We start from the raw sequence: 144,179 nt of genomic DNA, 5'->3' as shown, positions 1-144,179 counted from the left end.
TCACTTTTGTCAATTGGAAAAGTTAAATATTTACTAGCATTTCATCTCCCAGTTATAACATTATTATTTAAGCAATATATCATATTATTTGAGAGTAATACCAAGAATACTTGAGTGATATGCTTATAAAGGAGAATTGGTTTAGCTTTATTATCGTTTGATTGACATATAAGTTATGTAAGTGATAACACCAATAATTCAAGCAACAAGGATAACACTAGAGTGATATAATGTTGTAGAAATGCTAACAAAAACACGAACAAAATTTTCTGAGGCGTGTAGATTCAATGTCCTTAAGAATTTATTTATGGTGTATTGTGCAAGTTTCCCAGAATACAACAAGAACTTTCCAGAATATCTAAAGAGTATAAAATAAACCCAAAATATTTTTATTAGAAGAGGAAAAGAAGAAAGAAGAATGAGAGAAGACTACTTTTGGTGTGTTTTGGATGGGGGAAGAGCTCTCTATTTGTAGAGTTAGGAAAGAATAAAATAAATAAAAGAAATTAAAACCAATCAATGATTTTAACGTTGCAAAATTAATTGACATTGAAAATTTTGAATGTTGACATACTATGGTTGAGCAACGTCTCTTTTGCAATAATCTAACAATTATTATTACAACAATCCCCCACTTATTGCAAAAGAAAGTTGAGAGAAAAGATAAAATTTTATTCTGGACCTCAAAGGATGTAATGCGTCAGAGTTGGTATAGCAAGCTATATGAACCAGTCTTAAATTTAGAAACTTAACACACAGTGTAGTTGGTATAGCAAGCTATATGAACCAAAGACACTTGACATGTGTTAGAGGTTTTATCAATCACAATACACCTCCACAATCCTTGTTATCATTGTGTTGTGCTTACTAGGTCATGTGCGTGCCCGGTATTCATGAGTGCTCTAGAGATCATGCCAAGATCTCATGCAAGCGACCCCACTCGACAATCATATAGGTGATTTTATCAAGTGTATGCTACAAATCATTCACCACCCATAAGAGATATGAAAATCATTAAAAACTTTGTTTAAGCAAAATTTCTTTCACCACATAGAATTTTAATGACAAAGTTTAACCTCTCAATAATGCAGTCTTTAGCACTTTCACACACCATAGGAACTGACATAATTGATTAAAATCAATTTAGTGCTATCAGAACTAACAAGTGACTTATTTTTACCCATATGCACCTTATTCATGGGATCTCCAATCACAAAGGTTAGGTTACCATCACTTGTTTGTTTGCAAATGGCTTAAGTCTCATTCTCCTCGATGTTTCTAATATCATTTGTCTTCCTAGGGTTTTTGTTAGAGGATCTGCTAGATTCCTTTATGACTTCACATAATCAATGGAAATGGTTCCACTCTTTAGCAGTCGCTTCACCAAATTGCGTCTCAATTGGATATGTCTATTCTTTCCATTGTAATTCTTATTTTTAGCTATAGCTATTGTCGATTGGCAATCACAGTGTATTGACACCGATGGGGTTGGTTTCATTCCTAGTGAAATGTTTGCTAAGAAGTTTTTCAACCACTCAGCCTCACTATTAGTCATCTCAAGAGCGACAAACTAAGATTTCATTGCTGATTTTGCAATAATTATTTGTCTATCTGATCTCCATGTAATCGCACCACCCCCAAGTGTGAATACATAACCACTAGTGAATTTTGTCTCATCTGAATCAGAGATCCAGTTAGCATCAATGTACCCTTCTAGTACAGCGAGAAATTTAATGTATTCAATGGCATAATCCATTGAACCTCTTAAGTATCTCATAAGCCTAGTAAGTGTATCCCAATGTTCCTTAATTGGACATTAAGTGTATCTACTCAGTCTACCTACTGCATAAGCAATATCAGGTCTAGAAAAGCTCATCAAGTGCAATAAGTTCCCGATTATCTGGGCATACTGAGACTAAGATATAGATTTTTTTTTATTAATTTAGAATTAGCATCATAAGGGATACTCACTGGTTTGAGGTCATAAAACCTAAACTTCTTAAGAAGTTTCTCAGTATATTGTTCTTGGGATAGTAATATACTATCTCCTTTCCCTATGATTCTAATACTTAACATCACAATTGTTTCACCTATGTCTTTCATTTCAAAATTTGATCATAGAAATCTCAATTTAAATATTATCTTATTGCATGTGTCAATCATTAACATGTCGTTCATATATAAATATATAACAACATATTCTCTACTTCCAAATTTAGAGTAATATCATTAGGTGAAAAGCCAAATTTATTTCTTCAAGTAATTAAGTAAAATTACCTACACCCCCACAATTTTAAAATATTTAAGATTGGTAAACAAGAAAATACTTGGTTTTTGATTTTTTCTTTGTAGGTAAAGTATACGAAAATTTATTCAAGTACCTCATCTTCTTGTTTCTTTTCCTTTCTCTGGAGAGAAAATCTTCTCCACCTTTCCTCAAACATTACAAAGGCATGACACATGAAAATTAGGTTTCATCATCCAAACTCCAACGAACTCTAAGTTGTCGCCTCGTCTCCCTCTTCTTCATCCTCGTACGCGGTCCCTACAAATGCAATCAGAAGTCGTCGTTGCTGCAAGCATCTTGCTTGCCTCCGAAAGTTTTGTCTAGAGAAGGCCTCGACTTTTGACACGTCTGTAAGTGGTTTTGCAAATACCGTTTGAGTTCTGGAAACAAAGTTTTGATCCTCCGGGATTGAATTGTTGATGTCAGTGATAAGTCCTTAATATTGTTGTAGAAATGCTGATAGAAACACGAACAAAATTTCCTGAGACATGTAGATTCACTGTTCTTAAGAACTTATCTGCAATGTCTTGCGCAAGTTTTCCAAGATACAACAGGAACTTCTCATACTATCTCTGAGAATCTCAAAACTAGTAAGGATTTATAAGAAGAGAGTATAAAATAAACCCAGAATAATTTTAGAAGAGGAAAAAAAAAAAGGAGAATGACTGATTTTGGTGTGTTTCGGAATGAGAGAAAAATTCTCTGTTTATAGAACTATGAAAGAATAAAATAAATAAAAGAAATTAAACCCAATAAATGATTTTAACATTGCAAAATTAATTGACATTAAAAATTTTAAATGTTAGCATACTACGTTGAGCAAAGTCTCTTTTGCATTAATCTAACATTATTATTACAACATATAACACCAATAACTCGTCACCTTGCGGATACTTTATTGCTTGAACAATATTTTTAATTGTTTGAAGGATGAAAATTATAAATAAAAGATCATAGTGACACATATCTGACTCTAACCTAAAACAACAACTTAAAGAAAAAAGAAGTACTAAAACTTAAATGTGAATTCATTGTCCAATGATATTACTTTGTACTTTTAAGTTATGACTCCAACCTAAAACCACAACTTAAAAGAAGAAATGCTAACACTTAAATATGAATTGATTTTTCAAGTCATATTATTTTGTACTTGAGCTAATGTCATTGTTTGAGTTAATCTCATGCAATAACTTTCATTTCACAAAATTGAATTTTAACTCAAATCTAATTATTGTATATATTGCAATGAGTTTGGAATGTTAATATTATTTATTATTTTAAAATATATAAATAAAAATTTAGTTTACAATTGTGGAGAGTTCTATGTCTATTAACTAGTTATAAGTATGTTATATATGGGTATTAAAGTAATTATTACAAAATCAAACATCATATATATATATATATATATATATATATATATATATATATATATATATATATATATATATATATATATATATGACCATGTACAATTAAATGATAGTCTAAAAAAAATTACTAATTAAATTCAATAATTAAATCTTACAGTTTCATCGTATTCAAATTTGACCTTTATAAATTGTTAGCTATTCTGTATAACTTTGCAGTGTCTAAAATTTTGATCCTCAACTGTTAATATCTTAATAATTTGAAATTTAAGAATTAAATGGTTACGAAAATAAAAATTAATATCTTCATGTGTAAAAGAAAAGGGAGAATTCCAAATAAATGAAAAGTGCAAGGGTCATCGCCTAAATAGTAGAGAATAAAATTAAAAAAAAATCCTAAAGTATAAAATATGACAAATCAAAATTTAAATTGACCAAAATTGTGGAAAGCATATGGATAAGGGTAATTTAGAAATTTAAAATACTAAATTAGAAGTGGAGAGTGAGCAATTTGATTTGATGTGCCAACAACCACATCCTCAAAATATAGATAGATAATTTAACTCATCAATGTACATTTAGACATTGATTTGACCACTAATTGATGTCTAATTTACAAAATGAAAGACTAAATTAAGATTTTGAATCTTGATGCCCTGTATCTTCAAAAGACTATCAATAACTATTCAAATCGTAACGAAAACAAATGTTGCCATTTTTTATGAAAATAAAAGATAAAAAATCAAATTGATAAGTTTGAAATAACTATTATTATAATAAATAGTTATCAAATTATAATAAATATGTGAAAGAAGAATTACAAAATAATCTACCTTTTGGTAATCGTTATAATTGTACAATAAAAATACTTACACTCTCATTATAGACAATTTATGATATGAATGAAAGGTTAAAATAAATTATACAAAAAAAACTAATCCCATTAATTGCTATATATATACTGCAAAGGGGAGATCTCAGTTTAAATTAAATACAACAATAAATATCTATTCAAGAAAACAGTATAATAGAGATTGCTTAGATCTCAGCTTATTTGTGTTTTCTATTCGTCCTGGGAAGTTAATGTAAACCTAAATCCAAGAAATCTTAATCAATAAAATGAAACCTTAAAGTATTAAACTTAAATAACCAATAAAAAAAATGCAAAACATGAGAACCAAGATGTGGATGACTGATGATTCAAACACGAAGTGCGCATAACTCACTCAGGAGAATGTGATTAAAAAATGTATAATGTACAATACAACACTTGTATACTATTACAGATGGCAATTTGACAACTAAAATAATCATCAAACCCCAGAGCTAATAAATCAAATCAAATCTCTCACTAAAACAAACAAATGCAATCATATATTGATATATCACAACAGTAAAGAATGATACACTCACCACACATCCCCTCTAAAAGATGACAAATCATATATGACTAGGCTTTTCCTAGCCTAAACATCTCAACCTTGTACAAAACTGCAATGCAAAAGAATAATACAATCGTAGCACCAATCAACAAGTCAACAGTGTGAAGAAAGAATACCTGCAACCAAAACGCAAATAATTCCATCAGGGCAATCATATAGATGTCATCATTCGACAAAAACTTAATTAAAAAGTAGACCACAAAAAGTAGACCATTTAGAAGTTGAAGATGAAAATATTGATCATGCTAAAGGAAAAGATAAAGTACGAATTTGTTCTCTAAAGTGACTAGTTAGTTCATACACTTATCGCATTAATCCAACAATATTACAAATGGAAAATGGCGACAGTTTCTTCCAGGGTGGGGATAAACTGATCTAGAATCCATTCATCCAGAAGAACCAGAGGCTACCATCACCATGTATCATACCAATAATAGAAATTCAAATCATCTAATTTCATCAATCCCATTAAAAATTCAAAAGCCTTATCACATAAATCAGTAGTTTTCTTTTCTTTTCCTCTGTTGTATACACTTTATGCATGTGAGTGAGAGTCTATTTTTATCTCATGGGGACAGCATAGCAAAGGCCATTCATTCCCCAAAATATTTTGACTAGAGATGACTGCTACATATCCCATGAGGCCAGAAGCCTTTTATTGTAATATGTTTACACAAGGCCTATCTCTTACACAATCTCACCATAAAATCAATGCAGAATTTCACATGATAATCCTTTTCCGAGAAATATAACAGATTAGATTAGAAACCTCACTAGTCTATAGCCTTATAATAACTTGTTGCATCAAACACATCACAGAATCATCTCAGAAAGTAATAAAGACATGAGCATCTAGTTGTGATTCCATGAAGCATATAATTTGTAAATTATAGTATTTCTACGATATATCCCAGGCATATGCACCTATAGTTGTATAACTTGTACAAATAAAAGTTTTCTGAAATCTACCCTCTCTAGACCCATGGTGTTGGAGCCTAGTGCATTTAGCTGCCCTTCAATCCCCCTATGAGTGTTCTGAACACCGAAATCAAGATTTTAAACTCTCAACTTTTGAGAGCCTAAAACCAGAAAAGATAGTTCATCATCCAGCCCAGAAAGATACCATTAAAATTTTGAACAACAGAAAACACTAGACACAGCATTCCATTGTTCACAGAAACACAATTTCAGTCAAAAGGGATAAGCAGTACAATTTTATGATTCTACCAAATCTCCCTAAATTCTCTAAACAGTTTGAAACATTTTCAATAGGTACATGCAAACGAAACTGTTGTACAAGCATGGTCTTACTTACCTGTCTTAGAATGGAAAGAAGAAGCCCTTCAAAAACTTGTAAAGAAAATAGAAGCAATAATATTGCCTCTATAAAGAATAACAAACACAAGAAGAGAACTCAAAATTGCTCCAGGATGTAATGGAGTTTTGGAACCCGCCGACGGAACAGTGGTTCAAGTCGAAATGATGGAACATCAAACTGCCAACCATCATACATCTCATTCCAAGCTTGCACTATCTCATCAATTTTGAACCCTGCCATTAAGAGAATAGGATTGTCAGTTCCCTGAAACATTTGAAACTGAAGGAAATTTGAGAAATACACACTCCGGACCACAGTTTCCCATTTCATACCTTCCATTGCCGTTTCATTAGAACAATGATTCTTTATCATGACCCCAATATCAGTTGTTGAAGCTCCAGCCAGTTCAAATTTTTCAACTGCAACCTCTACACATTCTTCCCATGTTGGCAGGCCTAGCTTATACTCCACAACAGAACGCTCATACAACAAAGTGCCCCATAAAAGATATATTTGCAACCTCATCCTTGCAGCCTGTTCATCAGCTTCATCAGCAGAAACATCCCTGAAAAGACCATGCAACCCCATTTTCTCTAGCTGCTCTTTATACTTATCCGTTTTGGACAGTCCATTCAATCGCCGCTCCTCCATCTCCTCCCACATCATCATGCCTTTCTCCATGTTGTCCTCAGCCTTGTTAAAGAGCTCCACAACCTCATCCGAATGGCTGACTTCTAAATCCTTCTCGGTTGCAGTCAAATAACACCAGCACAGCCTTGCTTGCTCAAATTGCTGATGCCCTAGAGCAAGAAGCCCTTCATAAAAATCTGGTTTGATTCTAACAGCCTCTCCAAATCTCTTCTCTGCTTTCATATACTCCTTCTGAGCCCATTCATAAGCAGCTTGAATACACTCAAACGAAGAATCCCTCGATCCATCCTCCGTAAGACTCACCCTCTTCCTAGCCCTTGACATATGCACACTCCCCCAATTGAACAAAGCTAAAGCCGCCATCTCCTGAAACCTATCTGCAGCAATCTCAAACAGTTCCTGAGCAGCCTCACTTGTCACTGCATCCTCCATGGCCTCCGAATACAACTTCATCCCAATCCCATGAATATCCAAATACGCATCTGAATCAAATCCAACATGATTCTTAAACAACCTAGCAAACTGCACAAGCCAATCCTCCACAGTACTACTCCTCCCCTTCCCCACACCTCCATTCCCATTCTCAACCGCCTTCACCTTTTCACCATCCGCCACAACCCCATCATCATAAAATGGCTCCTCTTCCGGCTCAACCTTGGTCACATAAAGCCGAATCGACCCAAGAACATGACAAGTTTCAGCCAGCCTCAATTCAGAAGTATTAGTTATAGTAACCAAATCACCCTCCCTGTCCTTATACTTCACAAGAACACCCTTCAACCCCGGAAACTTATCCCTTATCACATCCCTCACCAACCTAATTCCACAATTCACAGGCAATTGCGCCCATCTAATATCCTCTCCATATATCAACTTCACAGTCCTAGTAACAACCCCTTTTTCTTCTTTCCCCAATTTCTCTTTTTCTTCCTTCCCCAAATTCTCTTTCTCTTCTTTCCCCAGTTTCCCTTTGTCTTCCTTCGCCAATTTCCCTTTATCTTCCTTGCCCAATTTTCCCTTCTCCACTTTCCCCGATTTCTCTTTTTCCTTTTTCCTAACATTATCAGCCTTAACCTTCTCTTCAACGATAATCTTCTTCGCCTTCCCCTCATCCTCCCCCTTGTTTTCCTTCTTATTCTTCTTGATCTTCTCCCTCACCACCTTCCTCAGCCGCGCAGACGGCGGCTCCGGATGCTGCTGAAGCGCCGCGAGGGCTATCTCCGTCTCATCAAGCACAATCCCCTTCTCCTCCATCGTCTCCCTCAAGCTATCCAAAACCTCCAGCGCCGTCGAGTTATTGGGCTCCAAATTCAGAACCACGCGCACGTCCCGCATCGCCAGGTCCAAGCGGTTCAGCGCCTCGTAGCACTTGGCCCGCTTCAGCAGCGCCTTGGTGTAGCGCGGCGACACCTGCAGCGCCATGTTGCACTCGCTGATGGCGCGCGGGTACTCGCCCAGTCCCAGCTGCATGTAGCAGATGGCCATGCTGGTGTGGAGGTGCGCCATGTCGATGTGGTTCCGCGGCAGAAGCTTCAGAGCCTTTTCGTACTTCAACATCGCTCCCTCGTGGTCCTTCCTTTGAAACAACCGGTTCCCTTCCTCTCGAAGCTCATGCGACATGTTTATGAACATCGCCGTGTCCTCGTCCAGCACCTTCGACGTCGCCGCCGACGACGACGCAGCCGCCGCCGCCGCCCCTCGTTTCTCCTCCCATGATTTTGTCGGCTGGTGGTGACCGTTCGCCCTCGTCGTGGGAGCGGGAATCTCATGATCTTTCTTTTTACCCGCCGGCTTCCCCATATAACTGAATCATCGATTGTCGTGAAAAAATTAAATTTAATTAAATTCAAAAATATAAGTTATAACAATTAATGAAATTGAATCCGAAATGTTAAAAATAAATAGAACAAGTGAAAGAGAGAGATATTTTAGGTTACTTGGTTATATGATTATGGAGATTGGTATTCCTCCTTTCCCGTTTTTTGGCTTAGGGTTTCTTTTGCCTCAAGTCAAATATGGGAGAAGGAAGAAAATGAATGAATGATTGAATTATGAAATGAAAGGAAGAAAGAAAAGTGTGGGAGTTTTATTATTATTATTAGAAGATTAATAATCAATAACACAGCGCAAAAGGCATGTGGAGTGAGACAAGGTAGGGTTGACGTGATTCAAAAATGTGTACCTAAAATAGGAGTCAAGCGACGTCGTTCGGTCAAGTTCTCCCACTTCACAAAGATGTGTTTGATTTAATTTTCACGTGTGGACCTTTTCCTTCGCAGTGTTTGTAATTTATTTTGGTCCCTCCTTTACTTGCTAATTTTTTTCTTTATCGTTTCACCCTTTGACCACTTCTTAATCACAACCACACTTTTCTCAACACTTTTGCTTCTCATTTTTCTATCACTTTTCTCCTCTCTTCAATTTTAAAATTATAAAATAAATACAGCTTCTAAACACATGGGAATAAGATACCTTCCTCTTAGAACTTAAATTCAAATAATCGAGTTAAGATAGCTTCTAAACAGATGGGAAAAAGATGACTCAGTTTTTTATTATAGAATACATTTTTAAAATAGAGATTAAAAATATATTTGTCTTCCAATAAATTCTTTTCTAAATCCTTCCCATAGTTCAAATAATTTTTATGCTATTAATTTAATAGTGTTTATGCACTTATAACTTGTTTTGGAATTCATTCACTATATCATACATATCAATTATACAAGAATATTATGGTAGAAGAATGCATTAAATAACTAAAAAAAATATCTTATTTATAGCTATTCAAAGTGTTCACAAAGCCTAAACCACACTGTCTTATCAAATACTTAATCATGTATTTTGAAGAGTAGAATGGATACAAAAAGTAGGAAGAATAACATCAAAATCCATTATGTAAATGGTTTTAGCTGGAGAAGATGATTGAGTAAGAATATTTTAGTCCAAACATAAACCAATTCATATTTCATAATATATGCATGACATCAATACATGAGGAAAGAAAGAAGTACATTGTAGTGTATATTTAATACATTGTAACTTGTTCCATCAGTTTTCTCTAGGCAATATAGCTGGCTGCATTCTGTAATGTGCATTATTACTTAAGGGCTTGTAAGTGTCGTACCCATATAGGGTTAGGTATCACATTAGATCAACATACACTGCAGATAAGAACAATCGTAGGCATTCGGAAACAGTAAATTTACTACCTCAGACATTGATAGTGAATGCTGAGCGCAGATTACAAGCTGGGGTACATACATGGCAAAATATTTCCAGGTGCTAAGGGGTTGACCTCCTTGGTAAAGGGCATAACATTGATTTTGCAGTTGCAACATAGTTGTTGGATATGTCTGAGCTATCAAAAGGATAATATTTCTGTGACCACCTTTTCTTTGAGGGTACTTGCAAATTGAGATTATATCAGGAAGACCAGTTTTGACAAATGGATTTTACGGTAAACTTCAAGTCCCAGACCAAAACCACTGCCCGTCTTTTCCTTTATTTTTCTTTCAATATTTACTTCCCCCAACGGTTCCAATCCCTTCTGTTTTGTCTCTACTTGAAATATGTTTGTGAATAACTTTTCTACATCAGGAAAACAACCCAGAAGATGAGAAGCTGTTATTACTAGAATTCCAGAAGCATGATAACCAACCCATGATTCCTTTCTCCACGGGTTGTGCAATGTCCCATTCTCGCTTGTGTAGCACCCTCACAAACTCACCAAAACTTAGATTTCCGTCCCGATTTGTGTCAAACAAATGGAAAACAATTTCAACCACATTGTCCGAGAGAGATATGCCGCATACCTAAATTATAACAATTAAACAAATTAAGATTTTACTATCCTAGCTATATATAATCTACAAAAATGGTGAAGGAAAAGAAATTTGAAAAGCACCCGGATCATATAACTCAGAAGGTAATAGCAGAAATAAAATTGCAACATTGATTAGATAAAATAAGAATTGAATCCTCCGTAAAAATGTACACTCATTGTAAGCACCAATGCATAAGTGCTATGTTGAGCAAAATATTAAAGATAAAATGACGTACCTGTGATGCTGCCCTCTGAAAATCGTCTCTTGTCAACAGACCGTTTACTTCTCCAAAACTAAAAACAGCCAATGAAAATGGCAACAATTTTTTTCGTAGCTCTGCAAAGTTTTTGAAATCCTCGAATGTGATACGTGCATCCTTGAGGCATGGATCATCATTCAACATATCAACCCGTTTAAGCAACCTGCTTAGATGACTCATGTCTGCAGAAGCAACCATGGAGAGTGCAAAGTCCTTGGCTGATATGGTTTGTTGTGATTTGTAGTCGTAATGAGCAAACTCCAGTCTCAGAATCTACGTAAAATATTGAAACTAACGGTCATACGTAATCACTTCTGAGGTCACCGTAGAAAACATTCTACACATATGAAACTTTTACAGAAAATGGAAGTGATCAATCTCGTACATAAAATTTATGGCGGGAATTCAAACATACACAATTGTTCACGTAGAAGCTCAAGAATCAAGTTATCTCATTAAATCACAGTTCCATACGTCAAATACTGTTAGTTAAGCCCCATTAATTAGTAGTTAGTAACTAACAATAGGTTAATTATTTAGCATTTCTTAGTTTATAGGAGATAGTTTGAATAAGCCCTCTGTGACTATAAATAATAGAAGGGTTGAGAGAGAGGGATGAGGCATCTTAGCAAATTGGAAAGGTTTGAATTCTTGGAGTGGGAAGATATCAGCGTCTCTTGAGTACCCTGAGCACCATTGTAACTATCTCTAGCTCTGTTAGAACTACTCTGCATCCTTCCTAAAGTGTCTAAAATAACTAAGAAACTTATATTTGCAAACACTAAAATTTATTACAACTACTCTGCATCCTTCCTAAAGTGTCCAACATAACTAAGAAACTTAAATTTGCAAACATTAAAGTTTGTTAAAACTACCTCAGATTGCACATAAAAGCAAATAAAGTTTTGGCGGTTCTTAATGCCATCACCACAAGTCACAACTACCTCCACCACGTTAATGATAATGAAAACATAAAAAAGTATAAGATCTATTTTTCCAGGTGCGTATATCGGTGCAATATATCATATATGGTCAGACAACTAATAATGATTTTCCAAAAACATGTGGAGAAGAAGTGACAAAGCAACCATTTATCGCTATCCTTCAAACCCCATGAAGAAACTATGATTGAAGCAACTAGCAATTTACCTCATCATGCAAGTCTCTCAAAAATTTAACAAATTTATCATGCTGGAGGCATCCATTTCCATCTTTATCAAAAAAATATTCCACCAGCCCTCCATCTTCAACAGAATGGTTCACCTTTAGGCCAGTTCGCAGTCCATCCCTGTGGTGAACACCCTGTCGATGACGAGATCGCATCAATGCCATCACTTTCTTGAACTCTTCCTTACTTATTTCCCTGTAAAGTTGTAAATGGGAAAAGCAAACTGATGTCATCGGAAGAGAGATATAATACTGGAAAACCAAGCACCCACAAGGCTACAAATCGAATTCAAAGTAGCTACAATTACAAGGCAACACTTTGTGTAGCCTTGAAATTGATGTCATTGCATGTTTGCAACAATCTAATAGCAATATCCTCAAAAAAATGACTGATGAATATAATGGTAGAGTTACTGGCAAAGGAGTAGCACGAACACTCACCCATTATTGTTGATATCAAACATTTTAAATGCCACTGTAAAACTTGATTCCGGGATGCTGAGTAGTGTTACAAAAAAGATATACCTGCTCCAGAGAAAAAGAACAGAAGTTGGACACATACAAACATAGAACATGAATTAGATAGATGAAAAGAAAGTACAAACAACAACAAAAAAGCCAAATAACCTTAGTTAAAGTGGCAGCAAGCCCCTTTGAGGACTGCTTCATCCTCAATTGAATTCATTCATAGGCTGCTTTGCTTCCACTTTACCCTATCCCCATTCCCATAACAGGTCTTAGACATCCTTTGCAACTAAAAAGGAAAGAGAAGAAAACAAAGGATATTTAGTTTGTCAAAACATTTTCTCTTTTCGTTTCATACTTCCACTAACAATTACAAATTCATCACCTCATTTTTACTTTGTTTCATGTTTTGAAAAATCTGCACAAAAAACCATGAAAATTACACTTTGTGTGAAACCAAACAAAACTCAGCTTGCACACAATAGAAAATGGAGATATACCCAATTTCCCCCATCACAACACTTAACAAAGAAGAAAACATTAATGGAGGAGATGACTCACTCTTTAAAAGATATAAGCCCATCATCGTTTACATCAAAAAGCATAAAAAATTCAGAAGGAGGGCAGCGTAAATGACCCGGACTCCTTTCTCCTTCCAAGTATCCATCTCTAACAAGGTTGGATTCAGATGGAGGGAAAACAGGAACCACTGCCCGCATCAGGTCTGCTGGTTTCATCAGTACTTCTCCTTTTGGACTGCGATCAGATGCAAAGTACTCAAAAACCTTAATCAAAAAACAATAGTAGACATTGTCAATGCAGTGATCATTTGAAAACATTTACATAACATTAACTTTGCAATGCTATATTCTCTTATCATTCCCCCTAATTCCCTACAAGATAAAAATAAATAAAAATTAACCATGGGTTTAGATAGAGAATTTTACAATTCCCAAGAGATTCTATTATGCTGAATTTGAATTGCTCTTATGTTAAATTAATTCATTTTGTAAATGTTTTGTTAGGATAAAATAATAAAAAATTTATTGAGTTTTATTCCTATGTGTAGAGTATTTCAATTATCACCAAATATAAAAATTTATTTAATAGTTAAAAAATATCAGTCATAATATTTTTTAGTTCAAGCAGGTCAGGATTACCTTTTGGCCAAAATCCACAAGATTTTTAAGGTGATGTCAACAAGAGTTATTTTGAATTGACATTAGCCGAAGTTATTTTAAGGTAAGGTCGACCACAATTATTTTGGCTAATAGTAATCTTCAACAATGTTGATAAAGGTCATTTTTGCTGACTTAAAAAAAATTCCATCAACTGTCATTAGCCAAAAGAATACTAGTCGAGGTTGGTTTAAAGTTTCCCATTCGATACTAAAAAAACTCCTAACCAATTTTGGACAAAAACATTGGCAATGTCAATCGAAAACAATTTCTGCACACATTGACTAAAAAAAATTATAAAGGCGTCGACTGTACAAATCTAGTTGACATGAGCTAAAAAAAACTCCACAAATAATCCAAACAAAGTCTAAAGGACAACCCATCAACAGAGCTCAGGAAAGATTAAGAAGAGAAAAGACAGAGATGTAAGAGAAGACAAAGTACGAAAAATGTTAATTTCTTACATTTTAAGTAAAATTTAAAATTTTCTAATTTTAAAATTACTCATAAATTTTTAGAATTTCAATTTTTTTTTTAAATTCTCTAACCAAACAACTATTTTGTCATAAAACATTTTAAAAATAAATTACCCTCTAAAAAGTTTTCATCCAAACACACTATAAAGGACAAACACACAATAAAGGAAAAACCAAAGCTATCTATTATATGTAAAAAAATAAGAGGCATTGAATATTTTCTGCGTTCTATACATAGGAGGACTTGCTATATGGGGTTAAAATTACTTTTTCAAGTAGAATTTAGCCCAACTTTCTTTGGACTTTTCTTCTGATTTAAAGGAAGAGCTAAGCCAAACGCATTCTCTATGCAGTTTAACTTTTATAAAAGTAAAGGAAAAAAATTACATTCCTAAAAGGTGGAGCGAAAGAGGTTTTTTTAAAAAATTAAAAAAATATAAATTGACACTCATTCTCTCTTAATGTTTATCTTCCTTAACCATCATATCACTTATAACATTTATCATCTTTCATTTTCCATCTCTCACCTCCCTTTCTTTCAAGCCACTTTTTAAGGAAAAAACAATTATACGATCCCACGACACAACTGAGATTCGTTTTAATTTACAAGATAGTGTTAATAAAATAAAATTCCATTATGTATTACATGAAGATTGATCTAGACTCAAAAGCGCAGTAGTCGGGAACATATAATAATTTCTCCCACTTTAAGGTAACGGAATGAAATTCGTCACAAAATATTTACTCCATTTCCAAAGTTCCGAGATTTAACTTCAACTTTCAAGTAAAAAAAATTAGAATAACCAACTAGAATTACAAACATGAATTAAACTTTATGAACGTAGAAAAAGATTATTATGTTAAAATTTATTTGATTAAATAAGAACAGCAAGTGATAAATATGCACCTTTTCCGGAGGACTTCGCAACCGCATACGCTTCTCATAGTTGAAGAAAATATTTCTCCTGAACTCATCTACACCACAAAAAATCAAATGACGTTGTTCTTACTATTTTTATTATCAATAATAATATCATAATTATTATAATTAGTAGTAGTATTAACAAAACCAAAACCACCAATCAGCTTTACAAAATTAATTAATTAAATATTTCGAGGAAGCGAGAGAAACTTGCCTCCAAGTAGCAAGCCAGAACTTTCAGGAAGTGAAAATTTGGGAAAGAAGGTGCGACGTGGTTTTTGATCTTCAGAATTCGGTGTTGACCGGTCAACTAGAGAAGCGATGGATTCAAAATTTAAAGTAGGCGAAAAAGAGTAGAAGCCGAACAGAAGAAGACCTAGGACACCAGAGCCGGCCAGGGCGGTCGAAAGTGCAGTTCGACCGAAACCGGTTCGGACTGGGTCGGCGGTGTTGAGGAGCGAGGAGGCGGGGGAAGAGGTAGAGGAGTGGCGGATCTGGAACCGATGGATCGAGAAGCTTTGGGCGATGAACGGTGAGGATCGGGTTCTGAAGGAGGAAAAGGAAGACATGTTAACGGTGTGTGTGCTTGTTAGTAAGGCAGACACCGTTAAGTAATGAAGGCACAGATAAACTGGGTGTTGAATCCTGGTGCGGAATCTAGGTGCCGAAACAGAAGCTTATGAAAAAACCGTTGAGGGCTTTTTTCGTGCACCTCCCATTTTTCATTTTGCACCCCCAAAGTTTTATAAACTCTAAATAGCCTTTGCCACAAGTGTAAAAAGACTAAAACCTAATTTCTCTCTTATAATTTACTTTCTCACAACATTCGCTCTACCCCTAGAGCCCTGCACAATACAAAAACTTTCTCTCTTACTTTTCACCATTTCTCCCATCTTGCATCCCACGGCAAAATACTTTTTTTCTCAAATCTTACTTCACTCTCCCCACACATTACACCTCACCTTTTATCTCTCTTTTTTTTCTTTTTCTTTTCACAGTAAACTCAACTAAGTTATATTTTTTATTGTTTATTTGGAATAATAGAAAATTATATGATATTTGAATTGTTGAAATTCGTAGATGGAAAAGAAAACTCGAATTTGAAAATTGGATTTTGAAATAATGTTAGATAATGTATTAGTTTTTGAAATTCAATTATTAGATTTCGATATCCGAAATGTTCTAGATTTTGAAATCCACACACACACACATATATATATATATATTAGGTGTATTTCTTTTATTATTTCTTTTATTATATATTTATTATAAAAATAGTAAGAACATAATATGTCTCAACATATTAGATTGAGAATTTTGCATAGGATGAAATTAAAAGGAGACCTAAGAGTAGAAGGGGTCTTCATGGTGAAACTAAAGAAGTTGTAGTATTAATTGCTTTTAATGTTGACTAGTAATAGGAAAATGTCATTAAGCAGCACCATAATGTTCATAAAAAAAACAAAGTAGTTGGATATTTTGGAGGTCTACATAACACTTCTTTGTTGTCTCATGTATGTGAATCACATATTTGTTTGTCAAGTTATGTGAATCACATATTTGTATTTGTATTGTGGAAAGATTAAGTTAGTAATGTTTTTTTTTTTATGGTTGATGACTCATTTAAATTTTATATGTAATTGTTTTCTTAGGATCGAGGGGAGACAAAGTTAGTCTCTCATGAAAAAAAAATAAACAAATTTGAAACATGTCATGTCACTATTTAAGATTATATGTTGGATTTTGGTTTAATGTCTATATGTGATATTTTGTACAATTACATCGCTAAGGTGTTTAAATTGTCATTTATTAAGAGATAACACAGAGAGACAAACACCTTTCAAGTCTATAGTAGTGAGATGATAGTCACACTAGATAATGTGTCTTTTTTGCTACATCTATTTGTAGTGGAATAGTTTTGTCCGAATGAACCTCTAAACTTTGAAGGGGCTTTGAAAACTTTCATGAACCTTTTAGGCATGGATCGCACGAGGGCTACATCTGAGCTTAGGCAATGTCATGGTCGCCATGTAAGCCTGAGTTGGTTAAAAGATGTATATAATGACTATTGTGATAACCAACACTAAAAGTATGTCGCACAAGCCTATTTGTTGCATCTTATTATATGCACAACTTTTGTAGATAAGAGCGTCACATATATTTGTGTATCCAACTTGATACTCTTTAGAGATCTACAATCATGTGACAAATATGCATGGGGAGTTATTGCACTTGCCCACCTATACGAGCAGCTTGGAAATGTTAACTTTGTAAAGACAAATCAATTAACTTGATATTTAAATCTTTTACAAGTACACATATATTTTGCACTTTGATTTTCTTTATTTACTATTTCATTATTGAAATACATTTGCACTTTTTTGTAGAGTTGAATATATGAGCACTTCTTTAAGAACACTTCTTTAAGATAAGAAGGAAGTAGTTGTTGGCTAGTTATAATGAGGCTAGACCGCAATTTTTATGACGGGGAGGCAGTTTTCCAGCCTACATGAGTTTAGGGTACAATTAGATCCTTGACGTATAATGCCTTCACATCGAATTACTTGTCCGCATCTAACAATTTGTATGTTCTCTGGCTCCATCGGAGTGGGTGGGATTATTCATTGTCATTTGCCTGAATGTGTGTTAAGGCAATTTGGGTATGATCAGTCTATCTCACTATTGTCAAATGTTGTTCTAGAGGCTAACTTGACAACCATTGATAATTGTTAGTTACGCTTCACCAAACATGTGTTGGTTAATGTCACAACAGAGGAGGTCATAATATACACCATAGACATTCATCTACATTTGGCTAGCAACATGTTTATTTAATGATCTCTTGATCTATGTTGATTTACATGTAATAGTAGCATTTTTATTATGTCTTATATTGTTTTGAACGTTAAAGTAATGTTTGTAACTAAAGAATTTTGTATTTATTATTTGCATATATATAATCTATTTACATAATGCAAATATCAGTCATAATGCAAATCTACATAACTAGTATTCATGCTCATCAACTCTACATAACTAGCAACATGTTTATTTAATGATCTCTTGATCTATGTTGATTTACATGTAATAGTAGAATTTTTATTATGTCTTATATTATTTTGAACGTTAAAGTAATGTTTGTAACTAAAGAATTTTGTATTTATTATTTGCATGCATATATATAATCTATTTACATAATACAAATATCAGTCGTGATGCAAATCTACATAACTAGTATTCATGCTCATCAACTCTACAAATGTTTGCTCCATACTGACAAAAGAAGATGACCATGCATGATCCTCAGGGTAACAACATGTAGATGATATGATATCCACCATCGATAAAGGACAACATTTATATAGGTGAACATGTATAAATAAAATTAGTAAATGGAAATTATTTTATATTAGTACAAAATACTAATCACTTTACCTGCACAAAATGAGAACTATGAACATGTCTTATACTTATTAGTCGATATTGTCTTATATTAGAATGTGATCTAGTACGTAGCGAAAAGATCATAATATTTTGGACCAATGACAAACAAACTAAGATGATATTATATTGATTAGCAATAACATAACCCAGGTATAGTTATCCACTTGTATAACAATATGTATCCCTAATTAGGAGTCGATTATTAAAGACTTCATTAGTTTTTCTAGTTGATCATAGTTTCCCTCTAATCTTTCATATTTATCATGCCACTAGCTAAGTTCTTTAAACACTCAATAAGTTTTTTAAACAAATCATGTCGAATAAGGTGGTCATGACACTTCATGGATCCCCAACAAAGAAACAATGCATATATTTCCACAATGACCATTATCAATGACATCAATAACATCGATAATGTAAGGGTGACAGATCGGATGAAACTAATCTAAAACATGTATTCACCTTTATTGCATAAATCCAAATCTTGCATCAGATTTAGTCTTAGATTGCATGTCTTTCTTTACTGAAAAACTATCATGTATAAAATGCAAGGCATCTATATGCTCAAATTACGAGGGTTCACACTTTGTAAACCTTTGAGATAAATGAACTTTAATCTCTATTGCACCATTAGTATTAACTTTATGCATTGAAGGTATCATTGATGTCATAACAGAACAAACAATTTTAAGTAACTTTTATGTGACTGTCATTTTTTTGCAATGTCAACTTCTTTGAAACAATTAAGAATCAGATCAAATTCTTTTTGAATGCATAACTTTATCTGTGATTCATTTGATGAAATATTTGAAAAACTCAATCTAGTTCACATAATATGAATTTCAGACAGATCAATAATCAAAGGGTTATTTCGTGCTAATTCACAAACACATGGTAGACCATATGTTCCTCTCAAAATGCAACTACAACTTTTACTATCAAATCCTATATGTTGAACTCGATTGAACTTCCCAACAATGAGTTCCAAAACATATTTGGATACATATTCAACCAATCTTTTATATCATCTTGACTTAAAAATGACATTCATAAGATTTAAACTTTTTTTCAAAAGATGTCTTTAATTCATTATGTTGCGGGATGATGACTTTATGAATTGTATCTCAATACAAGTAAAGGTCTCTCATACTACTTCTCAATATTTTCTTTAGGCTATAGTGAATAAACTCAACCCTGATATAAATGACATAAATAATAGCATAAAACATCTATAAAAAATAATTAAATAAAATAAGATTCATACGTACTTGTTTGATATTATGTTTCCTAAATAAATTAATCGATTTGTCCACACCTTTACAAAATATTTTTTATACGGAATAATCCAAGAGTCGTTGATATATTCAAAGAATAAAGATCATGAATTACAAACATAATGAAGGTGGTCAAAATAATCACTAAAGATTGACTTAAGTTCACAATCTATGACATTTTCCCATGCTTCCATGACAACATCTCATGCATCAACAAAATTAACTAATATTGGCTTGCACATTTTACTGAATGTGAAAACGACATAGGAGATGATAACATTTAGGGAATATATTGTCAATGACATTCATTAAAGCTAGGTATTTGTCACTAATAATGACTTTTGGACCAGCTTCAGAAGTCATAAATAATTCTCTTAGCATTTTCAGAGCCCAGGTGAAATTATTTTGTCATTCACTTGATAAGAATACAAAGATAGTTGAAAAAGTCAACCATGTTCATGTAACCCCAACTTTCTTAAGTAATAGTAACCAATATTTGTTGGTTTTTATCCATTAAGAAAACAATATTAAAAACATTCAAAACATTCAAAACATTTATTACAACATGATGTGAACACAAGATGTCACTTACCACCTCAGATTTGTCCAATAGCGAATCTTCAACAAATATATAAAATCTTTTAGGAATGCCAAATATATAAAACATATTAAAAAAATGTATTAATTTTTTTAAAAAATAGTTTAAATTATATATTAATTTTTATAAGGTTTAAATACTAATTTGGTTCTTATTTTCGTTGTGTTTATTCAATTTAGTCATAATATTTTTTTCAGTTTGGTTCTAATTTTCATTAATTTTGTTCAATTTAGTCTTTTTGCTAATATCGTTTAAGTAATTAATGAATAGTGAACAAGATAAGATCGGTCATATGTCAATTCGTGATTTTTTAATATTTTTTTTATATTTTTTATTTTTATTTTTAAGTTTATAAAAAAATGTCTATGCATCATACCAATATCGTGTCATGTGTCATGATAAGTATCACATGTTACAGTCAATGTTTTATATTCAATTTGGTTCCTATATTCGTTATTTTTTTAATTTAATTGTTTTTAAATAGAATAATTTTTTTCTTCTTCAAATTAAAACCAAATTTAATTTTTATATAAATATATACTTATATTTTTATTAAATATTTTTAATTTAAGGTTATAATTGATTTAAAATTAGAATGCAAATTTCAAAAAGTGAATAGAAACATTAATAACTTAAAATTTTAAGAGATTAAAAATTATATGTGATTTTTAAATTTTTAAAAGATTAAAAAGTGGAGAGAATGTTATTACTTTATGTAATTTTTAATCTCTTACAATTTTAAATCGATAGAACTAATCTCATTTTTTAAAATCGTTCTAATTTGATATCTAATTCTTAAATATTGATATATTTTTTTTATCCTTCTTTACCGTTTATATTGTTGCTTTTTCTTATTCTTCTAACTGTGCTCACCCCCATTTAAATTATAGTTTATTTCATAATGTTACTTTCTAAAGATAATATATTTATAACATAAGATTATTTTTACAATAATATATTTTTGAATGTAAATTTATTGATATTTATATGTTAACTTTTAAACATAATTTAATAATATTAAATTTCATTTGAATACTAAAATTATTAATAAAAGTAAATTGAACTTATTAAAATAAATAAAAAATATTTCATTTAAAAATTATTAATTTATATAATAATTAAAGCATATTTATTATATGAATTAATTAATATTTTTAATATTTTAATTTTATGTTAATATGTTTTAAAAATATATTTTTGTAAAAAAGTTTTATCTCAAAATTTGACTTGAGTGACCGAATTTCGAACAATTTTTCCATAAAGGAGTATCATGATAAAAGGTCAACATCTGATTTTCAGATTATCGAATTTTGAGCAGAAAAAGAAGAAAAGAGATAAGATTTTGTGGTTATACTAGCAATAACTTGATTTTCGCAAACTTTTAAAGAAATGTGAGAAAAGAGAACAGATCTTGCAATTATTTCAGCAATTAATTGAATTTTGCAAACATTTAAAAAAGGCATTTTAGGGAAAAAATATTTCAATTTATTAGGTGATTAATTTTCTTTACCCAATTTGGTGGTTAGTCATTTTACTCATTTTAGTCCTTTGTGTTCTTCAGTACCATCTGTCATATTCAAAAGTTGAGAAGGTCAGCTTTCACATGTTTGCACAGCGTCAAATTCTCAAATTACTGCAAACTATGTTTGGTCCAATATGTGTATGGAGAATATTCTCTAAATTGTAATCCTAACATTATTCATAATATACATATAGTTTAAAATCGAATTACGATTGAACAAAATTTCACAATTTATGTAATAATTTATATTACGTCCAAAATATGAATCTAAAATTCCAAACACTAAACCAAAAGCAATAAAAAATTTCAATAATAATATCTTTAAAAGAAATAACTTTTACTCCAACTTTTTATTTATATTCTATTTATCACTAAATTAGTTTTCCCATTTTATTTCTCCCAACTAATCCTATTAGAATAGTTCATTTTAATATTTATACGTAATCTACTATACGAGTTTTCAAATTGCAGGTAACGTGTCATCTCATTTTCTTAGTTTTCTAGAATCTAATAATATTGTCGTACTTTTCATTGAATTGTCACGTTATTTTTTCCTACCATTCAATAACATCGTACCTTTTTACGTGAACTGAACAAACTTCCTGCAAAAAGTAAAAACTGTTTATTCAATAAAATCATGAAATTATCAATGGAGCGTACTTAAAGAATAGGAAAATAATATTTACACTCTTAAAAAAGCATACTCCTTATTTATGACAAACTTTAATAATATAATAATATATATTAAGATTTTCAGTTAAAAATTAAAATAAATATAATCAAAATATTATTAGTTAGGATGGTGAAATGTGTGGTTTTATTTTGAAGGAAATAATACCATCCGAATATTAATAATTTGATAATAATATTCAACTTAACTAGCATTGTCTGTCTCACAAAAGATTATTGTAACATTCAATCAATATATGTTTATTGGTTAATTACTCACATTTATAGTTAAGTTTTTCTTTTTCTTGTTTCCCCTTTCCAGATCATTCTTAAAATATATTTTTAAATATCCAATTTTTCATTAAATATTTTTGAAATGTCCCATGTAGCTCCACGATGAAAGTCCCTGCACCAAACAGCTGCACAACCAAACTTGCAATTAAATAAATATAGAAAACAATAATAAAAATTAAAAATAAAGCAAATACCTTGGCACCAAACGCAAAACAACGGGACGAAAGATAACGGGAGTCAACGGCAACAGCAGCTACGACGAAATCATCACACAGACGCGATGGAACATTAATGGCAACGGCAAACATAATAAACTCCGTCAATTCCATTGTTAACTGGAATTCTGAAAATTGAAATTGTGCGAATCAGAGTATGTGAATTGAGGTTATTAACCTTTATTGTTTTTAGTTTATTTTTGTTGCATTTTAATTGAAAATAAATTGTCCAAAATTCTCCTTCCATAGCAAATGTTATGTACAATAACCAATTCTTGGAGTCCAGCTTCTTAGATCTACGCAAAAATCTTCCAGCAACGCAACTGGAGAATCTCCCAGGGCGATTCAAAACCTGTAATGAGAGAGATAAGAAATTTACAGATCTTCTTCGGATTTCGACATGATCGAGAGACGACTCGGTCTCGGTTCGTAGGCTGATCTTCTCCTCTGTTGGTGCGAAGAAGGACGAATCAACGCAGTGAGAGCGCGTTTCACCCACTCACCTTCGACGCCTCCGATTCTGACGAGCGAGTTTTTCATCGCGGACCGGCGCATGTTGAGCCGGTTTGAGGGGAACGAACCTGCTGGTGCGTGGTGTTGACTGTTCTTGTGGAGACTGCACCGGAACGAACCGGGATGATTGGTAGGGGAACACATGCACGTTTTCTTCTGAACCGTAACGTGGCGGTGGTTCTTCTTGACGATTACGTGGCTCGACACGGTCCGGCTCGGGGAGATAGACCGGTCGAGGGCAAACCGGACGGAGGGAGATGGTGCCGTGCTGATTACGTTGACACGCGTCGGGGAAGTCGAACGGTGCGGCATGTGCGAGTGAGAATTTTCAAAGAAACTTGACGAAGACGAACGAAACTGTGCGTTTGACGTTGAATAAGAACAGAATTTGGTAGAAGGTAAGAGAGAAGAACGAAGCACTAGTCCGCTAGATTTTGTTGTTCTGGAAGAACTCGCCATTCAGAAACAACACAGGAAAACAACGAAAGAAAGCAGAAAGACAAAGGGCAAAAAGGACTTTTTCGTATCCTTCTCTTTCTAAGTCTCGTTTGAGGAGTTGGTTCGGCAAACCTAGCGACTCTCCGAGGCTTCTCTTATAGTCCTTAACGCATGGTTTGCTCGTCATTAACTTCTCCTTCGGAGGCATTTTCGTAATTGACCAACTTAACCATGGTTAAGTGAGTTTAGGTAAGTATGTGAAACTGGAACCGTTGATCTTTACTAGGAAGTTTCCTTGGGTGCCACGTGGACCTTAACAATTAAGGTTAATGCTCTGATGATGGGTTAATGCAATGGTGACGAGGGAGTTAACTAACCGCGGTCAGCCGTTGTCCTACCAGTTTTGAATAATCTTCCACACGATGAAGAGGCGTTTATACTTGACCGTTTTGGTACGACGCATAATCAATGGCCTAACTACTTTCGCTCTAATTTTTTGAGAAAATAGAAATATACGTATGCGATACTACTGTATTATTGAATTTGATTCCCAGCATTATATAGTTCAGACTTTTAATAAGGTTTGGAATATGTATGGCGTGACATATCTTCTACATTGCATAATTAATTGACCCAATGATTATTTATTTCAGCCTAAAAGTATTATTCTGGTACGTCTACCAAATATTATGAGTTTAATTATCATGAAGTCCAAAAATAATGTTCTTTATATTTTTATATGTTCAAAAATTAATTTCAATTCAATTATAAACACTGTAACTTTGAGTTTGTTCTACACAATATTATATGACTAATAGTATCAGAGAGATTCTTAAAACCATGTAATTCAATTTCTAATGTTACTTTAACAATATGATCTTAGGTAATATTGATATATGATTTTTTGCAATAATTTTTAGAGAAAAAGGAATAATGGTCAACAAAGATACTTGAAGATTTAAAAATATATATGTGCAATTAAGTTCTTAGAATTTAGGAATCGATGAATTTGATTAATGTTTAGTTTGAGTCAAAATTTATATTCCTAATTTGATATGTATTCTGAAAGATGTAGGATATATTTAAGTTTAATTGTATATTACCCTAATAATTGTATATATAATTATCCGAATTGAATATTTTATTACACGATAGCTGAAATACATAAAGAAAAACTTCCATTATAGGAAATTTTGACATTCTAAGTGAGTTATTATCAAAACCCACAAAGAATTTACTTATGTGGAATGATGTGTTGCACACCTCAATAGAGGTTCTCTACCAAAGATAATTTATGCTCCTAATGGATAACAAACATAAAATATTTATAAACGATTTTGATTTATGTATTAAAAGTGTTATTAACAGAAGTTTGGATAAGTACGTTTATTCTCCGGTTTTGTTCTGTTTTATATTTATTACTTTTTTGTTTTTGTTTTATATTTAGTACTTGTTTGAGTGTATCTAAAGTTATAGTTTAGTTTGATTATTATCGACTCAATCAAATTTTGGGTGGGTTTGACTGGGTCGTATTTAGTCGATTTTTGGTCAGAGTTAATTTATTAAATTTGGTCGATTTTTGATAAAGGCTAATTTAGATAAATTTCATTTGGAGTTGACTCGACTGAGTTTCGACCATATTTGACTTGGCTGAATTCGATCAATTTTTGGTTGGAAAGACCATTCATGGTTGTTTTGACCAAACTTTGTTAATTTTGAACCAAGGTTAACTCAATTGGATTCAACCGATTTCGATTGGGATCAACTCAACTAAGTTTCAAACGTTTTCGTCCCGGCCGAATTCGACCAACTTTCGGCTGGGTCCAATTTGGCCAAATTCGATCGATTTTTGATCGGCATTGACTCGATCAAGTTTTGATCGTGGTCGTTCCATCCAAACTAAGTCATTTTTTTACTTAGGCCTTCGGTCGAGACTGACTTGACTAAATTTTATCTATGGCCTTCCCAACCTAATTCGATTAATTTTAGGTTGGGATTGACTCGACTGAGTTTTGACTGTGCCTGTCCCGACCAAATTCGATCAAATTTCATCGTGACTCGTTATGACATTTTGTGTGACCTGGTCTATGTCAACCTTTGGTCTGACCCGACTCATCGCAATTTTTCAATTTTGTTGTTTATGGGGGAACCTATGTTTCTAAGTAAAGAAAGATCTTTCCTATCTAGTTAGCTAATTTTTTTCAAGGTTTTTACATAATAGTTTAGTTTCGTTTGTTAGATCAATAATTAATTTAAACTAATTTTCAGTTCAATTCAAGTGAATTATTTTAGGTTTAGTGTAATTTTTAACAGTTAAGTGCATTTTAATTAATTTTGTCCACTCGTAGAGAATGCTTGTATTTATAAACAAAAAGGTGGAAAAAAAATTGTAAAGATAATAATTGATTGTCAAAGAAAGTTAATTCATGAAATATACGCTATTTGATTTATTATTTTCTTATGAGTGTCAATTGTCATATTTAATGAGATTCGTGATATATTATGCTCATAATTATATTTATTATTTTGTGATATTTATTACGAGAATAATATGCTCATATTACAAGATATTATGAGAATATTTATATTTATTTAATATTATTTTCTGGCTTGAATGAAGCGAAGTACATAAACCTCCTAAATTTGGAGCTTTACAAGGTGAACGAATCAGACTTGTAAGTCTGATTTGGTAAAGTGGAGTTAGAGTGTGTATGTGGTGTTTAACATTTTCGATTTGGAATTATCCTTGGCTATGGTGTTTAACATTTTCGATCAATGTAGTAGTTTGTTTTGAACATGCTTTTGACCATTCATTTATGGTTTGTTGTTTTTCGAAAAACCTCAAATTGCATTCTCCTATCGTGGTTGGTAATTACGGTTAAGAATTATATTTTAAGTCTAACTTAACTCCACAAAATCGATTTCCTATGATATGCTTTAACTTTTGACTCTGATATAATGTTTAGAAGTGAATTTTAAACCTAACTCAACCCCCCCACAAAAGTGGCTTGTAAGGTGAGGTTTACACTCACTTATATATTGTAAATTATCATTATCACTAGTTGATGTGAAACTTTTAACACACCTCCTTAAGCTGGTAATAAGTGTTTTTCATTTTTAGCTTGGATATAATTCTTTCAAAATTATTGTTGTTCAACCTTTTCTAAAGTATATTTACAAGTTGTCGTTGAGAAGAAACATATAGTGTGTAAATCATGTTGGTGTCAAGCATTTCTATAACAAAATGTGTGTCCACTTTAATATGTTTGGTTCTATCATGTTGTACTTGATTATGAGCTTTGTTAATTGTAGAATTTTTTTTATCACAACATAGGTCCATCACAATAGCTTACATATCCCTTGAGCCATTGGTCGAAATTTTGTTTCAACATTGGAGTTGGCTACTACACTTTAGTTTTTACTCTTCCAAGTTATCAACAATTGAACCTGCATAATTAGCATCAGTATATGCTTCAAGATCAACATTCTTGTTTCTTTTGAACAAAATTCTTCTTCTTGGTGTCTCTTTCAAATATTGAACAATCCTTATAACAACTTAAGTGGGCTTCCTTTGGTTGATGCATAAGCTGACTTAGTAAACTCACAACAAAAATTAATATGAAGTCTAGTGTGAGATAAATAAATAAGTCTTCCTACAAGTCTTTAATATATTTCTTTATCAACTTTACATTTGGATCAACAGGTGTGCTTGTTGGTTTACAGGCCATTTTACCCATTTCTTGGCAGAGATCAATGATATACTTTTGTTGCGATATAAAAATCTTTCTTTAAGTGAGCAACTTCAATTCCTAAGAAATATTTCTTTTTCCTGAAGTCTTAATTTTAAATTCTCTGACTAGACATTAGCTCAACCTTTATTGTTCATTTTCATCATTACCGGTCACAATAATATCATATACATAGACTAGAAGTATTAGCCCCTTAAATCAGAATGTTTAATAAACAAAATGTGGTCTCCTTGACTCAATTTATATTAGAGACCTATCATGACTTTGGTAAATCTTATAAACCATTTCTAGGTTGTTGTTTCAACCTATACAATGTCGTTTTTAATTTGCATACTATGTTTGCCTCAATCTGTCCCGTATGTCCAGGTAATACCTCCATGTATATTTCTTCTTTAAGATCTCTACGTAAAAAAACATCTTTCACATAAAATTGTAGCATATTTATAAATCCTAAACTCTAAACCAATATAACTCTAATCATGTTCACTTTTGCAATTGGTGCAAAAGTCTCCAAGTAAGATACTCCATATGTTTGAGTGAATCCTTTTACCTCCAACCTTGTCATGTACCTCTCAATGTTTTCATTAGTCTTGTATTTTAAAATATAAATCCACTTTGGAGTTTAGAGCTCTTTTTATGATTTTGTCCTTAAAAGACACATCAGATGGTTAAGGGATTAAGGTGCATTTAAACTGCTTTTGACATCGACTCGTAAGTAATGTGTGACTAGTTAGTATATCAAAACAAGTCCCCAGTTGAGGACTAGGAGAGTTTTCGTCCTCATAGACAATTCTCTGGTCCTAAATCCATTGAGATAACATCATGAAAATCAATCACCATATTTAAAGTATTGTCTGCTTTGAAGCCTGGAGTTTTTGTCATGGTTTTGTTCTTAAAAGACCACTTCAAAGTGTTGAAAGAAGAAATAACATTTAAATTTTCATTGGCCTCACTCCTAAATGATGTAAAACTATTAAGTATACTACAACACCAAATAAAAAATATATATAATATCAAACTTAAACAAAATAATATATTGAAAGAAACTATTCCTTTAAAAATTACGAAATAGAAATAAATCACAGGTATCACTTTTTTTAAAGTAAAAGACAAAATATGTTCTTCTTCCTTGATCCAAGTCAGCTATTTAAACTTTTGTCTGTACCTGGCTGCTTGGATGCATTGACTTTATCATTCGTCCTTTACCACGTTTATGTACTGTTGCTTCTTGGATAACATTCTTGAATCGAACAAGTAGGTAACTAGTGATCATTACTTAACTTTGTTACCTTATACTTTAATGAAATACCAAATATTTTATCAACTTTAATAATATCGAAACTATATATCCGATTTGAATTTTTATCCTTCACTTCTTGTGGCTGTAACAATTGACATATATACGGAGGCCCTCCATTAACTCAGCTATATTTTGATTTCATCTCCATGATATAAAACATCACCTTTACTTTTTAAAAGAAAAAAAATTCCATTAGACTGTGTTGGAATATATTAGAAAGTTAATTTTATGAACCAGAAATAAAATAGTACTGGTCAGACCAATGTTAGAATTTAATAAACTTTAAGAAATAAAAAAGTTTGGTTAGAATGCGCTAAACCGACGTTAAAAAGTTAATTCTAGAATTTAAAATAAAAAATAGCATCGGTCTAGTTGAAGCTAGCATTTATTAACTTAAAAAAATTAATACTAAGAAGTTATTTTTTGAATTAAAATATAAAATTAACAAGTACTTGAATGTTAGTATTTAATAATTATATAAAAAAAATTATTTGAGTTGCCTCGATCAATACTAAGAAGTTAATTTTTGAATTTAAAGTAAAAAATAGTGTTGTTGAAGCCTAACATTTAATAAATTTTAAAAAATAAAAAATCAGTTAAAAAATAAAAAATAAAAATATTTACGAACAACAGTTTGACCAACACTACGTTAAGTTAATTAATTATTTTTTTCAGCTTAAAATGGATTTTAGAATGAGAGAAGTGAATGGTAGTAGCTTTGATTTCCCTAATTGACACAAACACTATTTACTTTAGTTGTTTGCCTACTCAAAAGCCGATGCTAATCATCATTATTAGCGTTGACTTTTCTCTTTTTACATAAAATTTTTAGAGATACCGCTTATATTTTTTTATATCAAACTTATTTATTATATATTTTCCCTTTAAAATTATATCTCTCAAAATTATTAATTATGATTGAGTACATTATCATTTATTGGAATAACCTAAATTTATTGAAATAACCTAAATTTGTTTCATGTTTATTAAAAAACTTGCTCTAAAACATAGTTTACTAGGATCAATTACATAGTTTCCTTCTCCATTATTATTTTATATTATTTCTTATTTTCATATAGAATAATGATACTTTAACAATATTTTAACATTATCTACGTGTTATTATGTGATTGGTCCATCTTGTCAAAGTGTCAGGCCTCAGGAAAAAAAAAAAAAAAAAAAAAAAAAAAAACGTGGCAGCCTGAGAGCGCGCCACCTCAGCGACGCTCGTGGAGACAGCAAGCGTCCGACATCCGCTAACGAACGTCAACCGTGCGCGTGAATTTAGTCAAAACGTAGTGTGAACGTGTGCTGGCAGTGTGAACATGCGCTGGCAGTGTGAACGTGCGCTGGCGAGGTGGAAAAACGGACGAGACTCTGATAAATCCTCCACCCTCCACACGCTCCACCATTTTCCGTTTCTGAATTCTCTCTTGCTTCTCTCTACGCTCTCTGCACCCTCTCTCTAAGACACACCATCGTTTAATCCCCTCCAATTCTGGGTTCCGGCAGTGTGGAAGGACGCTCGACATCCAGGGCTTCCAGAGAAGAGCGTTCGGCTAGTGAAACTGGTAAGCCTTCCTTTCTCTCTAGCGTTCGTTTTCCTCGTACGCAAACTCAATTCTGAGTTGTGCGTTCGTCCTTTATTAGTGTAGCGTAATTCTGATTTGGTGTCAGGGCTCGTTCATTGTAGTTTGGTTAACGAGCGTTTACGAGCGTGGGAAAGGGAAACGTAGAGGAGAAATTGTGTGCGTCTGTGAACGTCCGTCATTTCCAGGTAAGGGAAGCTTATTTGATTTAATTCATGTTGTGTGCCTAATATGAACGTTCGTTAATTTACTGCATGAAATTAATGCATGATGCATGATACGTATGAAATTGTATGAACGAACGTTATTTGCTGGATGAGTATGATGCGTGAGGTTACTGTGTTTGAAAATATATGAACGATCGTTAATTTTTGGGTGAAGTGAGATATATGAATTTGCATGAACGTTCGTTATTTTGATTGTATGAGGTTGCTATGCTTGAATTATGTGAACAGTTCGTCTTTATGGAATAAGAATGATATATGAAATTTGAGATTTTGGAATGATATGAACGAATGAGATGAGATGATTTTCTGAGAAATGAATCTTCCATGAACAAGTTGTACGTTCGTTCTGGACGGTCATCAACCGTTCGGTTTTCCTGTAAGTAACAGTGAAATGTTGATTCTCTCATTTAAATAGTAATCTAGTGGAGGACGAGCGTCCTCGTGTCAAAATACTCTGATTGAGCGTTCGTCCTTTTTGGGTGCTCGGTTTTTATGATGAGCGCTCGTCCTAATTGGTGTTCGGTCTGATACCGAACGTTCGCTCAAGATGGTGTTCGGTCTTATACCGAACGCTCGCTTTAATTGGTGCTCACCTTGAGCGTTCGTCCAAAACGGCGCTCGGTTTTGAACTGAGCGTTCCTCCAGAAGTGCTCCGAACTGAGCGTTCGTCCAAAATCTCCGAATTGAGCGTTCGTCCTAATAATCTCGATTTCTGAATTTAGCGTTCGTCCTTAAGGGTGTTCGGTTTTTAGACTGAACGCTCGTCCTAAACATGGGCTCGGTCTTAGATTGAGCGCTCGCTAAAATCGGTCGCGTTCGTTTTCTGATTCTTAACGAGCGTCCTTTTGGTCCAGTAAGCATGGTTCGACCTCGTTCTCTCTGAAATTCTGCCGTTCGTACTCTGATTCGAACGAGCGTCCTTTAGTCTCGTTTCCAGCGTTCGTCCTTGGTCTTATTGGGGACAGAACGTTCGTTTTTTTTTGGCTTCTTTATGAATGATGAAAATGATTATGGAATGATGAATAGTGAATGATGTACAGTATATGAGATGAAATGAAAGCATGAATATTGAACGAGCGTTCCAGGAAGGAACGACTCAGATGAAAGTTGAAATTCGTAAAGTATGACTGTGGGAAGTTAATGCTGGCTGTTCAATCCTGATATTCCGTGAGTGATCGTCCTCAAGTAGAGGCGCACGTCATGCGTGGGAATGGCAGGAGGTCGTCGTCCTTAGAGGTACTTTGGACGGACGTACTAACCTCGGGTGGCAGCTGATGAGAATGCCAGTTACCACACCACCCGGGTGCATGAACGCCTGTAACTACGCAGAATTCATACAGTCCGGACAGTCAGTCGTGTCGAGTTTTATTTTGTGCATGCGTTATAATGCCTTGATGTGTGATGAATTATGTAATGAATTGTATGACTGATGCATGAGTTAAATTAAGTAAGCTTACCCTTTCGTTTCCTTGTGTTGTCTATTGTCCTTGTACGTCCGTCTTGTCATTGCAATGATCATCCGTGTGGATGTGAGCAGAGGGAGACGAGCGTTTGGAAGAGGCGCTGAATGAAGAGAACCTGGTTGATGTCGAAGTGAAGACCGAGCAGTGAGGCGCTCGGCCAGTTATGTAGCCTGTATTAGAGTGGTCGTTCGACCATCTTGTCTTGTTATTTTATTCTGATAGACCGTTCGGTATTTGTGCCATGTAAACAGTTCGGTCAAGTTTCGTGTACGTTCGGCTTTTTAATTTGTAACTCTGAAGACGTGCGGCTTTGCGCGTCCGTGTTGTTATTACTGTAATACTGTACTCAAGGACGTTCGTCCTTGAGCGTTGTTTTGTTTTAGTTGGAAAACTGTACTGAAATATTATTAAATGTGATTTTCTGATTTTATGGTTTATGCTGTATTTTTGGGATGTCACATTAGTGGTATCAGAGCAGTTTTGTTCTTTTAAGGACACTGTAGGTTATGAGTACACTGTGTTTTTGCTGTGTGCTTAAATTGCGTTTAATGAGTTATTTTCGACTCTTTGAACAGGACTAACGTTCGTTCTTTTCTTCGTTCCAAAGAGTCAATGGCACCTAGACTTCCTCCTCCTCCACCACAGACCAATGAACATGATGTGCCCAACAACACCAGATTGCTGGAATCGGTGATCGAAAGGCTACAAGAGCAGAATGCTGTTCTGATGCAGCAAAACGCGACTAACTCACAAAATCTCGAAGCTGCTCGCGCTAATTCTGAAATGACTCAGAGGCAGCTGATGGAGATTCTGGCAGCTACTAGGGGTACGCCAGGAGCATCTGCTTCAAACACTACTCATCAGGCTGAGTGGAGTTTGGAAAATTTCTTGCAGCATCGTCCTGCAAAGTTTGATGGGAAATGCCTTCCTGACGAAGCTGATCAGTGGATAAGGGACATGGAGCAGATCTACAATGCCAAGCGATGTCCAGAAGACAACAGGTTAGCGTATACTGAGTATCTGCTGACTGGGGAGGCAAGTCACTGGTGGACAAGCGTTAAGATGATACTAACAGAAGCTGAAAGCCTTATTTCCTGGGAAGTGTTCAAGGAAAAATTTTATGAGGAGTATTTCCCGGACAGTGTCCGTTTCGGCAAAGAAGTGGAGTTTCTCCAGTTGGTGCAGGGCAATATGTCTGTTTCTGAGTACACTAACAGGTTCAAGCACTTGGTCCGTTTCAATACCATGGCTACCAGTGAAGTGTGGCAGTGCCGGAAGTTCGAAAATGGGCTGAGAAGTGATCTGAAGGTACTAATCTCCAGCCTTTGCATTAAGTCTTTTCCTGCCATGATTGAGAGAGCAAAAGTGTTAGAGAAAAATGTGGCTGAAGCAGAACGACTGAAGAAACAGCAACAACCAACTAGAGGGCCAATCATGTCCAGGCCTAATCTGAATCGGAACAGGTTGCCATATGCTCGCCCAGCACAACCATCTAATTCCCAGGCTATGGTTGTTGGCGGACAGTCTGGACAGCACGGATCAGTCAAGTGTTTCCAATGCGGAGGACCACACTACCGGTCGTCTTGCCCTCAGTTATTGGGAGTAAAGTTCTGCACTCGTTGTGGAAGAAATGGTCATATAGAACGTGAGTGTAGAATGGGCGGACGAGCGGCAATGAGGCCGCCAAATGCCGGGAGGATGCAACAGGATCGGGGTGGACGAGCACAAGCTGTTGGTCGAGTGTATGCGATCACGGGCGCCGAAGCTGCCAGCTCAGGTACGCTCATCACCAGTACTTGTTTGCTGTTTGGAATGCCTGTTTGTGTATTGTATGATTCGGGGGCAACGCACTCCTTCATTTCGAAGGCGTGTGTTGAGAAATTGGGATTAGCCGAACGCGAGATGCAGTTCGACTTGGTAGTATCAACCCCAGCGGCTGGTGAGGTTAGGACGTCTACTGTATGTGTTAAGTGTCCTATAGAGGTTGAGGGGCGAAATTACAAAGTGAATCTCATCTGTCTACCCTTGAAAGATTTAGAAGTAATCTTAGGAATGGATTGGCTGGCTGCCAATCGCATTCTCATAGATTGTGGTGCAAAGGAATTGGTGTTTCCAGACGAGTATGAAGTGGATCTATCTGTGACGCTCGGTCAATTGAAAGAAGACATCGGGGATGGTGCCAGTTGTTTTCTGATCATGACGCATTCAGACGAACGAATTGAAGATTTGAATCATGAGCGACCGTCTAGTAAATCGAATGGAGGACGATCAGTCGTGGATGAATTCCCTGATGTATTTCCTGATGAAGTGCCTGGATTACCTCCTCCACGCGAGGTGGAATTTACTATCGACTTAGTGTCGAATGCTGGACCTATCTCTATTGCACCTTATCGGATGTCGCCAGCAGAGTTAGCTGAACTCAAGGAACAGATTGAAGAGTTAATGGATAAGCAGTTTATCAGACCTAGCGCATCACCTTGGGGAGCGCCGGTACTCTTAGTGAAGAAGAAGGATGGTAGCTCTCGTCTCTGCATTGATTATAGGCAGTTAAACAAACTGACTATCAAGAACAAGTACCCTTTGCCTCGGATAGACGACCTGCTAGATCAATTATATGGCGCGGTCATATTTTCAAAGATTGATTTACGGTCGGGATATCATCAGATTCGGGTGAAGGAAGAAGACATCCAGAAGACAGCCTTCCGATCTCGATACGGACACTACGAGTATGTAGTAATGCCGTTCGGTGTAACAAACGCCCCAGCAATATTTATGGACTACATGAATCGTATCTTCAGACCGTATCTAGACAAGTTCGTAGTCGTCTTCATTGATGACATTCTTGTCTACTCCAAAAGCTATGAAGAGCATGAGGATCACTTGAGGATCGTTCTAGGCGTGCTAAGAGAAAAGGAGTTATATGCCAAATCCTCTAAATGTGAATTCTGGATGAAGGAAGTACCATTCTTGGGACATGTGGTTTCAGCTGAAGGAATCTCAGTAGATCCGGCTAAAGTAAGAGCAGTACTGGAATGGGAGAGTCCACGCTCAGTTACCGAGGTTCGTAGTTTTGTGGGACTCGCGGGATACTATAGACGGTTCATTGAAGGATTTTCCAAAATAGTAGCTCCGCTTACTCAGCTGACCAGAAAGGATCAACCGTTCGCTTGGACCGATCGGTGTGAAAGAAGTTTCCAGAAATTGAAGAATAAGTTAACAAGCGCCCCAGTACTGGTCATACCTGACACGGCTAAACCCTTCGTGGTATATTGTGACGCGTCTCATCAGGGTTTAGGCTGTGTACTCATGCAAGAAAAGAGGGTGGTTGCTTACGCTTCTCGGCAACTGAAGGTTCACGAGAAGAACTACCCAACTCACGACCTGGAATTAGCAGCGGTCGTCTTTGCTTTGAAGATTTGGAGGCACTACTTGTATGGATCAACTTTCCAAGTGTTCAGTGATCATAAGAGTCTCAAGTACCTTTTTGATCAAAAGGAGTTGAATATGAGACAGAGACGTTGGCTGGAGTTCTTGAAGGACTATGACTTTGAACTACTTTACCATCCGGGAAAAGCAAATGTTGTAGCAGACGCTTTAAGCAGAAAGGTAGTTCACGTCTCCTCCATGATGGTCCGAGAGTTAAGTTTGGTAGAGAGCTTTAGAGATCTAAGGTTACAGTTCGACTTGGAACCGAATGTTATTAAATGCTGTACTCTTAGAATCTCCAGTGACGTATTTGACCGGATCAGAATGAAGCAGCGAGAAGACGAAGAGTTGGTGAAGATCTTGAACGCACTCGGTACAGATCAGGCCAAGGAGTTCAACACGGGAACAGACGGTTGTCTACGATACATGGGTAGGACGTGCATTCCGAATGATGGTGAGTTGAAAAGGATGATTCTTGAGGAAGGACACCACAGTCGTCTTAGCATACACCCTGGTATGACTAAGATGTATCAAGACCTCAGGAAATCTTTCTGGTGGCCGGGAATGAAGAGTGATGTCGCACGTTTTGTGGCATCGTGTTTAACGTGTCAACGAGCCAAGGCTGAACATCAGAGGCCAGGTGGTCTACTTCAGCAGTTAGAGATTCCGGAATGGAAGTGGGACGGCATTGCGATGGACTTCGTGACCCACTTACCTCGAACTGTCAGGAATCATGATTCCGTGTGGGTAATTGTGGATCGACTAACGAAGAGTGCTCATTTCTTAGCCGTCAATCTGAAGATGTCCATGACGAACCTGGCTAAGCTTTACATCAAGGAAATTGTTCGTCTACATGGAGTTCCGTCTAGCATTGTTTCAGACCGAGACACAAGGTTTACCTCTCGATTCTGGCAATCATTACAAAGTGAGCTCGGTAGCAAACTCCATATGAGTTCGGCTTATCATCCCCAGACGGACGGTCAGTCCGAGAGGACCATCCAGACGCTTGAAGACTTATTGAGGACGTGTGTTCTAGATCACATGGGCGTTTGGGATGAAGTCTTACCTTTGGTAGAGTTCACCTACAACAATAGTTTTCAAGCCAGCATTGGAATGGCTCCCTTTGAAGCTCTGTATGGGAGAAAGTGTCGAACGCCATTGTGTTGGTTTCAGGAAGGAGAAAAGGTCTTAACTGGACCAGAGCTCATTCAGCAGACGACTGAGAAGGTGAAATTGATCCAAGAGAGGCTGAAGGCATCTCGGAGCAGACAGAAGTCATACGCTGACAAAAGAAGAAGGCCATTGGAGTTCGATGCTGGAGATCACGTCTTCCTTAGACTACATCCAACTACTGGGGTGGGGAGAGCCATTCGACCCAAGAAGTTGTCTCCCAAGTTCATCGGACCCTATCAGATCTTGAGGAAGATCGGACCAGTCGCATACGAGTTATCTTTGCCGCCTCAGTTATCAAACTTGCATCCAGTCTTCCACGTTTCACAACTTCGGAAGTACGTATCCGACCCTTCTCACATATTAGAGTTAGAAGATATTCGTCTTCGTCAAGATCGTACGTTGGAGATGCAGCCGGTACGCATTGAAGATAGCAACACCAAATACTACAAGAGGAAACCAGTCAGATTGGTGAAGGTCGTCTGGGATGAAAAGACGGGCGACTCTACATGGGAAGTGGAAGATGCCATGAAGGATTTGTATCCCCATCTGTTTGAGAGTACGTCTTAATTTTCGAGGACGAAAATTTTTGTAGTTGGGGGGAATGTCAGGCCTCAGGAAAAAAAAAAAAAAAAAAAAAAAAAAAAAAAACGTGGCAGCCTGAGAGCGCGCCACCTCAGCGACGCTCGTGGAGACAGCAAGCGTCCGACATCCGCTAACGAACGTCAACCGTGCGCGTGAATTTAGTCAAAACGTAGTGTGAACGTGTGCTGGCAGTGTGAACATGCGCTGGCAGTGTGAACGTGCGCTGGCGAGGTGGAAAAACGGACGAGACTCTGATAAATCCTCCACCCTCCACACGCTCCACCATTTTCCGTTTCTGAATTCTCTCTTGCTTCTCTCTACGCTCTCTGCACCCTCTCTCTAAGACACACCATCGTTTAATCCCCTCCAATTCTGGGTTCCGGCAGTGTGGAAGGACGCTCGACATCCAGGGCTTCCAGAGAAGAGCGTTCGGCTAGTGAAACTGGTAAGCCTTCCTTTCTCTCTAGCGTTCGTTTTCCTCGTACGCAAACTCAATTCTGAGTTGTGCGTTCGTCCTTTATTAGTGTAGCGTAATTCTGATTTGGTGTCAGGGCTCGTTCATTGTAGTTTGGTTAACGAGCGTTTACGAGCGTGGGAAAGGGAAACGTAGAGGAGAAATTGTGTGCGTCTGTGAACGTCCGTCATTTCCAGGTAAGGGAAGCTTATTTGATTTAATTCATGTTGTGTGCCTAATATGAACGTTCGTTAATTTACTGCATGAAATTAATGCATGATGCATGATACGTATGAAATTGTATGAACGAACGTTATTTGCTGGATGAGTATGATGCGTGAGGTTACTGTGTTTGAAAATATATGAACGATCGTTAATTTTTGGGTGAAGTGAGATATATGAATTTGCATGAACGTTCGTTATTTTGATTGTATGAGGTTGCTATGCTTGAATTATGTGAACGTTCGTCTTTATGGAATAAGAATGATATATGAAATTTGAGATTTTGGAATGATATGAACGAATGAGATGAGATGATTTTCTGAGAAATGAATCTTCCATGAACAAGTTGTACGTTCGTTCTGGACGGTCATCAACCGTTCGGTTTTCCTGTAAGTAACAGTGAAATGTTGATTCTCTCATTTAAATAGTAATCTAGTGGAGGACGAGCGTCCTCGTGTCAAAATACTCTGATTGAGCGTTCGTCCTTTTTGGGTGCTCGGTTTTTATGATGAGCGCTCGTCCTAATTGGTGTTCGGTCTGATACCGAACGTTCGCTCAAGATGGTGTTCGGTCTTATACCGAACGCTCGCTTTAATTGGTGCTCACCTTGAGCGTTCGTCCAAAACGGCGCTCGGTTTTGAACTGAGCGTTCCTCCAGAAGTGCTCCGAACTGAGCGTTCGTCCAAAATCTCCGAATTGAGCGTTCGTCCTAATAATCTCGATTTCTGAATTTAGCGTTCGTCCTTAAGGGTGTTCGGTTTTTAGACTGAACGCTCGTCCTAAACATGGGCTCGGTCTTAGATTGAGCGCTCGCTAAAATCGGTCGCGTTCGTTTTCTGATTCTTAACGAGCGTCCTTTTGGTCCAGTAAGCATGGTTCGACCTCGTTCTCTCTGAAATTCTGCCGTTCGTACTCTGATTCGAACGAGCGTCCTTTAGTCTCGTTTCCAGCGTTCGTCCTTGGTCTTATTGGGGACAGAACGTTCGTTTTTTTTTTGGCTTCTTTATGAATGATGAAAATGATTATGGAATGATGAATAGTGAATGATGTACAGTATATGAGATGAAATGAAAGTATGAATATTGAACGAGCGTTCCAGGAAGGAACGACTCAGATGAAAGTTGAAATTCGTAAAGTATGACTGTGGGAAGTTAATGCTGGCTGTTCAATCCTGATATTCCGTGAGTGATCGTCCTCAAGTAGAGGCGCACGTCATGCGTGGGAATGGCAGGAGGTCGTCGTCCTTAGAGGTACTTTGGACGGACGTACTAACCTCGGGTGGCAGCTGATGAGAATGCCAGTTACCACACCACCCGGGTGCATGAACGCCTGTAACTACGCAGAATTCATACAGTCCGGACAGTCAGTCGTGTCGAGTTTTATTTTGTGCATGCGTTATAATGCCTTGATGTGTGATGAATTATGTAATGAATTGTATGACTGATGCATGAGTTAAATTAAGTAAGCTTACCCTTTCGTTTCCTTGTGTTGTCTATTGTCCTTGTACGTCCGTCTTGTCATTGCAATGATCATCCGTGTGGATGTGAGCAGAGGGAGACGAGCGTTTGGAAGAGGCGCTGAATGAAGAGAACCTGGTTGATGTCGAAGTGAAGACCGAGCAGTGAGGCGCTCGGCCAGTTATGTAGCCTGTATTAGAGTGGTCGTTCGACCATCTTGTCTTGTTATTTTATTCTGATAGACCGTTCGGTATTTGTGCCATGTAAACCGTTCGGTCAAGTTTCGTGTACGTTCGGCTTTTTAATTTGTAACTCTGAAGACGTGCGGCTTTGCGCGTCCGTGTTGTTATTACTGTAATACTGTACTCAAGGACGTTCGTCCTTGAGCGTTGTTTTGTTTTAGTTGAAAAACTGTACTGAAATATTATTAAATGTGATTTTCTGATTTTATGGTTTATGCTGTATTTTTGGGATGTCACACAAAGTATCATTATCCTTCCATATTCTATCAAAATATATTCTTTAAACTAAATAAGGAATATAATTCTTATTTTGTCTACAATATTATCATTCACATTAATATCCATATTCATATTTTCATCTCAATAAATGACTAATGCACTATTTGAGAAATTTGTTTTTGTTAACAATTTAAAGGGTTAAACTTTGGTCACCGTTGTTATAAAAGTTTCCTATATCATATTTATTATGATTTATTTATTTTTTCAAAACCTTTAAGTTTGATATTTTTGTATTGAAATTATCTCCTTTTAAATTGCTATTAAAAGCATTTGAAAATTTCTAGGATACCTCATCTTGGACGATATAAATTTCTTCAATTTCCGATTTCTTTATTAATAAATTTTGTCCTGATAATTCAAAATTTGGTAAATTAAGAAATTGTTCTGAATTTGGATTTTGAATAGGTTGCTATATGTATCTCAATGCTATCTTCTCCTTGCAAACTTGCATTGGTTAATTCCTTTAGTTTGAAGTCTCTACTAATGTAGGGTTTATTGTGAAAGAAGGAAATGATTCAATCTTAGTAGTCACAATATGACCTATTAGTTTATTTATTCAATCTTAGTAGTCAGTATAATGACCTATTAGTTTACATAAGATTTGTGTAAAAAAAAATTCATTAAATAACAATTAAATTTAGGGAAAAAAATAATTAATTATTACATTGACTAAATTAAATGATATTTTATAAACTAAAAATTAATGATATCTAAAATAATTTTTATTATTAAAAAAAATTATAATTGATCTGTAAATTAAAGTCTAAATTGGTTTATAACATTATGTTTTTAACTACTTATTAAATTAATTTCTATTTTAAATTAAAAACTAATTTAGAATAAATAATAATAAGTAGCTAACATTTTTTATAACTAATATTAGAGATCACTTTACACTCTAATTAACAAACCAACTATTGTTTTGTATTAATAATAGAAAATATATTAAATACCAATCATTTTTAATTTATAAATGGTCTTTAATTTAGTCAATATAATGACTAATTTATTTTGTCTTTAAATTTGATTGTTATTTAGTGATTTGTTATTGATGCCATGGTAGATTAGCCTATTGGCATATCATATTTGTATATGGAATTTTGTATGTCAATCCATTATTATTATTATTATTATCATCTTTATTATTCTAGTTACATTTTAGTTCAAATATAAATTAATTATCTTAATTAACCCAAAATCAAATATGTTTGTAGTTTATTTTGTTTAGGTTAGCCATGTCCTACTATTTAATCATTAAGATTTTTGAAAGTAAGTTATGGTTTACTTTAAATAGTTTTCTATTTCTTTTCTTATGATTTTGTTATTGATTTTGGTTAAGGTCACTTAAAGAAAAGAAAAAAAGAAAAGTGATTATTTTAACTTAGTAGTTAAACTTATATTGAAATTTATTTATATTTTGAGTTACTTTAGGTCTTTAGATTTTGAATAAGTTTGTGTTTAAACTCAAACTTTATTTGAAATAAAGAATTACACGTAAGAAACCTCTTCATGTTTTTCATAAAAGTGAATATTTCTAGTTATAAGATTTTGGTTTCTACGAGGGATAATGTTTGGTTGGAAGCTCTCTGAAGGTTTGAAAATTATTGTTATTTGAGTTTTCGATTAATAAATTTTTTCTTTAGAATATTTTGAATTAAGATATATAGTTTATTAAACTTAATTTTCTAATATGATTTTGATGAGTGTAACTAATTCCTTATATTATTTTGAGTTTTTTGTGAATGAAATATATTGGGTTTGATATGAATAAAATATATATTAAGTTTGAATGATTATAAGACTGAATTGAAAAAATTGAAAATGATGTTTGAACAAATTTTGATATATACATATAATTTTGTATTTATTTGAGAGTTGTATTTGCTAAATTGGTTTTGGATAAAACCTTTGCAACGTTTTGTTCAACTAAGTTAAGTAGACTTTTTGATATTTTAACTCGAGTAAAAGATGTTTGCTCAGTAAAAAATAGAAGAAAAAGATTTAAACTTTATTTATTCTGTTGAAAAAGGAATATAACTCAAATTTTTATTGATTTAATTTTTTTTTTTTGGAAAACAAGGAGCTTTTTACACCTATACCATATTGTACTTATGATTAATCTTAAAGTTGTGACATATATAAGATTTGTCAAATATAAAAAGATAAAACATGTTTGTTTTCTAAAGGACTTAATGACACTTATAATACTATGTATCAATTCTTTTAATGGAACCTCTTTCCAATATCATCTGACTTTTCTCGCTCATTATGCAACAAGAAAGATAAGTTGTTAGCATTACAAATCAAAATACAGAAACCAAAATCTTGGTTAACATGACTAATAAACAAAACCACTAGAAGCCAAAGGAAAATTGGAGATCTAGATGAACTATATTGTGGATGAATGTTACTCTAAACACAATTATCCATCGTGATACGATAAGAATGACAACAACAACAAGTTCAACAACCTTCCCACTATAAATCAAGTTCAACAAAATATACTTAGAGACGAACAAGATAATCTTTTCTAAATCATAAATAGAAAAACTATTTACCATATGATCTATGAGAAAAAAATATTACCACTTTCTATAAAATCAAAATCATGTTAAACTCGCCTTATCTCCAACATTTACTTCATAATTTTGATACATTATTTTATGTACGAAGACAATGTAATAAATTGGAAAATATATATTTACAGAAGTTACCAACAATGTGTTTTAGTTGAATATAATTCTTAAGTACGCCACTTCGTCGCTTATGCTATTTCATTCCAATTCAATTCTGATTTTAATAATAACATCATTTCGTTATCGCTTATCCGTCAGTAATCAACATTTATTTTTCTTTTACCTATAGAAGAAGATTGAAAGACATTAAAAAAAATATTTTAAGAGTATAGTTATAGTCAATAAGTCACTTCAAATAACTTTCAATTCATCTTGAACGTACATAAGCTTATCATAATAGTCTTTGTATATATAAATTTCCAAATTAATTTCTTTGAAGCAAAGTTATTTAGTTGAATTTTAGACTTTCTTAATTCGATTACGGAATGTGTTACGAGAAATAAAGTAGGGTGAACCATAAACATTAAATTAACCGGTAAAATTTCCATAAACAAAAATCAATTTAGCAAATGTTCCTATATACATGAATTGAATTAAGTAATGGTCCTTCTATATAACTATAGATAGACTCCTTTATTTAGAATAATCCTTTTCTGACGCTATATATTATATATTTCTGTAACTTCTTTTATCGGTTAATAATATATTTTTGCTTACGGATTTGTATCAAATCGAAAATACTGAAATAGGTTAAATCACATGAAAATATTTAAAATACAGAATAATTTTTAATTAGTTAACCATCCAAAACAATATCTTATATTAAAATTTCAAGGTTATGGTGACAAATTAGCAAGCAATGGTTGAGTAAACGAAACCCCACTTGGGCTGCTGTGTGTGTGCGAGAAGATTGTGGAATATAACAATGTTATTTCTCAATGTATCAGACACTTCAGTATCAAGAAAGTGTTGAAATTTCATATGTAACAATTTTTTTTTTCAAGTTGAAAGGACAACAATTGATAATGATTGGTGGTGTTTATCATACTATTAATCAATTTATATTTGGTTGTTAAGTTTATCTTGTATCATTAAATATATACAACTTAACTCCATATATAGTATATGCACATACAAGTAGTTACTCAAAGCAATCTAACACAACTTTGACTGATTTATCTTGAATAAAAAAAATAGAAGATCATTTTCAAAAATTAATCTTAATTTGACTTCTCTATCTAAATATATTTATTGTACTTAATTTGTTTGACCAAGTGGGAGGATTAGAAGGGGGCAACCTTATCATTATCTGAAACAAGTAATTAATTAAATATGGAAGAAAATATGCACCATTAACTTTAATTGTAGCTTTTGAGGAGGTTGAAGGGGCATTGTAAGAAGTGTAATTTAGGGGACAGAGAAAGTGTGTATGGAAAACTTCTGACAATTTTGTTGGTTTTGATGTACCGTTGTTACATTTTAGGATTGTGTTTGAAGTTTTTTAGGTTAGATAAATTTGTTTCGGTGGCAATATGGTTGAAAAGGACATGTTGTTTTTCCGAAAGTTAATGAGATAGGGATGGTGGATGGAGATTTGCAAAGAGGGAATTGAGCACAGCTAGCTAAGGGAAAGGGACTGTTTTTATGAGTCATCTTCTTTTGGAGTGTGGAAAAGGAAACATAAAGATACATGAGGTTGTGAATCACCCAACTGCTCTGTAGGTTGCAACTTGCATAGGAACACACATGCAAATCACCTAAACAACAAAAAAAAAAAAAAAGAAAAATAAATTTCATTAGCTTTTAGTTGGGTTCCTCTATTAAATGAGCTAGTTCAGTATATAGATCATATGGATCAAAGAAATTTATTTAGTTTCGTGACATGCAGGTTCTTGTGACAAATTTCTATAAAAAATTAAAACTATTTATCTTAATCTAATATATTATTATATGTAAATTAATTTTCTTAATTTTATTTATATTATTAGTTATATTAGAATAAATAAATAAACATATAATTAATTATGTGCATTCAAATATCTGTTTATAAAAATATTTCTATACCAATATAGATAATAATAATAATAAGGTTTATTAAATTTTGATATATTTGTATTATTTTTCATTAAATTTTTATGGCGGGATTAAAAAAAATTATGTTTTTCAATTTAATATATAAAGTCTAATATTTTTAATAATTGGGTGACATATGTATTATATTGTCCTATTATATTCAGCCTTCTAAAACTATTCTTCAACCTTTAGCTATATATTTGATATTTTAAACTATTTATCTATTTTTAAATTTACCTAGTCCGACAAAGAAAATGATACTAAGATATGAAAATACACTGAATGATTTATGCTATTAGAGTAATCTTCAAGATTCCTCCTAGGGCCCATAATTGAAGAGAAGAAAGATAGAATTTGTAAAACAATTGTATCACTTTTTGGGTGTTGCTCCCTCCACCTTCAGAGCCTTCTCCCTCCACCTCCCCAATTATCTTTAATTCCAATTATATCCTTAAAGTTAAAATTTTTTATTTTTATTATTTTATTATTTTAATATTTTAATATTTAAATATAAACTAATATAAATATACATTATTAAAATACATTAAAAAGATATTCAAAAATAATAAATCAAAATATTAAAATATCTAATAAAATAATAACAGAAACATAAAATTAAAACAAAGCCTAAACGGATGACATCCTTCAACGGATGTCAACATCCGTTTAAGGCAAAACGGATGTCGACATCCGTTTCGCCTTAAACGGATGTCGACATCCGTTTCGCCTTAAACGGATGTTGACATCCGTTGAAGGATGTCATCCGTTTAGGCTTCGTTTTCATTTTACGTTTTAGGGTTAAAGGATTATTGGAAAGATTATTGGAAGAATTATTGGAAGGGTTTAGGGTTTAGAATTATTGGAAGGATTATGACTACGTACCTGGAGAGGAACCACGACAAGCACATTACACCACAAACGCACTGCACCACGTACTGCACCGAAAGCAAGAGGAAGATTGCTTGATAATTCTTTTCACGATCAATGAGCTTTGCAGAAAAATATTTTACTCATACAAGGAACTACGTAGGTTATCAGTGAAATATGTTATAAATGAGTAAAATTAAAAAACAATAATTCTAAAAATAAAATTTTACTGAGGGGCAAAATAGTAAAGAGGAGGTGGAAGGAGAAGACTGTGGTGGTGGAGGGAGCAACACCCTCACTTTTTTTCCATATGAAAGTTGCGTGTGGATTTATTAAAATATCCTCACTCCTTTTGGGCCAGGCCCATTCCACATTTTGTTAAAATAAAAAAGACAAAGTAGAATCAATCAATCATATTATTATGATAGTGTTATTACCTTTGTAGGGACTAAGTGGAACCCACGTGCTAATTTTATAAAGAGATAGTTCTTTCAATAATTTATAAAGAGATAGCACCAAATCATTATCTTTTAAATAATCAATTTTTTTAATGTTTGTCACTTTTCAAAATAACCAGAATCTAATTATATTAGGAACTGTTTTATATTTTATTTACGAGCAAACGTTAATCAATTTCTGCCTTTACCTAAAAAATCATTAAGTACCAAATACAGAATCTGTAAATATGTAAGATGAAAAGTCAAATTTATTTTTTAAAAACCAAATATAAAATTAGTCAATTTTACAGAGGCTAAAAATATTTATTTATTTTATATAATGTTTTTCTTAAAAATAAACAAACTAACCCATATAATATATTTTTGGCATTAAGTGTAAAAATGTTTGGTCCATTATTAAGGTTGGTGGGCGTTGAGAGACCGAGTGAGCTGCAGTTGGATATATCTTTTTGGGAAATTTTTTTAGGTTAGATTACGTTCTTTGCCTTATAAGTATTAAATATATTTAATAATACTTATAATGAGTGATTCCTGATATATGAACAGTTGGTCTAAATTTAAAATAGGGGTTTATTTAATAACTAATTTATAAAATAACTACTTAGAGATCAAATTTACTTATTAAACATTCATTTATTTAAAAAAATTATATAAACATAAAAAAAACATAAAATATGCTTATTTTTATTAAAAAAAAATACTTTTTTTAATAAATAGAAAAAAGTACTACAAACAAATAACTTCTTTTATTTAAAATGCGGAGGAGTCTAGTAATTAGATTGTAATTCCAAAATTTTAAAACGAACTAGTGATAAATATTTACTTTTTATATTCTTTCTATTCTATACGGTTATTGTTTAAAGTTATTTTACCCAAATCAAGAAAATAATTTCTTTTTACTTTTAATACAATTGTAAGTATATTATTTATTATTAAAAAAGAAAAAAAACACACACACATATCTGTTTTTCAGTTAGCAATGTGTATCGAATTTTAGTAGACAAAACTACCCTTATATATTATGATTTTAAGTTTTAAGGTTAAGGGTAATAATTCTCAAAACTAAAAAAAAAAGAAACCCTTAAACCTTTACTCACCTTCTCATTCCTCTCAACCTTTTTTCTTTCATCTCTCTCACCCCAACCCCTTTTCTCTGTCATTCCTACTATAGCCCCAATTGAAGAAATCATAAACATTTGCCGATAAACAATTGTCTTTGTAAAGAGTTGAGTCATTGACATATTCACCTTGGTTCATTCAAGATCTCTTCAAATTCACCATGTTCACTAACCTCTCTAATTTCATTATGTGCATATGTTGAATCATCTCTAAAAAAAACCCTCCGTCCAATTACCAATTCCTTCATATGTCATTATGCTTGTGAAAATTAGATAAAATTATATACGACAACAATTATAAAATGAAAACTCATTACAAAATCATTTTTTTAAGAAATTGTTTAACAACGAGTGTTACTGATTTTTTTTCAAGTCAATTACCAATTCCTTTGATCTCATTATGCTTGTGAAAATTAGATAAAATTAGATAAAACAAAAATTATAAAATGAAAACTCATTATAAAATCATTTTTTGTATGAAATTGTTTAACAACGAGTATTTTTGATTTTTTCCAGGTCAATTATCAATTCCTTTATGCTTGTGAAAATTGGATAAAATTAGATAAGACAAAAATTATAAAATGAAAACTCATTATAAAATCATATTTTGTAAGATTGTTTAACAACTAATGTTTATGTTTTTTTTCAGTTTGGGCTACATAGGATGACAGACAAAATGTTGGAGTGAGAGAGATGAAAGAGAAAGGGTTGAGAGGAACGAGGGAGGTGAGTAAGAGTTTGAGAGTTTTTTTAGTTTTGAGAATGAAAATTATTAAAATACCTTTAACCTTAAAACTTAGAATCCATAATATATAAGAGTATTTTTGTCTACTAAAATCCGGTACACATTGCTAAAATTGTACAAACTCAAAAACAAGTGTACCCGCATTAGCAAACCCCATATATATATATATATATATATATATATATATATATATATATATATATATATATATATATATATAGAATAACATTATTCCTATAATTATAAAAATAAATAAAAATATTTTTATAATCGTAGAGAGTTTCTATTTATTATATAGATAACTTTTATTATAACATAAAAGTACAGTTTTTAATTGATTCTTCTCAAATTATTTTATATTTTAAAATAAAAATGCAATATTATTATGTTTAATAGAAAGAAGAATCTTTATATATTACCACTCTTATATTTAAATAAATATATGAAAATCATTTAATTTAAAAATATAAATACATTTTTTCTCTTAAATTGTGCATATATTAAATTATTTATTTTTTGAAGAAAATATTTATTTGAATACTATAAGAATTGATCTTTGTCAGAATCATTAAAAACGCACTCAAAAACCCTCTGAACGGTCGCTAGGTGTCAAGCGACGAGGATCCGAAAATCAGATAGTGGAATGCAGGTGTCAGCAGATGAGCGGACGTTCGTTTTAAGCAAAACTGAGTTTTTGAAAGTTTACGTCACACTCTCTGCATGCATCTTCTTCTCAAACTCTGATATTCTCAAATTCTCCTCTTTCTCACTAAAAATTCTCCCTTCTCTCTACCAAAACTCACCATTTCTCTTCTCCGATCACCGTTCAGGCACCGTAGAAGCATTTCCGGCGTCCTGAGCTTCAGTTTGAACCGAACAGTTTCGAGTTCTGAATTGGTAAGTTCTTCTTGTCTTTAGCCGTTTGTTCTCTGGTACATGCAAGCCAAGTTCTGGTTGCATGCTGTCATCTTGTCTGAGCCATTGTTGGTTTTCTGTTGTTTGGTTTAGTTTGAAGAAGTTATTGAGCGTTGAGGGTAGAAGGAATTGTAGTCAGGCGAACCATATTCTACCTTTAGGACGTTCGTTCATGCTCAGAGGTAAGGGAAGCTTATTTAATTTAATTTGGTATATGTACTGTAATGCATGAACGTTCGTGATGGATGATTGGAAATGACATGTGATTGTGCTATTTTCTGATATATGAAATATATGAAATTTTTATGATATAGATTGTATGAAGTATGAAAAATTGATTATGATATGAATTGTATAAAGTATGAAACTATGTGTTAAGAAATAAGTTGAATATGAATGAATTCTGGATATGAAATTTACCTATGATGGTGTACGTTCGTCACTGAACGGTCATTGACCGTTCGGTAATACTGGTAACCTTAGTTAAAATTGGATTCTTTCATTTGGAAAGAATCCTAGTTGAGGACAAGCGTCTTTGTGTGGTAATACTATGCTTGAGCGTTCGGCCAAGCGTAGTTGTATCTGAGTATTCTGTGATAAACTTAAATTTGTAAATATATGTATTTGTATATTTTAGTTATTCTTAAACACTATTCCAATAGTATCTTATTATATTTATTAAGCTTTCTATTTATAATTTTAGTAGTGCTCGGTCTCACACCAAGCGCTTGTAATGAGTAGTGCTCGGTCTTATACCAAGCGCTCGTACTCGTTTCTTGTATGATCTATCTTGATGAAAATAGCGTTCGTCCAACTTCAATAGAATTTTCTCTCTACCGTGTTCGGTCATTGACTGACATTCGGTTTCTAAATGTGAATCCTTCTAAGTATTTTCCTCTGAAGGTCTTAAAGTGTATACATCCATTTGGTTCCGGCTTAGAACCTTAGTATTTGGCATGGTTCTTTCGGTGTTCGGTTAGAACTCTCAAGAGTCAGTTCATCTAAATTGCTCACTTTGTATTTATAACGTTCGTTCTAGTTGTTCCAGTGATATATGATTATGCTTGGTTTCTTGCTCAAACCGACAGTGACTTCTCGGTCTTATCCTATTCTAGAACTAGAGACTTCACTATCTCGTTCCCAACGTTCGTCCTCGTTCTGAGTGAGGATTGAATGTTCGGTATTCAATGTCTTTAAAAATCTTTGAACAAAGAGTAAATTGAAATGATTGATAATGAAAGATGAATTTGAGATGATGGAAAATAAAAGATGACATTAAGATGATGGATAATGAAAGATGAAGAGAATATGATATGAATGAAATGTATGGATTATGGACGAGCGTTCCGGGGAGGAACGATTCATGAATGAATATTGGAATTTGTAAAGTATGAATGTGGTTATGCTAAGCTGACGGTTCATCCTGATGTTCCGTGAGTACTCGTCCTCACGTAGAGGGGGTAGGTCATGTGTGGGAACGACAGGAGGTCCTAGTCCTTAGGGTTACTTTGGACAGATAGGACTAACCTCGGGTGGCAGCTGTTGAGGGTATCCCAGTTACTACATCACCCGAGTGCACGAACGTCGTAGCTACACAGATTTCATACAGTCCGGACAGTCAGTCTAGTATTAGGCTTTGTATGAAACGTGTGATGAAATTTTATCTTGTGTGATTGATTGTATGAATTGTATGATTATATTTGAATTAAATTACATAAGCTTACCCTATGTTTCTTGTCTTGTCATGTTATGAACGCCCGTCTTTGTCCTTGCAATGATCATCCGTTGTGGATGTGAGCAGAAGGAGACGAGCTGCTGGAAGAGGCGTTGGAAGAAGAAAATCTAGTTGAGATTGAAGTTAAGGCCGAACAGTAAAACATTCGGTCAGTAGTATAATTATAGTAAGGTGGTCGTTCGATCACCTCCCCTTTTGATTTTATTTGACCGTTCGGTATAAGTTTTTGTAAACCGTTCTGTCAGACTTTCTTATTCTGTATAGTTAATTTTGTAACTCTTTCTGTAAGGCCGTTCGGCCATAAGCGTTCGCTCTACTCTAGTGTAAGACTGATCTGAATTATTATTGAATGTGATTATTCTAGTATATAATTTTAAACTGGGATGTTTTTTTTGGATGTTACAATCTTATTGTTATATATTTTCATTCATAATAAAAAACTATCAGATTTTAGTAAAGAATTTTTAAAAAATTGTTTGACTTGATATTTCCTTGTTTTAAAAATCTCAATATTTTGTGGTATTGTATTTTTTAATTTATACTGTAAAAGATACTAGGAGAAATATTCTTATCACTCATAAATATAATGAAGATATTATAAATTATACATTAAAAGGATTATAAAATTTATTTATGGAAAATATTTTAATCAAATCATATAATTAATTTATAAACATATTTAGTGAAATTGAACGACAAATTTGGCACTTAATTTATCATTAGATTTTTTCTTGGTAATCAAACTTTTATTTTATTGACAAATTTTGTTAGATTAAATGAGAAATTTGATGTCCAATTTAGCAATGAATTTTTTTATTAATAGTTAAAATTTTATTTTATAGATACATTTTTCTCAATAGATTGTAAGAAATTAAATTTCAACATATTTCGTTGATGAAATTTATCAATGAATATTTTTAATCAGTAATTCAAATTCTAATTTACTGAGAGATTTATATATAGTGTAATCAATAAATGTTATTTTACTAACAATTTATCTCTGTCTATAAAATTTCATTGGTGATAAAAGAATTTCTTGTAGTGTAAGGAATCCTACAACGTATGATTAATTACTAAGTTAAACCTAACAATGATAATAAGTATATTTGCATTTGCAATTTTTTAGCTACTGTATGTGATATTGAAGCCATTTTCCCATATGATCTACTACAAGTAGTCATCCACATCTCATAGAAAAAAAAAGGTGAAGAGACAAGGTCCACATACTCTAGTCCTACTAATATGGTATTTGACCCAATGATATGATCTTTATACTTTTTGAACCCATTCCAATATCACGAAAATGTTGAAGTTCGTCCACTTAGTGAGAATGACAAATAGGATCTTCTTCCTTAACACCTCAGAGTTGGGAATATCAAAATTTTTCCATATAAACAAGCAATAAACAATTATGCATAAAGTATGTAATAATGAAATTAACTAATATTGTGTTCACATGTATGTACCACATGAGATTCTTCTCTTTTCGTTTAACCCAATCCCTATAGAAACATCTCATCAAGTTATGAGTCCTAAATAGTTGCTAAACTTAACAACATTTAGGCTTAATAGCTTACCTAAACGAGTATCTATGTCAACAATTTGTATTCTCTCCTCAGTAATTTGTCACGTAGTTACCTACTAAGGCATCCAATTCACAAATCTACTTGCTTCACTCTTTTTCACTTCTCGATTTGGACTGTCATATCTACAAAGTAACAATCTATACTACATTTTATCAATAATTATCTTAAAACATATATTGTACAAATTACCTATAATTTATTCTATAAGATTTAAAACAAAACTAATTGCTTAACTTTTAATTATGGACTAAAATATCAATTACTCTGGTATTATTTTTACTATTCCTATATTTTAAATTTTAATTTTAAACATTTAAAATTTAATTTAATAATTAAAATTTAAACATCTAATTTAAACATTTTAATAGCATAGATATGATATCAAGGATGGAAAATAAAATAATCTAGTGAGACATTTGTTAAGATAAGATCGTCTAAGAAAACATGTTCTGAAGTTTAATAAAGTGTCTAAATTAAATAGTGTATAACAAAGCAAACCGTCTAGGATAAAAAAGCATAACATTAAACACAATTCTTAAAAAATATCCTAAATGTTGAAAGTTACTCAAACAGACAATGCCTAAATGCTAAGTACACGTATAATGCGAAAACGTTTAGGATTCTCTAATGCTTTAATGCATATATATATTGGTACTCATTTGTCTGTTGTGTTGTGTTATCTCTTTTTTGTATAGATCATTTTAGTACAGAGTCTTTATTGAAAAGTCTGCATCAGAATTAGAAGAACATTAAGAGATAAGAAGATATTCTAGGAATGTTTCCTTCATGTTTTTTGTCTTTCTCTTCCGTCCACGATACATAGTTGCTTCTACAAAACACCACATAGCTTTTGACCTCGTACTAAAAGGCTATATCCTTACGAGAAGGTAAAAACTCTACCACTAGTGCAACGAAGGGCTATTGCTTCGGTTGTTTTGGGTTTATGACCGCGGTTCCTGAACTGAGGTATACATAGGCGAGGCAAAAACGGTTCAGAACCGAGGCAGTATGTGTGAGTTTTTTGCCTCGGTTGGTTTCGAACCGAGGCGGTAGATGCCTTTTTTTTTCTTCAGAAAATAGGGACTTTTGCTTTTCAAAATATTTTCTTTTTCTTTTTCATTTGGGACAACGGAGGCGGCGACAAAACAACCAAAGGCAACAACGAACGGCCGAAGGCGACGACGAATGGATGAAGGCGATGATGAACGACCTAAGACGATGACAAACAACTGGTGCCGACGACGTACAGCCAAAGGCGACAACGAACAACGTAGTTCGCGTGAGAGAAGTAGAGGCAGTGGCGACGTTCGGTGGTGGAGGCAGTGGTGACGACAAACGGTGGAGGTAGTGGTGACGACAAACGGTGGAGGCAGCGGTAACGACCAATGATGGAGGCAACGGTGACGACCAACGATGGAGGCAATAGCGGTGACCGGTGTTGGAGGCAGTGGCGACAGAGCGAGTTGAGGATGATGAGTCTGAGGTTAAGTTTGTTTGGTGGGAGTTGAGGATGGTGGTGGTGAGAAGGTTGTGGAAGGGGAGAATGAAAGGGGAGAATGAAAGGTCTGAAATTTAAAAATCGAAGAAGCTATTACCTCGGTTAAGTAGACAACCGAGGTAATAAGGCTCTACTGCCTCGGTTTTAAAGACAATTGATGCCTAAACCTATCATAAAAAATTCAAAAAAAAATTATAAATGGCAAAAAAAAAACTATAGGCATTGGTTTACGGTTAAACCGAGGCATAAATGCCTTATGACATCCGTTCAAATGGAACCGAGACAGTAAAGGTTAACAAAATTGATTTGAAACGTTTAGATACAGAGGTTGTCAGCTTTTGGCAGGACATATTGCCTCGGTTCTGCACAGAACCGAGGCAATAAGCCTATTTTGAAAAAGCTGGCAGAAGGAAAGCAAAGTTTTTTTGCCTCGGTTGGTCAGAGAACCGAGGCAATATACCCTTTAGGCATCGGTTCCAATTGAACCGAGACATATAGTTTCGCAAAAATTACGAAATTGCCACCGTGTTTTGATACGTTTCATTTTTTTGAAACCGAAGCGTAATGTGCGAGTTAAAAACCTCTTTTTTTTACTAGTGTGAGTAACAAAATAACCATAATTATCTTTGCAAACGCTTACAATGTTGTTTTCTCTTTAAGCTTACGTCATATAAGACTCTTTCTTTGACAAAGAAAGTTTTCTTTACAAGTTTTTAGAACTAATTTGTATTTATTTCATATCCTCTCTACTACAATTATATTTTGTTCTCATATTTTAAAAAACACTTTGTTGATTTTAGATTCAAAAGTGAATTCAAATACTTGTAAGTTTAACTCAGTGAAATTAAACGTTTTAGTCAGTTAGACTAGATTTATACAAGAAGTGGTGAAACTCGTTCTAACCAGTTGTGTTAGTTGTAAAACTAGGAGTGGTTAGACTCGTGTTTTAATATTTCAATATTAGTAAAACCCCTTAAGAGTGCTTAAGGGAGAACTATACCTAACTTAATTTGGAGCGAACTAATATAAAAATAAACTTGTCTTACTTTTCATTTAAAAGTGTTCCTAAATGCTCTTAGAAATACTTAATTGTTTAACATTTATTCTAGACCTTCTAATTCTTGCAAAAAAAAAATTAAACACTTGCGAAAAATTTTAAAAACTCTGTTCAAACTCCACTCTTTATAGAGTTTTTCGTGTGTTACATTATTGATACATTTTCGGGATTGAGTTTTGTAAAGGGTTAAATATGTTTTAGTCCCTAAACTATTGGCCGTTTCTGGTTTTCGTCCCTCTTCCAAAGTAAGGTACAATTTGGTCCTCATTCTTTAGAAAAACGTTCGTTTTAGTCCTCAAAATTTTGTTTTTAGTCCTCGTTTTAGTCCTTAAAACGTTCGTTTTTTCGACTAAAACGAACGTTTTTTAAAGATTGAGGACTAAATTGTACCTTACTTTGGAAGAGGGACGAAAACCAGAAATGATCAATAGTTTAGGGACTAAAAACATATTTAACCCTTTTGTAAAAAACGATTGCAATATCAATTTTAAAAACAAAATTTAAAATGATGATTTAAACCACTAACTTTAATGAAGAACACTAAACTAAAATTCAATAAAAAAAAATTACATGCAAAATCACTTATAAAGATGGAAGAATAAGGCCATTTATGTCATGAGTAAGGAGGTTGTTCCTGCCACTGCCAAAAAAGAAGTAAAAAAAATGACGAAATCACAAGAAAGAAAAAGTTATACATAAAATTTAATCAAATTTTACGTTAGACTCCTTACGAGTCCTACATTGATTTAAAATTTATGTCAAACTAAGAGTACCTTAACATAAATTTTTGAAATTTACGTCAGATAACCTAAAAGTAAACAGAGTTATTTCAATTTCAAAATGGCATATTTTTTTACATTACATTTTGCATGGTCAGACGTTAAATATACGATATAATTTATCCTTTTTCCACCATTGTATTACGCAATACAATTTATTTGTTCGATATGGAATATAAAGAAGTTGAAATAAAGTAAGGGAAATATACATTTTAAGATTCAATATAAATTTATTATTGATATAACTTGCATTTGCGAATGTTGTAGTTTTTCATTGATGCACAACACCTTTGGACTCAAAATCACTAAACTACATTAAAAGCATGTGAATAATAATGTACTTTGATAAAATTCATAACGCTTTAGGATAATTGACAAGTATGACGATGTTTATGGTTCATTGCTCATTGTTTCTGCATATACAATATTTTTATACATTACTACATACTTTCAAAATTTGAAGACAGCTTTTTATAATTTATAGCATTAGACATTTTTGAAATTGACCATTATTTATTAATTTAAAATAGTGTTGGACTATTTCTTCATAATTGTTTGTGAACTGATTTGTGACGATGAGAAATGCTATTATAAGTTACAATTATTTTTAAATGTTTGTGTATAGAAATCAATAAAACAAATATAGCTAAAAAAAATATGGCAACAAATTACTATACGAAGACAACAATTTATGTCACTTTAGACTATGATTCATGTCAACTGTTGTTAAAATAATATTTCATCGTTAAAAGGGTAGTTCAAGACAACAAAACTATGAAGACAAAATGATGTAAATTTAATAGTTATTGTCACTTCTACTAATGAAAATTATTATTTCAAGAGTTTTACTGTATAGACCGCATGATCGACGTATTACCAAAAGTGATCGATCGTTCAATCTTTTATAACTTTTGAATCAACGTAAATTGTGGATGTGTAAGGAAAGACAATCTAGGCCAAGAAAGTGACGGAAAGTGTGGATGTGTAGTTCTCGACCCTACGTACCGAAACAAGAGTCATTAAAAATAAAAATAAAAGTAAATTTTTTATTAAAAAACTAATGAAAATATTTACTGGAAGACTTGTCTTTATATGTCAACCAAACAACAACAATTATGAGACTAACTATTTCTTTAAAATTAGAAAATTGGAAAAAAGAAAAAAAAGAAAAGAAAAAAAAAATAGACGAGGGGCATTATTTATGAAAAACAAGTCAATAAATATTATTTATCAATCACTTGTTGAAAGGAGATAGTGTAAGTAAAACGAAAGAGAGAGTTTGACGATGAAATACCTAAACAAGAACACGCGCACTTAAACGAGTATTAAAATCAGTAGTGGAAAACCAGATATAGGTTTCCGGGTCAAAGTTTACGTTCTAACCATCATTAGTCATCAAACTTTTTTCTAAAGCTTTAAAGTTATGTGTATTAATGTTAAGATGAAATTAACTTTTCTATTTTAAATTAAAACAAGGTAATACTATTGAAGTTTTAGTTGATAATATTTAAGTTTCTAATAATAGGAGTTTTGATGCAAATTAGAAGTTTTCGTTCTTAAGAGTTTTTATTATTAGGATATTTTATGTAGGAGTTTTTATTATATAATATTATTAGTTTAATAATTTATAATATATAATTTTTATTTGATACTGTGTATATTATTGGTAGGTTTTGTTTTAGTATAGAAAATAAAAATATTTACATTAGCTGTATAATATAGTTATTGACAGAAATTTTTTCGATAATTTAATTATTACCAAAAGTCATTGTTGAAGCCAAATGTCTGTGATAATATAAACTTAACGAATAAACATATGTCGTTGATATCCAAAGATTTCATAAATATGTCAATAAATTTTATTGATAACCAAATTATACATCGACAAATACTATGCCGTTAGTGATTTATCGATAAACAAGACTTACTACAGATTTCATTTATCATCGATAAATTATGATAGTTGGTAACAGTAGATTTTTTTTTTTGTAATAATAACTAATTGACAACGAGTGAAGTAAAAGAATTTACAATCCATTTAAAAATTAAACCGACCTCATTTAATACAAAATTAAGTTGGATTCCAAATTACCCATTTTCTATATGATAAAGTTACTTTTGACACTTTAAAATTGGTAGAATAATAAGTATGAAAGTATAAAAGGCCCAAAATTTTCTCTAGAAAACTCTAAATTTCAATTAAAAGCTACACACTGAGACCCTAATAAACGAACACTTTAGAATAAAAATTCGTAAATGATTCCCATACTTAACACAAGTAATTAAACATTTGTTTTATTAAAATCATTAGTGGAAACCAGATAGAAAAGGGATCAACGCGTCAATGTTGTGTCCACTTATTTATATATATATATATATATATATATATATATATAGTGACAGTCTGTGTTGTTTTAAATATTGCAAATGTTTTTTTGATAACTTTCTAACAATCATTTACGTGGTAGTTTCCGTTTCAATATATATTATAAAAAAGTTGTTAAAAGTTGTTAAATGTCATGTTATGTTTCTTTAAATATAACTATGATCTGTATGACTTCAAATCCAAATTCGATTCTATCAGAAACAGTTTGGACAAGATGTGGAGAGAGACAACATCGTTGGTGGTACTGCTACTTCTAGTACACAGAAGTCATGGTGGTTGTCTTCCTTCTTCCTGTGGCAACATCACCAACATCACTTATCCATTTCGATTTAAAGGCGACCCAGAGAAGTGCGGTAAGGAAAGTTACGAGCTTCGTTGTGAAAATAATGTTACGGTGTTGTATCTGAACTCTGCACAATTCCATGTTCAGGCCATCAACTACAACAACTACACCGTCAGAGTGGTTGACCCTACAATTCAACACCACAACTGCTCCTCCCTTCCTCTCCGTTCTCTCTCTCGCTCCAATTTCTCTGATACTTACACTTACCCCACGGATCTATACCAAGTTGGTTTAAGAGATTATCGTAATTGGGAATCTCTGAGTTTCGAGCATATAGTGTTTTTGAATTGTAACCATTCAGTGAGAGAGAATGAGAAGTATGTGGAGACTGGAGAGTGCGTGAAGTGGGATTCCAAGGGCTATGCATATGCAGTTGGTGGTGACCTAAAAGCTGAGGACTTTGAAGTTGGGTGTGACGTAAAGCTTGTTGCTCCAACATCTTTGAGAACTTTGAATAACCATTCCTACAATTCCATGCACAGGGGATTGGCCTATGGATTTGAGATTTCATGGCTGAAACTCGCCTGTCATAAACATTGTCCACTCTCACAAAGCAGTTGCTATTTCGACTATTCTAGCCAGAAGTTCAAATGCTTTGGTGAGATATCCTAAACCAAATTTCAGACATACATATTTATCTTTATTTCAAGTTCATGATTATTGATGAAACTTTGTTCTATTTATTCAAATAATTTTTAGGTTTATATTTTACCTGTACTTGTAGAACTCGAGCTTCTGTAAAGAAAACTTCATTCATCATAGCTTTATGAAATTAGGCAAATAGAATTCTTGGTAGAATAGTAGTCGTGATCAACAGTATTCTGAAATTTATATTTCTTTCTTTTTTGGGGTGATATATAGGTATACTGGAAGAGCTGACACTCCAGGCATCAAGTAAGAATATCTTATCATCTTAATTTACCTATGTTTTTAACTATATTGATAATAATAATAATAATAATAATAATATGTGTACGGGTAACATAAAGAGGGTAATAAATGATGAATAATGCCATTACTTAATACTTTAGAGTATTTTTATATTTAATTGATTTTTTATAATGTCTTTTATGGAATAATAATGTTGGCAAATAGGTGATAGTTCAAGAGTTTATCATCTATTTTTTTGCATTTGTCACAATGTTTATTTGAAAAAATTGTAGAAATTGTATTTTTTTCCGTCAACATACTTCTTAAGAGAATTGCCGTTCTTCGTTTGCATTGAGGTGTATGACGACGTAACTTTTCCTAAACAGAACAGAACAGGTTTCTTTCTTCTTGAATTGTGAAGTTAGTATATATTAAAATGATAAAATTTAAATTTATTTTTCTTCGATTAGGTTGTTTCTCGAACTTTTTTCGAGTTTATTTATCATCTGCCATATTTGTTTATCACAAATGTCTTCGCCTCATAATTACAAATTCCTTTCTATTAGTATCTTTAATAATGATGTGAGTGATAAGCCTACACAGCATCTATTCTAAAATTTCTCTTACAAGTCCATGCTCTTATTGAGATTATTTATAACTTTTTTAATCTTTTGATATCTTTATTAGAAAGTGGTTTTAAGTCTAATTCAAGTCTACAAAACCGGCTTGTATGGTGAGCTTTGCACTCCACTTATATATTATAATTTGGCTTTATCTCTAGTCAATGTGGGACTTCCAATACACCTCCTTCACGCTGAGGTATAGACATCTGGAGCGTGAGAGTAAAATTAATGGGTGGTCCGATAGTGGCCTGAAAACGAGTGGAACAGAATGCCCACATAGATCTCGCTAAGATAGACTCTAAACATGACTCTGATACTATATTAGAAAGTGATTTTAAGCCTAACTAAACTCCACAAAATCGGCTTGTATGATGAGGTTTGTACCACACTTATATATTATAATTTAGCCTTATCTCTAGTCAATATGAGACTTCCAACAATCTTTCTTGAAATGTTTATTGTTCCAACCCTCAACTTACCTCTTTTAAACATTTCAATTTCTCTTTAGTCAAGTATGGCTCTCATCCATGACTCTAAATGGGTTGTGACCCAATCAACCATTCTCATGAAGAACATTGGTCATAAATAATCCTTTCCAAAATTTACTGTGTACTTTCAAGTAATGCATCACATCTATCTCTTGGTAGTATAATTTTGACATTCCTACACTTTTCTTTATCATTTGCACCATACCATTATGAAACTCTTTCCTTCCCAAAATTGGGATGTATTATAACTCCATTTGTATAATTAATTGGTTTAACTTATTTACTAAAAAAATTTAATACATTCCCATGTCTTTTAATAAATAAAAAATTTGTATTAGTATTGGTATAGTTGACGTTAATAGCGTTTAATGTTAGACACTCACTAACACACAGAAATTGCTATTTACGTTACTAAATTTATGACTATAACATGTAGGCAATAGACATAAAAAATATAGGATAACAATTTTGTAAATAAATGATCAATATTTACATCTATAGGTCAAACATAATTTTGTTTAAGAAAACATATAGCGCCATTGAGTCCTTTATTTATATTCATTTCTTTATTCTACACATAGGTCCTTCATGACACACATATCATTCATGTACTTTGTTGAATATGGAGGTGTTCTACGACAATTTTTTTTTAATTATTATCATTAATGTCAGTTACATCAACAAAATTAAATTAATATTCAAATAGATTTCATTTAATCGGCTCAACTATCTCTAAACTCAATCAATTTTAAAATAAGAACAAGTCAAACACTAAACTGTTCTAGTCAAAATCAATTTTAAAATAAGTGATACATATAGTTGACCTTAAAATCAACACTAGTGTACATAGTATTAGGGTTCACTATATGATGCTATTTCTTAGTTAATGTCAGCTTTTAATTATTAGCATTAACTTTTGGCTGACACTAAACATTTTTTGTAGGGTAATAAATTACATAATGTTAACACTGCTAGTCTCTTATGTTATAAGTTTTCTTGTATTTTTTCTCTCTCACACATGTGGTAAAATATTGAAAAAAATTATGAACAAAATTTTGTGTGAGGGTATAGATTTATGGTTCTTTAAGGATTTATTCTAGTGTATTGTGTAAACTCTCTATGTTACAATAAGAATTTTATTAAAAAAAATTTAGGATATCAAACTAGTAACAAACTCTAAAAATAGTAGAAAAAATAAATCCAGAATATTATAAGAAAGAAATTAGAAAAAAAGAGAATAAGAGAGTAGGAGAACGAGAGAAAGTTGGGTGTTTTGGAATAACCACAAAAGCACTACTTATAGAGTGATGAATGGCCCAAGATGCAGATCTTGCTGAAGAAACTGCCCGAAACGGCTTCGCTAACTCTCGAGTCTTGTGGGAGGAGAATTGACCAAGGAGAAAGAAAAACGTTCATCTAGCAATGTTTCTCAACTTTTTCCAGAACGAGTTTTGCAATACTGTTTATAACAATCTCTCACATATTGCAAAAGATAAAACATTAACTAAAGAGATAAAAAAGAAATATTCTGGATTTCAAATGATGTAATGTATTAGAGTTGATATAGCAAACTACATGAACTAGTTCTAGATTGAGAAACTTAACACACACTGCACTTGGTATAACAAGTTATATGAACCAAAGAACTTGACGTGTGTTAGACATTTATCAATCACAATATTACCCCACAATCCTTACTGTTATCATTGTGATGCACTTAGTAGGTCAAACGTGTGTTCAGTATTCATGGGTACTCTAGAGATCATACCAAGATCATATGAAAGCTGCCCTACTCAACACTCATATTGGTGATTTCATCAAGTGTATGCTACAAATCATACACCACTTGTAAGGAATATGAAAATCATTAAAAGCTTTTTTTAAACTAAAATTCTTTTAGCATATAGAATTTTAATTACAAAGTTTAACCTCTCAATAATGCAGTCTCTAGCACTTTCGCACACCATAGGAATTGATATATTTGATTTAAAATCAAATTAGTGTTATCAAAACTAACAAGTGTGACTTTGTTTTTACCCATATGAACCTTTTTCATGGGATCTCCAATCACAAAGGTTGGGTTACCATCAATTGTTTGTTTGTAAGTGGCTTAAGTCTCATTCTCCTCAATGTTTCTAACATCATATTTCTTCCCAAGGATTTAGTAAGAGCATTTGTTAGATTTCGTTCTGATTTCACATAACCAAGGGAAATAGTTCCACTATTTAGTAGCTACTTTAGTAAAGTGTGTCTCAATTGTATATGTTTGTTCTTTCCATTGTAATTTTTGTTTTTAGTTATAGCTATTGTCGATTGGCAATCACAGTGTATTAATACCGATGCTATTGGTTTCATTTCTAGTGGAATGTTCACTAAAAAGTTTTTCAAACAGTCAGCCTCACTACCAGCCATCTCAAGATCAATAAACTCATATTCCATTGTTGATCTTGCAATAATTGTTTGCCTAGCTGATCTCCATGTAATCGCATCTACCCTAAGTGTGAATACACACTAGTGGATTTTGTTTCATATGAATCAGAGATCTAGTTGGCATCATTGTACCCTTTTAGTACAATGAAAAATCCATTATATTCAATGGCAAAATCCATTGAACCTCTTAAGTATCTCATAAGTTTTGCAAGTGCATCCTAGTGTTCTTGATTTAGACATTAAAAGTACCTACTCAGTCTATATACTACATAAGCAATATCAAGTCTAGAAAAACTCATCAAATTCAATAAGCTTCCAATTATATAAGCATACTAAGGTTGAGATATAAATACTCCTATAGTTTTCATTAATTTAGAGTTAACATCATAAGGGGTACTCATAGGTTTGAAGTCATAATACGCAAACTTCTTAAGAAGTTTCTTAATGTATTGTTTTTGGGATAGTAATATACTATCTCCCTTCCTTATGATTTTAACACCTAAAATTACATTGGCTTTACCCATGTCTTTCATTTCAAAGTTCGATCCTAGGAACAATTTATTTCTAGCAACAATCTCATTGCATGTACCAAAAATTAACATGTCATCCACATATAAACATATTACACAATCACCATTTTCAGATTTAGAGTACACACATTTATTAACATCACTAGGTGAAAAACCATCACATAGTAATACATTATCAAGTTTTTCATGTCATCAGTTTGGTGCTTGTTTCAATCCATATAAGGATTTTAAGAGTTTGCATATTTTATTCTCTTGACCAAGTACAACACACTCTTTAGGTTGAGTCATATAAATTTTCTCCTCCAAATCACCATTCTAAAAGGTAATTTTAACATCCATTTGGTGTATCACTAGCTTATGGATAACTGGTAAGGCTAACAACACTTGAATGGAGGAAATCCTAGTCATAAGGGCAAAGGTATCAAAATAATTTATGTTAGGTTTTTAAGTAAAGTTTTTTGCAACTAATCATGCCTTATAATTCTCTATAGATCCATTATGGTGATACTTTTTCTTAAAGATCCACTTACAACCTATGGGGTTTGCTCCATTAGGAAAATCTACTAAGGTCAAAATATTATTTTTCTGAATTGATTCAATTTCAGTCCTAATGGCTTTACCCTACTGTTTTGCCTCAATAGAACTAATAGCTTCTACAAAGCTAGTTAGATAATTATCAATTATATAAGTATAAAAAGCATTACCAAAGGAAGTTTCCTCCCTCTGTCTTTTACTTCTTCTTAAATTCTCACACAAGGCATCACTATTATTATTATCAACAAGTTCAGACGTCTCACTAACCTTTAAGGAAATTACAAGTTCAGAAAACTCAACAATTTTCTTCTCCACCATATAATTACTCTCAAGCATATATAAATCTATAGACAACACTATGTTCAACATAGTCTAAGAACATGCAAGAAAAGGTTTTAGAGCCTATTTTCCTTTTCTTAGGATTGGGTAACATCACCTTAGCTAGGCACCCCCATACTCTTAGATATTTAAGGTGAGGTTGATAACATTTCCACAACTAATAAAGAGTTTTACTAGTTTTCTTATGAGGTATTATATTTTGTAAAAAACAAGTAGTAAGTAGGGTTTCTCCCTAAAGGTTATTAGGTGCACTAGAACTAATAAACATGACATTCATCATTTCCATACCTTCTTTAACACAAAATTCATTAAACAATACATATTCACCACTTTTATCTGATCTAATCCTCTTAATTCTCTTATTTAGTTGATTTTCTACTTCTTCTTTATATGTTAGAAACACATTGAAGGCTTCCTCTTTATATTTGATTATGTAGACTTTGGTGTACATAGAATAATCATCTATAAAGGTTACAAAATTACTTTTACAGCCTCTAGACATGGTTTGTTTTAAATCAACTAGATCTGTATAATTAACCCTAACAATTCAGCTTGACGATCTAGGAAATAACATGTTTTCTTTGTTAGTTTAGATACTAATCATATGTGACATTTACTAATCCGTTTATCATATATATTAAATAATCTTAGTCCACTAGTACAAAAATCGCGTACAACGTCGAATATTTTGGGCTTTTAACAGCGAATTCGCGAACAACGTCATATCAGGAGACGTTGAACTTACGCCGAATTAACGTCAAATTTTGTTAATATACGACGTTAACTTAACATCGAATTTTATTAGTATACGACGTTAAATTAATGTCAAATTTTGTCAATATTCGACGTTAATCAATTTTTTTTAATTAATTGTGATCCTTTTTTACAATTCTACAAGACTTGAAAAGTAAAAAAACAACAAATTTTAGTTTAGTATTTTATAAAGCATGAACTATGAACGTGTAGTGTAGTATCAACAACAAACAATAATAATCAACAACAAACAAGTTCAACTAAACAATGACAACAAACAAGTTCAACTAAACAACAACAACAAACAAGTTCAACAAAAAAAAAAACAAGTTCAACAAATAAGTTCTTCAAAACGAAAACGAAAACTAACTTCAAAAAGTGGGTTCGTTGAAATAAAGTTTCGTTATAGTGAGAGAAAAAACATAATGCGCTTATAAAGGACAAGAACACGAAAATAATCGGTTAAAACAAACAAAAATCATACAAAAAGTAATTAATTAACATGTTGTATCAAATGAAAGAAAGATTACATGTGATGCTCGTCAAACTTCGTTCGAGAAAAGTTTGAGAAGAGAAGGGGGTATCGCGTGCTAAGATAAAGTGAATGAATTTTCAATCTCCCGCTCAAATTTTTATTGAATTCACTAACCTTTTGACGTCGAATTTAAAAGCCATTCGACATATCATTTTACGTCGAATTACAATTCTAAATGACGTTTAATAATTGCATTTATTTACAAAAATGTCACCGCTCGTTTTTAACGTTGGTTATTCAGTGGTTGATGTTGAACGCGTGACATTATATGTTATTTTTGTACTAGTGGTCGTTGTAATTTTATAACATATGAGGAATTCGCATGTCCTAATCTAGCATGTCACTTGTCATGTGAATAAACAATATAAGCAGAAGAACAAGATTTATTAATATTTTCAAAAAATTTGAGTACAAAGAAACATTGATCACAATATTCCTTCTCCACAAAAACATTATCTTTTGCTATTACAATCTTGTTAGACTTGAATGACACTTTAACCCCTATTTTTTTCAATAATGCTACAAAGATTAAATTAGTTCTGATTGATGGCACACGTAACACATCATTCAAGGCTAGAGTGTTTCCAAATATGAGCTTGAGAAGAACTTTCCCTTTTTCCATCACACGAGTTGTCTTGGAATCACCAAGGTAAACATGTTCTTCTCCACTCCCTACACTAGTGTAGGAGGTAAAGGAACTTTTATTTGCGTAAACATGTCTGGTATCACCAAAGTCTACCACTTACTTGCTCACATTGGTCATCAAATTTACTTAAAAAGACAATAGTAATAATATCATCTCCTTCATCTATATTTACTCTAGGAGGATTGTCGTTTCTTATTCTACGTCTGCATTGTGGTGCGTCTGATTTTCCACACATGAAACAATTTCCTTTCTTTCTAGAAGTGGGGTTAGATCCATTAGGGTGAGATTTTTGAAAATTATTTTTTCTTTTGTGATCAGGTTTGTGTTCATATCCTTTTAGAGCATATATGTCTTTTATCATATTTGCTTTTGCAAACAAAGCTTTGGCCCTTACAGTAACACACTCTTTTCTATTGGTATTTTCAATAATTATGTCTATGATGAGCTCTGGAAGTGACATATGATTGTCTCTATCTTTCAGCTGTTGTTTATAATCAGTCCAAGATGACGATAATTTCTCGATCAGAAGTTCTAAAACAAATTCATCGGGTAGAAGAATGTTATTCTCTTTGATATACTAATTAATTTGAGACTTTATATCCTTATCTTCAATCATATGCCAGTGGTAGTAATTCCCAATGATGAATTTTTGTCTGACGACATCTTCAACAGTGTATTTGAGAATCAAAATGTCTTTTGCTTCCTTATAGAAACAATACACATAACATAAATCATTAGAAAGTGCACTAAGTAAAGTATGTCTGCATACCTTGTTTGCATGAATCAAATATTCAACTTGTTTTGAATTTGAAGTTAGACTAAAGTCAGGTTTTGGAGATGAAAGAGCAAAAGAAACTTTATAGATGTATAAAAGGATAGACACACGTTCTTGCCAATACTAGAAATTCTAATCAGAGAAGACTTCGATTTTTGACACATCTGGAAAAGGTTTTGCGAAGACCATCTAAGTTTTAGAAACAATTATTTGACTCTGTAGGTTTGCGATGTTGGTATCAACCATAAGTCCTCAAGATTATTGTAAAATATTGACAACAATCACGAACAAAATTTTCTGAGGTGTGTAGATCCATTGTCCTTAAGAATTTATCCATGGTGTGTTGTGCAATCCCCAAAATACAACATGAACTTTCCAAAAAATTTCTGAGATATCAAAACTAGCAAAAAAAACTCTAAAAAGAGTAAAAATAACAAACCCAAAATATAAAAAAAATTCGTAGTATACGAAATCATATTAGTGAATGATTTCATAATAATATAATGATTTAATTAATAATTTAATTCTTATATTTAGATTGAGATCAATGATTATTTTTTATATTTAATTTAATTCCTATATTTATTAAAATTGATTTAATATGGTCTCATTTGTTAATATAGTTAAATTGGCTAACGATAGAGGGAAACTTAAAACATAATTGAAAGGGGTGGGTATTTGTTTGCTAAGGTGGAAGTTTTCCTTTTTTAGGATAGATTTTAACCGCTTTCTTTAATCTATCTCCTTTTTCAGATTCAGATGCCAAACTGTAAAAATGAAAAACTCCAATTGCATCACCAATAACACCAGTGAAAAAATTGAATCTACTGTCCAAAACATCATAAATCTCATAAAGTTATTAGGATAAACTTAAATGTAAGAGAAGTAAATGGGTTATTTATTTGTTTAGGAGATTTGTCAGTTTTGGAGTACAAGGGTAAGTAGTTTAATGCAGGGAGTATTAGGGAGTATTAGGCAATAATAGGTACTAATGGAGTCTCAGCGGTAGAGTTTATGGATTGGAAATGAAAAGTCAAATGTAAGTCTATAAACTATAAGTGTCTAATTGAGATTCAATGTAGGACACACATAAGCAAATTCAAATAATTCTAAGTGAATTTCATTTTACTAACAAATTGGCATCATAACTTGAGAGTCGTTCGAGTGAAAAGACCTAGAGAAAATTTGAGCATTTGAGTGTTTGAAAAAGAAAGAGTGAGAGATGGCCAACCTTGTTAACCATGTGTCATTACCTCAATTGACAAAGAAAGTCAACTTTGATAATTGGAATATGCAGATGAAGACTCTTTTTGAATCTCAAGATGTGTGAGATGTAGTTAAGAATGGTACAAAGAGCTAGCAGAAAATAAGAACAAACAATTGTCCAAGTTTTTGCATTAAGAAAAACACAAACGAGGTATAAATTAGTTTTATATATATTATACCGAACTATGGACAAATCTGCCTCAACCATTACCAACGAACTCATCGAAGGATATATACTTTGGTAATTATTATCCTTTGGTAATTACCGATGATTAATATCCGTCAATAATTAGTACCGATAGAGTTTTTTTCAACGCATATAAATCATTGAGAATTCGTTGATAATTATTATTATTGACAAATTTTGATTCTTTTCGACGGATTGGTAATGCCATATTTTTTAGTGTAGTTAATTTGTTTTATGCATAGTTAATACAATTTACTTAAATATATTATCTTCAACCGACTTATATACTTGCTTTAGAGATTTTTCTTTTGCAATCTTGCATAGGAAAGGAATGCGTACAATATCAAATTTAAGTTTGTTTTTTAATATGCTGAATGGATTTTTTTTCTTTAAAATTAATACATTATTCCATTCTAAATTTAGTATGTAATGAAATTGTTCTTTACCTATCATGATGTTTATTTACCAAAAAAAAGTGTTGTTACAGGAATTTCCCTACTTATCATCATGGCATGGGCTTGCAAAATTGTGTTTGGGGTGCCACTGATTGTTGCACTTGTGATATGTAAATGGAGGAAAAGACGTGCATCAATGTTTGAAAATATTGAAAATTACCTTGAACACAATCAGTTAGCACCTATCAGATACTCATACAAGGAAATTAAGAAGATGACGAAAAGTTTCAAAGAGAAGTTAGGTGAAGGAGGATTTGGCTCTGTGTTTAAGGGAAAGTTGCGCAGTGGATCTTCTGTGGCAATCAAAATGTTATCCAGATCCAAAGGAAATGGACAAGATTTTATCAATGAAGTTGGAACCATTGGAAGAATACATCATCAAAATGTGGTACAGTTAATTGGATTTTGTGTTAGTGGCTCAAAGCGCGCTCTTGTGTATGAATTGATGTCCAATGGTTCTCTTGATAAACTTATATTTTCAAAAGAAGGAAGTGCACAATTAAGCTATGAAAAGATATACAATATATCAGTTGGAGTGGCTCGTGGGATTTCTTATCTTCATCATGGATGTGAGATGAAGATTTTGCATTTTGATATCAAACCACATAACATCTTACTAGATGAAAACTTTATCCCAAAGATTTCCGACTTTGGATTGGCAAAGTTATATCCAGTAGAAAACAGCATTGTCTCAGTGACTGCAGCAAGAGGAACCATTGGATATATGGCTCCAGAATTGTTCTACAATAATGTTGGAGGAATTTCTCATAAGGCTGATGTTTATAGTTTTGGAATGCTTTTGATGGAGATGGCAAGCAAGAGGAAGAACCTAAATCCTCATGCGGATAGATCAAGTCAAATTTACTTTCCATTTTGGATCTATGATCGTATTAGAGAAGAGGAAGATATAGATATACAAGATTTGACTGAAGAGGAAAAGAAAATAACAAAGAAGATGATCATAGTTGCACTTTGGTGTATACAATTGAAACCAAATAATCGTCCCTCAATGAATAGAGTGGTAAAAATGCTTGAAGGAAATATTGAAGACCTCGAAATACCTCCAAAATCTACTTTATATCCTGATGAAATGAATATAGATGATCAAACAATAAACTCAAAGTCCACAGACTTCGACACATTCTCTTAAGTAATTCATGTAAGCTGCAACTATGCAGCTAATCCTTTAATGAAGCATGCTATTTGACAATTCATAATAAAGTTTTATTGTGCCTATTCAACATTATTATTTTAAGTAGAAGTTCGTCTATAATATTCTTTACTTGCTTTTCCTTATTAACTATTTTACTTCTCAAGAGTTAGAAAAAAAAGCCAACTAAATTTATTCTTTTTTATCGAAGTTTCCAAATAAGGAATCGTTAACTCATTCTATTTGAATATACATGACAACATTCTACAATTTTAATGTAAGACAATACTTGTTTTTTTCTATTTTTCATGTATGTCGGATTGCTATACTTTTCTTAATTGCCTAAGAGTAATATTTAGTAAGGTTTTATCCATATAATATGCATTTAAATGGTTTTTTTTTTAAGAAAATAGAAAATTTAAATTATTTTATGACAACTTTGTTTTTATATTGAAGAGTTTATTTTGATGATAAACTAAATGTTTTCATAAATTACTACTGAAAATAAAATGAATCAGTTATCTCAATAAGGTTATGTAAGTCGTACGAAACTTTGTCATAAAAACATATTTTTTTTATAAATAAAATTAACATTTTTTTGGTATTAAATGTCTTTTATTTGATGTAAAAACCTAAATTTTATGTTTGGGTCAATTTTAAGGATATTAGTTTGAGAAGTGTACCACTAAAAAAGTTTACAATTTTTTCGGGATTATTTTTTTCGTTTCCGAGGTTTTAACCTCAGAAAATGCATTACCCGCGATTTAGAAGATCTCTGGAAAAGCTGGGTGACTAAATAATTATCGGAGATTTTGCAAAAATCATCGTTATTAGCGGGGTTTTGCAAAAATCTATCAGCGGGGGTTTTGCATGCCGGTATTTGCAAAATTTTGGAAAACCATTTATCATTTCCTTCTTTTTCTCTTACTACGTTATTCACCCTTTTACTAATCCACTCATTCTATTAATTGAATGATAAGTAAATCAATTTGCATCTTTTCTATTCCTGATGCAAAAGGAGGTCACACACAGATTTCTGCACTTAACCTTTTACACATATTTGATTTAGTTTCTCCCTCTTTAACTTTGGTTTAATCGGTGACACATAACTAATATTTCATGATTTCATATTCCTAATGGAAAAGCTATATCGGTATATAAATATTGAAAATAAAGCAAATAATTGCCCCAATGAAACGACCCTTAGGGCAAAAGAAAATAATTTTGCAATATATTAATTAAATTACTGTAGGCAATGAGAAGGCAAGAAGAACCTCTGCCTCTTATTTCTGCTCAGAGTCAATTGATACTTCATCAATTTCAGTTGGAACTGTGAAAGCTCTGCTAACATCCATGGCCTTTTTCTTTAGATCTTTGACATGGTCTATCACACTCTCTAGTAAAGCTGCCTTGTCCATATGAACGGTTGTGAAGAGCTTTAGAATTATGTTTTGCCATGTAAGAAATATCCCATTGGATGCAGTCATGTGCTGGATAGAAAAAACATGACATGTAACATATTTTTTATTGAAATAGAACAAGGTTTAGAAGGATGAGAGGTTGTAACATTCCAATATATAATAATAGGAATCAAACTGAAATGCGCCTTATCAAGTCAATTTCGAATAATAAAATGGCTCTCTAACTTCAAATTTATTCCACTGTCACATGTATATTTCAAAAGATGAAATATACGTGGAGACTGGCTTAGGAATTGATGAGGATGATCCATTCCTTGTTTGGCAGCTTTAGGAAAGCACTTAAAGATACTAGCATATCAATACAGACACAACTAAAAGGGTGGCAGGTGATATTTGCATCCTCAAAACTTCATACATTGCATATCAATACAAACACAACTAATTGTTCATACATAAAATTTAATAGAAATATGTTCAATACTAAAAATTAAAGAAAAAAATATCTAATTTTCTTCATCTTTGTTACATTAACAGTTTAGCATGATTCCTTGATCATATACCTAATATATCATAATAGTTAGTCGATTATATATTAAAAAAAAAACATACAAATAAATGGAGAGCTATGTGGTGGGCCTTTTCCTCCATGTTCATTGGACAACTCACATGATTTCCCTCAATCGTTCAAGCAGGGTCTTGCCACAAGCTATTTTCAGTGACTTCTGTTATTGTCATTTACATGTCCTACTGTGCACCTTGGCAACAATGCTACAGAATTAGCAAGAACTTTTTGGTCCATTGCTGGGAGAAAGACACGTACTCAAGCTCCTGCCGAACACGAATTGCAACCTCTTCAGTTGCAGGAGAAAGTCGTCAAAGAGGTGCTTTCTATCCCTACCATATATGTCTCAGGATCAAGTTTCTTTTGTTTTCAAGATATATTCATAAAACAAATAAACAACCAATAATTATATAAAAACTAATTTACTGGACCAAGTAAGCAAACAAATAATCCATTCTAATTATAACACTTAAATCATAACAAATATATCTGGAACAAAGACAAAATAGGCATAGGTACTGCATGCAGAGGGCACCTCGTGTCTATTGTTGATTAAGGAGGTTATTGGTGGAGGTTTCTAAGAGTCTAAAGGCAGAGCTAGTGATGTTTTTATTTGAACAGAGCTAGTGATGCTTAAAACTATATGAGTAATTAAAAAATATATATTAAACCGCAAAAATCTTTAACGGAAATGAATTTTAGTATGAACTTGCATATTAATATGAATTTTGTGTTTAAGTAGAAATGAAGGTTACCTTCGATGTTGACTCGCCCTTTCGAGAGAGAATCTTCAGTTTCAGCCGTGAATCGATTGAGAAGTTGAAAGGCTCAGTGAACAACAGTAGGAAAATATTTGGAACAAAGAAGGAGGAGGTGGACGTTGAGTTAATGGTCAAGCTGAGCAATGACACAGAATTGAAAATGGTCGCAGTGGACGAAACAACAGAGATTTCTTCGTTTCAGGCCTTATGCTTTATGCATATCTATATTTGTTTCACATGTAAGAATGTTCAAAGAAAGGCATGGAATGAGTCAAAGTAACATGTTAAATGCACTGTGCAAGTTGATCGCTGAAGTGATTAGAGTAGGTGGAGTGCGTATAACAGCCCAAGCAACGTATGAATCAAGTAATTGTCAGCAATGACAATGGGCTCAAATGGAGGAAAAGCAACAATAAAGGGGTGTTACAGAATTGTAATAATCACAGATGGCGCAACCAAAAACCTTGACTAATATCACACTAGATAGATGATAATGTGAGATATGCTCGAGGTGTTGGTGTCATTACATATGGGACTTAGGAAGTGAATACAGAGTCTAGACTGCAATGAGATAAAGATGGGAGGAAGACTGCACCTGGGACAAATATAAAAACAAAACTGCAGCTGACCATAGATAGAACAAGACTTTATCTGGGAAAAAGATAAGGTTCAAATAACATCTGACAGAGATGAAGAAAGCAAATACAATTATCAAGCAAGAAAACAAGCCAAGAGAAGGTTTCAAACAACAGGGTTGGATCAAACCGCCAACAGTAAAGGTGGCAAAGAACATAAGGTAGCACCTGGTGCTCCCAGCTGGCTTGAGTATTCTGAAATTGTAGGCAACAAGAAATAGGAGTGAAGAACAAAATAGACTCTGAATATTAAACAAAATAGAAGATTAATGTTTTTAGTCTTTGTACGTTCTCATGTTGTCAATTAAGAATAATGTTTTCTTAAAGCTACATAATGAAACATTATTCTTTTTATGTTCTATAGACATAATGGTGGCATCAACTCCAATAATCAAAACCAATCATTTTATGTTCTATAGACATATGAAACCAAGAAATTAAACCAATAGAACCTTATTATGATATGAAATGTACCTATTGCCTGGCGTTCTGGGTGAGCCTCAAGCCAATGTTGTTCACACTGAATGTTGAAAAGAGCTCGTTCTAACTTTACTATCTCTTCAAACAAAGGAGTTAAATGCTCTGCAAAGATGAACATGTAAACATTAAGTCACCAATTCAGGAGGATCCACAGTTGCAAAAATGTATGAAATTAATTAATCAGTTCATGTATGTCTCACCATCTTTTAAATGATGATAAAAAAACTCAACGTGGTTACTGTGGACATCAAAATCAATTGTTTCATGATAGGGAGACCATTTGTTGAAGCAGAAGCGATCTTCGAGCCACAAATTCGAATATTTCGCTTGTCACGTCAAGAAAAAAAACAAGGACATACACGGGTTAGCTCTCATACCTGGTTCTGGTTCTTCTCACGGTCAAATCCCTCGTCAACGAAAGCCTTCAAGCTCCTAACACTGTTCACTCCACCTTCACGCTGGAAAGGTTGTTGAGGATGGAAAACAAATTTTAGGTTTAGGTCATGATGGATTTACGAATTGCAGGAGAAGATGAACTGAAAATTGAATCCAATTTAGGGATGGCGAAAATGCAAAACAATGAAGAAGACAATGAACAAAGAAGAGAAGCGAGGTCCATTAACGAATACACAAATGACCGAGATTGCGAATGATGAACACAATGAACGGAGAATAAAAGATAGATCTGGATGATAATTGCGACACACTTACCTTAGGAATTAGGGATTTTAATGGCAAACCGAACAACGATTTCAATGTCAAACCGAACGGTGAGCTCAATGGCACGACGGCAGGGCCAAGAACCGTGATGCACAGGAAGGATTTTAATGGAGCAAGAATTTGATGCACGAGGAAAAATGATTTCGGGGAAGAAGGGTTTCAAAAGCGAAGCTTATGCGGCCAAAGCTAAAGCAAGCTAAGAGGAACGAGGTACCACGAAATTAGGGATTTTAATATCCCTTACCAGCAGTTGAATCCAGAAACTGTCCCAAATGTTTTAAGAAAAAATTAATAGAACGTTTTCTGCGTAGGTAAAACCGCCGAAACTTTATGTAGGTTATTTAAACCGCCAAAAAAAACCTCTAGTAAAAATATATATTTTTGTAGTGTACCAATTATTACTTGTGGTAATAATAATATTGGAATTGTTGAATATCAATTTGCTAATGATAATTAAGTTTGAAATATCTAAAAATCATGATAATAATGATTAATTATAAAATTAACAAAATTCAAAAAATAACCACAGGAGGAAATTTAATTATTATAAAAGCGTTAGTGTTAGAGAATTAACTTAGTATTGTGTCTTATATGTTCTTATTCTTTTCCATTCGTGCAAGTATTACAAGTACCTTTTGATTTAATCAAGGGTTGTTTACTCCTAATTTCTTAAATGATAAAGTTGTTCATTCAATCCATTTGATTCTCAACTTAATGTTTACTCTTTATACTCTCCAAAATCATAATTTTTGCTCCTAAAACATTTATGTACACTAAATCACACAAAACTAAAATAAAAACAATTTATGATAAAAACAAAACCAAATAGTTAATACAATTGTGTGTGCAAATAAACTAATTGATCATACATATATACACAATTTAAACACATCACCTACAAGTTGTTTAAATTTGTAAATTAAACTCCAAAAGTAATTAAAAAATAGGGACTAATGTTAGTCTTGAGTGACTAAAATACTTTAGTCATTGGATAGTTTGAAATTATGGGAAGTAAGTTATAAAATATAAATTGCAAGGAAAGTATAAGAAAAAAAATACATATTTATCGGCTTAACTTACAAAATAAAAAACAAAAAGTTATTTAAAGTTTTAATAGATCTAAGGTCTCTATCTTTAAAATTATTTAAATACAGACTAATTTTAGTTCAAGGAAGTGAATATTTCAAATAATTTAAAATTGTAAGAACTAAACAATAATTTAGTATTTTAAATATTTTAATTTATAGAAACTAAAGTATACTAATCTTATGAAGATTAATTTTTAGGGAAGTTATAAGTAGTGAAAACTATATATGAGATTAATTTTTCTTGTGTTGAATATACATATAAAACATTTTATTTATAATAGAAGAAATATGGACTAAGCCCAAAATAATAATAAGAAATAATAATAAACTAACTAAAAATAAAAGATAAAGATAAAATAAAATAATCTATCTAACACTTCCCCTTAAGTTGGTACATACAAATTATATGTACAAAACTTTTTACTAATATAATTAATAAAGATTTAGTGAAAATATCTATTTCTATACTAGAGTGTCACCAAGTTATTAAGGAATGTAAAGACGACATATAAGACGAAATATCAACCCAAAAGACTCTCTTGGACAACAAATATTGGAGGTTACTTCATATAAATCTCTTTTTAAAAATCATTGTTGAGGAATGCATTATTGAGATTCAGTTGATAAAGAGTCGAACAGAGGTCGACGAACAACTAACAACAGTTGTGGAAAATGAATTGGACAGTGGTAGACTACTGCAAAACCTCAATTATGATGACTTTGACAAAGAAGATTACCATCACCAGTGGACAACGCCCAACAATGACAGCTAACGACAAATTGTAGGGACTAGATTGTATCAGTAACGGATGGTGGCCTGCAATGACTGACAATGATAAACTGCAGGAACTAGATTGTACCACATAGAAACATATTATCCTTCACAGCAAACGATAGTAATGACATCGCACCGATAATAGATAGTGAAGGTGGAAGATATGGTTCTTCAAAAGAATGGTCTCCTTTATTCATAAAAAACGTAGAAACAAACTCTTCCCATAGAAAATATCAATGGACAGAGAAAGCGAAAAGTGGACAATAATGAAAAAGACACTAATACAGAACTAAAATTAAGAGAGTACGACTGAAGTACTCACGCAAGTGTTAAAAGACAAAATTTATAGGATGACCCCGACGATTAAAATGTGGTCACCGATCAAAACTAAAACTCCAACAATAAGAACAATAGACTGCAACCTGCAACAATAGACAACAACGTCATCAACAATGACAATAGATAGCATCATCATGACAATAACGAGTGTAGTGACAAAATCAATAACTTTTTTTTTTCAAAAGAATCTAGACTTTAGATATTATTGACTTTTTAACGAGGAGGAGGTAATAAATCATGTATATATCCTAGGAATGACTTATAAAATATAAAAAATAACAAATTATTGAAAACTGTCGTTTACAGAATAAGTTTGTTTGAAAGTTATATATACGTAATAATTATGTATTTATCCATAGACATGTAAAATATAAAAATAATAAATTATTGAAAAATGTAGTTTGCATATTACCATTTGAGTAGAATATTACAATTCGTTTAAAATGACTTGACGAAGTTTAAAATATATGTATATTCGAATGATGTGATTTGTTTTTGTTCTAATAATTTTATTTATATTTACATATATATTGAGTGAATATTAGTTTCTCTTTTTGAAATTTAGTATAAATAATCAAATTAGCAATTTGAATCAAATATTGAATTGTTTACCTGGATAATTTATGAAAATTATTTTTATAGTTTGTTAATATACATACATATATATATATATATATATATATATATATATATATATATATATATATAAATTAAGCTTAACCTAAAATTTGGTGGAATTTTGGTCAAATTATTTTGTTTTGTTATTTAGTTGCATACTTGATTATGGTATATTGTTTGTTGTTATTTTCATTTTGGAGTTCAATACAAAATGTTATTCAAATTTATCAAATTTAGAATAATAGATTTAATTTGTACAAATTATGAAAAATGTTTTTCAGAATGGATAGGGTTTCACCGCCAATTAAAAAAAAGACATTGTTTTACATGTGTTCATTTTCTAAATTAGATGTGCTAGGAAGATCGAAATATACATGATATTTTTTTGTTACGAAAAATTACACAATATAGACATGTCATGTTAAAACATTAGGCACCCCAACTATGTCGCAAATAGAAAATATTGACAAAAACATGGACAATCATTTAAAGGTGGAAGAACAATTTGTATGAGCTCTTGTTTATACTACTTAGAAGTCTAATATGTATAAAAAAAACATGATGATAACAGAAATCAAGAAGAAATAGAAGGTTTCCCTGCTAAGATGATACGATTCTTAGCAATAATACCTAAGTTTAAAAGATTGCTTATCATAAAGAGATGTAAAAAACTTGACATGACATGGATATGGTAGAAAATTTTATGAACTTCTTTGAAATTTAGCTAATTCTCCACCATAGAAGATGATTCATAGAATATATTTTCAAAATTTGGAAAAGATTAATGAAAAAAAAAAATAGGGCATTAATTAAAGATGGGAAGAATTTTTATCAGAATTAAAGTATTAAACATAGTTCATGATAATTTTGTTGGTCATTTAGAATTTTTCTCCATGGTTATACATAGACAGAAAATGTGTTACGTTTGTATGATGATTTCAAGTCCGCAATAACCAGGAAAGGACATATATGTATCATGAGTCCCTTGATTTACAATTTAAACATGTTGCAAGAAACAAAAAGTGAATGTGTTTGATGCATGTTGTGAAGATAATTTTAGGTTGTATGCAATGTTACTTTATACCATAAACGACTGCTAACATATGTAACTTTAGCAATTATAATATCAAGGGTCATTATGTAGGTCATATATGTAAAACATTAGTTATATGCAATTGTAGGACGAGCAAAAGACCTTGCACAACAACAATTATAAAAAGTTCCTTCCCCATAGCCACCTAATTGTGGATTAAAAAAACATTTAATTGAAGTTAGGGAAATGAAGTTGAATCAATATCTTGAAATGAAAAAGGTGCATACTTGTTCTCAACTTGTCATGCTCTATCTGAAAAAGAAAAAAAAAAGTTTTATAAGTGTTTACTTAGTGTGAAGTCTAATGTTAAAAGACTTGTGTCCTTGTAACATATAAAGTTAATTGGTTTGAAGTCTTGTAGTTTTCATTTATTGATACAACAAATTTTTACTTGTGACTATTCACAACATATTGCTTTTTAGTGTTGTTGAATATAGTGAAAATTATGTATAAAATTCATCTTCCTTATGTTGAATATACACATAGAATCTTTTATTTATATTAGAAGAAATATGGACTAAGCCGAAAATACAAATAAGAAATAATGACAAATTAATTAAAGATAAATGATAAGTATAAAATCAAGATAATATATCTAACACCCCCCTCAAACTAGTGTATACAAATTGTATGTACCAAGCTTGTTACTCATATAATCCATAAAAACTTAATGAAAATATATGCTTCTGCACTCGAATGACACTAAATTACTAATGATTTGTTAAGATAACATAAAAGACAAAATATCAACCCAGAAGACTCATCCTAAGCAACAAATTTGGGAGGTTGCTCCATATAAACCTCTTGCAAATCGTCGTTGAGGAATGCATTATTGACATTTCGTGGATAAAGAGGTCATTGTTGAAGAGCCACACCACGACTATAAATAAACTAACAAAAACAATCTTTCTCATGGGAGAAAAAACCATATATGAACGAGTCAAACGTAATGGTGATAAAAGAGAGGTTAGAAGAAACAACAGCTAAAGAAGCCATGGATGACAAAAGAGAGAAACCTTAAAAATCCAAGATTCTCCAATCAAGGCACCTAAAACAGGAAAAAAAAGAGCAAACTCGATTTTTTTAATAGCTGCCTAAGAGGAGACGGAACATGCGACCACGCACGATGAACCATAAAGAAAAAATAGTGACCTCGACGCTCTAAATCGTTGCTTAAAGGGAGACGAGACGTCCATCACCCATGACGAAAAAAAGGAGCAAATCAACAATTTGAAAAGGAGTTAAGAGCGCGTATGAGCTCCAATGAAGCCATCGTTGATGGCATGGTGGTCGTCTAGTCAAGACTATCAAAATCGTGTGATCGTCGATCGAAACTGTAATTCCTGGTAGTGCCTATTAGAAATGTATTTTTCACCTTCATTTTAATATCATGGTGAATTTGATACTTCATTTGAAGAGATAAATCCAATTGTATCTTGTTCAAAGATACATTATAAAAAGTTAGTACCGTCCGAAAACTTCTATTTTGAAAAGATACATTGCAAAAGCAAGCATTGAGTTTTTTTTTTCAAAGTACATGTCAAATACTAAACCAATAGGAATTCCTATTTCTCGATATGATGGAAGGTACGAAGGTAAAGATACTCAAAATGTTTAGATTACAAATGTTATTTAAAAAGATATGGAGAAAGCATATTAAATAGGTTTAATTGCTTCCTTAGTCCTCAGTTTGGTTGAATTGTGTCAAATTCATCCTCATTTTTAAAAAAGTTTCATTTTCGTCCTCACGTGGTGTAAAAGTGTCAATTGAATCCAAACATAGGAAAAATTTGTGTCAATGTAGTCATCTCCGTTAAATACAGACTAAAAACCTTCAATTTTTAAAAACCTCACGAGGAAATTGAAGGTTTTTAAAAATGATAAGCACAAATTGTGCCTCGTGAGGTTTTTAAAAATTGAAGGTTTTTAGTCTGTATTTTTAACGGAGATGACTACATTGACACAAATTTTTCCTATGTTTAGATTCAATTGACACTTTTACACCACGTGAGGACGAAAATGAAACTTTTTTAAAAATGAGGATGAATTTGACACAATTCAACCAAACTGAGGACTAAGAAAGCAATTAAACCTATTAAATAATACAGATGAAGTATTGCATGTACATATTGCAAAGCATAAGTCAAATCAAGATAGCATAACTTTGAATAAAAATGGTATTGAATGAGCGTAAACAGAGTTTCTTAGTTTGGTTTAAGAAAAAAGATGTATAGCGAGTTAATGCTTCATAAACACTTTTGAGGCTAGCCACTTGGTCTAATAACAATGTCATTACATTCGGTTGGTGTAATATTAATAACTATTAGTTTTATACAAAGAAAGAAGATAACAAAAGTTGAGTACAAAATAAAGAAATTACCATTCAAGCTAAATTTCTTCACTTTGCTAACAAAAATTCAATCACAAAATCCAAGATTTATTACAAAGTCATATATGAGATTTGGGAAATTGATTATATGACATTTAGACAGCTAGTGTTCAAGTGTAAATGAGTTAATGGTAAAATGAGTGTGAAAAAAATGATTTAGAGTTTGTTTTGGTGAATCTAAATAACATTGAGTGTAAGGAATAAATTTTTGATTTTTGTGAGATGTATTGTTTCTCAACACGAACAATTGTTGTCAAAGTGGATAATGAAGTGGATGACATATTATTTGAAATGATTATATTAAAAGGATATGGGAAAAAAAACTTGTTTAATAAATTATTGTTACTTTTATTATTATAATATATTTATTTGTTGAAATTCATTAACGACATTGTTATTTCTTAAAGATTATGACGAATTTCAGATTTGATCGTGGAAAAAGCAAACAAACTATAAGATATTTCATCCAATTGCCTTAATTGATTGTGGAATAAGTTGCCAAGGAGAGCACACGTGTTGATATAGATACTTATTTTTACAAAGCATTAGACCCAAAATGCTCCTAGATTTATGAGCTATTTAGAAGTCACAACTTGATATATTATTCAAGATATCCTATAATATATTATTCAACTCGATGTGTTGTATGAGAAAGAAGAATAAAAAAATAACAAAGACACCAAATAAAAAGTATTTTGTTAGCTTTATTAGTTTAAAACTTTCCTAATTTTTTAGCATTTATTTTTTCAATTATTTCTTCATTTTTATATCTAATCTATTTACTCTTCTCAAATATATTTTTTAATTTAATTAAATTTGACAATTAGTACCTTCTAAACCTATTCTTCGACCTTTATCTGTATAGTTGATTTTTCAATCTATATATCAATTTTTAAATTTACCTAGTCTGACAAAGTAAATGATACTAACATATGGAAATCCACTCTCAATGGAGCTTATGCTATTATACTAATCTTCAAGATTCCACCTAGGCCCATCATAGAAGAAAAAGATTTAGAATTTTTATAGCAATTATACCACATCCATATAGAGTCAAAGAATCATATTATTATGATAGTGTTATTACCATTATAGATAAGTGGAACCAACGTGTTAATTTTATAAAAAGATATTTCTTTCAATAATTTATAAAGAGATAGCACCAAATCGTTAATTTTTAAAATAATCAAGCACCAAATAATTATTTTTTAAAACAATCAAGCATAAGATAATAATTATGTTTTGAAACAATCAAGCAACGAGTCGTTCTTTTTTAAAATAATAATTTTTTTAATGTTTGTTATAACGTTTCAAAATAACCAGAATGTAATTATATTTGGAACTATTTCTCACAATGATTTCAATTCTACGAAATCGATTACTATTTTTTATAATTAATTATATCGCGTTAAAAATTATTGAAGTTGCAGGTACGACGATTTTAACTTTAGATAAGACAGAGCTGAAATCATCTTGGAGTTATACAACATCATCACATAAAATCGTCTGGAAACTGTACAATTTACCTATTTTTATAATAGTATAAAATATACCTATTATCGTAATATATGAGACAAATTTATCTATTTTTATAAAAAAAAATACGTTCTTCAGTCTATTTGTTGTGGTAAGTACTTTGCATTTTATAGGTTATAGAAGTTGATTTTATTTACAGACCCGGTTCACATTTATTGGTGTGTTAATTCTTTGCTAATGATAGTCTAGTTTTTCTGTTGACTTGTGCATTTTTTTATTTCTGTCCTATTTTTAGTAATTAGTACTAGTTTTAGTTGTTCTTTGATCTTTTTAAGTCTGTTTACATAGTTTTTATAGTTTCCTTTTGATGTTTTAACAGTAAAGTAGGTTATATACTGATTTTAGCATTTCAATTTCTGGTCTGATAGTGATTTTCTATTTTCTTGTTATTTTGAGTCACTAATTTGTTTTTCAGTTTTCCTCTACATTTTGCTTAAATGGATTTTTTTAGTGTTTTTTTAAAAGCACACTTGATAACAAAAAATTATGATTAAGACAGTGAAAGAAAAGAAAAATTCAGAAGATAATATTTTCTTTAAAAGACAACTCTTTCTCATTTTAAAATTTGTTAGAATTAAATACTTCTTCTAAAGATATTTTAAAAAATATCTCTTAAATATTGTAAACTATATCTGAAAGAATTTTCTTTTTTCTGAAAGTTTCTAAAATATCCAAGGTAGTTAAATATCATTACTTAACCCTAAGTAACTTTAAAATTCTTTTAACTTTTTCTAATCCTTAATTGCAACAAAAAAAAAAACTTAACTTCTAAGTTTCTCATTATCAATTCTTTGTTTTTATTTAAATTATATAAAACACTTCTAATTCAATTAAATATAAGTGAAATTCCTTTATAAGAATTATATGTCTTCATAAGTGGTAATGTCACGAGAAAACATGTACTATTTAGCACCTAGCAAAAGTTGATACATTTTATTTATAGATCATCTTTATATGATTTTCTGTATTGATATAACTAATAGATAAGGATTATTTGGTTATAATTGAATTCATAACCTTTTCATCTTCTCTTTTCTAAACTTGCCAAATCAATTTTATAATTATCAAATGTTAGTAGAAACAGTTAAATCTACAATCTATCACATCCGTTCTTCCAACTTTATTATTAAGTCACCTTATAACTCCTCAATTGTAGGATAGGTAATATTAGATACCTTAAAAGATGTATTCTCTTTATTTTATAAGAAAGAAAATAAAAACAATAACGAAAACATTCTACATTTGAAAAATCATACACAGTTGTGCTTTGATATCTTATTTTTATCATAAATTGAAGTATGATTTGATTAAGCATTAAAATATGATTGAGGTGTGAATTTTGAATCTACATATAGAAGCATGTGACTGAGAAAATTTTTTATTTGTTAGAAAACTTCTTGGATTCTAACAAACTTGATTAGAAAAGACGTATTAGATAATGTCCAAGCGTAATTTATAGTCAGAAAGTTGTAAGGTAAAGTTTGTCTCACTTCTTATATCCAATGTATTAACAAAATTACATGACTAAATACTAATTGAGTTGAAGCACTTGACAAGTATTAAAATTTCGTATTTATTAAAATCAGTGGTGGAGACGAGATAAAAACGCGGTTTCTCAATCAAAGTAAACGTATCACAAGTCATCAGATAATTGTCTAAAAGAAAAAATGTGGTCCTCTCCATCTCTGTATATACAGTCTGTGTTGTTTTAAATATCATTACCTAACTTTGATTTTTGCACTTCAATTCAACGAGAAACTATTTGGACATCATGTGGAGAGAGGAAGCATTGTTGGTGGTACTGCTCCTTCTGTTCCATCAAATTTGTGCTACCAAGGAACAGAAAGAACACTTTTTTCGTGTCAATTTCTTCCAAACACACTTTCCATTATGAGTTTTTCAATTCCACAAATTCAACAGAGTGGTGGAATTTTGGGTAGCGTTTGTGGAATTGCTTCCATACAATAATCATTGCTTTATAAAAATTTAACATTAAATGTCTTTTTTTAATATTTGATAATATTATATTATTTTTATATTTTTTAAAATTAATTAATTGTATTAAAATTGTAATATATATATATATATATATATATATATATATATATATATATATATATATATATACTCGGTGATGAGAAAAGAATGAAAATGAAATAAAAATATTCATATTTAATTAATATATGAAGATGATATGGAATTTTAATTCAGAGATAGATAGAATAATAAGCACGTCTCTTCCCCGTACTATCACTTACTAATCAATAACTATTAATTAGTTATATGTACACATTGTCATTTGACTGCGTCAATTATGTATTTGCATATATATATATATATATATATATATATATATATATATAAAGTGATTATGTAAGAGAAACATGTTAAACTCTATTAGAATTTGTGGCTCTATAAAGCTTATCAACACGGATAATATCATTTTGGTCACAAGTCTACAGCCCTTCAATAATTTGCAAATATTTGAAGTAGAAAAAAAATCAAATGCATTATATAAACACTGCTTTTGGATCAGGAATATAAAATTTTATTTTGACAACTTTACCATTATTTATTGTAATATATTTAGGGTTTTTTCCTCATTTAAATAATTCGTGGACTATTTGTTGAATTTGGCTCCCAAACTAATTCCCTAAAAATTATTTTAGACAGCATGTAAATAAAACCTTCAAGTTAGAACAATTTATGATGATTTTAGAAATTCGAAGAACTGCATTAAAAAAAATTACATGATTAAATAGCTAAATCAGAATTCGTGCAGTTCACGAATTTTTAAAATTTTGTATTCATTAAAATCAGTAGAAACCAGATAGAAATGTGGTTTCTCAGTCAAAGTCTACGTTTGAATCATAAGTCTTCAAACTATTGTGCGAAAGGAAAAATGTGGTCCTTTAGGATTATATATTGAGTCTGTGTTGTTTTAAATATCAATATATAACTTGGAATTGGTTGCCCTCCAATTCAATGAGAAACAGTTTGGACAACATGTGGAGAGAGACAACATCGTTGGTGGTACTGCTACTTATTCTATTCCACCATATTTCTGCTACCAAACAACACCTTTGTCCCCCTTCTTCCTGTGGCAACATCCCCAACATCACTTATCCATTTCGATTACAAGGTGACCCAGACAATTGTGGTGACCAAAGTTATGAGCTTGGTTGTGAGAATAATGTTACGGTGTTGTATCTGAACTCTGCACAGTATCATGTGCAGGCAATCAACTACAACAACTACACAGTGAGAGTGGTTGATCCTGCACTCCAACTCCATAACTGCTCCTCCCTTCCTCTACGTTCTCTCTCTCGCTCCAATTTCTCTGATACTTACTCTCATACTTACACTTACTCCACGCATCAATACCAAGCCCGTCTAGATCCGCATCGTAATTGGGCATCTCTGAGTTTCGAGCATATAGTGTTTTTGAACTGTAACCATTCAGTGAGAGAAAATGAGAAGTATGTGGAGAGTGGTGAGTGCGTGAAGTGGGACTCAAAAGGCTATGCATATGCTGTTGTTGGTGACCTAAAAGCTGAGGACTTAGAAGTTGGGTGTGACGTGAAGCTTGTTGCTCCCACATCGTTCAGGACTTTCAATAACCATTCCTACGCTGCCATGCACAGGGCTCTCGCCTATGGATTTGAGATCTCTTGGGTTAAAGTCGCCTGTCAGAATCATTGTATTGAAAAGTTTTGCTATTTCGACTCTTCACGCCAGAAGCTTCTTTGTCCATTAGGTGCGTTATATATTAACTTTCTCTACTTTTCATGTTAAATTAAATTCATATTTTATTTAGTTAAAGCATAATTTTTTGTTTATATTTTTTATATCTTTATTTGATACTCGTTTTTATATAGGAGGTACACAATTAGTAATTTCTACCGATGTGAATTTTTTGTGAACATCTCTTGAAATATTTAAAATATGTTTGATCCCTTTAACTTGCCACATTATTGTATTCAATTGCTTTACCCATTCACTTCACTTTCTATAATAACAATCTTTGTACGATTATTCTAATTTTGTCTACTTTTCATGTTAAATTAAATCATTTATGTTTTTTATTTCTTTAGATTGGCTTCAATTAACATTTTACATAATTATACATATTCAAATTAGTAGGAAAATCATATTTCATCCACTTTTTGAGAATTTTTTGAAACAAAGTTTGAATGATTTATGTTAATAATTCAACCAACTTTTAGAAAGAAATATAATATTTTTTTATCTTTTATATTTTACATGCATTTATAAGAACTTCTGCATTAAATTAACATTTATTATTTTAAAATAAATAAAAAGTTGTTAAACTTGTTCACCGCTATTACCTTTTCATATGAAAACGGTTTTTTTATCAATAACTGTTCAGATAATCAGAATCCTAAAATGTTGATGTTTTCTTTCATTTCAGGGTTGTTCACGGTATTATTATACTGGTTAGCGTTGTTAGCTGGTAAGATCTTATCATCTTAATTTCTCAATACTTTAATTACAAGAGGAGTAGAGCTTTTAACAATGATTAAAATGGACTTTTTAACAGTAGTTTTAAAATTATCATTAATAGAAATGCTATTAAAATAATAGAACATTTGGCCATGGTTAAACATAAAATCGTCTGTATATATTTTTCAAAAAATTTCGAACCCCTTTCGACTACCGTTTATGATTAAACCGGTTTAATTTTTATTTTCTTTTACTTTTGAAAATTTTCACCTCTTTCAATAATGATGGTTGTGTTTTGATCTCTGGTTGAAAGTAATATATGATGATAGTTATATTGTTGCTGTATGTATATTTTTCTTAATATTTGTTCTGAATTGATTAGGGATCAAAATAAATAAATGTGTTTTTATCTAAATTTGTTTAGATTATTTATATTGTAGTAGAATGAATAAAAGTATGAGTAATAATATTTAATATTTTAAAATTTAATGGAGAGAGGCATGTATATACATCAATGATCAAAGTTGTCTATGTTTTAAATTAATAAAACATTTTTAATGTATTAGGTAATTAAAAAAATTATTTATATTATTTTCTTTAATCATTTGTTACATTTCCCTAAAAAAAAAACTCTTCTTTTACTATTACATTGTTTAGCATTCTCTTGCAAGACCTATTCGATGTCTATTAAAATCACTAAATTTTTTAGGATACTTTATCTTTTATTTGTAACTTCAATTACACATTTTTTTTTTCTTTTGATTTTCTTCATATGAATTACATTTTTAAAAACGCAAAACCTCCACTTTATAGAACTAAATTGTGTGAATCCCTGGTTTATAAGATAAACTAAAAAATGTATCTTTCCTTTTATTTTATTTAATTTTAATTTCATTTCATTTGAAGAGTTCTTAATTTTCATTCTCTCATTCAATGATTCAACTGGTTATAAATCTATTGAATTCACTCAAATTCTTGAGATGCTTTCACTCTTAACATTTAAAAAATATTAAATATTAGTTATCATGAAATTTCATATATATATATATATATATATAATTGTTATTTAACTATGTTTTAAAATATGATTATTGCTATTTAATTATTATTTAAAAAATAATAAATATTGTAGTTGTCATGAAATTTTAAATAATAAATATGTATTCTTTATTGTGATTTTTTTAAGAAAAATAATTAATTAATATTTAAAATATTATGAGAAATGGTTACAAATATATTATTATTTTATGGGTTGAAGATAAGATACAAATTTTATACCTAATTAATAAAAGTGAGACGAAAATGGGTATACATTTTTCTTACAAGACAGAGATAACATAGTTAGACTCACACTTACCTTATCATATTGTCACTAATACAATAAAAGTTTATTAAGTATGTGACTTTTTTTTTTACGTAAATTTATATGAGACCCTTAACACTTGACATAAATTTTTATTTTTATGCTTTTCTGAAAAACAAAATAGAACAACCATAAAAAAAGCACAGATAACAATTTCAAATGACAAAATGATAATCTATGAAAATATATAACACATACACTTGATCCACAAAAATACTAATACAATCGAAGCTTTTACCACGAAACATCATATTCTCCTCAAAAACCCTATAAGCAATAAAGAGTGAGATTATTGTTTATGAATGGATCTCTTGATAAAAATATATAATATATTAGTTAAAGTGACTCGTGGGATTGCTTATCTCCATCATGGGTGTGAGATGTAAATTTTGCATTTTCATATAAAACCCCATAACATCTTACTCAATGAAAATTTTATTCCAAAGGTTTCTAACTTTGGATTAGAAAAGTTATATCGAATAAATAATAACATCTATGGCAACAAGTGGAACCATTATATGCCTCCAGAATTGTTCTACAATAATATTGGTAAAACTGATGTTTATAGTTTCATAATGTTGTTGATGGTGGCAAGCAAGAGGAAGAATCTAAATCCTTAAGTAGCACAATCAAGTCAACTTTACTTTCCTCTTTGAATCTATAATCATATAAGAAGGCATTAATTTAGAAAAGGCTTAATACCATTGTTGGTCCCAATTTTTGTCAACTTTATTTTAAAGGGTCCCAATTTTAGAAAAGACATTATTTAAGTCGTTAACGACACATCATCAATCAGTGAATTACATGGCAGTTATTGGCTGACGTGGCTAGGACCAGAGTTGACTAAGGATGGTCGCGCCAATGAGGGCTTGACATATGGCAACCCCTTTCTTCACCTAAAAGTTAGGGTTTCAGATTTGCATCTCCAGATTGGGGAAAAACTTGCTCTAGTGCCGTCATGCGAGAATAGGGTTTCTCCTTCACGATGGATATGGTAAACTTCGTTATAGTTAGTTTGCTTCTAGGTTTTTCTCCTTTACGTGGATGAAGAAGGTGCGGAGGAGAAGCTTGCGGAGAGGCGCTGGTGGGACGGTTGAAGATGATTGCGTTATTTGGCTTTGCGTTTCTGCGATTTGGGTTTTGCTCGCGAGAGGTTGGTGATGATGTTGGTGGCTCTTCACCGTTGCGGCACGAATCACGCTTCTGGTTTGAAGGAGATTTTTGGCTCTTTTGGTTTTCATCTTCTATGTTTCAGGTTGATGGTGGCGGGTGGAGAATGAAGAAGCTTCACGACAACGTTGCTCAAAGGCGCGAGGAACTCGCTATTCAGTTTCGCGATGTTTGTAGCGGAGTGTTTAGAACAACGGCACAACCATTTGGTTAGGGTTTCAAAATGTTTGATGATGGAGGTATAAAGATGGTGGCTGACTGTAAGCGTGATGGCGGCAATTAAGGTTAGGTGGTGGCTATAGGGTTTCTATGTAGGGGGAAATTAGGGTTTCTGGAGGTAGGAGATGATGATGACATGTCAAGGGTGATGTGACACTGATTGCTCAACTGGACATTTAGCCATTAACGATTTAAACATTGTTAGCCAAAAGGATAAAATTGAACATAAATTACGATATAAAGGACTACATTGAACATTCGAAAAGAATGAGGACCCTTTCGGATAAAGTTAACAAAAATTGAGACCAAAAATAATATATTAAGTCTTAGGACTACAATGTGAAAGAGGAAAGTTTAGGATCAATTGAATGCATAGGTGAGATCAGGAAACAATAAGATGGAAGATGGTGGCAAGTTGATAATGGAAGATAGCAAATGGGTGTAAATGTTGATCGAACAAGTGATTCCATAATCAAACAAGTTTATCTTACGAAACAAGAATGTTTGGGTCAAGTGAAAGTGCATACAATTATCATTATGAGGACAAATATGCTTTTAAAAGAGCTTTAAAAGGAGTGACAACCATTAACACTTTAATAGTTGTAGATAAACCCATTGAGACACGAAAAGAAATGAAATACAATTGTGAGTACGTACGTCTACTTAATGGTGTAAGTTCTACTTTTTTTCATATTCCTAATTTAAAAAATCTGTAAATAAATTTTGTTTATCAATAAAACTTGTTATAAATATTATTTTATCAATGAATTTTATTACAGAATTAAAGTGAAAATTATAATATCTATTTTATCATTAAAATTTAACGATAAAAATATTTATCAATAATAAATAATTTAAATGGCCGATAAATTTTGCTAATAAATCCATTATCAACAAAGTTAATTAAAATCTTAAAATATATTTATAAAAATTATTGATAAATTATGTTTAACAAGAAGACTTTTTCCTCTATAAATGTTATATAACCAATGAATATTTATGAATGAATTTTTCTCCATTTGTAATGTGGTATCTTGGTATTATTAAATGTTATTTTCCTAAGATAAAAGTATTATTATTTGCAAATTTAAGGTATGGAAATACGTTCTAAGGGTTAGAGGAACAAAAATTGCATCAAAGACGTTTATGGAAGCTAAATAAATTACTTTAAAAGATTTTTTTTTTTGACAAATTTATTTATAGATAACAGTGTCAAATAGGGAATTTATTGATAGTTCTTCACGCTAGTCATTAGACTTACTCTCTCTTTTTTTTTTCTAATGTTACAAAGTAAATGGATATGTAAAGTTTAGATTTTATTATTGAAAATTTACTTTAAATAAATACTTTACTGTATTACATTAGTGTAATTACTCAACAAAAGAAATCCTTGCAGGTTTTGTCATTCTGCAATTGGCGGTTAACAAAATTTTGTTTGGATTGCCATTCTTAATTGTGATTTTAATATGTAAATGGAGGAAAAGACATGCATCAATATATGAAAATATTGAAAATTATCTTGAACAAAATCACTTAGCACCTATCAGATACTCATATAAGGAAATTAAGAAGATGACAGGAAGTTTCAAACAGAAGTTAGGTGAAGGAGGATTTGGCTCTGTGTTTAAGGCAAAGTTGCGAAGCGGACCTTCCGTGGCAGTCAAAATGTTAGGCAAATCTAAAGGAAATGGACAAGATTTTATCAATGAAGTTGCAACTATTGGAAGAATACATCATCAAAACGTGGTACAATTAATTGGATTTTGTGTCAGTGGTTCAAAGCGGACTCTTGTTTATGAATTCATGCCCAATGGATCTCTAGATAAATTTATATTTTCAAGAAATGGAAATATAGAATTTAGCTATGAAAAAATATATAAGATATCGATTGGAGTAGCTCGTGGAATTGCTTATCTCCATCATGGGTGTGAGATGCAGATTTTGCATTTTGATATCAAACCCCATAACATCCTATTGGATGAAAACTTCATCCCAAAGATTTCTGACTTTGGATTAGCAAAGTTATATCCAATAGATAATAGCTTCATCACAATGACAGCAGCAAGAGGAACCATTGGATATATGGCTCCAGAATTGTTTTACAATAATATTGGGGGAATATCTCACAAAGCTGATGTTTATAGTTTCGGAATGATGTTGATGGAGATGGCAAGCAAGAGGAAAAATCTAAATCCCAATGCAGAATATTCAAGTCAACTTTATTTTCCCCTTTGGATATATGATCATATTAGAGATGAGGAAGATATAGATATAAAGGATTTGATGGAAGAGGAAAAGCTAATAGTAAAGAAAATGATCATAATTGCACTTTGGTGTATACAGTTAAGACCAAAGGATCGTCCATCAATGAATAGAGTAGTGAAAATGCTTGAAGGAGACATTGAAGATTTAGAAATACCTCCAAAACCTACTTTATTTCCTGATGAAATGAGTTTAGAGAATCAAACCGCCAGTTCTATCTAAATAATTTTGAAAGAATTCATCTGCGGGGAAAAAGAGGTTGAGAATTCGTATTGCAGTGGTGAAAAATTAGAAAAAGGGGAAGCAGGTGAAATTTTATATTTGTAGTTCTTTAATCAATGATAAACATGTTTTGATATCTACAATTCTACTGCTGAACTTTTATTGTTCCTGTTATTTGAATAATAGGTGTAAATGTTTTTTAAATAAGATGCTTTCTGTAGTAGTGTAGTGCAACTTCTTATTAATCCATGTAAAATAAATTAATTCAATCTTTCGATAAAGTATATTATTTAAAATGCACACCATAGACTGTGTGAAGTTAAGCTTGTCAAGATCTAACAATGGTTAACTTTATACTTTAAAGTCATTATTTACCGATAGTCACTACAAAAATTTATAATTTTTTCGGGGTTTTTTTTTTTTCATTTCCGGATGTTTTAACCCCCAAAAAATGCTTTACCCGCGGTTGAAAAAATCGCAGGAAAAAGCTACGTCGCTAAAAAATTATCGGCGATCTTTAAAAACCTCCGATATTAGCAAGGGTTTTTCAAAACCGCCGGAACTAGTCGAGATTTTCGTCCAAACCGCCGGAAATAGCCAAGGTTTCTCAAAACCGCCAGAAATAATTACGGTTTTTCAAAACCCCTGGAACTAACCGGGGTTTTTTCCAAAACCGCCGGAAATGTATACAATTTTTTTTTTAATTTTTTATTGTAATAAATGAAATTATGATAAAATTAATTTTATTAAATATTATATATAAAATATTCTCTATTGCGTTTTATCATTCTTTAGTTATCTACATATAGTGTATCTCTTATTCTCTTTTGTATTAGTTTTCATCACAATTTAATAATACAAATTGGGTTTTTCTCTCTTCTCCTTTTCTTCAATACCTTAGTTTACTTTTACTCCTAATTTCAGAATAATATAATAAAGGTACAAAAAGTAAGAAAAAAATGTACAAAAAAAACAATTTTTAGAAATATAAAAAAGTAATAATGTTTAAATAATCAAACTAATAAGAGATTTATGAAAATCTTTTATTAAAAATAAAATAAAATATTAAATATATACTAATTTTCTCCCTACATTCTTCACTTTATAAAAATCACATAAAACATAGTCTCCAACAAATATCACATGAAGATTATCTTATAATTTAATGTGAAACTTGGTTTGTTACATAATAAACTCAACCTACAATTTTATTGAAATTATATTTTACATTACTTTTCATAAAATGCATAGATAAAATAAATATATATTTAATATAGGACAAAACCCAATATTTTAAAATAAATTGAAAAAAAAAACATTTAACATACAATTTTATTTAATGTCAAAATATCTTGTATCTTACATTTATTCCAAAGCCAATTTTAAAGTCCTCAAGCAACTTAAGGTCTTCCTTTTAATTTGGCTTAGCAAATATTGTCTATTGAGTTTGAGCTCCTTGTGGTGGATATCTGGCAAACAAAGTTCCTCAATGGTTCCTTCATCAATGGGTGTCGTTATAGGACTAACCTTCATTTCATACAACTTTGGCCACAATTTTCCAGTTACTGCAACAAAACACATTTTAAACTTATTTTGAGGTTCAAATTCAATACGAGAAAAAGTAGGAACATTAATTTTCCATTATTCATGCTTGTTAGGGAATTCCTAGATGGAAAGGAACAAGCCCACTCAGTAATAAAAAAACATATAAAATGTGTTAGCATATTATTAAATTTGTTGAGATAATGTTGTCATAAATATATAATTAATTAATAAAGTACATTTTATTGAGAACCATATTTTTTGAACCTGAAAATTGCTGCAATTTTCTCCATTGTTTCCTCCATTTCAAGAACAAAAAACCATAGAATTTATTTCACATTAACAAGTTCAACAAGAATCCTGTAATGAAAACCAATTGGACATTTCAATATCTAGTCTTTCTTACCTGTCAGTGCAAAGAGTAGGAAGAAATCTCAGGAGCAACTGCAATTGTAATGACATAGAAGCTCGTAGGGCTGCAGGAGATGGTGGAGAAGAATTTGTTGCCACTATTGGTCGTCTAGATAATGCAGCACTTCCAGTTCTCAAATTTTTGCGGTTATTTACTTTATTTGGCTGACCTTCAACTCCAGCAGGAGCACTTCCCAATGGTTTACTTCCACCTGTAATAGCAATTATGTGTGTCTCAATATAACTCAATTGTTTTACCAAGTCAGTTGCAAAAGAATTGCGAGCTTCATCAGAGCTTTGATCTATGGAAGGAAGAAGCAACTCGGTAAGAGCCCTCTCAATCACTTGCTACTGGCACCTTTTCAAATATGTTCCCTCTTCAACAACTTCTCCTTCAAGAGAGGTGTTGTCAAACTTCTTGTTATCCCCTTTTATAGTCAATGAATCAGTAGTCGGCCTACACCAACCCCAAGGTTCCCAAAATTGGGTCTTAAGAGAAAGTTTTTTATTAACAGCAATGTTATGCAACCTTTGTCTAATGGCCTTCCGGCCAAAGAGGACATCCTAGCCTCCAAGGAACCATTTAGCTTGCAACAACATTGAATCCTCTAGTGACCTACCAAAGAGATGAATCAATTCTGCAAAAAAGGGTACAGCATCAGGTCTAACCAATAACCTAGTGAGAAGTATTTGAATAAAATATTCTCATTCTCAGAAGCACTAGCAGCCTTCTCAGGACTAGGTGAGGACAACTTTATAGCATCAGACAAGGGCACATCATGATTCTCCACTTTTTTAATGAGGGCTTGTTCATTTAAAAGTAACCTGAGGAGAACCCACTGCCATTACCACTTCTTAAAAATTTTAAGAAGTGACGTCCTCTACTATGTAACATGAATAAAACTAGTGCAAGGTGTATAAAGAATGAAGGACATACTGTATAAACGCCAACTTCAATACATCGTTCTTCTCCAAGAATCTGCACAAGCATTGCAAACAGCTGTGCCTGATCAGAGGACACCTAAAAGCATTGCCAACGCTTTACTTCTTGCTAATCAAGTGAAATTACAAAGTGAAACATGACAGACAAGATAGAAAACAAGTGAGATTGATGTACATTCTTTCTAGCACAATTCTTTATTTGGGCCCATCAAATTTCACAAATTTAAGCTTGATCTCAGACAGAATATCAAAACACTAGTAGCACAAAGTTAACATTCAAAGACCACTATGTGCCCCTACATAAGAAGCCCCTTAGTCTTCAACAAAAATTGTTAAATTTGATTTATTTCACAGTTACGAGATGTAGGTTAATCATGTTCATCATCAGAACAATAAATTAATTGTGTACAACATCTATAGAAACAAATAATGAATAAATGGTACAATAATGTTACTCACTTTCATAGAACCAAATGTGCAGTAGAAATCCTGCTTGAATAGTGAAGATATAATACACAACCATAAAATCAACATTAACCACTCTATTACTAAACAGTTTAAGAAAAATTGCATAAGAATGAAATAATTAGAGACACCTGCATCAACATTTGACTTCCACGCATAGAGGTTGTCTCCTGCCGCAATTGCCTTAGGATCTGAAGTGCGTCAATTTAAGAAATTAGAACTGACCAGAAAATTATGATAAAAAAATTGAAAAGCCAATAACTTCTTACATTGCAAAAATAAAATAAAACAAAGTAGTTCAGAGCAAGATCCATGCTACATTCTGATTAAAGATTTATGTTCCTATAATCCTTTAAAATTAAAAAGGGAGAAGAACAAAGATCGAATTAGCTCCATGAATACAAACTTAGCTCAATGCAACAAAATTCTGAAAGTCAAATTTACAACAGAAAAGTTAAGAAAAACACTTAGCTCAAATGAACGCGCCTAACCTAGGCTCTGATGACCCCAGGTCATGGCAGATTGGTGAGAAACCATGAATCTGGTGAAAATCGAGTGGGCGAATAGAGGAAGCCGCGAGAGAAGGGGAAACGAACTACGAACCCTAGGTTCGAAGGATTGGTGGAAGAGAATAATTTAAATGGTGGAAAAGATGAATTAGTCAATGAAATGAAGAAATCAAAGTTACGAAGCTTTTTAAATGATACAAACCTCTAGACGAAGATGAGCGAAGACGAATCGGTAGAAAATGGTAGAAAACCCTACCTATTGAACTGAGGTGGATTTGAAAATTTTAATCGGTGAGAAAGTGAGACAAAGTGAGGAGAAAGTAACAGATTTGTTTACAATTTTAATTACCTTGATTGCCAAAGTGAGATCAAGGCCCAAAGAGCTCCATACCTTGAAGATGAACAAACGGCGCCCAAAAGGGATATGATTGAAAGAAAATGAAACCACAGAGACGAAAAGCGGAAACGAAACGGTGTGGGGGAAGGAAACTAGGGTTAATAGAAAATATTTACTGATTAGTCCGGAAAATTATTTAAAAATAAATAAATAAATGTTAGGGGCGGTTTTACTTATTAATCGCTGGAATTATTTGGGGTTACGAAAACCGCCGGAAAATAACCCCTATTAAAATGTACTTTTTTTTGTAGTGAGTTGTAACCAATAAAATTATGCTCAACCAATTTACTGATGGATTATACCTTTGCATTAGTAATTAATATTAAATATATCTAGTAACAACTATGAAAAATGATTCCTGCAATACTGGGAGTTTGTCTTAAATTAAAATAAAGGTTTATTAAATAAGTTTTAAAATAATTACTTAGAAATAAAATCTACTTATTGAATAGACTTAATTTTCAAGTCTACATAAATTTGGATGTTTTAAATAAGTCTATATTAAATATTTTTGGTTAATTCATTATAAAAAAAAATTCTTAATTAATGATAAGTTTTAGTTTCTAAAAATAATTAATCATTATAGTGTGATCAATTTAGATATCAATTTATAAACTAAAATTTATTGGAAACTAAAATAGTTTCTATTATAAATAAAATACTATAATTAGTTTCTAATTAATAACTATAATAGTTTTTATTATAAATTAGTATCTAAATTGATCACTAATAATAGTTACTAAAGTTTCTGCTACCAAAATAATTGGTTTTTAATTAAAAACTTGATCTCTAAACATATTTTTAATCATTAAAATTATTTAAGAATTTTCTTATAATGATTATAAGAATTAAAAATTTATATATTTTTCAATTGAGTTACTACTATTTAATTTATTTTTTTATTAATTATTTAAGAATTTTCTTGTAGTGATTAAAAATTAAAAATTTATATACTTTTCAATTGAGTTATTACTATTTAATTTATTTTTAGATAACGACTTTATTATATTGTGTCTTCACTTCACATCTAGAATAAATAAAAGTAGAGAAAAATAAAAGTTTTTCATCTCTCTCTAGACACATGACTTTATTTGGAAGAAAAAAATGGACAAGTATAAAAAAAAACTATATGACATCACATTAGTCATCTCGTTTTGGTATGGATGAGATATTGTCAGCATAACATCCATTTATCAGTTTTTGAATAAAAACAAAACAGAAGAGTAGGTAGGGAGACTGACACAGAGGAGAATGTTTTAGTTGTCATGATTTAAATATTAATTGTGGTGATGATTATCCAAATGACGAAATTGAAAGTATAAGCTTAAACTATGAAAGTGATGAAGTGAGCATAATGGTCATGGTTTGATCTATCATTTAGGTTCGATAATTGATGTTTAGAATGATAAATGATGAACTTTATGTCTAAATGCACAATCAATTAGTTATTTTATTTTAGTTTAACTTCTCTTACTAGATTCAATGATTAGATATTCACAAATATGTAATCAACAAATTATCATACAATTAAGAATGAGAATAAAATATTAAATAGGAAAAATCATGAAACATTAAAATATATACATTCAACTTTCACAAACAAGGAAGTTATATTTGTTCTTATACATTTTGAACATTAGAAAAAAAAACAAAGATGACTAACTTAGTCTCAAATGATCAAGTTTTCTCTTTCCTCCAAAAGGAGAGGTTCCAAAAAACGAGTTAATTTTTTAGTTATGTGAAATTTTCTATTTAAAGACTTTTATAATTAGATTAGACTTGCAATTTTTACTTGAATTTTTAATTGAAATAATCAATTTATTGATAACTTGAATTATGTAATTTTGTTGATAATTTTCTTAGATTTTTGAGATGACTATCTGTATAATGTAAATCAAATACTTATTTTTTTTCAAATTTATTAAATAAAACTTTAATTATCAAAATAGATAATAATAAAATACCAATAAAAAATAAAAATAAACATAATAAAAAAAATATATTAATGCTAATTATCATATCGTAAAATCATATGTTAGAGAATGTGTTTTAAGTCGATTCTGAAGTTAATGTTTCAAAAAAGTGAAGATATAGGTTAAAGTTCTCATAAACGGTTGGTCACAATAATGGGTTCTTGGTGTGGAAAGAAAGAATTGAAGCCATCCTTGATCTAAGATTTTCTTATTTTATTTTACCATACGGTTGTTCATGTTATTACACAAAAGAGAATATATATATATATATATATATATATATATATATATATATATATATATATATAAGTAAATAAAAGTCATAATATAACTCCTAAATATGTATATCAAATAATATTTATAATTATGTTTATCAAATAATACTGATAATTATGTTTATAATAAATTAAAAAATAATTTTCTTAATTAAAAATAAAATAAATAATCATAATAATATTTTAATAAAAGATAATGGATTAAGTTAGAGGCAGAGTAATTTAATTTGGTTATTCCATTCCATATGCATTATGTTGGATGGAAATTTCCGAAACACATATAATGATGTCTTGTATGAGTTTTCCACGACATCTCATAAAATGTGTTCCGGAACATTCTCTATCTTCTTTCTCTACAAGGTTTTCTCTCTCTTCTTCTTCTTTCTTTGAAGTAGCAGTAATGGTGAAAGCAATGACAATAGCGATAACCGTGGTGGGATGTACTGGTCAATGGTAGTTTAGTCTTTTTATTATATTAGTGTGGGGTACAAGAAGCAATAACCAAATATTGATGGTACAAGGGTTTGGTGAGCCATCCTAATGGTATCAATCGTATAAATAAAAAGCTTGAAACAAGTGAAAGGGAGGCCAATGAAGATGTACATTTACATAGAAAGATAGGAAGTGGGTACCATGAAGTGGAAGGTGAAACATGATGAGCATGAAGGACAAAGTTTACAAAATGGAGAAGCCATGATTCGGACTACATCTAAGTTTGAACTAGTGACTCCGAGCCAATTGGAAAATAGTTATATCACAGATTGAGTCGGTTTGAGTATGGAGGGCAAAGTAGAGAAGATTCAAACCAAGATGAAATTTTAAGCACTGCAATTGCGCTAGTGCAACAAAAGACTGGAACAATTGAACCTAGACCACAACTAGAAAACCCTAGCATTCTCAAGAAGAGAGGTATATTGAATTACGTCTTAGTACATATTAACGTCACCCACAAATTTATTTGTACATAACAACGTCAAAACCATATTTGTTGATATTTGTTTATACTGGACATTAAATTTACTCATTTTTTGTAATGTTACTAACTATATGGACGTGCAAAGTGTAAATTTTATTAACAAAGATTTGCTTCACAAATACATACTATTCTACATTATCATTATTAGTGTAATCATTCAAGTTAAACTTTCTTGCAGGTATTCTGGAGTTTATCTGTGGCATGGGCTTACAAGGTTTTCATTGGGCTGCCATTCTTAATTGTGATTTATATACATATTAGCATCTTCACAATGACTGTGGCAAGAGAAACCATTGAATATGGCTCCAGAGTTGTTTACAAAAATATTGGAAGAATATCCTATAATGCTGATGTTTATAATTTTATAATGCTTTTGATGGAGATTGCAAACATAAAAAACAATCTAAATATCTACGCAGGATCATTCAAGTCAACTTTACTTTCTTCTTTAGATCTACAATCATATTAAAGAAGATGATGATGTAGAGACCAAACAATCAACTTGATCCAAACAACTTCTAGTGAATATAAACAGTGATTGAAATTACAGTGGTTGAAAGATCTGGCAAGGATGAGAGCTTACAGGAAACAAAATGGAGAGTGCATTATATTTATTGCGTGTGGTAGAGAAAGGAGAAAGAGAAACAAGATGATTTAAGGTAAAATTTTATATTTGTGCATGTAAAATATGTTTTCATATTTATAATTATATATACTACTGCATTTTTTATTGCAGTTGTTATTTGGATAATAGTTTCAATTTTTTTCATATTAATCCTTTGCTAAAGTATACTATTTGACAATGAAGAATAAAGACTAGGTGAAATGATATAGCTTTGTTCAACGTCATTATTTACTGACTTGTAACTGTTAAAATTATGTGACCAGCCACTTAACCAGGCGACCATAGTAGTAAGAAATAATGTTAATTAATGAATAGAGATGTTCTTTTCCTTTCACTGAAAATATCATTATGGGCAAATTTTAAATTTAATCATATTTATGTGAAATTGAATTGTTTGTGTGAACATTCTACACGTTATAAAAGATGGTTGTTGAACGACCCAAAACTTGAATTTCGATCCCTAATTAAAACTTGAAACATATTTATCAATCAAAATAGTTTTGGCCGCTACTTAATATTTTAAACATTTAGCGATCGAAAATTTTTGATCGCTAATAAAATACTTAATTATGTCACAAATTCGGTGGTAGAAATAAGTAATTTATTTTACTTCCAACTTCAAATCGATCGCGCTAAAAACATTATATTTAACAACAACAAAAATTTAGTTTCTAATTAACATGTTAAACATATAGAGTGAACAACAAATTTTAAGTCGTCGAGACTTAATTTGGTTGCAAATGTGCTGGCAAAAATAAATTATTTATTTGTAACTTGATTAAAACCAGTCACTAATATAACATTTTTTCGATAGTTAAAAACATTAATTCAAATTTTACATAAATAACCACCAATTTAGTAACTATAATTTAACTACTGAGATTTTTTTTAATTCAATCATTAATCAAATTGTTGTCATTAGAAAAGTAATAATTCATTATTTTGATAGATTTATGATTGTCATGAACCTCAATAAAGCATGTTCAAAGGAAAATAAAGCATGTTCAAAGGAAACTACCTATTGACTAGCATAGATTAACTTGTAGATATAACATCGTAAGGTACGAGTTGTTGAGTTTTCCATATGCATACTAGGAATGTATTTGTCAAATGAAGAGAAGATGACTTTCATGACTGAAGGAGCCAATTATTGTTATAAAGTCATGTCGTTTAGCTTGAAAAACGCAAGGCCTATTAGTACTTGATGGACAAGGTGTTCGTGAACCTCATAGGATGTATAATGGAGATCTATGTAGATGACCATGTCATGAAGTCCATAGTTGTTGACGAGCATCCAACACACCTGCAAGCTATCTTTGATAAGGTATGACTTCATAATAAGAGACTTAATGCAAAAAAGTGTTTTTTTGGTGTAGGCGGCAACACATTCTGAGGGTTCATGATAACCCGTCATTAGATAGGGGTCAATTCGGACAAGTGTGAAGCTATACTCAACATGACGAACGTGACTAATCTCAAGGAAGTTCAAAGTCTAAATGGTAAGTTGGTCTCACTCTCCTATTTTTTACCATGTCTGAAATAGAAGGCAAAGTCGCTCTCCAATCTATTGAAGGAAGCTCAAACTTATCTTTTGAGGTAAGAATATGATGCTATGTTCCAACAGTTAAAGAAGGAAGTCGTCACACTCTCCGTCCTCAAGGGCCTTCAGCCTAATACACATTTCATCATATTCTTGCATTCTAGACTCGAGGAGCTTATTTTAGACAATACAACGTCTTCTTCAGCTTCAACACCTTCTTTTCTTCACCTCTTCTCATGTAGCCGAGAGGTTGCTCTACATAGACCTCTTCTTCAAGAAAACCATTTAAAAATGTAGACTTCACGTCCATCTGTTGAATCTTCCATCCTTGTTGAGCTGCTAGTGAGAATAGTAGTAGGATTGTTTCCATCCTTGTCACTCGAGCGAATACTTCATCATAGTCAATCCCCTTCAACTTTTTGTAGCTCTTCACCACAAGTCGGGATTTATAGCGCTCCACCTCTCCTTTTGCATTAATTTTCTTTTTGTATACCCACTTTACACCAATTGGCCAAACACCTATGTGTAAATTTGTCAGCTCCCACATTTCATTTTTTTCAATTGAGCTAATCTCCTCATCCATAGATTTCTTCCATCTTTCATCAAGCATGTCTTCTTCAAATTTTATATCTTCTACACTTGTTAACAAACATGCTACATGTACCACATCAGTGGAGTTATCTGAGCTCTTACTAGTCGTATCTTGCTTCAAGCACCTTTTCTACAATATCTTCAGCTGTAGTTCATACAATCGGTTTTTTTGCTTTTACCTTGGCTGCTAGACGATGTAAGACCCGAGAAAATGTAGAGTTTATAAATAAGATTTGAGTATGTTTTATTAAAATCTGCATGAGTTCACAAAGTGTTGTGTAGCTTAGTTGGTATGCAAGTCTTGAATAAAATATAAAATTCTATGTTGTTTATTTATTTTGTGGATATAAGTGTAATTTATGTTATTGTATGGTTGTTAAATTTATGATGTTTTATATTTTTAATGTGATGTGCTGGTTTGTTGGTAGAGATATGTGTCTAGGATTGAATGAACATGGGTATAGAAAGCTTACCTTTAATTTATTGTTTTATTGTATGATGAATTTTGGAATATCTTTAATTTTCTTTGGAAGTATGGTGAGTTATCTTATTTAAATGTTTGATTTTTGCAATTATTAGTTTTAAATGTTTTGAAAGATAATGTGATGTTTGTGTTCAGTTGAATAATTCATGATATTTCTTTGTCTTCCTAAACAATTTTGGAAAGAGAAAATTTTAAGAAGAGATATTATTAACAAGGTTGATGTTTAATTAAAGTGATGAGCATGGTTAAGAATCCTTTTGAATTTATTAAGAGTTAGAAATTTCTTCTTCATTGTAATTAAGAATTGAATTGATTAGGGTTAGGATTTATTTTTATTAAATATCAAATTATAATTAATTGGATCCTAATTAAATTTCAAAATCAGACTTTTTATTCTAAACCCTAATTAATTTACTAAATCAGATTTATTGTTTCTGATAAACCCTAGTTTAATTTTTTTTCCCCAAATTGATTTGGGGATTTTTCTTCTTCTTCTTGGACAGACCTGGGTGGGTCATTTTGTCGTGCCTTAAGGGAGAGCTTCTCTCCTTCTCGTGCATCCAACCCAGCTTTAGGGTTGCACACGAACACTCTTCCGTAATTTCTTTTCCCTTACCGATCTTCATTCTATTACTGGAGCAAACCAATCCCCAGCAATTTCGTTCTTCATGTCTCTGTGCCTCACTCGCGGAGCATCCAATCTTGGAGAAGAGGGTTTTCGGTGCGTGGCTTACTGGTGGGGGAAATCTGGCGCGACTATGGCGCGGAGGAGGCGCGGTGACGACGGAGCGATGGAGCGGCGAGGTCGCGGCGACTGCGCGATGGAGATTAGGACCGTTCTTCATCTCCTCCTTCTTTGTTTTTATGTTTTGGGTTATTTTTCTTAACGGCGATGAGGCGCGGCGAAGGCGCGGAGGAGCGTGACGAAAGCGCGGCGGAGATGTGGCAATGGCGCAAGGATGCGTTTGCAGTTCTGGTTCTACTTCCATTCGTTTTGATTCGCGGCACAAGCTTCCTTTCTCCTCCTTCTTTCTCTGATTTTTGATTGGGTTTTGTTGGGGTTTTCCTGTTGCTATATTGTGGTCTTGCAATTTGGGATTTTTGGCATGGTTCGTTGGATTTTCCCTGCAGGTTTTTAATCAAATTTTGGAGGTTGGAGTTGAATTGGGAATTTCATTTCTGTTTGCGCGTTTCTGATCTTGAAACTGTTAGCTTTAATTAAATCTATGAGTTTGCGATTTTGGGGTTTAATCTCGTGTCTGTTTCGTTGGGGCGTGGTGGCTGTTGGTGGTAGCGCAAGTGGAGCTGCCGGGGTGTTGCGGCGGCTGGCCGTGGAGTCCCTGGATGTGGGTTGGATTGGCAGACAGTGGTGGCCTTGTTGGGCCTGTGGTTTGGATTAGACTTGGAATTGAGTTTCACTGAATTAACAAAACAATAATGAGAATAAGATAAGGAAAATTTAAAATAAAGCTTGTCTCTAATTGTCTCTGATCTTATAATAATTGAAAAGTTATAATATAATAATTGGAAATCGAAAATGCATGGATCAAAAAATAATAATAAGTTAAGATTATGTCTCTGAAATTAAAATAAAGGGAATTAAAATCAATTAATTAATAGTTTACAGAATTGGAAATAAGAAATAAATATTAATTGGTTTTAAAGATGAAAATAATGAGATTATAATCATTAATTATAATATTAAATTACTTACTAATTTTACTTTGACAAAAGAGAAAAGAATGTGATTATAATCTTTAATTAGATCAACAAATGTTTTATTATTTTTGGTTTGTTATTAAATGTTAACCAGCTAGTTACAACAACAAAAATATATGTGCTGTCATAGTTTTGATTAATAAGGACTATTCACGGATCAGTTTATAAAGTTAACTGAACTATAAATACAAAAGTTCAGTTTCACTACCAAAAACTAGTAAAATTTAGTTTTTAGTATAGGTAGTTTAGTTTTTATAGTATAAAAGAGTATAGATAAACTAAAGTTCATTACAATTACATTAATTATGTCCAACCTTAGTTTTAAGTTCTAATTTTTGTTGGAATGTCGGTAAGTGTACCGAATTGTTCAAGTAATAAACAGTAAGTCCGGATATCGTTTTCTAAGAGATTTGTTTTGACTTTGCTAATTATGAAAATTTACCGATTTAGCAACAATAACATATATCACAGTGTTTTTAGGCAAAATTTAAATAAAAATTTAGATTTATAATTTATACAATAACAGTCAAGTTTAGATTCACTAGGGTTGAAATTCAAGTTTCTAACTCGATATTATTCTCTACTAACACAGTTCCTCGTAATCATGCATCAATATCACAAACATACAAGCATCTAATTCCACATATGACAAGTTTTGAACCATCAGACTAAAAATTACTAATTCCTTAGCAAATTTAGAAATCAGATTCGCATTAATCACGATGTTATACAAATGACAAAAAAACATTCAATTTATGCCTATAATTGAATTCCTTAAGATGTTCTACCTATGTCCACGATTTTCATGCAATTTCCAAAGATTCAACCGTTCAAATAACTCATATTTCCATCATATGCGTGAATAATAAGCATAGAACACTAAATTCATCAAGAATCAAGCATTAATTAGAGAAATTATAAAGAGTTTCAGAACTTTACTCTCAACCCCAATGAAATGGAGTTTTAGCTACACATATGCATCTAGGAAGCAAGAATGAGAAGAAATGATGGATTGAATGGTGGAAAATGGTAATCTTGCACCTTGGAGGCACCTAAACTCGACCTAGAGAGCTTTTGCAGCATTCCCACCGTCAAAATCTGCCTCTGTTCGCGTTTTCGAATCGTTTTAATGAGTTCTGTAAAAGTCAACTTGCTAGAGCGAACCAATCAGGTCGCTGGAGCGAGTGACACAGCTCGCTGGGTGAGCCTGCATGAGTCATTGGGCGAGTCATTGTTCATAGCGGTCAACGCTAGTTTTGGGCGCTTAGGGCCAGATTTATGCAAAATAGGGGCTCAGCATTGGACTATCAGCGCCCTGGGCGCAACTTTCGCATTTTGCCACCGCTCAGCGTAAGTTTTGGGTGCTCAACCTTGAGTTTTAGCGCTCGGTCCTATGGGCGCTCGGTCCTATGGGCGCTCAGCCCTGAGTTTTAGCGCTTAGCCCTAAGTAGTTTTGACAGCATTCTCAAATTCAAGTTCTTGTGTAATTTCAAAGGCGTCCAACATGGATATTTGCTTCAAATTGATCTTTTATCGTCCTAAAACATGTTCCCTTGAATTCTTGCTTTTTTTCTTCCATTAGAAATGCTTCCTATTCATTTATTTCACACACTCAAACAAAGAGATTAGATGTAAAAAATAAACATATACTAACTAAAGCATAAGAAAACTATAAAACACACTAAACTTTAGGATAAAACAAAGTAAAAGCTATGGAAAAGTTGATTTATTCACCAAATTATATACACAAAAAACACGTGAAATCAACTGTTATCAGTTTTCTCACATTCTTAATTTATGAAATTGGTATGTAAATTTTGTTTTATTGATAAACTTTTTTTATTTATTTATAAAGTATATTATAAATGTTTTTATTGATAAATTTTATCATATCATGATTAAAAAAATAGAAATTATAGTATTTATTTTATCAAAGAAATTTATCAATAAAAATATCTATCAATAATAAATATTCTAAATTATTAATAAATTTTATTAATCAACCTATTATCAACATATATTTTATTCATAATAGAGTAAAATAGAATGGATTTATTGATAGTTGTTCATGCTAAACATTAAATTTACTATCTCTTTTTTTCTAATGTTACTAAGTAAATGGATTTAGATTTTATAAATGAAAATTTGCTTTAAACAAATACTTTACCATATTACATTGTCAAGTGTAATTACTCTAAGAAAAAGAAATTCTTGGAGGTATTTTCATTTATCCTTCTATGGTATGGCTTACAAAAATTTGTTTGGATTGCGATTCTTAATTGTGATTTTCATATGTAAATGGAGGAAAATAAATGCATCAATGTATCAAAATATTGAAAATTACCTTGAACAAAATCACTTAACAGCTATCAGATACTCATACAAGGAAATTAAGAAGATGACGGGAAGTTTCAAAGACAAGTTAGGTGAACGAGGATTTGGCTCTGCGTTTAAGGGAAAGTAACGGAGCGGACCTTTTGTGGCAATCAAAATTTTAGGTAAAGCCAAAGGAAATGGACAAGATTTTATCAATGAAATTGCAACTATTGGAAGAATACATCACCTAAATGTGGTAAAATTAATTGGATTTTGTGTTAGTTGCTCAAAGCGCGCTCTTGTTTATGAATTCATGGCCAATGGATCTCTTGATAAATTTATATTTTCAAGAAATGAAAATATAGATTTTATCTATGAAAAAATATTTAAGATATCGATTGGAGTAGCTCGTGGAATTGCTTATCTCCATCATGGGTGTGAGATGCAGATTTTGTATTTTGATATCAAACCCCATAACATCCTACTGGATGAAAACTTCATCCCAAAAGTTCTGACTTTGGATTAACAAAGTTATATCCAATAAATAATAGCTTTGTCACAATGACAATAACAAGAGGAATCATTGGATATATGGCTCCAGAATTGTTTTACAATAACATTGGAGGAATATCTCCCAAAGCTGATGTTTATATATAGTTTCGGAATGTTGTTGATGGAGATGGCAAGCAAGAGGAAAAATCTAAATCCCGATGCAAAACACTCAAGTCAACTTTATTTTTCCTTTTGGATATATAATCATATTAGAGAAGAGGAAGATATATATATAAAGGATTTAAGCGAAGAAGAAAAACTAATAGTAAAGAAAATTATCATAGTTACACTTTGGTGTATACAGTTAAAATCAAGGAATCGTCTCTCAATGAATAGAGCAGTGAAAATGCTTGAAGGAGACATTGAAGATTTGGAAATATCTCCAAAACCTATTATTTTCTGACAGTTCTATCTAAACAATTTTGAATGAAAATCGATCCAGATAATTATAGGTTGCGGAAAAAAAAAAAGGGTGTGAATTAGCATAGCATTGGTAAAAAAATAAGAAAAAGGGGAAGTAGGTGAAATGTTATATTTGTAGTTCTTTAATCAATAATAAACATGTTTTGATATCTACAATTCTACTGCTACACTTTTGTTGTACCTGTTATTTGAATAATAGATGTAAATGTTTTTTAAATAGTATGCTTTATGTAGTAGTGTAGCGCGCAACTTCTTATTAATGCATGTAAAGCAAATTACTTCAATCCTTTCATAAAGTATATTATTATGCACACCATAGCTTGTCAAGATCTAACCAAGGTTAACTTTATACTTTGAAGTCATTATTTACTGATAGTTGTAACTAATAAAATTATGCTCAACCAATTAACAAGTCGACTATAATAGTAAGTCATTTTACTAATTATCATCATGCAAATTTTAAATTTATTATAATAATCAGCTTAGGGTCTCATCGCTTTCCTAATATATATAATTTCCTTCATAAAGAAACTGAACACAACCTTGATCTCCACGGCTGCCTATTCCATCTCTACCAATAATTTGTTATCAAATTATGATGACTTGGGCCCAAGTTCAAACTCCATTCAAGGATCCATTACTTGTGGTGTGGCTATAGGAAGTTCCAAGAAGCACTTGAAGATGCATAAAAGGATTACGGATTTTGTTTTAGCAGCAGCGAACACTTCATCAATAGTAATAATTTCTTCAAGATGAGCTGCCTTGGTTGTAGAGTAGTTCCTCATGATTTTAGGCTCTGCACGATGTGCTCAAGAGGTTTGTTCTACATATTCTATGCAACTAAAATAATGTATCTGCTAGCACATAATTAGCTTATGCTATGCAGATCTTGTCATATGTTTAAGCAATTTATATCAATATAAGGAATGACCTTCACACCTTTCCTTCCAGTGTCTGTGATCCTATTCTTCGTATTTCTTTTTGTTGTGGTTGCTCCTTTCTTTTTTTATTCTTTCAGCTTTGGAACATATACCTTCCTTCTGTTGTATATCACAAGATTTCATTTGTTAGGTTTCATTATTGGAGTTTCCTTTTGATCGTCCAATATACTCTTTGTTCACTTGAATGGATTTGGGAGAGAGTGATTGAGTAGATTTGAGAGGACTTAAAGATAAATTTTGTTGTTGTTTATTTGAGTGAATTTGGAAGTAAGTGAAAGTGGATTTGAAAGTAAATTTTTTTAATCTGTTACATCAATCAAATCCTACACTAATTCTCACAAACGTTGCTTTCAAATTCACTCTCAATTGCCTCTAAATTCACTTAAATAAACAGCAAAAAAAATTATCCTCAAATCTTCTCAAATCCACTCAATCACTCTCTCCCAAATCCATTCAAGTGAACAAAACAATTTTATTTTTGGGTACCCATCAAACTCTAGATCTTTTCTTATTTGTTGTATTTATTTGTTTATTTTTAGGTAGGGATTCATGATTATATCTTTTAGTAGATTTAGAGGAAAAGTATGTATTATTGCTATTGTGTTCGAAACTTAGTTTCTCTGCAGGATGCTTGAAACTTTTGATGAAGAGTCTTAAGCATTTGGTTCCTCCAAAAGTTTTGTTCAACACTTTGAGTAGAATGTCATTTTCACTTACAAGACACTCAAGGCGTTTAGAGTCTTTGTGGCGTTTGTTGTGTTTTCTACCAGCTCTTTATTTTTTTTCATAATATTTTATCACTTTCTGAGTTATATGCACATTTGACTGCGTCAATGATGTATTTGCATATATAAAGTGTTTATATAAGACAAACCTGTTAAACTCTATTAGAATTTGTGGCTCTATAAAGCTTATCAACACGGATAATATTCTTTTGGCCACAAGTCTACACATGTGGTGGAACTTTTAGCCATTGAATAATTTGCAAATATTTGAAATATAAAAAAAAAATCGAATGCATTATATAAACATTGCTTTTAGATCAGGATATACAATTTTATTTTGATAATTTTCCAATATCTATTATAATATATTTAGGGTTTTTTCCTTATTTAAATAAGTCCTGGACTATTTGTTCGATTTGGCTCCCAAACTAATTCCCTAAAAGTTATTTTAGACAGCATGTAAATAAAAGCTTCAAGTTAGAACAATTTAGGATGATTTTAGAAACTCGAAGAACTCCATAAAAAAAAAATTCATGATTAACTAAATCAGAATTCATGCAGTTCACGAATTTCTAAAATTTTGTATTCATTAAAATCAGTTGTAGAAACCAGATGGAAACGCGGTCTCTCAGTCAAAGTCTACGGTTGAAGTATCATAAGTCTTCAAAGTATTCTCTGAAAGGAAAAATGCGGTCCTTTAGGATTATATATTGAGTCTGTATTGTTTTAAATATCAATATAGAACTTGGAATTGATTGCACTTGAATCGAATGAGAAACAGTTTGGACATGATGAGGAGAGAGAGAACATGGTTGGTGGTACTGCTACTTATTCTACTCCACCATATTTCTGCTACCAAGGACGACCAACAACACCTTTGTCTTCCTTCTTCCTGTGGCAACATCACCAACATCACTTATCCATTTCGATTACAAGGCGACCCAGAGAATTGTGGTGACGAAAGGTACGAGCTTGGTTGTCAGAATAATGTTACTGTGTTGTATCTGAACTCTGCTCAATACCATGTTCAAGCAATCAACTACGACAACTACACCGTGAGAGTGGTTGACCCTGCTCTTCAACACCACAACTGCTCCTCCCTTCCTCTTCGTTCCCTCTCTCGCTCCAATTTCTCTGATACTTACACTGACTCCGCGGATCTATACATAACCGTTCTATATCTGTATCTAATTGTGGAATATCTGAGTTTCGAGCATATAGTGTTTCTGAACTGTAACCATTCGGTGAGAGAGAACGGGAAGTATGTGAAGAGTGGTGAGTGCGTGAAGTGGGACTCAAAAGGCTATGCATATGCAGTGGGTGGAGACCTAAAAGCTGAGGACTTAGAAGTTGGGTGTGACGTGAAGCTTGTTGCTCCCACATCGTTCAGGACTTTCAATAAGCATTCATACGCTGCCATTCACAGGGCTCTCGCCTATGGATTTGAGATCTCTTGGATAAACCTCGCCTGTCAGAATCATTGTCCTAATGAATTTTGCTATTTCAACTCTTCTAGCCAGAACTTTCACTGCTTTCACACAGGAGGTGCGTTATATACTAATTTTGTCTACTTTTCATGTTAAATTAAATTAGTATATTATTAAGTTAAAGCATAATTTTGTTTTCATTTTTAATATCTTTATTTGATACTCGTTTTTATATAGGAGGTACACAATTAGTAATTTCTACCGATGTGAATTTTTTGTTATCATCTCTTAAAATATTTAAAATATGTTTGATCCCTTTAACTTGCCACATTTTTTTGTATTCCATAGCTTACCTATTCACTTCACTTTCTATAATAACAATCTTTGTAAGATTATTCTAATTTTGTATAGTTTTATTCTTAAATTAAATCATTTAGATTTTTTATTTCTTTAATTGATACTCGATTGTCTTCAATTAACATTTTACATAATTATATTCAAGTATTAGGAAAATCATATTTCATCCACTTTTTGAGAATTTTTTGAAACAAAGTTTGAATCATTTATGTTAATAATTCAACGAACTTTTAGAAAGAAATATAATATTTTTATCTTTTATATTTTACATGCATTTATAAGAACTTCTGCATAAAATTAACATTTATTATTTTAAAATAAATGAAAAGTTTTTAAACTTGTTTACCGCTATTAATAACTGTTGAGATAATCAGAATCCTAAAGTTGATGTTTTGTTTCATTTCAGAATCCGGATTATGGTGGTTAAAGCAGTATGCTGGTAAGATCTTATCATCTTAATTGCTCAATACTTTAATTAAAAGAGGAGTAGAGCTTTTAACAATGATTAAAATATACTTTTTAACAGTAGTTTTAAAATTACCATTAATAGAAATGCTATTAAAATAATAGAACATTAGGTCACAGTTAAGATACAATCGTCTATATATTTTTCAAAAGATTTCCAACCACTTTCGGCTACCGTTTATGATTAAACCGGTGTATATTTTATTTTCTTTTACTTTTGAAAAATTTCACCTCTTTCAAAATCATGGTTGTGTTTTGATTTCTTGAAAGTAATATATAATGATAGTTATATTATAAATTGTTCTTGTATGTTTTCTTAATATTTGTTCTGATAATTTATTAGGGATAAAAAAATAAATATGTTTTTATTTAAATTTGTTTAAATTATTTATATTGTAGTAGAATGAATAAAAGTATGAGTAATATTTAATATTTTCAAATTATTAGGAAAATCATATTTCATCAACTTTTTGAGAATTTTTTGAAACAAAGTTTGAATCATTTATGTTAATAATTCAACAAAATTTTAGAAAGAAATATAATATTTTTTTATCTTTTATATTTTACATGCATTTATGAGAAATTCTGCATTAAATTAACATTTATTATTTTAAAATAAATAAAAAGTTGTTAAACTTGTTTACCGCTATTACCTTTTCATATGAAAACGGTCTTTTTATTAATAACTGTTGAGATAATCAGAATCCTAAAGTTGATGTTTTCTTTCATTGCAGAGTTACCTTTAGAGTGGTTAGCTGGTAAGATCTTATCATCTTAATTTCTCAATATTTAGTTACAAGAGGGATAGAGCTTTTAACATTGATTAAAATACACTTTTTAACAGTAGTTTTAAAATTATCATTAATATAAATGCTATTAAAATAATAGAACATTAGGTCACGGTTAAAAATACAATCGTCTGTATATTTTTCAAAAGATTTTCAACAACTTTCGACTACAATCATCTTTTACTTCTGAAAAATTTCACCTCTTTCAATAATGATGGTTATGTTTTGATTTTGGTTGAAAGTAATATATGATCTTAATTTAGCTGTTACTTTCCAGAATACTTACTGGAAACGCTATTGGACTCTTTAGTTGGTAAGATCTTATAATTTTAATTTCTCAATGCTTTAATTACAAATGTCACACCGATGCAGCCGATGATAAACGCGTTCAACAAACACAAACAGAGAGATGAGTGAATTGATTTCTAATCATAAATTGTTTTTTTAATAATTTTTTTACATTAATATAAATTTCTTAAAATAATTTAAACAAATTAAAAAAGTAATGAAGAGAGAAAATTATACAAGTAAAATTTTTATCCTGGTTTGGATCAGAGATCCTACATCCAGTTGTTAACCCGTTGTTAATCTCAACTGAGAATCAACGCATCACTAGCATAATCCAACCAACTGTTACAATCACAAAGAAAATAAATGAAGGTTAGAATATTATTCTTATTACCCAATAGATGAAACTCACTTCCTCGGTAGCCCACAAGGAATGAACACCTTCTCCGAATGTTCACGAAGGATGATCACCTCAATAACAATAATAACACTCAATCACACTTCCTGTTAAAGTTTGCTCTATGCTATCAGCAAGTGCACTCAATTACAGTCCATGTGAAAGTTCTCACTCTTTGGCAACACTCCAAGTTTTTAAAGCCACAACACAAGGATTATACAAACCCTATAACACTTATCATCACACACTGCAGTAAGAATTTTGAAATACACTTATTTCGTATGTTCTATTTCGTATTTTAGAACGAGAGTCTAAATCTATCTCTAAAAATCTGTTGTCAACTAAAATTAACGTATGATAATGAATTATCCATGATAATTGTGCATTTAATGAATGTACAACATAAAAAACTTACTTAAAAATTCTAATAATTAACGCATTCTAATAATTAACGCAACCTATGACAAATATAATCAAATATAAACCACATCATATATATCAATCTACTAAATTTCAAAAGTTTTAATATAAAATCAAATCTTCATGGAGATCTTCCTAAAAAACAACACTTAGATACTTAACTGACACATCACCCAAATTTTTGCTCTTCAATAACCACAAAGAGCTTTTACCAATTATTCAAATGGACTTTTAATAATAGTTTTAAAATGATCATTAATAGAAATGTTATTAAAATAATAGAACATTTGACCACGGATAAAGATACAATCGTATGTATATTTTTCTTAATATTTGTTCTGAATTGATTAGGGATAAAAAAATAAAGATGCTCTTATCTAAATTTGTTTTAAATTATTTTTATTGTAGTAAAATGAATAAAAGTACGAGTAATATTTAATATTTTTAAATTTAATGGAAAGAGGTATGTATATACATTAATGCTCAAAATTGTCTATGTTTTAAATTAATAAAACATTTTTAATGTATTAGGTAACTAAAAAAAATTATTTTTATTTTTATTTTCTTTAATCATTTGTTACATTTCACTAAAAAACTCTTCTTTTTACTATTACATTGTTTAGTATTTTCTCGCAAGACCTATTCGATGTCTATTAAATTCACTAAATTTTTTTAGGATACTTTATCTTTTATTTGTAACTTCAATTACACTTTTTTTCTTTTGATTTTCTTCATATGAATTACATTTTAAAAAACGCAAAACCTCCACTTTATAGAATTAAATTGTGTGAATCCGTGGTTTATAAGATAAACTAAAAAATTATCTTTCCTTTTATTTTATTATTTTTTTAATTTCATTTCATTTGAAGAGTTCTTAATTTTTATTTTCTCTGATTCAACTCGTTATAAATTTATTAAATTCACTCAAATTATTGAGGTGCTTTCACTTGTAACATTTAAAAAATATTAAATATTAGTTATCATGAAATTTCAGATATATATTGTTATTTAATTATGTTTTCAAATATGTATAATTTCTATTTAATAATTATTTAAAAAATAATAAATATTGTACTTATCCTGAAATTTTAAATAATAAATATTTATTCTTTGTTGTGATTTTTTTTTTTAAGAAAAATATTTAATTAATATTTAAAACATTATGAAAAATGGCTACAAATATATTATTATTTGATGAGGTTGAAAATAAAATACAAATTTTATACCTAATTAATAAAAATGAGACGAAAATAGATATACGTTTTTTTTAAAGACAGAGATAAATATAGCCAGATTCACATTTACCTAATCATGTTGTTACTAACACAATGAAAGTAAGTATATTATTTTAGACCTTATTTTTGTTATAATATTGCAAAAGTTAAACATTGGTGTTGGAACTTTTACAATGTTAATATTCTTTTATGCAACATTAATATTTTTATTAATTAGCAACAGTTAAATATTTAAGTGTACGGTCAAATTATTTATTGATTTTATTCTTCTCTAGCTCTATAAATAGCGAGCTCTTTCTCCATTCCAAAACACATATGAAATTAGTCTTTCTTCATTATCTTCTCTTCTTAGTTTCATCATCTTTTTCTTTCCTAAATTATTCTGGGTTTATTTTATACTCTTTATAGAGATCATTGCTAGTTCTGAGATCCTCAAAGATATTCTGAGAAGTTTCTGTTGTATCTTGGGGGACTTGCGCAATACACTGCGGATAAGTCCTTATGGACAGTGAATCTACACGCCTCAGAAAATTTTGTTCGTGTTTCTGTCAGCTTTAATCCAACAATCTTAAGAACTTATGGCTCACATCAACAACTCAATCCCGAAGGATCAAAACTTTGTTTCCAAAACTCAAATGGTATTTGCGAAACCACTTACGGACGTGTCAAAAGTCGAGGTCTTTTCTGGACCGAACTTTCGGATGCTAGTAAGATGGTCGCAGCAATAATGACTTCTTATTGCATTTGTAGGGAGACGAGGCGACAAAACTTTCATTGTCCTACCTTTGTAATGTATGAGGAAAGGTGGAGAAGATTTTCTCTCTAGAGAAAGAAAAAGAAATAAGAAGATAAGGTACTTGAGTAATTTTTTGTATAGTTTACCTACAAGAGAGAAGCACAACCAGGTAATTTCTCGTTTACCAATCTTAAATATTTTAAAATTGTGGGAGTGTAGGTAATTTTACTTAATTACTTACACTTGTATTGTGGTTTTTCACCTAATGATATTGATAATATTCTAAATTTGAAAGTAGAGAATATGTAGTTATATATTTATATATGAACGACATGTTAATGATTGACACAAATTAGATAATATTTTAAAATTAAGGTTTCTAGGATCAAATTTTGAAATGAAAGACATAGGTGAAACCAATATGATGTTAGGTATTAAAATCACAAGGAAGGAAGATAATATATTACTATCCCAAGAACAATACATTGAGAAACTTCTTAAGAAGTTTGGATATTATGATTTCAAACATGTGAGTACCCCTTATAATGTTAACTCTAAATTAATGAAAAGTAGAGGATAATCATTATCTCAGCCTTAGTATGCCCAGATAAGTGGAAGCTTACTGCACTTGATGAGCTTTTTTAGACCTGATATTGCTTATGCAGTAGGTAGACTGAGTAAGTACACTCAATGTCCAAATCACGAACAGTGGGATGCACTTGCTAGACTTATGAGACACTTAAGATGTTCAATGGATCATACCATTGGATATAGTGGATTTCCCGCTGTACTAGAAGGGTACAGTGATGCTAACCGAATCTCTGATTCGGATGAGACAAAATCCACTAATAGTTATGTATTCACACTTAGGGGTGATGCGATTACATGGAGATCATCCAGACAAACAATTATTGCAAGATCAATAATAGAATCTGAGTTTGTTGCTCTTGAGATGGCTGATAGTGAGACTGAATGGTTGAAAAACTTCTTAGAAAACATTCCTCTAGAAATGAAACCAACCCCATCGGTATCAATACACTATGATTGTCAATCGGCAATAACTATAGTTAAAAATAAGAATTACAATGGAAAGAATAAACATATACAATTGAGACACAATTTAGTGAAGCAGTTGCTAAAGAGTGGAACTATTTCCATTGATTATGTGAAGTCAGAACGAAACCCTTGGGAAGACAAATGATATTAGAAACATCGAGGGAAAGGAGACTTAAGCCACTTGCAAACAAACAAGTGATGGTAACCCAACCTTTGTGATTGAAGATCCCGTGAATAAGGTTCATATAGGTAAAAGCAAGTCACTTGTTTGTTATGATATCACTAAATTGATTTTAATCAATTATGTCCCTTCCTATGGTGTGTGTGAAAGTGTTAGAGACTACATTATTGAGAGACTAAATGTTGTTATTAAAATTCTATGTGGTCATAAAATTTTATCTTAAACAAAGTTTTTAATGATTTTCGTATCCCTTATGGGTGGTGTATCCTTTGCAGCATACACTTGATGAAATCATCTATATGAGTGTCAAGTTGGGTCGCTTGCATGAGATCTTGGTATGATCTCTAGAGCACTCATGAATATCGAAAACGCGCATAACCTAGTAAGTGCAACACAACGATAATAGTAAAGATTGTGGGAGTGTATTGTGATTGATAAACCTCTAACACACGTCAAGTGTCTTTGGTTCATATAGTTTGCTACACCAACTACATTGTGTGTTAGGTTTCTAAATCTAAGAGTATTTCATATAGCTTGTTATATCAGCTCTGATGCATTACATCCTTTAAGACTCAGAATAAAAAGCTTTTTTTTTTCTTTCAACTCTCTTTTGCAATATGTGGGGGATTTTTATAATATTGCAAAAATTAATATTTTTATTAATTAGCAACAATCAAATATTTAAGTGCTCCAACAGTCAAATTGCATATTACTTTTGTGGTCTTTTATTGATTTTATTCTTCCATAACTCTATAAATAGCAAGCTCTTTCTCCATTCCAAAACACATCCTAAATCAGCCTTTTCTCATTCTCCTCTCTTCTTAGTTTCATCATCTTTTCCTCTCCTAAATTATTCTAAGTTTATTTTACTCTTTATAGAGATCCTTGCTATTACTGAGAGATATTCTGAGAAGTTCTTGTTGTATCCTAGGGGACTTGCGCAATACACTACAGATAAGTCCTTAAGGCAAGTGAATCTACACGCTTCACTAAATTTTGTTCGTGATTCTGTCAGTTTTTATCCAACAATTTTACGTAAATTTACATCAGACCTAACACTTGACATAAACCTTGTGTGCTTTTCTGAAAAAAAAAATAATTGAACAACCATCACAAAACACCCATAACAATCTCGAATGACAAAATGGCAATATATGGAAATATATAGCACATACACACTTAGACCCATAAAAACACTAATACAATCGAAGCTTTCACCACGAAACATTCATATTCACCTCAAAAACCCTATAAGCAACAAAGAGTGACATTATTGTTTATGAATTCATGTCGAATAGATCTCTTTGTAAAAATATATAATATATCAGCTATAGTGGCTCGTGGGATTACTTATCTCCATCATGGGTGTAAGATGCAAATTTTGCATTTTAATATAAAACCCCTTAACATATTATTCGATGAAAGATTTATCCCAAAGGTTTCTTATTTTGGATTAGCAAAGTTATATTCAACAGATAATAACATAGGCAAAAAGATAGCAACAAGAGGAACCATTATATGCTTCGAGAAATGTTCTACAGTAATATTAGAGAAATATCTCATAAAACTAATGTTTATAGCTTCATAATGTTGTTGATGGAGATGACAATCAAGAGGAAGAATCTAAATCCCCGTGTAGAACAATCAAGCTAACTTTACTTTTCACTTTAGATATATAATCATATTAGAGAAGAGAAAAGTGTAGATATAAAAGATGAGATGTAAGCTCGGAGACACTAATTTAGAAAACAATAAGACCTACAAGATGGGATGTAAGGTAGAAACTCATTGAAGTTCATAATTTGGTGTTGCTAAGAAGAAGATGGTGGCAAGGTGATAGTGGAAGATAGCAAATAGCTGTAAATGTTGATCGAGTCAGTGATTCCATAATCAAACAAGTTTATCTTAGGTTAGGAAAAAGATATTTGAGTCAAGTGAAAGTGCATACAACTATCATTATGGGGACAAAAATGCTTTTAAAAGTGTGACAATCATTGACACTTTAATAGTTGTAGATAAACCCATTAAGGCACAGAAAGAAATGAAATACAATTGCGAGTACGTCTACTTAAAAGTTTAAGTTCTAGTTTTTTCACATTCTAGTTTAAGAAATCAGTCAATGAATTGTGTTTTATCGATAAACATTTTTTTTATTGATAAAGTATGTTATAAATGTTATTTTATGGTGTTTATTTTATAAAAAAAATTATGGATAAATATATCTATCAATAATAAATATTTTAAATTATCAATAAATTTTATTAACAAATTTATTAACAACAGATAGTTTTAAAGTAACTAAAATCTTAAAATGTATTTATAAAATCTATCGATTAATTATGTTTTACAGATATTTTTTTCTATAAAATTTATTGATAAATATTAGGGTTAAATATGTTTTTAGTCCCTTAACTTTCAGCGAAAATTGAAATTAGTCCCTCTTTAAAACTTTGGCCTAATTTAGTCACCAAACTTTAGAAATGTGTGAATTTAGTCCTTTTAACTAAATGTTGTTAAGTTTATTTGATGTTTCAAGTGCATTTCATAATAGCATTTGAGTTGTTTACACCGTTTGACACATTTTTGCTTCAATGTTTACTAAGAAATGCGTTTGAAACATCAAATAAAGTTAATAAAATTTGGTTAAAAGGACTAAATTCACACATTTCTAAAGTTTGGGGACTAAATTAGTCCAAAGTTTTGAAGAGGGACTAATTCCAATTTTCGCTGAAAGTTAAGGGATCAAAAACATATTTAACCCTAAATATTATGTTACCAATTAATTGTTTTCTCCGTCCGTAAAGCGGTATTTTCTTGGAATTACTAAATGTTATTTTCCTAAGATAAAAAGACTAAGATTTGCAAATTTGAGGTATGGAAATACGTTCTAGGGTTTGGAGAACACAAACTGAATCTAAGATGTAACATCCCAATATCTCACATTGGATAATTCATAATTTATATATTGTAACATTACATTTACGGTAACATCCCGTAATCTCACACTTAAAAATTCACAGTTGATATATTTTAAACTCAGATTTCAACTATAAACTCCTAAATATAACTTGAATTCTTCTAACTTATTCTTCGATCTCTTTCTTCCTTGGTATTGTTTCAGACGACATTCCTTCATCTGCTCCCGTATAACGAATTATACGATCATCGCACATACCCAAACAAAACAAACACAAACAAGTAGGGTGAGCTAACATGCAACAAATCATTTATAAAACATATATAATTACCTTGATATAAACATCATATAATAATTATGTTCGACACTCTCATACCACAATTCCTATTAGACACTCGTCTCACAATACCCAATAGACACCACAATACCCAATAGACACTCATCCGGATGATAAGTTGATGAGCGGTCACGGGAGGTTATGCACTTGTAATGACTTCTACTTCTTCTTTTTTTTTTCTTTCTCTCTTTTTTTTTTTATATACAAATACACTTTCAAAATACTTCATACCATTCACAAGGTTAATCCCCTCACTATGTCCAAAACCGGCACATAGACCAGGACCTCCTGCTCCTCTCACCACATAATTCATCCCTCTCTACTTGAGAATAGATGATTATTAGAGTATCAGGATAACCTCCAACTACGGGATCCTCAACATCAACATATACACAAATACCATAACATTTACTTAATCTCTCCACAAGACTCATACCATACTAATATTCCTCAACTCACATTATACCCCTACAAAATCTCCCCATACTACTCATAACATGTTCAGATGCATAAATTCAAATGCAGTATAATAAAATACAATTATCGCATAAATCACAATTATAATTCATAATTTCATATCTACCACAATAACATGAATTAATCAAACATTTTCATTCCAACAACATATTTTGCATAATAATTTAACAGTACAAAATCTGTTCAATAGGATTTAAGTTAAAAACTTGTCGAGTAGACTTCCAGGAAAGAGAGGTGCGTCACAATGGACAACTTAAGTACCAAATCTTTCCTTAGCCAAAGCGTTCCTCAACTAGTTTTTAACAAATTTCTTATTTACAGATTTAAAACAACAGCATATAATATTAACACCGAAATTTAATATAGATATCAAAAAATCGAAATTAAGCAATATTAAGATCCCTGAGAAGATACGAAATTAATATCTCTAAATCTGTAACTCCGATTTCAAATCTGATTGGTCACAATAATTCACTATTTGTTATAAACTACATATTAAAATTTCAGGTTGATCCAACGGTTAACTAGATAGATATTGAGGTTTTACCGAGGTAACTCAAGTGCAGAATTTTAAGTGGTTTTCGGTTATACTCAAAATGCGAAACTAATTTCCCTAATCACAGACATTTAATTACAAATCTGAACGGTCAAAATGACTTAATATGTCTTATGAATTACATACTAAAGTTTGGGCTCAATCTAACGGTAGATGAAATATATATGAAATTTGTACCATGATAGCTTAAGAACAACAATACAGTGTTCATCCGATTGTTTCACACTTTCGAAATTTCTTTCTCTAAACATAGACCTTCAATTACAAATCCGATCGGTCAAATTGTATTAATATGTCCTAAGAATCATATATCAAATTTTGAGGTTGATCTAACGGTTAAATAGGTCAAAATCTATATTTTTACCGAGACAACTTAGTAACAGAACTACAGGGTGACTAATTTACTCAAACTTGCAGTATTTATTTCTCCAAGTACAGACTTCTATTTTCAAATCCGAATGGTCAAAGTTTAGTAATAGGTCTTAGGATTCACATACTAAAATTTTAGCTAAATCCAACGGTGAAAACAATTAATAGAAAATTTTCACAACAGTAACTCGAAAATAAGAAATTATAATAATGAAAACTAAATTTATATAAGTGAATAGATAACTACCATTACCAAAATTTTAACATACTCATAACTCATATTCATTATCATAACATGGATAAAAAAAATCATAAACAAGAAGGATTAGCTCCCCTACCTCTATTCCAGACTTAATCTCCTGCTCCGAATTTGTTTCCCCGAAACCCTTCAGAACCTCTACTCTTCTTGCAACTAAAAATTTCTCCCTATCTATTTCTCAAGCTCTCACTTGATTCCTCTTCTCTTGGTGCAAAATACCCTTCCCTCCCATGGCTATTTATAGTAAAAAAAATTTACTATTCATTAATATTTTAATATTATTTATTATTTTAATATTATTTAAAAATAATATTTCAATCATTTTCTCACCAAATCTGATCCTAATTTCTACCTACTACTTTCTTCCATGCTAAGAAATCCAAATGCTGAAAATTTATTTTTACTACTTACTCTTTACTATTTACTATTTACTTTTTACTATTCCATTTAAAAAAATTTTACTAAATAAGTTACCAAAAATTTGAACCTCTCCTTCTAAAATTACTATAATTTTTATATCCAAAATTTACAATTTTCTATCCATTAAAATTATTATTACTAAGAAAATACTAAAATTTACTACTATAAATATATATATATATATATATATATATATTTTATGGTTCTTACATTCTCCCCAACACAAAAAAATTTTCGTCCTCGAAAATTCAAAAATTGGACATAAAAATAAAGTTATGATTATTTCACCTTATCTCCTAGTTTCCTTGTAAATTCATTTACTCTACTTATTTTGTGCATCAAATTTCTAGCATGTCAAATTTGAAATATATTCATGAAAAATTAAAATCATAAACCTTCAAAACACTTTTACTTGACACTTTTAGCCCCATGAAACCACCATTAAACATACCTCACTAGTCTCAAAATAATTCATTAATGTTTTAAAAGAACTCATCACTCATAAACTATTAATCACAAGATTTCATAAAACTTTTCATTCCTACTATAACAAGAAAGTAATTCTCCTTATAGATCTCTATTTAAGACTTCCATGACCCCATTAAACTCTAAGAATCATTCTTTTTCCGTAACAACTTTCCATTATTTAATACAGTTTCTACTCCTAGAAATCGTACGCCTCCAAAAGCCACTTATGTTTACCAAAATTTTATACTAGATTGCTCCACCTTACCCTATACTTCTATTTTCCGTAAAATTTCTAATTACTCTGATGATTACACGGAGTCCAAAACACTATTACTAAATAATTCATCCTTATGTTTTCTTTTCTATACCCATTTATCAAGAATTTGCCCAAAAGTAATACCTATATTGAGTATGCTTTATAACATCCATAGAAACCCTTCCACACTTAAGATCATGCATCATTTCCTCCACTCGTCCTTGATGAACTTATCTGATTCTCGGTAATATTGCCTTCACCCTTAACTACAACAGTCAACTCATAATTCTTAAAGACTATAAACTTCTAAAAACATATTTGAACATAACCAAATCATCCTTTCGATCATACCCTAGACTATAATGTCTATCCTTCACTTGCATTGGTCAAATATCCCTAATCACATTAGTATTGCAACCCTCCTTTTTATCCATTTCCAAACTCTTCTTCTTCCTTATCTTGTCATGTTCATAATAATATCAATTCAACCTACACTACCTCTACTAACTTTAATATTCCAAAATCAATAAAATTTACAACCATAAATCATGACATTTTAATTCTATCATAAAAATACCAAATATTTTGCATAAGCCGAAAGCCAAAATTTTCGTACCTGGATTTTCTCCACTACTCCTCATACCAAAATCACATATTCTCAAATCTTATCTCTAATGTATTTACTGAAAAAAATCTAACCATCTCCTTTTAATCATCCATTTAGCTTAGAATCCTTCCAATACTTCATTCTTCTCTAAAGGCCTCGTGTTCTCTTAACTTATAAATTTCTCCTCCTATTAAACTTTCTCTCAATCCTCTTTATGCCTTATACAACTTCTTATTTACTCTTCTTCGTCTAATATTTGATTTATTCTTAATCTACTTCAGTATTCCTATCCCTTTTTATTTTAAACTTTATCTTCAAATCTTCCACCATTTTCTTTCTTCAGATTCCAATCATCGCTGATACATCAATCCATGTTACCAATCTCACACAATGCCACCCTGTTTCTTATCATCACTTCCTTCTTCTGACTTCTAACGTTACTGATATACTAAACCAAACTGATTTCTCAAATCTTGCTACATCCATGCTTATCCAAAGCTTCTCATAATCTAGCCTTCGAACTCAACTCCTTTTTGTGAAACGTAAGATATCTCATCTATTAATTTTGTTCTAGAAACTTCTAAAAATTTTACTTCTAAACATCAACATCTTCACTCATCCATTGAAACTTAAACTCTAGTATTATATCTCCCTATCAAGGCTTTAACTAATTCTAATATATTTCCTCAAACCCTCAGAATTAAGAAAGGAAAATCATCTATGGTAAAAGTCATGGTAGTTAGACACAATACTCTACTATCTAGATTTAGAGGAAATGGTAAATTATACCATTTAGACTCAATTCTTCACAGAGAAGACACGGAAGACCCATAACACAGAGGTCATCCTAAGGACGAACTGCTCTGATACCATTAATGTAACATCCCAATATCTCACATTGGATAATTCATAATTTATATATTGTAACATTACATTTACGGTAACATCCCGTAATCTCACACTTAAAAATTCACAGTTGATATATTTTAAACTCAGATTTCAACTATAAACTCCTAAATATAACTTGAATTCTTCTAACTTATTCTTCGATCTCTTTCTTCCTTGGTATTGTTTCAGACGACATTCCTTCATCTGCTCCCGTATAACGAATTATACGATCATCGCACATACCCAAACAAAACAAACACAAACAAGTAGGGTGAGCTAACATGCAACAAATCATTTATAAAACATATATAATTACCTTGATATAAACATCATATAATAATTATGTTCGACACTCTCATACCACAATTCCTATTAGACACTCGTCTCACAATACCCAATAGACACCACAATACCCAATAGACACTCATCCGGATGATAAGTTGATGAGCGGTCACGGGAGGTTATGCACTTGTAATGACTTCTACTTCTTCTTTTTTTTTTCTTTCTCTCTTTTTTTTTTTTATATACAAATACACTTTCAAAATACTTCATACCATTCACAAGGTTAATCCCCTCACTATGTCCAAAACCGGCACATAGACCAGGACCTCCTGCTCCTCTCACCACATAATTCATCCCTCTCTACTTGAGAATAGATGATTATTAGAGTATCAGGATAACCTCCAACTACGGGACCCTCAACATCAACATATACACAAATACCATAACATTTACTTAATCTCTCCACAAGACTCATACCATACTAATATTCCTCAACTCACATTATACCCCTACAAAATCTCCCCATACTACTCATAACATGTTCAGATGCATAAATTCAAATGCAGTATAATAAAATACAATTATCGCATAAATCACAATTATAATTCATAATTTCATATCTACCACAATAACATGAATTAATCAAACATTTTCATTCCAACAACATATTTTGCATAATAATTTAACAGTACAAAATCTGTTCAATAGGATTTAAGTTAAAAACTTGTCGAGTAGACTTCCAGGAAAGAGAGGTGCGTCACAATGGACAACTTAAGTACCAAATCTTTCCTTAGCCAAAGCGTTCCTCAACTAGTTTTTAACAAATTTCTTATTTACAGATTTAAAACAACAGCATATAATATTAACACCGAAATTTAATATAGATATCAAAAAATCGAAATTAAGCAATATTAAGATCCCTGAGAAGATACGAAATTAATATCTCTAAATCTGTAACTCCGATTTCAAATCTGATTGGTCACAATAATTCACTATTTGTTATAAACTACATATTAAAATTTCAGGTTGATCCAACGGTTAACTAGATAGATATTGAGGTTTTACCGAGGTAACTCAAGTGCAGAATTTTAAGTGGTTTTCGGTTATACTCAAAATGCGAAACTAATTTCCCTAATCACAGACATTTAATTACAAATCTGAACGGTCAAAATGACTTAATATGTCTTATGAATTACATACTAAAGTTTGGGCTCAATCTAACGGTAGATGAAATATATATGAAATTTGTACCATGATAGCTTAAGAACAACAATACAGTGTTCATCCGATTGTTTCACACTTTCGAAATTTCTTTCTCTAAACATAGACCTTCAATTACAAATCCGATCGGTCAAATTGTATTAATATGTCCTAAGAATCATATATCAAATTTTGAGGTTGATCTAACGGTTAAATAGGTCAAAATCTATATTTTTACCGAGACAACTTAGTAACAGAACTACAGGGTGACTAATTTACTCAAACTTGCAGTATTTATTTCTCCAAGTACAGACTTCTATTTTCAAATCCGAACGGTCAAAGTTTAGTAATAGGTCTTAGGATTCACATACTAAAATTTTAGCTAAATCCAACGGTGAAAACAATTAATAGAAAATTTTCACAACAGTAACTCGAAAATAAGAAATTATAATAATGAAAACTAAATTTATATAAGTGAATAGATAACTACCATTACCAAAATTTTAACATACTCATAACTCATATTCATTATCATAACATGGATAAAAAAAATCATAAACAAGAAGGATTAGCTCCCCTACCTCTATTCCAGACTTAATCTCCTGCTCCGAATTTGTTTCCCCGAAACCCTTCAGAACCTCTACTCTTCTTGCAACTAAAAATTTCTCCCTATCTATTTCTCAAGCTCTCACTTGATTCCTCTTCTCTTGGTGCAAAATACCCTTCCCTCCCATGGCTATTTATAGTAAAAAAAATTTACTATTCATTAATATTTTAATATTATTTATTATTTTAATATTATTTAAAAATAATATTTCAATCATTTTCTCACCAAATCTGATCCTAATTTCTACCTACTACTTTCTTCCATGCTAAGAAATCCAAATGCTGAAAATTTATTTTTACTACTTACTTTTTACTATTTACTATTTACTTTTTACTATTCCATTTAAAAAAATTTTACTAAATAAGTTACCAAAAATTTGAACCTCTCCTTCTAAAATTACTATAATTTTTATATCCAAAATTTACAATTTTCTATCCATTAAAATTATTATTACTAAGAAAATACTAAAATTTACTACTATAAATATATATATATATATATATATATATATATATATATATTTTATGGTTCTTACATAAGACGTTTATGGAAACTAAAGAAATTACTTTAAAATATTTGTTTTAATTTTTGACAACCATCAGTGAATTAGATCTTAGTACACATTACTGTTACTGTTACTGACAAATTTATTTATAGATGACAGTGTCAAAAAGAGAATTTAGTGATAAGTTTTCATGCTAGAAATTAAATTTACTATCTTTTTTCTAATGTTACTAAGTAAATGGATATGTAAAGTTTAGATTTTATATTAATGAAAATTTGCTTTAAACAAATACTTTACTATATGTAAAGAAAACGGTCTTTTCATTAATAACTGTTGAGATAATCAGAATCTTAAAGTTGATGTTATTAATAACGGTCTTTTCATTAATAACGGTCTTTTCATTTCAGAGTTAACGAGATTACAATGGTTACTGGCGTTACCTGGTAAGATCTTATCATCTTAATTTCTCAATACTTTAATTATAAGAGGAATAGAACTTTTAACCATGATTAAAATAGACTTTTTAACAGTAGTTTTAAAATTATCATTAGTAGAAATGCTATTAAAATAATAGAACATTTGGTCACGATGTTTATATACTTTTCTTAATATTTGTTCTGAATTGATTAGGGATAAAAAATAAAGGTGTTCTTATCTAAATTTGTTTAAATTATTTTTATTGTATAGTAAAATGAATAAAAGTATGAGTAATATTTCATAATTTTAAATTTAATGGAGAGAGGTGTGTGTATACATCAATGCTCAAAGTTGTCTATGTTTTAAATTAATGAAACATTTTTAATGTATTAGGTAATTAAAAAAATTATTTATATTATTTTCTTTAATTATTTGTTACATTTCACCAAAAAAACTCTTCTTTTTTTACTATTACATTGTTTAGCATTCTCTCGCAAGACCTATTCGATGTCTATTAAATTCACTAAATTTTTTAGGATACTTTATCTTTTATTTGTAACTTCAATTATACATTTTTTTTTTCTTTTGATTTTCTTCATAAGAATTACATTTTAAAAACGCAAAACCTCCACTTTATAGAATTAAATTGTGCGAATCCGTGGTTTATAAGATAAACTAAAAAATTTATCATTCCTTTTATTTTTTTAATTTCATTTCATTTGAAGAGTTATTAATTTTTATTCTCTCATTCAATGATTCAACTCGTTATAAATCTATTAAATTCACTCAAATTCTTGAAGCGCTTTCGCTCTTAACATTTAAAAAATATTAAATTTTAGTTATCATGAAATTTCAGGATATATATGATCGTTATTTAATTATGTTTTCAAATATGTATAATTTCTATTTAATTATTATTTAAAAAAATAATAAATATTGTACTTATCACGAAATTTTAAATAATAAATATATATTCTTTGTTGTGAGTTTTTAAGAAAAATATTTAATTAATATTTAAAACATCGTGAGAATTGGCTACAGATATATTATTATTTGATGAGGTTGAAGATAAGATACAATTTTTATATCTAATTAATAAAAATGAGACGTATAAGTTTTTCTTACAAGATAAAGATAAATATAGCCAGATTCATACTCACTTTATCATATGAAAGTCTTTTAAGTATGTTATTTTAGACCTTGTTTTACATAAATTTATATCAGACCTAACACTTCACATAAACCTTTTATACTTTTCTGAAAAAAAATTGAACAACCATCACAAAACACCCATAACAATCTTGAATGACAAAATGACAATATATGAAAATATATAGCACATACACACTTAGACCCACAAAAACACTAATACAATCGAAACTTTCATCACCAAACATTCATATTCACCTCAAAAACCCTATAAGCAACAAAGAGTGACATTATTGTTTATGAATTCATGTCAAATAGATCTCTTGATAAAAATATATAATATATCATTTGAAGTGGCTCGAGTGATTGCTTATCTCCATCATGAGTGTGAATGCAAATTTTGCATTTTGATATAAAACCCCATAATATCTTATTCGATGAAAACTTTATTCCAAAGGTTTCTAACTTTGGATTAGCAAAGTTATATTCAACAAATAATAACATAGTCACAAAGATGACAACAAGAAGGAAGAATCTAAATCTCGTGTAGAACAATCAAGTCAACTTTAATTTTCACTTTAGATCTATAATCATATTAGAGAAGAGATAGATATAAAAGATGGGATGTAATATGGGAGGCACTAATTTAGAAAACAAGGACATGGGGTGTAAGCTAAAAATTCCTTGAAGTGCATAATTTGGTGTTGCTAAGAAGGAAAGATGGTGGCAAGGTGATATTGGAAGATAGCAAATGGTTGTAAATGTTGATCGAATCACTGATTCCATAATCAAACAAGTTTATCTTAGGTTTAGGTTAGGAAACAAGGATGTTTTGGTCAAGATAAGTGCATACAATTATCATTATAAGGACAAAGATGCTTTTGAAAGAGCTTTAAAAAGAGTGACAACTATTGACACTTTAATAGTAGTAGATAAACCCATTGAGGCACGAAAAGAAATGGAATACAATTGCGAGTACGTCTACTTAATGATGTAAGTTCTAGTTTTTCCATATTCTTAATTTTAGAAGTAAATTTTGTTTCATTGATAAACTTTTTTTTTATTAATAATTTTTTTATTAATAAAATGGGTCATAAATACTATTTTATCAATAAAGTTTATTACGACATAATCAAAACTAAAATAAACACTGTGATATCCATTTTAATAAAAGAATATATTAATAAAAAAATATCTATTAATAATAAATATTCTAAATTATTAATAAATTAATTATCGACAAATATTTTTATCAGATAACTAAAATCTTTAAATATATTTAGGAAATCAAACGATAAATTATGTTTTACAGGTAATTGTTTTCTCTATAAAATCTATGGGTAAATGTTATATTACCAATTAATTTCTCTCCATCCGTAATGTGTTTTCTTGGTATTATTAAATGTTATTTACCTAAGATAAAAAGATTATGATTTGCAGATTTGAGGTAGGGAAATACGTTCTAAGGGTTAGAGGAACACAAACTGAAGCTAATTTGCTTTTTCTTTTGACAATCTCATTGAATTAGGTCTTAGCACATATTAATCTTACTGAGAAATTTATTTATAGATGACAATGTTATAATTGAGTTTATTAATAGTTGTTTATGCTAGACATTGAATTTACTTTTCTTTAAATGTTAAATGGATATGTAAAGTTTCGATTTATGAATGAAAATTTACTTTTTAACAAATACTTTATTATATTACATTACCAGTGTAACTACACATGTAAAATTTCTTGCAGAGATTAGCATGCTTATTGGTTTGGCCTGGGCTTACAAAATTTTGTTTGGATTGCCATTCTTAATTGTGATTTTCATATGTAAATGGAGGAAAAGACATTCATCAATGTATGAAAATATTGAAAATTATCTTGAACAAAATCACTTAGCACCTATCAGATACTCATAAAAGGAAATTAAGAAGATGACGGAAAGTTTCAAAGAGAAGTTAGGTGAAGGAGGATTTGGCTCGGTGTTTAAGGCAAAGTTACGGAGTGGACCTTATGTGGCAATCAAAATGTTAGGTAAAGCCAAAGGAAATGGACAAGATTTTATCAATGAAGTTGCAACTATCGGAAGAATACATCACCAAAATGTGGTACAATTAATTGGATTTTGTGTTAGTGGCTCAAAGCGTGCTCTTGTTTATGAATTCATGCCCAATGAATCTCTTGATAAATTTATATTTTCAGGAAATGAAAATACAGATTTTAGCTATGAAAAAATATATAAGATATCGATTGGAGTAGCTCGTGGAATTGCTTATCTCCATCATGGGTGTGAGATGCATATTTTGCATTTTGATATCAAACCCCATAACATATTATTGGATGAAAACTTCATCCCAAAGGTTTCTGACTTTGGATTAGCAAAGTTATATCCAATAGATAATAGCTTAGTCACAATGACAGCAGCAAGAGGAACCATTGGTTATATGGCTCCAGAATTATTTTACAATAATATTGGAGGAATATCCCACAAAGCTGATGTTTATAGTTTCGGGATGTTGTTGATGGAGATGGCCAGCAAGAGGAAAAATCTAAATCCCAATGCAGAACACTCAAGTCAACTTTACTTTCCCCTTTGGATATATGATCATATTAGAGAAGAGGAAGATATAGATATAAAGGATTTAAGCGAAGAGGAAAAGCTAATAGTAAAGAAAATGATCATAATTGCACTTTGGTGTATACAGTTAAAACCAAAGGATCGTCCCTCAATGAACAGAGTTGTAGAAATGCTTGAAGAAGACATTGAAGATTTGGAAATACCTCCAAAACCTACTTTATATCCTGATGAAATGATTTTAGAGGATCAAACAGCGAGTTCTATCTAAACAATTTTGAAAGAATTCATCTAGTAGTGATTGAATAAAGGAAATTGCAGGTTGCGGGATTGCGGGAAAAAAGAGATTGAGAGTTCGCATTGCATTGGTGAAAAATTAGAAAAAGGAGACGCAAGTGAAATGTTATATTTGTAGTTCTTTAGTTAATGATAAATATGTTTTGATATCTACAATTCTACTGCAATTTATTGTACCTGTTATTTGAATAATAGATGTAAATATTTTTTAAATAATATGCTTTCTATAGTAGTGTAGTGCAAACTTCTTATTAATCCATGTAAAGTAAATTAATTGAATCATTTGATAAAGTATATTATTTGAAATGCACACCTGTGTGAAGTTGTATAGCTTGTCATTTTACAGATAGTTGTAACTAATAAAATTATGCTCAACCAATTAATCAGTCGACCATAGTATAGTAAGTCATTTTACTAATTATCATTTTGGATAAGTTTTAAATTTTATCATAATAACTAGTTTAGGGTCTCATAGCTTTTTTAATATATGTAATTTCCTTCAAGTAGAAACTGAACACAACCTCGATCTCTACCGCTGCGGACTCCATGGAAAAATTTATATATTTTTCAATTGAGTTACTATTATTTAATTTTTCTGTTATACTGTGTCTTTACTTCGTTTAGTTGTCTTCATATATTATTTTATAATAATATTAAATAACATAATTTTGTAATTAACATAATAATTGACTTTTTGCATAGGGGTAAATGAAAACAATAAGGAACATAACTAATATATTTCGTGATGTCAATTATAAATACAAATTTAATACAGAAGGAATAAACACATCTAGAATGAATAAAAGTAGAGAAAAACAAGTTTTTCATCTCTGTCTAGAAACATGACTTTATTTGGAAGACAAAAATGGACAAGTCTCAAAAAAAACTATATGACATCACATTAGTCATCTCGTTTTGGTATGGATGAGATATTGTCAGCATAACATCCATTTATCAGTTTTTGAATAAAAACGAAAGAGAAGAGTAGGTACGGAGACTGAGACAAAGGAGAATGCTTTAGATTGTGATGATTTAAATATTAATTGTGGTGATGATTATCCAAATGACGAAATTGAAAGTATAAGCTTAAAGTATGCAAGTGATTAAGTGAGATTAACGAGTAATCGTGATGGTTTGCGCTATGTGATTTAGGTTTGATAATTTGCAATCATTGTTTTTATTTACTTTATTTTTATCTTTTATTAGTATTTTTATTATTACCTTTTAAAGAATTAAAGTTTTTATTCAATAAATTGAAAAATATAAATATTTGGTTTGCATTTGTAAAAATATTGTATAGATAATTGGAAGTTAATGAAAATTGAAAAATATCTAAAAAAATTTAGTTATCAACGTATTGAGTTACATCAATTACAAAAATAAAACAAGAATAACTAAAGATACAAAAATATCACAACATAATCAATTGTCAAAATCAAGTATAAATTTCAAGTTCAGTCTAATTTGAACAAACTCGATCAGATATTATAAACAAGAAACTTGAGAGAGTTAGAAAAACTCACCATTGGAGATATGAAAATAACTCTAAAAAAGATACGATAAAGAGATCAATTTAGGCAAAAAAAATCTTGAATGATAAAACTTAAATTTTATGACAATAAATCTAAGATTTAGAATGCAATTAAATTGATGAAAATACTTATAATAAAGACTTTAATAGGTTAGATTTCATGTACCAAATTAATATGAAAACACTAAATAAATTATCATGTAGTTAAGATTGAGAACAGTAAAAGAATAATGAAAAGAAAATATATTGAATAACATAAACTATAAAGAATTAAGATACATTACTCTCAACCTCCAATCTCCAACCTCCATGAATAAGGAAGTTATATTTACTTCTATGAGTACTAAAAGAATAATAATGATGAATAACTTTAGTCTCCAAAAATCAAGTTCCCACTCTCTTCCAAAAGGGAGTTAATTTTTTAACTCTAAAATCTTCTATTTAAAGACTTTCCTAATTAGATTAAACTTATGTACTTAAATTTATAATTGAAATAATCAATACTATTGATAAATAATTCTATTGATAACTTTGAATTATCTAATTTTGTTGATAATTCTTAGATTTTAAGATGTCTACTTCTCAGCATAATATAAATCAAATACTTATTTTTTCCAAATTTATTAAATAAAACTTTAATTATCAAAATAAATAATAATAAAATATCAATAAAAAATAAAAATAAACATAATAAAAATATAATAAAGATAATTATCATATCGTAAAATCATAGGTTAGCAGCGAGTGTGCTTTAAGTCGATCCTAAAGTTAACGTTTCAAAAAAGTGAAGAGATAGGTTACAGATTTCATAAACGGTTGGTTACAATTATGGGTTCTTGGTGTGGAAAGAAAGAATATTGAAGCCATCTTGAATCTAAGATTTTTCTTGTTTTATTTTACCATATGGTTTTTGATGTTATTACACAAAAGAGAATATATATATATATATATATATATATATATATATATATATATATATATATATATATATAAAAGTAAATAAAAGTCATAATATCACTCCTAAATATATGTATATCAAATAATATTTATAATTATGTTTATAAATAAATTAAAAATAAATCTCTTAATTAAAAATAAATCTCTTAATTAAAAATAAAATAAATAATCATAATAATATTTTAATAAAAGATAATGGATTAAGTTAGAGGCAGAGCTACACACAGCTAAACGTAAAAGTTATGAATAATGAGGAAAATGAATTTTGTTGATTATTCCATTCGATATGCAGCATGTTGAATGGAAATTTATTGGTTTGGTAAGGGAACCCCATTTTATTGTGTTGACTTTGACAGCAGTACAAGAAGAAGAACATTGAATAACAGTGCTAACAAACAAAATAAAGAAAAAAGTAATGGTGAAGGGGTTATTTAGAAGAAAGTGAGTATTTTGATTTTGTGTCTAATTAATAAGGCTCAAGTTGGGAGTCATAAGTAGCACCAGACTTCCAGTTAGCAGGAATAGGGATTTTGATTTTTGATTATTAAATGCATGCTTTTAAACTATAAGAAAGTCAGTGGTTTGGTTTTGGGTCAAAACCGAAAGGTATGTATGTGGAAAAAATATATTGGAGGGCAGACCTTTAACATGCTGTATGTTATGCCCATACATTGTTATTTTATGATTTAATAATGAGATGAATTAGTGTGGCTTTACATGTTTTAAAGTGGAGTGGCTTGTATTAGATACGGTTTTATATCAACAATGAATTGAGTATTAATAATATTGTACAAAAGATAATTAGATTACCCAACCAATTTTCATCATTATATATGCTTTGCATGTAATCTAGTATCCAGCTACCAGCTATGGCGCACCCAGATATATGAATTAGCATGATCTCGGCAAATTCTATTCTCTCGGTGATTACAGACTGTCTTCATTATACTGCGTTAAAGAAAAAAGTTTCAGGTCAATTTTGTTTAGTCAATGAGAAATTATAATTAGACTGATATTTAAGCTTTTATGTTTTAGGAAACCACAAGTACTATTCATTTTTCTGTTTTTCATTTTATCTTATTTTTCAATTTTAATAAATTACAAAAGTGTGAATTTAAATTTAATCAAATATTTAAGTACTAACTTTGTTTCACACGGGATTAAGATAACACAATCTGCCCAACGCTAGGTAAACATAATCCTACATGACAACATTTACTTCTGCTTTATTATATTCCGGTTTACCTTGTGTGTAGTATTTTATGACATAGAATGATCTAACATTCGACCCAATTTTCAGACATGTTTTTCTTCAATCTTAGTCAAAGTAATTCTTCATCAAGTTGGATTCAAACTTAAATTAGGATGGTGATTTTCACACCCACAGAAAATAAAAACTACTTTACTACTTAAAGTGATAATATTTTAATTATATTTATTTTTAAAACTTAAAATTCTAATACACGGTATTGTATTATTAAACTCGGTTGGTGTTGGTATTTTGAGGTTGTGAAAGGAATAGTTGATGCGATAGAGAAAATGTAGAGATAGTTGAATATGAAAGTAGTAGTTGGAAGAAATGTTGTAGTTGTCTTTAGTTATAGTAGATGTTGGCTTCATACAAATGGTAGATGTTGTCTGCATGCATCAAATGGTAGAGTTCATGGGTATTTATAGACCCATAGATTATTTTAGAACATGTTAGCCACAACTTATGTGGAATGTTCTAGATTTTTACCTATGTAGAATATTCTTGATTTTTCTTCCTATCTTACACTTTTCTACAATATTCTTGAACTTGTGTTACATTTCTTTTCTTCTATCTTAGGAGTTTCTACATTTTTCTAGAATTTGCATTACACTTTAATACTCCTCCTTAATACAAATTCGGTAACTCCACGCATTGTACGCAGTAGTTCAAATCTTGGTCTTGGTAATGCCTTTGTAAATATATCTACAATTTGGTCTTTTGTTGGGCAACGAGTCGAATTTGTTTAGTTGTCTCTTCATCTCGAATGAAGTGATATTTAATGGCTATATGTTTTGTACTTTGATGATGGACTGGATTTTTTGCTATTGCTATTGTCGATTTGTTGTCGCAATAGATAATAATCGGTCCATCTTGTGGTTCACCCATTTCTTCAAGTATTCTTCGTAGCCATATTGCTTGACTCGTGGTTTTAGCAGTTGCTACATACTCTGCTTCTGTTGTTGATTGTGCCACGGTTGCTTGCTTCTTTGATGCCCAAGATAAAATACCTGATCCTAGTGAGAAAGCATATCCTGACGTACTCTTCATTTCGTCCATTGATCCTACCCAATCACTATTTGTGTAACCAATCATCCTTGAGTTAGTCATGGTTTTGTACCATATACCAAACTCCTTTGTGCCTTGTAGATATCTTAAAATTCTTTTTCCTACTCCATAGTGAATCTGACTTGGCTTTTGCATGAATCTTGATAGAAGACTTGTAGCATACATAATGTCTGGTCGTGTGGCTGTGAGATAGAGAAGACTTCCAATTAAGCTTCTATAACGTAATGCATCTGCCTCTTGTGCTCCATCATCTTTTTGTAACTTCTCGTTGACCACCAACGGAGTAGTGACAGGTTTACAATCATTCATCTTGAACTTCTTTAGTAGAGCTTCAATATATTTCTTTTGAGAGATAAATATACCTTCTTTTTGTTGTTTCACCTCTATACCGAGGAAATAGTTCAACAAGCCAAGGTCGGTCATTTCAAATTTCTTCATCATGTCTTCTTTAAATTCTATCATCATCTCTATATTGTTTCATGTATAGATAAGATCATCTACATATAAAGAAAAATGAGATGGTACTGACCTTGTGCCTTAATATATAGTGTGGACTCACTTTTGCTCCTCCTGAATCCTTGATCGATGAAGTATTTATTAATCTTGATATACCATGCTCGAGGAGCTTGCTTCAGGCCGTATAATGTTTTTCTAAGTCTTAGTACTTTTCCTTCATTGCCTTCGTTGATGAAGCCCTATGGTTGCTCAATATAAATCTCTTCTTCGAGCACCCAATTTTGAAAGGCTGACTTGACATCCAATTGATAGATGTTCCATCCTTTTTGTGCTACAAGAGCTATTAAAACTCTAATTGTATCTAAGCGAGGAACTGGAGCAAATGTCTCATTGTAGTCTATTCCTGGTTGTTGTGAGTAGCCTTTGGCGACTAATCTTGCCTTGTGCTTTTGTATAGTTCCATCAGGATTAAGCTTTGTTTTATATATCCATTTCACTCCTATGATATCTTTTCCATGAGGGCAATTTATGAGTTCCCAAGTGTTATTCTTCTCAATCATTTTAATCTCTTCTTCCATAGCATTGACCCATACTTCTTGCTTTGATGCTTCTTCATAACAGTTAGGCTCAATCATGGCCATATTGCAAGTTTCATATATGTCTACCAAAGATCTTACTCTTCTTGGACTAGATTCAGGTGAAGAATCTTGTTGTGGAGGTGGAGAAAACGTACCTGAATTTTCTGCCTCTTCTTGAGTTTCTTCTTGAGATTGATGCACTGGAAGTAAAATGTTGCTTTTAACAACTTTTTCTTCTTCCCAATTCCAAGAAGCATTTTCATCAACTTCAACATCTCGACTGGTGATGAGTTGTTTTGTTTGTAGGTTGTAGACTCGATAGCCTTTTGACTATGTGCTATATCCCAAGAATATTCCTCGTATAGTTTTGTCTTCAAGCTTGTGCCTCCTTTGATCAGAAACATGTATGTAGCAGATAGACCCAAATACTCGTAGGTGTTTAGCTGATGGCTTTCTTCCACTCCAAGCTTCAATAGGAGTCTTGTCTTGGACTGCCTTAGTTGGACATCTGTTTAGACTGTAAACTACAGTGTAGACTGCTTCAGCCCAAAAAGTGTTAGGCATACTTTTCTCTTTCAGCATTGATCTTGCCATCTCCATAATTGTGCGATTCTTTCTCTCTAACACGCCATTTTGTTGTGGAGTATATGCGACTGTAAGTTGTCGCTCTATGCCTTCATCTTCACAGAATTTGTCAAACTCGCGAGATGTGTACTCCTTGCCACGATCACTTCTAAGTACTTTTATCTGTTTTCCACTTTGCTTCTCAACAAGGGCCTTGAGTTCCTTGAATACTCCAAAAACTTCTAACTTTGCCTTTAAGAAATAGACCCATGTCATTCTAGAGAAGTCATCAATGAAGAGGATGAAATACTTGTTGTTATGATGTGAAGGTGTTCTCATTGGTCCGCAAACATCGGTATTAATCAACTCTAATAAGTCTTTTGCTCTCCATGCTTTGTCTATCAAGAATGGTAATCGGTGTTGTTTTTCGAGGAGACATCATTCGCATGATTCATTATTCTCTTTCAAGCAGGGAAGATCTCTCATCATGTTTTTCTGATATAGAAGTTTTAAGGCATGTGTGTTGAAGTGGCCAAATCTCCTATGCTAAAGCCATGAGTCATCAACTTCTACCTTCATGGCAATATTAGTTCCAGGTTTGAAGCTTATAGGAAAGCTTCTATTTCTCTTCTCCATTTTTACTTGACTAATTTCTATCATTTTTACTATCATAAATTTTGCATGTATCTTTCTCAAAATGAAGTGAATATCCATTCTCCATCATTTGACAAATACTTAAAAGATTCTCTTTAAGATTGGGAACTAGTAAAACATCCTTGATGAATTTCGTACCTTTCTTTGTCTTCACCATGACAGTTCCTTTGCCTCGAGACTCCACTGTGGTGCCATTTCCTAGCTGAACTTTGACATTGACAGATTTATCAATGTCTTTGAAGATACTTTGATCTTTTGCCATGTGATTACTGCATCCACTATCCAAGTACCAACTCTTTTCTCCACTAGGAGATTCTTGATTGGCATAGAATAAGAGTTTCTTCTGATTATCTTCTTCCGCAAAGTTTGCTTGATGTTTACTTTTATTACGACAATACTTCTCTACGTGACCAAATTTCTTGCAATATTGGCATTGAGGTTTTCCATGATGCCAACAATCTTTTTCCAAGTGACTTGTCTTTTTACATATGCCACATGGAGGATATTTTCCTTGACGAGTCATAGAGAAGCTTCTAGGATTTTCTTTATTTCTAGAAATTTCTTCTCTACTTTTATTTTCTTCATATTCTTTATTCTGAGACTGTAATTTTAGTTTTGATTGAAAGACATTTTCAACCGAGTCTTCTTCATGCCTTTTCAATCTTTGTTCATAAGCTTCAAAAGAACTCATTACTTGTATGACTGATAATGTAGCCAAATCTTTTGTTTGTTCAATCGCGATTGTGATTGCATCATATTTTTGGGGAATAGAAATTAAAATTTTCTCAACGATCTTTTTGTCAAGAATGCTTTCCCCATAGGCTCTCATCTGACTAACCACTAGTACAATAAAGGGAAATGACACCGGTTGATTTCGCTTATACGCATCGGTTCTGCAACCGAGGTATATCCAGACGAGGTAAAAAATGACAAGCTTTATGCCTCGGTTGCGAACCGAGTCAAAAAAATGTGTGCTTATGCCTCGGTTCACTCCACCCGAGGTAGTATGATGAGTGCTTATGCCTCGGTTTAAATCTAACCGAGGCAGTAAAGTGATTTTTTCTTTTTCGTCATCATCAACAATTATACAAAAGTTACAGCAGAAAATCAAAATTCATGTATGAACATATATACATCTTGAAATCCATCAACCTTTCCACCCAAAGCCTTGTTTTGTCTGTGCATTTTCTTGGCAGTTTCATGGCCTTCTCATGGCCTCCAAAATCAAACCATCTCAACCAAGGAACATCATCTCCCACTGTGAACACCCCGAAAAAACGCATGAACTCCTTCACAGCCTTCACACATCTCCCTGCCTTCTCATCATCCACGGTTCCTAAACTAAAATATCGCTTTCCCAAAACCATTTGAAGAACAACTTGAATATCAAATGAGAAAACAATTGATGGAACCCTGAACTTCTAACTCCACCAAGGCATAGCCACAATTGAAATCAGAGAACCCAGAGAATCAATCAAACAAAAAACACAATCGAAATCAGAGAACCGCAATCCGCCACGAACGCTTTCGTCTCCTCGTCGGCCTTGGCCACGGTGTCAACCGCCGCTGCGACGGCAAGCCTCGTTCCAGACGAAGCTTCCCTCTCGGCAACACGATCTGGAGCGGCTTGGCGACGGCGATCTGGAGCGGTGGAGGCAGGCAGCAACGACGGAGGGCTCGCCGATCTGGAGCGGCTTGACGACGGCGATCTGGAGCGGTGGATCTAGAGAGGCGGAGGCAGCGGCGTCGGACGCAGCAACGACGGAGGGCTCGCCGATCTGGAACGGCTTGGCGATGGCGATCTGGAGCTGTGGATCTAGAGCGGCGGAGGCAACAGCGGAGGCAGCGGCGGAGGCAGCGGCGGAGGCAGCGGCGAAGGCAGCGGCGGAGGACGTACAGCGGCGGAGGAACGAGGGGAGTGAGAGCACGAGGGGAGTGAGTAGGAAGAAGAGAAGAAGAATGGGAGACCAAACAGAGAGAAGAAGTGAAAATGAAGAGTGAGAACCGAGACCACGGACAGAGAGAAGAAGCGAAAATGAAGAGTTAGCGTAGGTGGCAAGAGTTGTATGCCTCGGTTCGTCTAAAACCGAGTTAGTAGTGCACATTAGGCATCGGTTGCTGGGCAAACCGAGTTAGTAACTTTTGTCAAACCCAACAGTTGTCAGCGGAGCAGGTTTGGACATAGTTTTATGCCTCGGTTTTATGTAGAACCGAGTTAGTAACATGCTTTAGGCACCTGTTATAAGACAACTGAAGCATATATTTAAGCTATTATTACAACTCTGCCACCGCACTATTATACGCTTCGGGTTCGCTTAAACCGAAGCGTATACTGCGCTTTCTTATCCCATTTTTTTACTAGTGAACTATTTCTTTTATTATATAATAGTAGTCTATAATAGTCTTAGATTCTTTCATTCTTATTAATTCAAACTCTCGTCTTAGACAATGAAGTTTAACATTGCGTACCTCATCACTTCCTTGAAACTCCTCTTATATTATGTTCCAAGCTTGTTTTGCACTTGTGGCACCAATTATCCTTGGAAAAATTGTGTCATCAACTGCTTGTTGAAGAGAAAATAATGCCCTTGAATCTTTCTACTTGTTTTCCTTCAACTCCTTCTTTTGAGCTGCAGTAAGAGTGGAGGTGTCTTCTGGAATAATGAATCTCTCTTCTATAATATCCCATAAATCTTGAGAGCGGAAGAATGTCTTCATTTTGACACTCCAAAAATCATAATTTTCTCCTGTGAAAATAGGTACTGAAATCGATGATGTTTGATTGGTAGAAGCCATGAGTTGAGAAAATATTTGGGAAGTGGTATAGAATGGAGTTATAGTTTTGTTTGAGGTAGTTGAAAATTTTATCTACGCCCAGTAGATGACCGAACGTAGCTTTGATACCACTGTTAGTATTTTGAGGTTGTGAAATGAATAGTTGATGCGATAGAGAAAATGTAGAGATAATTGAATATGTTGGAAGAAGTGTTGTAGTTGTCTTTAGTTGTAGTAGATGATGGCTTCATACAAATGGTAGATGTTGTCTACATGCATCAAATGGTAGAGTTCATGGGTATTTATAGACCCATAGATTATTCTAGAACATGCTAGCCACAACTTATGTGAAATGTTCTAGATTTTTACCTATGTAGAATATTCTTGACTTTTCTTTCTATCTTAGACTTTTCTATAATATTCTTGAACTTGTGTTACATTTCTTTTCTTCTATCTTAGGAGTTTCTACATTTTTCTAGAATTTGTATTACACTTTAATAGTTGACAATTGAATGTGTTTTTTTTAAGAACGTCAAAGTATTACATATTTTCCCATAAAAAATACCCAATATGCGTAAAGCGTAGTTCAAAATCAGTAAACAGGTACACAGAACTGTATTCAAAGTAGTTTAATAAAGAAACAGCTACTAAAACAATGAAATAGAACTGCACCACCCGCGGTATATGCATGCAGTAAGATCTAAGGCTGTGCTACAAATACAGCTCTGATGTGGCCTCGCTTCCAATCTCAAACCCTTCTCAAATCTTATGCTTTGCTATCGCTTTGGTCACAATCTCGTAATCAGTCACTTTCCTTGTTGTGTCATAAACAAAAGAAGAGATCTGTTATCTCTCTATCATATATATATATATATATATATATATATATATATATATATATATATATATATATATATATATATATATATATATAATTTTTGAAAATAAAAAATATATTTAACCTTACAAATAATTGATTTAATTAAAATTAAAAAAAGAAAAAACTCTCCGCAAATATTAATTTCGAACTTAAAGTTTTTATGTTGTGACTTTTAATACATTTTGCTATTAATTTTTAATTATTCAAAAATAAATGGGTGGCGTGGCGTTAGTCTAGTTGTTTAAAGACGTGTATGGTCTACATTTACTTGAATTAGTTATGTTTACGGGATATACATTTCTTTTTAAGTTTAATGAAAACATTTAGCTATGTCTAGTTGTTTTTCACTTTATTAATTAAGCTCCACCATTACACAAAATATTCTTTTTCATTTTTCCCTCCTATCCTAATTGTCCCTGTAAAGGGTAACATCACTCCACACTGCCATTGGGTTATCTTTGCTTTGGAAATATAAAAAATGTGGACGTCTACTGAACCTCGGTAGATGCCAAAAGCTTAAAATCTGATTGCCTAGAGCATTCAAAATTTTGTTATTCCTTATTTTTCCACTTCCCAGAGTCCTTTTGTGTTGTCATAGAAAAGCTGCAGTTGAAACAGTCTTGGCGTTGTAGGCATGCATGCAATCCTAAATGCGTTTGAATGAGCCAGAACTATGAGCCAGAAGAAAGAAGAGCACAGAGAAATAACGAAAACTTGTTTATTTTTTAACATATATTAGATACAAAGCAAAAGGGAAAGTTATATAAGAAAAGAAGAAAAAAACAAAAACAGAAATAGAAAAAATGGTAAAAACATATTATATCAACATTTAACCTATTTATTCAATCGGGCCTTAAACCTATTATCACATTAATACATTAAAAACTAAAGGAAATTTATTTTAAAATAAAAGTTTAAACCTTTTTTTTCCTCCAAGCAACACAGAATATATGCAGATATAAACGGGAAGAATATACATATATTCATGAAATATTCTAATCGAGTTCATGAACATACGAGGAATTATAGGTGCAATTGGTTGTAAAAGTGAAAAGAAATATGAATAAAAATAGATTTAAATATTTTGTAATAAGAAAACTTAAATACAAGAAAGTTTTTTAATAATAACTAATAATTAATTATTATAATGATAAACTGAAAATTATTAATAATTAAAATAGTTTCAAAATTATAATTAATCTATAAATTAGTAATTAAAATAATTTATATTATAATTTGGTCTTTAATAGTAATTGATTAGATTTTGCTAAGTTTAATAATGAGCAATACATCAATAGATTTGATAGGTCGACACATTTGTTGCTTAATAGGTAATTCACCATTAGCCTTTGGCACGTGACACATGGTAGTGGTGGGAGGCACACATCCTTCGGAAGGTGACACCTAGCTACCGGCAAACGACATCAAGTCTTGGTTTACAACACATAGTCCTTAGCAAGTGGCATATGAAATTTAGTAGGCACCACTTAACATTTGACAAGTAGCACTCAACCTTCGACATGCGTACATAGCACTAGCATTCAAAGCTCAATCTTTGGCAAGTACACCTTGACTCTCAACATGCGACATATGATCCTCAGTAGGCAACACTTGACATTCGACAAGTAACACTCGGCATTCAACCCTCGACAAACATTTAACCTTAGCATTCAATATTCGATCCTCGGCATGCGACATGTTGTCCTCAACAAGAGCTTAACCTTTAGTAGGTAGGATTCAGTATTTGACAGACATTCAATTTGTACTCTATACTAAGTTGTTATAGGAAGAGATCGATATTGATAAGG

At 31.6% G+C, this 144,179-nt stretch overlaps 9 protein-coding genes, 1 long non-coding RNA gene and 2 pseudogenes across 30 annotated transcripts; 6 read left to right on the top strand and 6 right to left on the bottom strand.

The window, feature by feature from the left end:
- Nucleotides 1-4,869: 4,869 nt before the first annotated feature.
- LOC124848960 (protein PHOX1) lies at nt 4,870-9,160 on the bottom strand. Of its 2 annotated transcripts, XM_047326786.2 has the most exons (4): nt 9,006-9,160; nt 6,750-8,872; nt 6,415-6,650; nt 4,870-5,215 (listed from the first exon to the last, which is right to left on the bottom strand). In XM_047326786.2, exons 2-3 carry the CDS (start codon nt 8,866-8,868, stop codon nt 6,514-6,516), a joined length of 2,256 nt encoding a protein of 751 aa, XP_047182742.2. In that variant the 5' UTR covers nt 8,869-8,872; nt 9,006-9,160; the 3' UTR covers nt 4,870-5,215; nt 6,415-6,513. The 2 variants fall into 2 exon arrangements, with proteins under 2 accessions (XP_047182742.2, XP_047182743.2); XM_047326787.2 differs by lacking the exon at nt 9,006-9,160 and having other exon boundaries at nt 6,750-8,985.
- Nucleotides 9,161-10,017: 857 nt separating this feature from the next.
- LOC148204904 (calcium uptake protein, mitochondrial-like) lies at nt 10,018-16,007 on the bottom strand. The gene is made up of 7 exons (XM_088100288.1): nt 15,574-16,007; nt 15,345-15,412; nt 13,345-13,568; nt 12,760-12,843; nt 12,301-12,514; nt 11,128-11,424; nt 10,018-10,880 (listed from the first exon to the last, which is right to left on the bottom strand). Exons 1-7 carry the CDS (start codon nt 15,926-15,928, stop codon nt 10,662-10,664), a joined length of 1,461 nt encoding a protein of 486 aa, XP_087956414.1. The 5' UTR covers nt 15,929-16,007; the 3' UTR covers nt 10,018-10,661.
- Nucleotides 16,008-20,283: 4,276 nt separating this feature from the next.
- On the bottom strand, nt 20,284-24,911 carry LOC148204903 (uncharacterized). Of its 5 annotated transcripts, XR_015782574.1 has the most exons (4): nt 23,755-24,910; nt 23,355-23,503; nt 23,147-23,285; nt 20,284-22,799 (listed from the first exon to the last, which is right to left on the bottom strand). XR_015782574.1 is itself a non-coding variant. In XM_088100248.1 (2 exons), the coding sequence occupies exons 1-2, from the start codon at nt 24,345-24,347 to the stop codon at nt 23,449-23,451; spliced, it is 648 nt and encodes a 215-aa protein (XP_087956374.1). In that variant the 5' UTR covers nt 24,348-24,911; the 3' UTR covers nt 20,284-23,448. The 5 variants fall into 5 exon arrangements, 1 of the variants encoding a protein (XP_087956374.1); XR_015782575.1 differs by lacking the exon at nt 23,147-23,285 and having other exon boundaries at nt 23,755-24,911; XR_015782573.1 differs by having other exon boundaries at nt 20,284-23,285.
- Nucleotides 24,912-33,266: 8,355 nt separating this feature from the next.
- LOC148204902 (uncharacterized) lies at nt 33,267-40,223 on the top strand. Its single transcript, XM_088109488.1, has 2 exons — nt 33,267-34,431; nt 40,063-40,223. Exons 1-2 carry the CDS (start codon nt 33,267-33,269, stop codon nt 40,134-40,136), a joined length of 1,239 nt encoding a protein of 412 aa, XP_087965614.1. The 3' UTR covers nt 40,137-40,223.
- Nucleotides 40,224-58,356: 18,133 nt separating this feature from the next.
- LOC124829704 (rust resistance kinase Lr10-like) lies at nt 58,357-70,302 on the top strand. Of its 2 annotated transcripts, XM_047303269.2 has the most exons (4): nt 58,411-58,635; nt 58,713-59,223; nt 59,487-59,519; nt 69,089-70,302. In XM_047303269.2, exons 1-4 carry the CDS (start codon nt 58,552-58,554, stop codon nt 70,204-70,206), a joined length of 1,746 nt encoding a protein of 581 aa, XP_047159225.1. In that variant the 5' UTR covers nt 58,411-58,551; the 3' UTR covers nt 70,207-70,302. The 2 variants fall into 2 exon arrangements, with proteins under 2 accessions (XP_087956366.1, XP_047159225.1); XM_088100240.1 differs by having other exon boundaries at nt 58,357-59,223.
- Nucleotides 70,303-71,329: 1,027 nt separating this feature from the next.
- Nucleotides 71,330-75,072, bottom strand: LOC124829705 (uncharacterized). 6 transcript variants are annotated; one of them, XR_015782556.1, is made up of 6 exons: nt 74,777-75,068; nt 74,266-74,601; nt 74,060-74,167; nt 72,945-73,780; nt 72,237-72,521; nt 71,330-71,696 (listed from the first exon to the last, which is right to left on the bottom strand). It is a non-coding gene; the product is annotated as an uncharacterized LOC124829705 (long non-coding RNA). The 6 variants fall into 6 exon arrangements; XR_015782557.1 differs by lacking the exon at nt 71,330-71,696 and having other exon boundaries at nt 72,020-72,521; nt 74,266-74,364; nt 74,443-74,601; nt 74,777-75,072; XR_015782561.1 differs by lacking the exon at nt 71,330-71,696 and having other exon boundaries at nt 72,020-72,521; nt 74,266-74,303; nt 74,443-74,601; nt 74,777-75,072.
- A 10,526-nt stretch (nt 75,073-85,598) lies between these two features.
- On the top strand, nt 85,599-92,459 carry LOC124829708 (rust resistance kinase Lr10-like). The gene is made up of 3 exons (XM_088100223.1): nt 85,599-86,380; nt 87,056-87,097; nt 91,236-92,459. The coding sequence occupies exons 1-3, from the start codon at nt 85,609-85,611 to the stop codon at nt 92,321-92,323; spliced, it is 1,902 nt and encodes a 633-aa protein (XP_087956349.1). The 5' UTR covers nt 85,599-85,608; the 3' UTR covers nt 92,324-92,459.
- Nucleotides 92,460-93,626: 1,167 nt separating this feature from the next.
- Nucleotides 93,627-96,693, bottom strand: LOC124829706 (mediator of RNA polymerase II transcription subunit 12-like). Its single transcript, XM_088100215.1, has 7 exons — nt 96,542-96,693; nt 96,395-96,456; nt 96,175-96,287; nt 95,815-95,874; nt 95,678-95,710; nt 94,272-94,488; nt 93,627-93,888 (listed from the first exon to the last, which is right to left on the bottom strand). The coding sequence occupies exons 3-7, from the start codon at nt 96,218-96,220 to the stop codon at nt 93,858-93,860; spliced, it is 387 nt and encodes a 128-aa protein (XP_087956341.1). The 5' UTR covers nt 96,221-96,287; nt 96,395-96,456; nt 96,542-96,693; the 3' UTR covers nt 93,627-93,857.
- A 10,308-nt stretch (nt 96,694-107,001) lies between these two features.
- Nucleotides 107,002-108,043, top strand: LOC124829703 (rust resistance kinase Lr10 pseudogene; annotated as a pseudogene).
- A 2,128-nt stretch (nt 108,044-110,171) lies between these two features.
- LOC124829709 (uncharacterized) lies at nt 110,172-131,808 on the top strand. Of its 10 annotated transcripts, none has more exons than XM_088100174.1 (6): nt 110,172-111,274; nt 111,920-111,952; nt 112,713-112,736; nt 113,044-113,079; nt 127,635-127,670; nt 130,540-130,718. In XM_088100174.1, exons 1-6 carry the CDS (start codon nt 110,500-110,502, stop codon nt 130,704-130,706), a joined length of 1,071 nt encoding a protein of 356 aa, XP_087956300.1. In that variant the 5' UTR covers nt 110,172-110,499; the 3' UTR covers nt 130,707-130,718. The 10 variants fall into 10 exon arrangements, 9 of the variants coding, with proteins under 9 accessions (XP_087956300.1, XP_087956311.1, XP_087956306.1 ...); XR_015782535.1 differs by lacking the exons at nt 127,635-127,670; nt 130,540-130,718 and adding exons at nt 115,515-115,783; nt 115,857-116,164 and having other exon boundaries at nt 110,176-111,274; XM_088100185.1 differs by lacking the exon at nt 130,540-130,718 and adding an exon at nt 131,684-131,808 and having other exon boundaries at nt 110,176-111,274.
- On the top strand, nt 130,722-131,808 carry LOC148204901 (rust resistance kinase Lr10-like). Its single transcript, XM_088100168.1, has one exon. The coding sequence runs from the start codon at nt 130,722-130,724 to the stop codon at nt 131,631-131,633; it is 912 nt and encodes a 303-aa protein (XP_087956294.1). The 3' UTR covers nt 131,634-131,808.
- A 4,293-nt stretch (nt 131,809-136,101) lies between these two features.
- Nucleotides 136,102-136,773, bottom strand: LOC124821335 (secreted RxLR effector protein 161 pseudogene; annotated as a pseudogene).
- Nucleotides 136,774-144,179: the final 7,406 nt, after the last annotated feature.

Source organism: Vigna umbellata, chromosome 1 (assembly GCF_029865625.1).
Source record: "Vigna umbellata cultivar VRB3 chromosome 1, Vumbellata_1.0, whole genome shotgun sequence".
In the NCBI taxonomy this organism is placed as follows: Eukaryota; Viridiplantae; Streptophyta; class Magnoliopsida; order Fabales; family Fabaceae; genus Vigna; species Vigna umbellata.
This window is presented reverse-complemented; position numbering and strand designations above follow the sequence as displayed.

Coding starts and splice junctions, on each gene's coding strand:
- LOC124829704 (XM_088100240.1), top strand. CDS start 58,416: ATGTTATGTTTCTTTAAATATAACTATGATCTGTATGACTTCAAATCC. Junction 59,224..59,486: donor CCAGAAGTTCAAATGCTTTG/GTGAGATATCCT, acceptor GGTGATATATAG/GTATACTGGAAGAGCTGACA. Junction 59,520..69,088: donor GCTGACACTCCAGGCATCAA/GTAAGAATATCT, acceptor GTGTTGTTACAG/GAATTTCCCTACTTATCATC.
- LOC124848960 (XM_047326786.2), bottom strand. CDS start 8,868: ATGGGGAAGCCGGCGGGTAAAAAGAAAGATCATGAGATTCCCGCTCCC. Junction 6,651..6,749: donor TAATGAAACGGCAATGGAAG/GTATGAAATGGG, acceptor TCTTAATGGCAG/GGTTCAAAATTGATGAGATA.
- LOC124829709 (XM_088100174.1), top strand. CDS start 110,500: ATGAGAAACAGTTTGGACATGATGAGGAGAGAGAGAACATGGTTGGTG. Junction 113,080..127,634: donor GCTATTGGACTCTTTAGTTG/GTAAGATCTTAT, acceptor TTTTCATTTCAG/AGTTAACGAGATTACAATGG. Junction 127,671..130,539: donor ATGGTTACTGGCGTTACCTG/GTAAGATCTTAT, acceptor AATTTCTTGCAG/AGATTAGCATGCTTATTGGT.
- LOC124829708 (XM_088100223.1), top strand. CDS start 85,609: ATGAGAAACAGTTTGGACAACATGTGGAGAGAGACAACATCGTTGGTG. Junction 86,381..87,055: donor GAAGCTTCTTTGTCCATTAG/GTGCGTTATATA, acceptor CTTTCATTTCAG/GGTTGTTCACGGTATTATTA. Junction 87,098..91,235: donor CTGGTTAGCGTTGTTAGCTG/GTAAGATCTTAT, acceptor AAATCCTTGCAG/GTTTTGTCATTCTGCAATTG.
- LOC148204903 (XM_088100248.1), bottom strand. CDS start 24,347: ATGGCGAGTTCTTCCAGAACAACAAAATCTAGCGGACTAGTGCTTCGT. Junction 23,504..23,754: donor TCGAAATCCGAAGAAGATCT/GTAAATTTCTTA, acceptor TTCAATTTTCAG/AATTCCAGTTAACAATGGAA.
- LOC148204904 (XM_088100288.1), bottom strand. CDS start 15,928: ATGTCTTCCTTTTCCTCCTTCAGAACCCGATCCTCACCGTTCATCGCC. Junction 15,413..15,573: donor TTCTGGCTTGCTACTTGGAG/GCAAGTTTCTCT, acceptor TTTGTGGTGTAG/ATGAGTTCAGGAGAAATATT. Junction 10,881..11,127: donor TTCAGAGGGCAGCATCACAG/GTACGTCATTTT, acceptor GTTATAATTTAG/GTATGCGGCATATCTCTCTC.
- LOC124829706 (XM_088100215.1), bottom strand. CDS start 96,220: ATGGTTTCTCACCAATCTGCCATGACCTGGGGTCATCAGAGCCTAG. Junction 95,875..96,174: donor CTGGGGTCATCAGAGCCTAG/GTTAGGCGCGTT, acceptor GACGCACTTCAG/ATCCTAAGGCAATTGCGGCA. Junction 95,711..95,814: donor GAAGTCAAATGTTGATGCAG/GTGTCTCTAATT, acceptor TCACTATTCAAG/CAGGATTTCTACTGCACATT.
- LOC148204901 (XM_088100168.1), top strand. CDS start 130,722: ATGACGGAAAGTTTCAAAGAGAAGTTAGGTGAAGGAGGATTTGGCTCG.
- LOC148204902 (XM_088109488.1), top strand. CDS start 33,267: ATGGCACCTAGACTTCCTCCTCCTCCACCACAGACCAATGAACATGAT. Junction 34,432..40,062: donor CGCCGAAGCTGCCAGCTCAG/GTACGCTCATCA, acceptor GGATGTGAGCAG/AGGGAGACGAGCGTTTGGAA.